Source organism: Lissotriton vulgaris, chromosome 2_1 (assembly GCF_964263255.1).
Source record: "Lissotriton vulgaris chromosome 2_1, aLisVul1.2, whole genome shotgun sequence".
NCBI lineage: Eukaryota > Metazoa > Chordata > Amphibia > Caudata > Salamandridae > Lissotriton > Lissotriton vulgaris.
In genome coordinates this window covers 109,406,043-109,550,221 of record NC_141687.1, presented here as the reverse complement: position 1 = coordinate 109,550,221, position 144,179 = coordinate 109,406,043, and the positions used below count along the sequence as shown (strand labels likewise).

Genomic DNA, 144,179 nt, shown 5'->3' with positions numbered 1-144,179 from the left:
CAGAATTCATTAATAACACTTTTGTACAGCTCTTGCACCAACACCAACTAGTAGTTAACACTACAGACTGCTGGGTGTGTGGCTTGATACCCCACACTATGGATAAAGGTATTCCCTATCTGGTTTTGCCTTTCAGCTATAATGGATCATTTCAGGCCTTTCAAACCATCTTTGCTTATGCCCTTGAAACCTATCCTCCGCGTCCACCACGTTCCACTAAATATAACTCTGCCAACAAAGCGTTAGTCCAGGGAATTATTGACATGATCAAGGACGTCAATAATACTCCATCTTACCCTAGAGACGAATTGCGGGTATATTTGAGTTGGAACTCTTCAGAGTATCGCCTTAGTTTGGGAGAAAGCAAGCGTAAAAGCTCAACTCCAATCTGGGTCGTACCTCACCGAGGTCAGGTCTGTTTGCAAGGTAATGGGAGAAATCCGAGAGCTCGGCTAGGGAGGAGTGAGTGCGTAGAGACTTACGTGTTTCCGGCTAACTCTTCCCCTGCTTTTCTTACTGCTAGGGGTACTTACTTCATCTGTCTAGACAGAGCGTATACATGGTTGCCTGCCGACTTTTCAGGTTCATGTTATATTGCTCGACTGTTGCCTCCAACATACACTGCTTCATCCGATTATCACAAGAACAGAGTAGCGAGAGGTGTCTTCAGCAAGGAAGATACCGCTGGTCAGGAAGCTGGAGACTTCTTCAAAGGCTTCCTTCCGTTCTGGGGACCTATGGCCAATAGTAGAAACATACGTCAGCTAACACGGGTAGTTGAATCTACTATCACCGAAACTGCTGGTGCCCTTAGCAACTTGACAGCTGAGCTTCAAGCGGATAGACTCATGACGTTGCAGAACCGTATGGTTCTAGACGTAATACTTGCAGACCGAGGTGGGGTATGCAGAATGATCCAATCGAGCTGCTGTGTCTTTATTCCTAATAATGCTCCAACAGTCTATGAGGCGATCTCAAAGCTACACAAGATTTCCGACTCTATACACGTAGACAAGGGAAACTGGTCCTTCATGGAGTGGTTTTGGACTCTGATATCAGCGTGGGGATGGAAGGTTCTAATGGTCATTGGTGTCATCTTAGTATTCCTATTCTCATGTTGCCTGATTATCCAGTGTGGTCCAGCTTTGTGTAGTCTTTGTGCTGCAACCTGTTTTAGAAAACCACCTGCGTTTGGAGAAAAGGCACAAGAAAGGATGATGATACAACGACATGTCACTGACCTGATGAGCATAGAATTAGACTCTGACATAGACTGAGTAATTGCCTATGTAAGGGCAAAAGGAGGGTCTGAGGTTCCGTGACAATTTGAACCCGTGTTTTCAATATTGTCGGAAATACATAATATTGGTATCAGCGAACCGCAAATGATCCATTTAGCATATCCTGGTGTTTTCGCTATGCTACGAGCAAGAGTACTCCTGTTATAAACACATTTCTGATCTACCCATGGCATCCATCTTAGATCGTGGCAGCCATTTTGTGTTTCTTGCCCTCACATACGCAATAACCTCTGATCACTTCATTTCAATTAAGGACACGTAGGCTTAGCCGGCGATTCACCTCTTTTAGTGACACGTGCACCTTGAAACAGAACACGCTGTAGCTGCATGACTCGACAAAGGCTGCCTCCTCTGCCCGAGGCTAGTCCTGCTATACTGGTTCTTGTGGTCGTTGGCCTGATCATGATTAGGCGGCCGAAGCTGGTAGCCTTGCCCATTTACAACCCACAAACATCCCTTATCCTGCTTTTCTATCTTCTGCACCTGGCTCTGCTCCTTTCCTTCTGGGCCTTTATTAGGGGGAGGTAACGAAATTTACGATGAGGCGGTCCGGGTCTTGAATGAAAACTTGACATGAGATTATGATGGAAAAGTGGGAACCCCTCGTTCGAAATGTTTTGACATCAGATATTGTCGACGGTTCCTGTGTAACGCCAAATATTTATTGTTTAGGACACAAAGGTTTGGGAATGTACTAACATGTGAAGAATTTGCCTGAAGCCTAATTTTTAGTATATAAGGAGCAACCCTCTTTGTACAAATCGAACAGGCTCCTAGATACTGCCCATGCGTAGTTTCTGTGACTTCTGTGTCCCTGCAGTAATAAACCTTTGGTCTTTGACGCCACCATCGAGAAGCCCGTGTTTCTGTTTATTTGTGCACCAAGGCAGGTGGAACTCCGGGGTCTTCGGGTGTTGTTCCCTGACACCTCTGGACGGAACCAAAAAGTCCAGAACTCCAATATCAGTATAGAAAATAAATAATTGGCAATAGTGCATACCTCGTCCCAGTGTGTTTCTGTATTTTCTTAATGTAGGTAATCGTATCTAGGACAGCGGCAGTCAGCGGAGGAGTGTGCTTGTTCAAATCACAATAATCTGTCATGCACCAACTATTATCACTTTGGTGCACAGGCCACACAGGGTTATCCAAGGTGGTAGTGACTGGATTCATAACCCCTGTCTCTATCAAGTCTTGCATGGTCTCACTGATCTCCTAATCCCTCCCTGGAAATGTGTAGCGTTTCATATGATTTATCCTAGTAGCTTGGGGCACCTTCCCTGGAGGAACCTTTAAGTGATCTACTCTCATGGTGGCAACTGAGATGTACCTTTTTGATGCAAACTGATAACATTAATCCCCAAATACAAAGTCAGGCCTTTCAGGATGCCAACTCCAATGATGTACTCAAGAATGGGCACTTTCAGAACAGTGCATTCTCTTTTTGGGAGACTCACAATTCTCATACAGACTGCAGTTAGTACTGCTGGTGTTTCCTGTCCACCAAGACCTTTAATTGTAAAATAAAGTCCTTCTAACCATTTGGGATTTCCATGTATTAAAGAGGCCTCGGCTCAAGTATCCACTGGGACTCGCACATTTTGGATGTTCCGATTCTTCTGGTAAATCACAACCCTAACATGGGATCAGTTATCCTCGTGAGCCAACACTGCATCGGAGCTTGGCCACTTCCCTAATCTAACTTTGCCCTGCACACTTTTGCCCTTGTCAAATTCGGATACACCCTGATAATGTTCAGGAAACCCCTCATCACTGCACCCACTACTGCTCCTGTTCTCATCGCCCAGTTATAACTCATACCTTTATCCCTTCACACAGGTATCTCACTGTTTTTCCCTGCAGGGCTTTCTCTCTCTTTCTCATGTCCTGCTCTTCTCTCTCCCCCTTCACCTCTGACTCTACCGGTTTCTGATTCACCCGCTTATTATCCTTCTTATTCACCTTTCTACTTCTTTCCTTTCTATCCAGCCCTCGCCTCTGTTACATCTTCCACATACTCTTGGTATCAAAGCCATCAATTTCTTCCTTGGACACCAGTCTTTCAACAATGCCATAAATGTCTCTACTGGACACTGTATTATTATCAGTAGGAGTTTCAGACCGGGAGGACCTCTCAGTCTTGTTCCACACCCCCCAAGTCACCAAATTCACGTATTGCCTCAACCACGCAAAACAAGGGATTGCCTGTTCGATTAATCAATAACGCCGTTATAACATGTTTGTAGGCTGGGGGAGCTAAACGAATTGTCTTGTTTTGCACTGATGCATTTAGAAATCCATTCATCAAATCATGAGGAGGATGCATCAGAATTGCAATCTTCATTACATCCTCTTTCATTCTCTGCATTGCATCCCTTAACGTAAACTAGGACTTATCAGTTGGCGGCCAATCGGACTCAGTTGGGCATTTGTGTGAACAACATTCTGCTGCTGACAACAGTAAAGTGGCCTGCGCATTTCCCTGAAAATGCCTAAACTCATCTTGCACAACAGGATCATTGCTTAGTATATAAATTTTCGCTGCATCTCCAAGATCTAAATTGAATCCTGATGCCCCTAAATCAAACAGACACACCATTCATGAAATCAATGTTTCATCCGACCTCTGTCAGAATCTATTTATGATATCACCAAACTCCTGTTGTGTGAAATCCTTCAAAGAGTTTAACATAACCCCTGGTGAATTATGTGGATTTTGCATTATCTTTTGCCGGAATATTGGCTGTGCCAGGATTGTCTTCCGACTCATCTCATTCGGACTAATATCTTGAACACACTCTCCCCCAGAGTCTGACGAGAAATCAGATGAGTCCCATATGTTACTATCACACTCCTCCAGGTGCCAGTCTTAACCAGCCTTAGCAATAACCAAACGCACCTTCCTTTTGTCAACCCTTCCTCTTCGCTTTTTCCCATCTATATTGTGCTACACAGATCGCTGACTTTTAAGCCACAAGCCGATAAGTTTCCAAATTATCTTGCAACAATTTGTCTGACATGACAGCATTACAGAAGTATTCTTGGCTTCTACTGTTTTTCCATTGCTTCACACTCTTTCTCGCTGAAAACATTGTTCATGCCTCTTCCTTTAAGCATTTAAGATGATCTAGCTTCTTCGACCCAACGTACAAAACTGTTTCCCTTTTTCAATTGCCACTTTTTGCAAGAAAAATAATACATTTTCTGGCTGTGCATCAGGAAAACATGTTCTCCAATTCTCACTCAAGAGCAAGCCGACTATATGATACTTACTCCCATCCTGGTATTTCATTTGGTATCTGGGAACCTGCTTTATCCATTTGTTTTTCGGCCAAACATTCTTCCCCTTTCACTATGTATCCTGCCAACTACGCCAATATGTCCTGCTTTTCCATTAGAACACCGGAGCAAGACTTCAAAACACCAGGACACAATGTGAAGACTCTTCAAAATAAGAGGGACTACAATAAAAAGTAGACAAAGCTCAACACTCAAAGAGGAATATTTATGGCAGCAAGTTCCCATGTATCAAATAGATAGCAATAGTGCATATGCAAAGTAAATGAATATAGTAAATGTATATACACAAGTATAAACGCATAGAAAGATAAACTGTATGCACACAAAAATGAGTAATTAGAACATGGGATACTTCACCAGCTGTTTGTCTTGCATCATTTTGCCAGCACAACTGGGGCACCCAGTAATACTATTGGCAGGAGTCCTCAACCAGGAAAAGGTTTCTAGGCAGTGCGTCTGCCCCATAGAAATGCCAGAGAAATGCCCCTAGAAATGTCTTTATTAACACAGAGAGAAGCTTCTAGAATCTCCCCCCTTCCTTCATTTGCACTGTAGGTATTGGCTACACTCTCTATATCGAGATCACTCACCAGAGCAGGCCAGGCTCTGATGAGAGCTGAGGCAGAGTTCTTCACTTTCTCCTCCTTTGGCTATGCAGCCCCACTGTGTTTTAGCAGCTTCTGTCTCCCACTTGGTGAAGTGAAAAGATAAATATTTCTGTGTGTGCGCAAGTAACCCAGTCATGCAAGCATACGCAGAGGAAAGACCGGGTCAGACAGACACAAGATGTAACCGTGTATTCAAGCAACATGGAGTCAATGGTCACCATATGATCTCACAAGGTATATAAATGCCTGTAGCATTACACTGGGGGTCATTAGTGGTATGATCTCTTCACCGATCACTACCTCTTCCCGCTATTGATAACGGAAGACCCACTCCCCCCTCTTAGTCGCCACCTCCTTTTTTGAAGATGGCGCTCTCGCTTGCATTTTCGAGATTCGGTCTAGCTTTACCGTACTCTAAGATTAAATCCACCTGATAGTAATTAGCTACTGAAGTAATCCCAGAACACATCACTCCCAACCCTCTCAGGAATCAAACAACTTTTCGCTCTCACTCTCATACCAGTCCACAATAAGATCGGACAGAGACATGAGAAAAGTTTAAAATCTTTATTCTAACTATTATGCTCTAGTATGAAATATATGTGGCACAAATAGAAAAATACTAGAAAGATACAGGATACATCCTGCAAGTAGTGTGCACTGTTCCTAATGAACGCTATGTTCCTTTCTTAGTAATATTTATCACTTGTTTCTTCAGTAATTACTCTAATTTACTTCATTGGTTCATCCATTAAATGTATCTTTCAGGAATTCAATAAATCATGAAACACAAAAAATTAAGTTTACATCATTGTTGCATATGCTGCATAATATTAATGGACACATTTACATTCAATGCTTCCATCTTGCTAATGCAATAATTCATACAAATGTGCTATTGTACAGTACTGATACCATAAATAATTGTACATCGAGTTTACAAATAACTTGATTTCAAGCAGGCCAGAGCCCAATGCATTTCGGGAATTCCACTTCCCTTCATCAGGGGAAATGTCCTGTAAAAAAAAATCAATAATATGCATATATGTCTTGCTTATCATCATATCAGCGTAACACAGATGGGAAAGGTCCCGTGTCAGACATTATAATGAATTGGGGAAAGAAATGACAAAGTGTACGTCATAGTTTTCCAGAAATAGATTAATATCTTATCAATGTCAATAAACTAAACAAAGGAAAGAAAGACAACCATATAATCTCATGTGCTCCTCTCATACAAGATCACATGTTGGGCATCATGTTTGGATAGTGCTATCACCACCACAGAGTGAATCTTCTCCCAAAAGTCAAAACAACCTGTTCAGAGCAAACTACCTGGACGCAGTATTCCATTACGCGTCACCCGGCGATGTATGCTTACAACACACCCAAGTCTGGATGGCCTCAAACTCCTAGTGGGGGCGAAATTAGTAAAAGATAATAGTACCATCCTACATACCGCTTTGACCTACTCAGATGAATAACACTTTGTGCCACTTTAATAATGAGTACCTGTAATGCTACAGTTCTCAAGTGTTTTTCAGCATGGCAAGAACTATAAAAAAAAAGCTAGTGACAACAACTCTACATAATCTGGATAAAATCCAGAATCTTATCTGCGTTCCATGCATTCTGAGAATACTAATAAATACTCTCACTGTGTGTATGCAACATTTATGAAATAAAAACACAACTGACCTCAATAAGTCACAGGTGTGTGCTCAACAGACAAGGTTGTCTTGAACTTCAGGGATTACTATTTTCTAATATTCGGAGCTATGTTCACAGTTGACCAATCTGCAAAGGTCCCATAAATGTTTTTGGAGCACCACAGCAATAACCTTAACTTCGCTTTTCATAATGCCGAGCATAAATTAGCCACTCACATACCTTTCAAAGACTATCCAAAGGTAAACCAGAGGTGTGGATGCCAGCACTTTCCAGACAAATTACGGGTTGAAAAAAATGCCTTCAATAGATACAAGGACTATTATAAATGATATGCTCAACTGCCAACTACCCGCCCCTATGTACTCCAAAAGAAGCAAAGAGAAACCAAATTAAACACCATTTGGCAGACCTTAGTAATTAGTACTTGGGGCACGGAAGATGCTGATTATGTTCTCAAACTGTTCATCCTTAGACGCCAAATATAATGAGCGCGCATTACTACCGCAGAAGGATACCAATAGATAAGTTGAAGACGCTGGATTTTAACGATGGAACAGGCTATTCTAGGCATTCTGGGTGTTGTAGGATAGCGATCTTACTACGGTGAGCACATGGTTGGATCGTCCTAAATCCACTAAGTTTAAAATGCTAGTAGCGTCATCAACATAACGTAACTCTCACATCAGAGGTGAAGAATGCAACAGAGTGCAATCTCCAAACTGTGGACCGGAACACTAGTAATGACGTTTGAAACAACAAACTTTATAAACACATACTCCAAGGTGAGACTCCAAAAACGGTCCACGCAATGCTTTCGCACAATGCATTGTGTTAAATGTAGTGCTTTATACTGTACTCACATTATTCGATTACAACCTATCAAAGTAGCACATGAGTGCACCAACGCTTACAGGTCAAGTGAGGCTGAAAGTTCAAGTGTACAATGTGAAAGAATGTATTTCAAACAACAAAAGAGTGTCGTCAGAGGAGAGTTTCGTTAAGCACAGTTAAATGAGAAAAAATATATGAAATCAACCTGTAAGAAAGTCACTTAGGGATTTCTTTAGAAGCCCTCACTCCCCACCCTGGGTGGTGACATGCTACATCATCGGGCCCACCAGGAGATGCCGAATGCCTCCCTGGTGTGCTGCAACGCCAGATTACTGCGGAGCTGGTTTTTCGTGACAATAGTGTGAAAAATAAGTGAGTTAAAAAATGCCAACAAGCTCTAACAAACAAAAAACGTTATTCTGTGGTTAGCCAGGCATTAGTTAAAATATATGTGTCGGGAAATTTACCAACTAATGTGTTGGGTATTTTCCACTTAGAGTGGGGTCGACATGTTTCTGCCCTTATGTGTGTAGATTTTACTGGGCTTTCATCAGGACCATGTAACTGTGTACCTCAGTGGTGTGGGAATGCTAAGGCCCACCCTAGCCAGAGGACGTGAAAGTTAAAATTTCAGTGTAAAATTAGGTGCAAAAAGAACAAACTAGAAAAAGTGAGTGTTCCTTTGAAATATGAGGAACCTGTGGTTTGTTATTTAAAAGATCCACACATCATGGGTCTCGGGTGGGGGGTGGTGGCGACAATGGCACACAGCCCGCAACGCCAAACAGCCGCTCGGCACCTAGCGATACCTTCTACCGGACCCCGTGGATGTGAAAGAATGCCAGAAGAGTGTTCAGCAAAAACACGAGAAACCCTTAAACTATGATGTAAGTGCAAAAATCTACAGATCAATGATACACACAACAGTTCATAATACATCTCCAACCAGTATGTTATGTTATGTTAGTATGAATTTGTAGAGCGCGCGTTCCACCTGGGGTTTCTTGGCGCTGTGTACCGCTGGGGAACCCGTCCTGGCTTTCCCTGTGAGATGGTCCCTATTGGGCATCCCCAAGGTGAAGCCAGGCATCCCTGGCAGCAAGGGGGCCGTTGTGGAGATTAAGCAAGCTATTGCCCAGAGTTGCAGCGTGGGACCCATGGTTAGAGAGGCACCGAGGCGAGATTTATCGAGCCCGCTGACATTGGTTCCGTACCCTGCCGCGTCGGGAATTGAACCCTGGTCCCCGGCCGACCTCTGCTTCTGGGTCTGCCACCTTTAACCGGTGAGCCACCCTTCTCAGTATTAATTATCAATCGGGGCTATAACAAAACTGTCTAATGATGCTCTATTCATTGTGTACAGATGGTGATAATGATATGCATAATTTGTTATAAAACATAATGTTCCAAGCAATTATTCTTAATGCCAAGTTAACCAATAAAACAATATTGCTGTGGCCTCAACATAATAAAAAGAAAAAGAAAACATGCATAATAGTAACAATTATTTTACATCTGGAAAAGACATACAGCTAACCCAAAAACTTAGTTAATAGCTTAATCATTCATGAACGGTCATTTCTAAATTTATGTAAGTGATTCCTTAGCTTATAGGAAACAACTCTGATCAATCCTGTCATTCAAACCCTGTGGGGCTAATGTTTGTAAGTAGTCAATACAAAACACCTCTCTTTGTAAGAGTCTCTCACTATTATCCTGACCTTCTAGTTTTGGTACAGCTTCTACAATTTGGGCTCTAAGTTGAGCAATAATATGGTGTGCTTCTATCCAGTGATTGGCCACAGATGATGCTCTATTCTGTGTGTGTATTGTGCTCCTATGCTCAGATAGCCTACTATTGAATTTGCGCTCAGTTTTACTTAAGTACGCCTTACCGCAAGGACACTTTAGACAGTATATTATGTGAGTAGTGTTACAATCAGACTGTTGGACTTGGCCCCTTTTCCCCAAAATATTTAGCTTTTCACCCCCCTATTATAGGATGTCTCCCCTATGGTAACCCATGGTAAAGATTACTGTATAGGCCATGTGTGGTACGAGTTGCCCTGTTTAATATGATAATGTGATGCAATGGTATGCACTTATTCCCCCCCCCACCATTGTGTAAATGTACCCTGGTGAAATGTCGTATTTAAAATGGATACGAGAATGTGTGATATGCCAATCACTAAGGACGCGCTCATTCAACGTGAAACCTAGGTTTCTTAACTTCTTTCAGTATGATTTGATGATCTTGTTTAAATGAAACGCTTTATCAGTATCTTGAATTCAATAAATGTTTTATTTCATTTCCACATATTTTTCATGTTGATGTTTTGGAACTTCATTTCAAAATTATATAATTTCAAAGCATTACGTCATGCCCGATGCATTTCGGGTTACGAGAATAACCCTTCCTCAGGGGCTGTGAACAATGGAAACATACAGGACCTTAGCAGTCAGTAAATGAACCATGGACAATTTATCAAAACATGAACATTCAGCTAGATTTAGGTACCATATTAATTTCATATATTCATATGTTTCATATATTACATAAATTGTACCAACACAGATAGTGATTCATCCATATTAAAAAATACATAAGCAAAAGACAATTGATTGCAAAATGCGTACTACACGTTAGGCATTGACATAATGTTCCTGATTTAAAAGACGAGAGTGGACTGCCTGCTATGCAGCGGTATAGTCATGTCTAATCTCATGAAAACCACGAGTAGAGTGACGTTTCGGTAAATAGAAAATAAAAGCTAGAGGAATAAACTTACTAAGTGACGAACGCTTGGGATCCTCGGCGTCTCGAACACGGAACCGGGTCTGTGTCGAGCGGGACCTATCAGCGGGGATAATATTACCATGTGAACAAGTCCCGTGGTTTCCGGATTGCGATATTGAAAAGAATCAAATCCGTGGTGCTCTATATTAAAGTTCTCATTAATGTGTGTAAAACTGAATGTGGGGAAAAAATCTATAAGTGAAATGCGAAAAATAAAAACATGGATATGAGCTGTTGTGGAAACCTGCCGAATCACAAGGCGTTTTCTAATAGGTCGATAAATTCTATCACGTGATGCGGAAAGAAAATGTAAACAAACTGCAACGTGTGGTACGAAGGCTTAAGGTGAATGAAGTATATTAAAGATTAGAAGGGGGTTAGGGAAGTCTATCGCATTATTGAACAAATGATGAAGAGACTGGAAACTACGAAAATCAATTGTGGAAAAGGAATTAACAATGTAAGCAGTCAAAAAATTCGGAAATGTGAAATACAATAATAATACATGAGATGTCTTTCCTTTCACTAAACATCAGAATTAATTACACAATTATAATTCAATCAAATATAGGACCGTGATGTGATGAACTGTAAAATAAGTCTTGCTCTAGTGGTGTGGGGAATGGAAAGGATCTCAAAATTCCAAGTTGTGATAACATTTTACAGAAAACATGAAAATTCAATTCTGTCGTTTATCCCTGTCGATTGCAGGGAATTGAGTTTTTTTATCCAGAAAAATTCAGCTTGTAAGCGCTGTTTGACGGGGTCTATGTCACAACGCTGTGGTAATATCTCCAGTATGGTAAATCTCAGTTGAGCGATTTGGTGGTTATTTTCAAGCCAGTGGGTGACCACGGCTGATTTCGTGTTTTTCTTGCGGATATTACTTTTGTGCTCTGATATTCTTACTTTTATATTTCTCTCTGTTTGGCCTACATATATTTTGCCACAAGGGCATTTGATTGCATAAATTACATTTTTGGAGTCACAAGTACCATTATGCTGTAGGTTTATATGATGGCCTTTCGTCGGATGCATGAATGTGTTTCCTGTTATGACATTGCTACAATGTACGCAATTCAAGCATTTTGGCATGCCTTTATATTCAATCTTTTCTGCTCTTTTGGTAGTTAGCAACTCCTTTAAGTTTCTTGATCTTTTAAAAGCAAATGTTAATCGATCGCTATATACGTTTTGTAGATCTGGTTCTTCTTTTATGAGCCTCCAGTGGTGGCTGATAATTTTCTTTATTTTGTTCGCAGCTGTTGAATATTTAAGTACACATACTGTTTTCTGATCTATGATTTGTGTGGTCGATGTTAGTTAGCTCTCTCTTGAGTGTTTATCTACTTTTTTAAGCGATAAGTCAAGTATTTCTTTGGGATATCCTCGAGCACTGTATTGAAGTTCTTGCTCTTTGAGAGTCTTTTCAAGTATGTATGGATCAGATGTAATTCTTTTCAACCGCATGAATTGGGATGTTGGCAGATGTTTTTTTAGAGTTTCAGGGTGAAAACTTTGCCACAATAAACTTGAATTTCGATCGGTTATCTTTCTGTATACTTGAGTTTTCAGTTGTTGATTACAGATGTTGATTTGTACGTCTAAGAACGAAATAGTCTCCTTTTCGATGGTGTGAGTAACTTTATTCTAGGGTTCACTTGGTTGAGTGCACTGATGTTAGTGAGTAACAGGTCTTTGTCTCCTCTCCAGAAAAGAAATAGATTGATATATCTTTTGAAAATAACTAGATGGTCTGTCCAGTTCGAGTTTTTTAGAATGTTGTCATGTTCAAATTTCGACATGAATAGATTGGCATATGCGGGGGCCCCCCAAAAGCCCATAGAAGTGCCGTTGCATTGATTGTAATATCTTGTATCCCATTCAAAGTAGCTATGGTACAGCGCAAATTGCATCAATTCAATGAGGAAAACTTTATCAGCTTCACATTGCTCATCTTGAAGTAGGTTCCATTCAAATGCCTCTAAACCTTCATTGTGAGGAATTGCTGTATATAGTGACACATCTATCGTGCATAACCAATATTCGGTGTTTGTTTCTAGATGTATCGTTCTGAGCATATTGAGAAACGCTGTTGTGTCCTTTATGTAGGTTTGGCCTTTTTGTACGATTGGCTGGAGGAAATGATCAATATATTTACCAATACTGTCAGATATAGACCCACAGGCTGATACAATGGGTCTGAAGGGTGGTTTCTTGATGCCTTTATGAATTTTTGGTAACATATATAGTTTTGGTCTGCGAGGATATTTGGTTTCCAAAAATTTCAATGTTCTTTCATCAATCCATTTCATTTCCATAGCATGTTCTAGGATTTGTGTGAGTATTTTTTGGTACTCTTCAGTTGGATCATTGTCTAAAGGAATGTATGTGTTGACATCACTCACATGTTGATTGACACTATTATGGTAGAAAGTCGTGTCCATAATGATCAAGGCTCCTCCTTTATCTGCTCTCTGGAATGTGAGCTCTGGGTCTTTAGATAATGTTAAGATCGTGCTTAGTTCAGTCTTGGACAAATTGCTTTTGTTGTTTCTGTTGAAATTGATCTTCTGTATATTATCAGAGACTGTAGATCTTTCAAATACCTCTATGGTTTTATGTGTATAAATTGCACAAAATTTACGTTTTGGTTTGAATGTACTTATCATGGATGTGGACATAGTTGGTGCATCCTTGAAAAAAATTTCAGTTTCAAAATTCTGAAGAATTTGAATAGGGCGATTTCTGTTTCAGCCAAGTTCGTTTTGTAAGTTGGAACAAAGGATGTGCCTTTGTTTAGTACTGCCAGTTGAGCTGGGGTTATATGTTTGGATGAAATGTTGATCACTAGGTCGTTTTTGGTGTCGTCTGACTCCTTGTTCTTTTTGCTATTTCTTCTGGTGATTCTTCTACCCCTCCTATTACGACGGTAGGTGGTGCGTTAGCTGCTGGACTGATGTCTAAAAAAGGCTGCTTTTTGGTTGAAGTGCTTGGTTGTTGTGTTTTATCGATCGGTAGTCTGGTTTGGGAAATGTCGGATTCTGATACTAGACTTTCTTGTGATGAATTGCCTGATTGCTTTGATTTAGGTTGTTGCCATTTCTTTTGATTGTATATTTAGGCCCAAGTATACACTTTGTCGTATTTATAGTCAATAGTGTCTCTTTTATACTTTCTCACTTTTCGGTCATTGACTTCCTTTGCGTACTTGTCCAATTTTTTATTCACGTCTTCAAGCATAGTTTGGATGTCTGGTAATTTATCGAGCTCTTTCTTCATATTATCCAGGTCACATTCAATTTCCTTTAGTACTTTGGAAAGTTCTTGTATTATTAATAGAATTAGATCGAGTGAACATTTATTTAAGATTTGATACCATTTTTCAACAAACAATTTATTGTTTTTACACAACATTGGTTTGAGGGCGATTCTCAATCCCTGTGGAATTCTTTTGTTCTTATGATAATGTATCATTGTAGTCGCATGAAGTCTTTGATTTATTTCTTTTTTGCTTAGGAATTCAAATTGTCGAATCAGTTGTGCTGTGGTTGAAACATTAGGGCTGAAAGCTCTGGTCTCCTGGATGAGTCCATATATTTCTTCTGCTGCCTCGGGTGCAAAGGCTAAACGTTCAGCTTGGTTAGATGTAATTTGGGCTATGTCGTCGAATTGCATCGTCCTGTTGTTTTTGGGTGCACTCGGAGATCGGATAGACAAAAGTGTATAGATACTAAAAAGCAGTTATCTCCGTGCACTCCCTTAGATACACAATTGTTCTTCAAATTGATTGGTGTCAGCGCTGACCTTGTCGCACTGTGCCTAGCGGTGCCTTACTTAGTAAGAGAATGTGTGATATGCCAATCACTAAGGACGCACTCATTAAACGTGAAACCTAGGTTTCTTAACTTCTTTCAGTATGATTTGATGATCTTGTTTAAATGAAACGCTTTATCAGTATCTTGAATTCATTAAATGTTTTATTTCATTTCCACATATTTTTCATGTTGATGTTTTGGAACTTCATTTCAAAATTATATAATTTCAAAGCATTACGTCATGCCCGATGCATTTCGGGTTACGAGAATAACCCTTCCTCAGGGGCCTGTGAACAATGGAAACATACAGGACCTTAGCAGTCAGCAAATGAACTATGGACAATTTATCAAAACATGAACATTCAGCTAGATTTAGGTACCATATTAATTTCATATATTCATATGTTTCATATATTACATAAATTGTACCAACACAGATATTGATTTATCCATATTAAAAAATACATAAGCAAAAGACGACAATTAATTGCAAAATGCGTACTACACGTGAGGCATTGACATAATGTTCCTGATTTAAAAAGACGAGAGTGGACTGCCTGCTATGCAGCGGTATAGTGGTTTTCATGAGATTAGACATGACTAGTGTGTATACTTGGGCCGAAATATACAATCAAAAGAAATGGCAACAACCTAAATCAAAGCAATCAGGCAATTCATCACAAGAAAGTCTAGTATCAGAATCCGACATTTCCCAAACCAGACTACCGATCGATAAAACACAACAACCAAGCACTTCAACCAAAAAGCAGCCTTTTTTAGACATCAGTCCAGCAGCCAACGCACCACCTACCGTCGTAATAGGAGGGGTAGAAGAATCACCAGAAGAAATAGCAAAAAGAACAAGGAGTCAGAAGACACCAAAAACGACCTAGTGATCAATATTTCATCCAAACATATAACCCCAGCTCAACTGGCAGTACTAAACAAAGGCACATCTTTTGTTCCAACATACAAAACGAACTTGGCTGAAACAGAAATCGCCCTATTCAAATTCTTCAGAATTTTGAAACTGAAATATTTTTTCAAGGATGCACCAACTATGTCCACATCCACGATAAGTACATTCAAACCAAAAAGTACATTTTGTGCACCTTATACACATAAAACCATAGAAGTATTTGAAAGATCTACAGTCTCTGATATACAGAAGATCAATTTCAACAGAAACAACAAAAGCAATTTGTCCAAGACTGAACTAAGCACGATCTTAACATTATCTAAAGACCCAGAGCTCACATTCCAGAGAGCAGATAAAGGAGGAGCCTTGATCATTATGGACACGACTTTCTACCATAATAGTGTCAATCAACATGTGAGTGATGTCAACACATACATTCCTTTAGACAATGATCCAACTGAAGAGTACCAAAAAATACTCACACAAATCCTAGAACATGCTATGGAAATGAAATGGATTGAATAAAGAACATTGAAATTTTTGGAAACCAAATATCCTCGCAGACCAAAACTATATATGTTACCAAAAATTCATAAAGACATCAAGAAACCACCCTTCAGACCCATTGTATCAGCCTGTGGGTCTATATCTGACAGTATTGGTAAATATATTGATCATTTCCTCCAGCCAATCGTACAAAAAGGCCAAACCTACATAAAGGACACGACAGCGTTTCTCAATATGCTCAGAACGATACATCTAGAAACAAACACCGACTATTGGTTATGCACGATAGATGTTGTGTCACTATATACAGCAATTCCTCACAATGAAGGTTTAGAGGCATTTGAATGGAACCTACTTCAAGATGAGCAATGTGAAGCTAATAAAGTTTTCCTCATTGAATTGATGCAATTTGCGCTGTACCATAGCTACTTTGAATGGGATACAAGATATTACAATCAATGCAACTGCACTTCTATGGGCTTTGGGGGGCCCCCTCATATGCCAATCTATTCATGTCGAAATTTGAACATGACAACATTCTAAAAAACTCTAACTGGACAGACCATCTAGTTATTTTCAAAAGATATATCGATGATCTATTTCTTATCTGGAGAGGAGACAAAGACCTGTTACTAACATCAGTGCACTCAACCAAGTGAACCCTAGAATAAAGTTTACTCACACCATCGAAAAGGAGACTATTTTGTTCTTAGACGTACAAATCAACATCTGTAATCAACAACTGAAAACTCAAGTATACAGAAAGATAACAGATTGAAATTCAAGTTTATTGTGGCAAAGTTTTCACCCTGAAACTCTAAAAAAACATCTGCCAACATCCCAATGCATGCGGTTGAAAAGAATTACATCTGATCCATACATACTTGAAAAGACTCTCAAAGAGCAAGAACTTCAATACAGTGCTCGAGGATATCCCAAAGAAATACTGGACTTATCGCTTAAAAAAGTAGATAAACACTCAAGAGAGAGCTTACTAACATCGACCACACAAATCAAAGATCAGAAAACAGTATGTGTACTTAAATATTCAACAGCTGCGAACAAAATCAAGAAAATTATCAGCCAACACTGGAGGCTCATAAAAGAAGAACCAGATGTACAAAACTTATTTAGCGATCGATTAACATTTGCTTTTAAAAGATCAAGAAACTTAAAGGAGATGCTAACTACCAAAAGAGCAGAAAAGATTGAATATAAAGGCATGTCAAAATGCTTGAATTGCGTACATTGTAGCAATGTCATAACAGGAAACACATTCATGCATCCGACAAAAGGCCATCATATAAACCTACAGCATAATGGTACTTGTGACTCCAAAAATGTAATTTATGCAATCAAATGCCCTTGTGGCAAAATATATGTAGGCCAAACAGAGAGAAAGATAAAAGTAAGAATATCAGAGCACAAAAGTAACATCCGCATGAAAAACACGAAATCAGCCGTGGCCACCCACTGGCTTGAAAATAACCACCAAATCGCTCAACTGAGATTTACCATACTGGAGATATTACCACAGCGTTGTGACATGGACCCCGTCAAACAGCGCTTACAAGCTGAATTTTTCTGGATAAAAAAAACTCAATTCCCTGCAATCGACAGGGATAAACGACAGAATTAAATTTTCATGTTTTCTGTAAAATGTTATCACAACTTGGAATTTTGAGATCCTTTCCATTCCCCACACCACTAGAGCAAGACCATCATATCACGGTCCTATATATGATTGAATTATAATTGTGTAATTAATTCTGATGTTTAATGAAAGGAAAGACATCTCATGTATTATTGTATTTCACATTTCCGAATTTTTTGACTGCTTACATTGTTAATTCCTTTTCCACAATTGATTTTCGTAGTTTCCAGTCTCTTCATCATTTGTTCAATAATGCGATAGTCTTCCCTAACCCCCTTCTAATCTTTAATATACTTCATTCACCTTAAGCCTTCGTACCACACGTTGCAGTTTGTTTACATTTTCTTTCCGCATCACGTGATAGAATTTATCGACCTATTAGAAAACGCCTTGTGATTCGGCAGGTTTCCACAACCGCTCATATCCATGTTTTGATTTTTCGCATTTCACTTATACATTTTTTACCCACATTCGGTTTTACACACATTAATGAGAACTTTAATATAGAGCACCACGGATTTGATTCTTTTCAATATCGCAATCCGGAAACCACGTGACTTGTTCACATGGTAATATTATCCCCGCTGATAGGTCCCGCTCGACACAGACCCGGTTCCGTGTTCGAGACGCCGAGGATCCCAAGCGTTCGTCATTTAGTAAGTTTATTCCTCTAGCTTTTATTTTCTATTTACCGAAACGTCACTCTACTCGTGGTTTTCATGAGATTAGACATGACTATACCGCTGCATAGCAGGCAGTCCACTCTCGTCTTTTAAATCAGGAACATTATGTCAATGCCTCACGTGTAGTACGCATTTTGCAATTAATTGTCGTCTTTTGCTTATGTATTTTTTAATATAGATGAATCACTATCTGTGTTGGTACAATTTATGTAATATATGAAACATATGAATATATGAAATTAATATGGTACCTAAATCTAGCTGAATGTTCATGTTTTGATAAATTGTCCATGGTTCATTTGCTGACTGCTAAGGTCCTGTATGTTTCCATTGTTCACAGGCCCCTGAGGAAGGGTTATTCTCGTAACCCGAAATGCATCGGGCATGACGTAATGCTTTGAAATTATATAATTTTGAAATAAAGTTCCAAAACATCAACATGAAAAATATGTGGAAATGAAATAAAACATTTAATGAATTCAAGATACTGATAAAGCGTTTCATTTAAACAAGATCATCAAATCATAGTGAAAGAAGTTAAGAAACCTAGGTTTCACGTTGAATGAGCGCGTCCTTAGTGATTGGCATATCACACATTCTCGTACTAAGTAAGGCACCGCTAGGCACAGTGCGACAAGGTCAGCGCTGACACCAATCAATTTGAAGAACAATTGTGTATCTAAGGGAGTGCACGCAGATAACTGCTTTTTAGTATTTAAAATGGATGCCATGGCTATGTTTTGTGCCACCTGACTGCAGTAGGTTAGCGGTCGAGTTGTCTGGTACCCAGCCATCCCAGCATTTGGAGGGAAAGCCTGGCACCTAGGGTGCTCTACTCTTCCCCCTGAGCCAGTTTGAACCAGTTCGCCAGAAAATTCCAGAAGCTTCTGGCACTGTCTGGGAGGTGGGGTGAGGGGGATGTAAATAAGGGGGCTGTGCCACCATGTGCTGAGACAGAGCTGGGACAGGAACGTGAGGGGACCTGCTGCGAGGGGATACCGCCACTTGGGCCTGTGTGCTGGACCCTGCACCCATATAGAACCCCTCTACTGTTCCCAGGGCTAGTGGTAGCCCCACTGCAGGAGTTCAGGCTGCTGTGTAGGAGGAGGGCCACGCTGCAGTGGAGGATGTTGAAAGCCTACCGCCCTGTTTTGATGAGTCCCCACTAACTGCTCACCTGGCTCAGTAGTGCCTGCTGCTCTGTCCCCTGGCGAGGTAAGGAGGGCCAGCCTAGGTCCCTGATGCCACTGGGACCTGGCGCCATACAATCGCTGCGCCTAAAAGCGCCTGGAAGGGAAGGAGCACCTTGGGCTGGACCCCCAGGAGGCTTGCTGCTGGGACCGTCCACCCCCCTTGCGCTGTGTGCCTGGAAGCGCTGTGCCTAGAAGAATCGCTGCATACCTGGAAGCGCTACCCAGCCTAGAACTATGCCCTTGAAAGCATTGGCTGCAGGAGACTGCCTCGTGTCCCCAGAGCGCCGTGACCAAGACTGCCCTGCTGTGTGTGCTGAAGCGCTGCTGCCCCCTTCATAGCGCTGTGTCTGCTAAGCGCTGTAGGGCCAGGAAAGACTGTGGGTTAAAAAACGCCGCGGGTGCCCACCCCGCGTTTGCCTGCATCCCGCGCGAGTGCCTTCCTCGCATAGCATGATCAATAATGGAGGGAGCCTACCCCTCATCGCCACCAAGGAATCACTGCAGCGGTCCGGGGTGCTGGCGCTGCCCCGTGCAGCCTGAAGACATCTGGGTCCTACTGTTGCAGCGGCCCCAGGAGTCAGGAGAGGGCCGCAGGAGTAAAGAGGGGGCCGTGCTAGGCCCGGAAGCCGCCACCCGCATCACGTGGTTGGGCTGCCAGTGATGTCACCGACCACGCCCCCCAGCCGCCGCGCACGGATTGGCCGCCACGGCCACGCCCCCACAAGCTGCGCACAGATTGGCTGCTCGTCTGAGCAGCCGGAAGAGGCCCAACGTGGGGCTCCCGTGAGCTAAGGGGAGCCCCGTGACGGTGAAGGAGCCAGGCGGGAGCCTACCCCGCACTGGCCCCAAAGAAGCCTGCAACCTCGCGGAGGCTATCTAGAAATCCCGGGTCCCCGTGAGAGAGGAGGGGCCCGGGTGAAGCAGGAAGAAGCTGAGGAAGCCCCCGTTGCGGTAGGGGACTGGAGGGAGTTCCCCCTACTGGTCGCTGCTCCGCGCTGGGCCATCATTGGAGAGGAGGCGGGCCCCGTGAACCTACCAGGAGGGCGAGCTAAGCCCCAGAGGCCGGCCTGCTCGAAGCACTAGGTCGGTGCCTGAGGACCCGCCCAGGGAAGACTGAGGAGGCAGAAGAGCCAAGGAACAGCCGGTGAGTAGAGGCGCGAGGGGGACTGCCTGAGACCCTGGAGGAGCCTGGTGAGTGGGACTCAGCTGAGTTGGGGTGTGTGTCGGGGCACAGGGTCGGTGCCCGCCCCCGGGACCAGTGTTTTTGTTGTAGATGGGCTGTGGGGAAGTTCTGGAAGGATTCCTGAGGCAGCCCTGCCCATACTGGAAACTGTTGTCGGGCCCCGTTGGCCCTGGCTGAGTCAAGGAAGGCCTAAAAGGAACTAAGGCCCTGGAACTGGGCAATAGCCTGAAGTGTGAACTGTTGTTGGGCCTACTTTAGTGTTGTTAAAGCCCCATGCAATTCAGTCGGATACTTTTGTCATGTTGCCTCAACCTTAGGCCCACGGGTATGGGAAGTATGCCTACTCTGATGCGTGCCATGGTGGTTCTGTATAGGGGATGCCGTTATGCCTAATGTCCTTCAGCGATGTGTTCACACCAGGTCTACGCCAATTTTTTTATGCCCATTTCATGTCACCTGTTTAGGCGGAATGCTTCTGAGCCCCTATTCTGTTAATGCTGGGTGCTTAGGTTGCTGCGTCCCCTGCTCATGGTTGGTTGTGCCTACACTGATGTACCTAATGGGGTCTGGTGACATTGAGGTGCCCTGCCTAGCGATTAGGCCCAATGCTCATATGATTATGCCTGTCCAGGCATGATGTTAATGTTATGCGCCTATTGTTTCTTTTTGCAGGAGACACCAAGGAAGGTCATACTGTGCTTTCCCGTCTAATGTTTTACTTCATGCGGACCAGCCCAAAGGCCGACACCTAGTGTTTCTTTCCCTCACGTTTATATTGCTGATGCTTCATGTCATGTGATAACACCTTGTCTTTATTTCAGCCCTGGAAACTAACGGAATTACCTTTTTATTCTTTTTCTGATTACCCCTGTAAATAATCCCCCTGGTATACATTGCCCTGGCGCCAGTTGGCACCCCAATGTGATTACTGTGTCTTACTTTTGCAGGTTGGAGACAATACATGAGTAATTCTTTTTCATCCAAACCGGTGTTGTGTCTCTTTTAGTGCTGTGCCTGGTGCGTCGTCTGGGAGTACTGCGTGGATGCTTCACACATGTCCTCAGGAGTTCGAACTGCCCGCTCGGCTCCATGCTATCCCCCGTAGAATTGGCTACCCCATTTCTTACATCGACGTATATTTCAAAAAAATGTTTTTTCCTGGAATTGGTGCAGTAATATGTTGCCTGTAGTGATGTCATTGCAATGTGTACAATTGAGACATTTGAGGGTACCTTTAAAATCTTGTTTGTCTGTCAATCTTGTGGGGTTTTAATCATATCATGTAGATTTTTTCCTCGTGTTAACGTAAATATGGGTCTCTCATCAAAGATTCCGTTGAAATCCTTCTCATTCTGTAAAAGATCCCATCTCTTAAGAATGATTTTCTTGATCGGAGTAGAACTAGTGGAAAACTTTGAGACAAAGGGGAGTAGAACTAGTGGAAAACTTTGAGACAAAGGTAAAGGACGAACGTTGTTTCTTGGGTGCTGAGGCTAAAAATGTGCAACGTCTTTTATAGCTAGTCTATCAATGCTCTGTTCAAATAAATCAGTCGGATAACCTCTCTGCTCAAACCTTGATTTATGTATGCTCAGTTGCTAAGATAGAGGTTCTTCTTCCGAACAAATTCTTTTTATCCTGAGAAAATGAGAGTAGGGTAGATTGGAAATCATGCTTCTAGGATGAAAACTTGAGAACAGAAGAGTACTGTCCCTGTCCGTCTGTTTTGTGTAGATTTCCATAGTCAGTCTGTGTGACAGTAAATTCTTTTTAATGAGTACATCTAGAAAATTGACCTAATTCTTACTGATGGAATGGGTAAATTGGATCCTGGGGTTTCTCGTATTCAGCTCACTTATGAGGTACCCTAGTTCTGTTTGTGGTTTTGAACAGATCAGGAAGATGTCATCTCTATACCTACAGTATTGAACCAAACATTCACTCCAACTTTCATTTGTTAGTATATATTCATGTTCAAATTTCGACATGAAAATGTTTGCGTACGCCGGGGCTCCAGAAATACCCATACTTGTAACAGAGAGTTGTCCAAAGTAGTTGTCCTGCCACTGAAAATAACTGTTGTGTAAACAGAAATGTAAGAGATTCAGAAGAAAAATGCTGGTTTCATGTGGCAGATCCAGTTTAAATAGAGCCCATTTGGTCGCCTCTATCCCCTCAGAGTGGGCATTGAAGAATAAAAGGGCGTTACATCTATGGTACAAAGTACCCAATCATTTATTAAAAAAAAAAAATTGTTGTATGGTGTGTACTTTGTTCCAAAAAAAAAAAATCGGTTGTGTCCTTGGAGTGTGTGCACCAACTCTGCACAAACTTCTGTAGATAATGGTCGAGATATTTGCCCAGGGGATCAAAAATAGAATTGCAATACTATTGGGCGGAATGGGGGATCAGTCAGAAGTTTATGTATTTTGGGTGTCATGTCTCCTGGGGTTTTCCGTTGTCACGTAAGCCTTCAATTGGGAATCAACGATACCCATGGTCTCTGCTGATTGTAGAATAGCTGTCAATGTTCTTTGAAGGAACACGGTTGGATCGTTATCTAGAATCATGTAGGTATTGATGTCTTGAACATGCTCGTTAACTTTCCGTTCATAGTACAAGGTGTCTATTATCACCAAGGCTCACCCTTATCTGCAGGTTTTAGGGTAAGTTCTTTGTTATAGGCTATTGAGCGAGTGATCCGTCGATCATGTCTGTGAAATTGGATCCTCTTAAGGGAGTATAATTGAGTTTAGCCGAATCATGTTTCACTGTTTCTTCATAGAAATCAAGAATCTTATGTGAACTGGAGCCTGGTATTTGCTTTTAGGTTTACATTGACTCAAACCGTTCTCTTCATGCTCTTGTGGTGCCTGAACTACATTGGAGAAATAATATCTTAATAGTAGTTTCCGCATGAATTTGTATAGTGATAAATTGCTTTCAAGAGCGTTGGTAGTCGTGGTTGGTACAAATGACATTCAATTGTTAAGAGTCGATATTTGTTGATTGGTAAGGGCCATGGATGAAATGTTGATAATTGAACTACGCTCTTGCCGCTGCGAAGCGATTTTCCTCCCTTGTCCTTGACTTGTTTTGTGGCTGTGGAATCTGACGGTTTTGTGCTCATGCCTGGTGGAGGTTGACCCTGGTACTGAACCTGGGTTAAAAAAGGCAATGCTCTTGAGGTTGTAGGTATTTGTGATGTTGCTGCTGAAGTAGGTGTAGCGTTCTGACCATCTGATACTGTACTTGATTTTGTCATAGGTTGTCGATTTGATGAAATATCTTGGTCAGTAGCTACACTTTCAACACTAGAGGTATTTGTTTTGTTGGTGGTGAATCGTCTTTTGGCATAAATCTCGGCCCAGGTATAAACTTCATTAAGTTTATCGTCAATAGTAGCTACGGTATTTCCTGAAATTCTCTACTGTACCGTTCCAATTTTTGATTCAACTCATCCAAAGTTACAGACCATGTTTCGGTCTCAATTCTCCTCTCTAGTTCTTTTTTCAGATTAAAAATGTCTTCATCAAGATCTTTAATAGTGCGTGATAACTCTTCAATAATTAAAAGAATTAATTCGAGAGAGCATTTATTAAGAATTGAGAACCATTTCTCCATAAACTTTGGGTTGAGATGGAATCTGAATAACAAGAAACGTAATGAGATTGTTAGTCCTCGTGGAGTTCTTTTAGCTCGGTGATATTGAACTAAGGTAGATGCAAGGACACGACCGATTTTTTGAACAAAGTACAGGCCATACAACAATTTTTTTTAAATGATTGGGTACTTTGTACCATAGACGTAACAGCCCTTTATACTTCAATTGCCCACTCAGAGGGGATAGAGGCGACCGAATGGGCTCTACTTAAACTGGATCTGACACATGAAACCAGCATTTTTCATCTGAATCTCTTACATTTCTGTTTACACAAGTTATTTTCAGTGGCAGGACAACTACTTTGGACAACTCTCTGGTACAAGTATGGGTTTTTCTGGCCCCTCAGCGTACGCGAACATTTTCATGTCGAAATTTTAATCATCCCCCTTCACACATCACCATTACCCCCACCCTCCTTATTCCCCACCCCTCTCCTCACACAAGTCGCGCAGAACCCACCTCCACCACCTTAAGCATACCTCCCGCGTCCCGCGACATGACCAACCCTCACCCTCTCTCCCCCCCACTCTCACTCCCCACTACCCCACCCCATCGGCCAGACTCACGGAACACCCCACCTCCCTCAACATAACCCCTTATCCTTTATCCCCTCCCATTCTTAGCCCCCACCCCCCTATTGTCACTCCTTCCCCCTCCACTCTTCATTCATCCCTCAACTCACCCACACCGCCTACCACAAGCACCATCACGCACGCTATCAACCGCCCCCTGTCCTCATCCCCGACCCCGGTTCACAAACTCTCTCATCCTTCGAACGCTACCCCACCTACTCGGACCGCAGAGCCCTGCTCCATTGCGCGCACATCACGTCACATTCGACCCAGTGCCCACCCCATTACCCGACTCAAACACTCACCCGCTACTCTCACTTCCAACTCCATCCCCAATCCAACACTGGACACGATCATCTCCACTCTCCTACAAGTCAAGGAAGAGCTCCATACCATCAAAGAACTTCTTCTCACACACCCCAGGCACCCACTACCCTACTCTTCCCCGCCCAACAAGGACGCCACTCGCCCCTCAAACCGTTCCACCTTGCTCTCCCCGCGTTGGCCCTCTATCCCTGATCGTAAGGCCTCCGGCCGTCCCCGTCGCACCCTAAACACCCTTTCGGGCCGAGACTTACACAATCTACTCTGCTCCTATGGCCCAGGTCCCACAAAACGCGCACCCACAACACACCTCCCCATACCCACGATTCCCACAAATCCCCTCAGGCCACCCACACTGAACGACAGAAGTTCTGTCCCTTGTAATCTCAAAAATATCCCCCTCTCCTTAGAACATTCCCCCACCCTCCTCACCACTAGACTAAAGTGTATCCTGCTCAACTGCAGATCGGCCCAGAGACACTCCTCTGGCGTCGCAGAGCTCATCTTATCAAGGGGCATTGATCTAGCCATTCTGACTGAAACGTGGTTAACTGAAACATCCACACCCATAATGGACATACTAGTCCCCCCCAACTATCGCATTATTAGACTCGATAGGAATGGCAAGACGGGCGGGGGCATCGCATGCATCTACAGGAGCAACCTAGCTGTCACTGAAGGCCCCTCCCCCTCTCTCTCCTCCTGCGAACTCATCTGCCTTGAGATCTCTAGTGAGGGCAAACCTGTGTGCTCCCTTCATGTTGTTTACCACCCACCCGGTGATAACTTCATCTTCACCCAACAACTAATGGACATGATATCCACCAACGCCGGTCGACAGCTTAATCAAATTTACCTGGGAGACTTCAACCTCCACTGGAATGACCAGAAAGACACTGTGGTGAAGTGCCTTAAGACGTTCCTCGACGCACTTGACCTCACCCAAATCTGCAACGGTCCGACACATGAAAAAGGCTCTATCATTGACCTTATCATCGCCAAAGAAGACTCTACCCAACTAGTCACAATCGAACCATGTGACTGGTCAGACCACCACATCATCACCTTCTTCATCAATGAAAAAGTCAAACTTAACCCGGCGCAACCTGCCAAAACCAAGATTTGGAAGAGGGACCTGAAGAACCTTAACCCAAAGTCCTTGCCTGCCCACACAGGCAGTCTCCTTCTTCCCCCGACGGACGTCACTGATGTGCACTCATTAACCAACCTCTACTTAGACTCCATGTCTACAATAATCAATGAAGCCGCACCCTTGCAATTGAAGAAAGTCTCCACCAAGAACTCGAACCCATGGTACGATGGCAGACTCAATGAAGACAGACGTGTGATGCGCTTAGCTGAGCGCGCGTGGAGATCGGACCCCTCAGCACTGAACCTTAGAACGCTTAAGAGTAAGAGAAACACCTACTTCAGAAAAATCAAACGCTCGAAATAAATATTCTTTAGCCAACAGCTGGATCAAGCTAAAAACCGACCAAAAAAACTGTTCGAGTTAGTCAAAACCCAAACCAAAACGCAACCACCACAACCCAACAACTTAACAAAGGCTATCCCAAGTTGCGAAGACTTCTCCGCTTTCTTCAAGCAAAAGAACGACACTATAAGAAGCGATCTCATCAAGGACGTAAGTGGATTCGCCGGCTCCATATGCATAACTAACACTCATGCTAAAAACAATGCTTCATGGACGTCCTTCGACACCTATTCCGAAGAATCAATTCACAAGCTGCTGGTCACCTTGAAACCCGCCAACCATCACACAGATCCCCTACCTGCCAATGCTGTTAAAGTCCTCAACCCCCTGTTTCTCCCACTCTGGACTAAAATCATCAACTGTTCCCTGCAACAAGGGCTCATCCCAGACTCCCTCAAGATTGGGCAAGTCACGCCTATACTCAAGAAACCCACAGCTGACCCGGCCGACCCAAACAACTATCGTCCTATCACCAATATCACCACTCTAGCAAAACTGTTAGAAAAATGCGTACAACTCCAACTGACAAAACACATTGAGCAGTTTGACCTCCTCAACTCTCACCAATCCGGATTCAGAGCAAAGCATAGCACGGAAACGGCCATGACACACATAATAGATGATGCCCTCCAAATCCTTGATCACAATGAGTCTTGCCTCCTCATCCTCCTTGACCTCTCTTCAGCATTCGATACGGTCAAACACGAGAATCTTCTGGAGCTCCTAAATACCAGAATGGGCATATCCGGGACGGTTCTCAAATGGTTCACACCCTTTCTACACAACCGTTCACAGAGGTTCAAGATCAACAACGCACTGTCCTCGCCTGTGCCAGTAACACTGGGCGTTCCGCAAGGTTCCTCCCTATCCCCCACTTTGTTCAACCTCGTCATGGAACCACTCACCTCCTTGCTTCAATCTTCTAAGGTACATTTCCATATGTACGCCGATGACACCCAGCTCTACCTCAAGCTTCAATCCCCTGAAGACATCAATCTGTTAAATGCCACACTAAGAAACACCCAAGCCTGGCTGGCCGTCAATCACCTCAAACTAAATGCTCTGAAAACTGAGTTCCTTCTGATCTCTCCTCCTGCGAAAAAGGCCATCACCCAAACCTGGCTCAATCATTTAATCGCACTCAATGTCCAACCCACCATCGTGGACTCAGCGAAATCCCTTGGCATCACACTGGACTGCAATCTCGACATGCAGCAGCATATTAGCATAGCAACTAAAAGAGCCAACTTCCAAATCAACACGCTGAGAAAACTCAAACCCTTCCTACCACCCAAGGACTTCCAAACTGTGGTACAAGCCTTAGTCATTCCTCGCATAGACTACGGAATTGTGGCTCTCAGCGGGCTCCCCCTGACAACAACGGCTCCCCTAAGAGCCTCCCTGAACGCGGCCGCGAGACTCATCACTGGCTCAAGAAAACACTCACATATATCCCCTGACTTAAAAGCCCTGAACTGGCTGCCTATTGAAGCCAGAATTCAGTTGAAAATTGCCTGTATGACACACTCGGCCATACACCACAAGGCACCCAACTACCTCTCTCATAAGCTGACCATATCAGGAGGCTCAAGATCCAACAGAAGCACAAACACTCTCCTCCTGAAACCACCGAGATTCCGGAAGGAAAAAACATACAAACGCTCCTTCTCTGGAATGGCACCTAGGATCTGGAATGCACTCCCGCCAGAAATCAGGCTTATCCCATCCACTATACTCTTCAAGAAAGAGGTGAAGGCCATCCTTATGGCTAAATACACCTGAACATTATTGATATTGGAACAATGACAGTATTTGACTCCCTTATTATCAGCGGTCTGAATACGTACCTTGGTACACTATGACTTGAGTGCCTCAACATCCTGCAACGCACCCACTACTGACTATTGCTTTACTGTCAACATTGTGCTTACTCACCCTCTGGGGTGCTATAATCTAATCCGTATAGACATTGTATTGCCTCCATATTATTGTTTCTTGATTGGTATTACTCTGTATACTCTTGTATGTTTGATATCCTATTCTTGCAACGCACTGTCTACGGAATCTCATATTGATGTAAGAGTCTCGCTTATCCGACATACTGTTGCTGTAAAGCGCTCTGATATCTGCAAAGATCTTGTTCGCGCTATATAAAACTTTAAAAATAAAAAAATAAAAATAACATGAATATATACTAACAAATAAAAGTTGGAGTGATGGATTGGTTCAATATTTTAGGTATATAGATGACAAATTCCTGATATGGTCAAAACCACAAACAGAACTAGAGTACCTCATAAGTGAGCTGAATACGAGAAACCCCAGGATCCAATTTACCCATTCAATTAGTAAGAATCAGGTACATTTTCTAGACGTACTCATTAAAAAGAATTTACTGTCACGCAGACTGACTATGGAAATCTACACAAAACCAACAGACAGGAACAGTACTTTTCTGTTCTCAAGTATTCATCCTAGAAGCTTGATTTCCAATCTACCCTACTCTCATTTTTTCAGGATAAAAAGAATTTGTTCGGAAGAAGAAACTATCATAGAAAACTGAGCATACATAAATCAAGTTTTGAGCAGAGAGGTTATCCGACTGATTTACTTGAACAGAACATTGATAGACTAGCTATAAAAGACCGTTCCACACTTTTAGCCACAGCACCCAAGAAACAACGTTCGTCCTTTACCTTTGTCTCAAAGTTTTCCACTAGTTCTACTCAGATCAAGAAAATCATTCTTAAGAGATGGGATCTTTTACAGAATGTGAAGGATTTCAACGGAAACTTTGATGAGACCCAAAATTGCGTTTACACGAGGAAAAGATCTACATGATATGATTAAAACACCAGCAAGATTGACAAACAAGATTCTAAAGGTACCCTCAAATGTCTCAATTGTACACATTGCAATAACATCACTACAGGCAACATATTACTGCACCCAATCTCAGGCAAAAACAATTTGGGGAAACATACGTCTCACATAATACTGCTCACATAATATACTGTCTATAGTGTCCTTGCGGTAAGGCGTACATAGGTAAAACTGAGCGCAAATTCAAGACTAGGCTATCTGAGCATAAGAGCACAATACGCACACAGAATAGAGCATCATTTGCGGCCAATCACTGGATAGAAGCACACCATATTATTGCTCAACTTAGAGCCCAAATTGTAGAAGCTGTACCAAAACTAGAAGGTCAGGATAATAGTGAGAGACTCTTACAAAGAGAGGTATTTTGGATTGACTACTTACAGGCATTAGCCCCACAGGGTTTGAATGACAGGATTGATCAGAGTTGTTTCCTATAAGCGAACTAATCAGTTACACAAATTTATAAATGACCGTTCATGAATGATTAAGCTATGCATGTTTTCATTTTATTATGTGGAGGCCATCTAGGCACAGCAATATTGTTTAATTGGTTAACTTGGCATTAAGAATAATTGCTTGGAACATTATTTGTTATAACAAATTATGCATATAATTATCACCATCTGTACACAATGAATAGAGCATCATTAGACAGTTTTGTTATATCCCCGATTGATAATTAATAATGTATACTGGTTGGAGATGTATTATGAACTGTTTGGATCATTGATCTGTAGAATATCGCACTTACATCATAGTATAAGGGTTTCTCAGGTTTTTGCTGAACACTCCCGACATTCTTTCACATTCTACACTTGAAAGTTCATCCTCAGTTGATCTGTAAGAGTCGGTGCACTCATGTTCTACTTTGATAGGTTGCAATCGAATAATGTGCGTACAGTATAGAGCAGTACTATTAACACAATGCATTGTGCGAGAGCATTGCGTGGACCCTTGTTGGAGTATCACCTTGGAGTATGTTTTTATAAAGTTTGTTGCTTCAAACGTCATTACTGGTGTTCCGGTCCACAGTTTGGAGATTGCACTCTGTTGCATTCTTCACCTCTGAGGTGAGAGTTACATTATGTAGATGACGCTACCAGAATGGTAAACTTAGTGTATTTAGGACGATCCAACCACGTGGTCACAGTAGTAAGATCGCTATCCTACAACTCCCAGCATGCCTGGAATAGCCTGTTCCATAGTTATAATCCATAGTCTTCAATGCATCTATTGGTATCCTTCTGCGGTAGCAACGCGCAGTCATTATATTTGGCGTCTCGGGATGAACAGTTTGATAACATAACCGGCATGCCAAATGGTGTTTAATTTGGTTTCTCTTCGCTTCTTTTGGAGTAGATAGGGGCGGGTAGTTGGCAGTTGGGCATATAATTTATAACAGTCCTTGTATCCACTTGCAGACATTTTTTATACGCGTAATTTGTTTGTAAAGTGCTGACATCCACACCTCTGATTTACCTTTGGACAGTCTTTGTAAGGTATGCGAGTGGCAAATTTATGCTCGGCATTATGAAAAGTGAAGGTTATTGTTATGGTGCTCCAAAAACATTTATGTGACCTTTGCAGATTGGTCAACTGTGAACATAGCTCCGAATATTAGTTCAAGACGACCTGGTCCATTGAGCACACACCTGTGACTTATTGAGGTCAGTTATGTTTTTATTTCATAAATGTTGCATACACACAGTGAGAGTATTTATTAGTATTCCCTGAATGCACGGAAAGCAGATAAGATTCTGGATTTTATCCAGATTATGTGGAGTTGTTGTCACTAGCTTTTTTTAGGTCGAGCCTAGCTATTGCGTAAGCAATCGCTAAGCGAGAAATTATCTATGGGCTCCCGGAAAGCCTAACAAGAGGGCTTTGGAATGTGGATTATGGCCAGTGCATGTGCGCCGGGTGGCCACTCACCTTCTCCCCCCCCCCCCCAATCAGACTTGAAAGGAAGCCACTCACACACCACAATTTGTCTGAGCCTCTGCATGAGACTTCAAAGGAAGCCACTCCACCGCCCACCAGACTTCAAAGGAATGCGCTCCCGAACTTGCTGGCCTCGCTCTCGTCTGCCTTTATTTACTTGTTCTTTGTTGTCTCTCTACCCTCTGAGACTACTGTGCCTCCAATCGCTCTCTTTCTGTCTTCCCTAAATATCACCCCCTTGCTTTCTGGTTTTCCTCTTTCCTCTGCCTCTCTTTTCGCTGTCCCTTTGTTCCCCACTTCTCACGTTCTGCTCTTCCTTGCTTCACTCGCCCCTTCCCTCACTCGCTTTTTATTAAATACTCAAACTTCTATACCTCCCGGGATGCCACGGCCTCCATAGCTGCACCTCTCTTCTTTGCCATCTTTTTTTCTGCAGTCTGTTTTCCCTTTGGCTCACCCTCTCCCCCTAACTACACCTCTTTCTCTCCCCTTCACTCTAAATCGCTATCTCTTCTTTCTCTCTCGATTCCCCTTTTCTCCTCCTCTTCCCTGCCTCATTTTTTTCCCGTCTCACTGCTCTTCCTCCCCTTTCTTTTCTCCGTTTTCCGTCCTCTTCTTCTCCCTGTCCCTTACCTCTGTATATCATCTTTCTCCCGAGTTATCCGCTCTCCCTTTTCTCTCACCGCACACACCCTCCCCTCCTCTGTTCTCTCCCTGCCCCTCGGTTTCTCCACCTATGCTCCTGGCGGTCTCTTTTTAAGGTCTCTCCTGGACATCTCTTCTCCAGCTCTCTCATTGCGCTCCCCCCCTACACAGGGGCCACAGAGGCCTGCCTGCCCTGGCCCCCATCCCTGGGGCCCGCATTAACACTCCTGACACTGGTAACTCTTGCAATTAGAAGTGTGGCCTGTGCGGGGGCAGCAGAGCATTGTCGACAGCTGGGCACAGCTGCCAGAGATGTTTCCGCCGAGGCACAGGTGAGGCAGTCACACCTCAGCCCTCTCTTAACCCCTCGGGCTGTTACCTGCCTGCGTGCGTGCAGGTTGACACAAGCCTCGCCGCCGGGCTCTGAGCGGGGCTATGCTTTCCTCCCAGCACCCGCCTTTCATCACCTTCTCTGAGGCTATAGTTCAGTTTCTGGTCTCCTTGGCTTTGAGGTTGTTACATCACTTAGGGACACCACCGCATCACTCGGGGGCACCACCGCATCACTCGGGGGCACCACCGCATCACTCGGGGGCACCACCGCATCACTCGGGGGCACCACCGCATCACTCGGGGACACCACCACATCACTCGGGGACACCACCACATCACTCGGGGACACCACCACATCACTCGGGGACACCACCACATCACTCGGGGACACCACCACATCACTCAGGGACAGCACCAGATCAGTCTAATACACCACCACATCACTCTAATACACCACCACATCACTCTAATACACCACCACATCACTCTAATACACCACCACATCACTCTAATACACCACCACATCACTCTAATACACCACCACATCACTCAACCCAACCACCACATCACTCAACCCAACCACCACATCACTCGGGGACACCACCACATCACTCGGGGACACCACCACATCACTCGGGGACACCACCACATCACTCAGGGACAGCACCAGATCAGTCTAATACACCACCACATCACTCTAATACACCACCACATCACTCTAATACACCACCACATCACTCTAATACACCACCACATCACTCTAATACACCACCACATCACTCAACCCAACCACCACATCACTCAACCCAACCACCACATCACTCAACCCAACCACATCATCACTCAACCCAACCACATCATCACTCAACCCAACCACATCATCACTCAGCCCAACCACATCATCACTCAGCCCAACCACATCATCACTCAGCCCAACCACATCATCACTCAGCCCAACCACATCATCACTCAGCCCAACCACATCATCACTCGGCCCAACCACATCATCACTCGGCCCAACCACATCATCACTCGGCCCAACCACATCATCACTCAGCACCACAACAGCACTGTCCTTGCTTGCTACCAATAAGCATTGCCATAACCAATAGGACTTGCATTAGGAAAGTGTAAGCAATTGGCTTTGTGAATAACAATGCTATTAATTTTTATATTTTCAAAGCCAACACATATTAAAACATATGTCATATACAATACCAATAGCTCACACTTTCCTAATGCGAGACCTACTGCATTGCAAATGCCTGTTTTTGATAGTTCTTGCCATGCTGAACAACACTTGAGAACTGTAGCATTACAGATACTCATTATTAAAGTGGCACAAAGTGTTATTCATCTGAGTAAGTCAAAGCGGTATGTAGGATGGTACTATTATTTTTTACTAATTTCGCCCCCACCAGGAGTTTGAGGCCAACCAGACTTGGGTGTGTTGTAAGCATACATCACCAGGTGACACGTATTGGAATACTGCGTCCAGTTAGTTTGCTCTGACAAGGTTGTTTTGACTTTTGGGAGAAGGTTAACTCTGTGGTGGTGATAGCACTATCCAAACATGATGCCCATGTGATCTTGTATGTGAGGAGCACATGAGAATATATGGTTGTCTTTCTTTCCTTTGTTTAGTTTATTGACACAGATAAGATATTAATCTATTTCTGGAAAACTATGACGTACACTTAGTCATTTCTTTCCCGACTTCCATCTAGATCACTCCAATTCATGATAATGTCTGACACAGCACCTTTCCCATCTATGTTACACTGATATGATGATAAGCAAGACATATGCATATTATTAAATTTATTTACAGGACATTGCCCCTGATGAAGGGAAGTGGAATTCCCGAAAAGCATTGGGCTCCGGACTGCTTGAAATCAAGTTATTTGTAAACTCGATGTACAATTAGGAGTAGTTTCTGTCCTGTAACTCCAGTTCTGTAGTAGGGGTATCTCTGTTCTAGTCATAATCTAGTGAATAGTCCCGCCCATGTGCGTGGACCCCGGCAATCAAAAATAATCTCTTAAGTTGTCAAAATAATGCAGAAACTGCAAAGACACTTAAGAGAGAATTTAAAGACAAATAATGCAGCCTATATCCACAGGCTACACTGTCCAGTACTTCAACTAGAAATTCCACCAAAAATCACCACACACAGCACAGCCTGCTAGTTTCTACCATAGAGAAACCTGCCTCCCCCAGTCAAAGACTCAGGAATGATAGAGAGGAAGGTAGGGACAGACAAGCCCCATAGGCTGCCATTATGTGGCTTAAATAGGATACTGTGCCTTTAAGAGAACTTTCCAGAACTTCTCCCAGTATCCCAGAATGCATAGCAGGTCCCTCTACTTTCAGTTCTTTTTGAAGGCGAAGCACGCCAGACCTGTCGCATCCTTTACATGATGAAAAATCTCCACCGGGGAGGAGGGCGGGCGCTTATGACTATAACAGAGATACCCCTACTACAGAACTGGAGTTACAGGACAGAAACTACTCCTTCTGTAGTAGGGGATCTCTGTGTATAGTCATAATCTAGTGAATAGAATGGCAAGCCCATCCCCACACCAAAGCGGCGGTGGAGAATAAATACATAACGCCACTACTGTGCGAACAAATTCCGCAGCGAAGCCTGCCCAACCTGAGCGTCTGCCCTGGCGTCAGTGTCCAGGCAGTAATGCTTAGCAAAGGTATGAACCGACTTCCAAGTGGCTGCCTTGCAGATTTCAGCAATCGGCACGTTACGGAGCAGAGCCGTCGTGGCAGCTTTGCCCCTGGTGGAATGAGCCTTAGGCTTACCTCCTAAGGTCTTATTAGCCTTTTGGTAACACAATTGTATGCAGGACACAATCCACCTAGAGATGGACTGCTTCGAGGTCGCAAGACCCGTCCTGACCGACCCATAATTGATGAACAACTGGTCAGACCTACGAATATCCTTGGTTTTATCCAGATAAAATTAACACCCTCCTAACATCCAGGGAATGGAGAGACCTCTCCGCTGGGGAGGAAGGGTTCTGAAAAAACGTAGGCAAAGTAATAGTCTGGTTGACATGAAAATCAGAAATAACCTTGGGAGGAAATTTAGGGTGAGTACGCATAACAACCTTAGCAGCATGAAATACAGTATAAGGTTCATTACAACACAACGCCTGAATTTCACTCACCCTGCTGGCCGATGTAATGGCCACGAGGAACGCCGCCTTCCAGGACAGGTGCTGCAACGAAGCCTTATGAATAGGTTCAAAAGGCTCCTTCATCAATCTGGACAGCACCACATTCAATTCCCATGAAGGCGAGGGAAGCCTGACAGGAGGGAATACTTTCTTCAAACCTTCCAGAAAATCTTTGATCACAGGGATCTGGAAAAAGGAAGTCTGTGAAGGGCATTTCCTGTAGGCAGTCAATGCAGCAAGATGTACCTTAATGGAATGGACATTAAGGCCAGACTGCGCCAAATGTAAAAGGTAAGGAAGGATGACATCTTCCTTGCAGGTCGTAGGATCATGGTTCTTAGACTGGCACCAGATACAAAACCTCTTCCACTTGTAAGCATATGAAGTCCGAGTGGAAGGTCTCTTAGACTCCTTCAGTATGTCCATGCAGTCATCGGGCAGATTCAGATGGCCATATTGCACTATCTCAGGAGCCATGCCGCCAAACTCAAAGACGAGAGGTTGGGGTGTAACATCCGTCCCCTGAACTTCGTGAGAAGGTCCGGCCTGCACGGCAACCGAATGTGAGGAAGGAGAGACCGGTGAAGTAGGTCCGTGAACCACCACTGCCTGGGCCACTCCGGGGCGATGAGTATCATCCGAGCTCTGGACCGGGCCAGCTTGATGAGTACCGCCGGAATCAGGGGAATGGGAGGAAAGGCGTACAGAAAGCCGTTCGTCCAGTTGATCCATAACGCATTCCCCAGCGTCCCTTGCTGGAAGTACCTGGAGGCGAAGTCTCTGCACTTGCTGTTTTCGGCGGTGGCGAACAAATCTACGTCTGGAGTTCCCCACCTTGCGAAGACTTCTCCTAGTACTTCGTCGTTTATGACCCATTCGTGGTTTTCCTGAAGCAATCTGCTCAGTGCGTCTGCCTGAACATTCTGCACACCTGGTAGATGGGTGGCCGTTATCGTCAGTCCTCTGGCCAGGAGCCAGTGCCAGATCGTCTGCGCCTCCTGTGACAGAGTGCGCGATCTCGAGCCCCCCTGCTTGTTGAGGTAATACATCGTGGTGGTATTGTCCGTCTGTACCAGCAGAGAGTTGGTTCGGAAGGACGGAAGAAAGGCCTTCAGCGCCAAGTGAACAGCCCTGAGTTCCAGGAAATTGATGTGATACGTGGCCTCCATCGGTGACCACGTGCCTTGAATCTGTAGAGTCCCGGAGTGCGCTCCCCATCCCAGAAGAGACGCATCCGTCACGACAGTCTGCGTGGGAATGTCCTTGTGAAAGGGAACCCCTCTGAGGAGATTCTCCGCCGAACACCACCACTTCAGAGACTGAAGAGCATGCAGCGACAGTCGAATCTTGTCGTCCCAAGATCCTTTCCTCTGATCCCACTGGTCCTCCAAGCACTCCTGCAACGGTCTCATGTGCAGCCGTGCGTGTGGCGTCAGGAAGATACAAGAGGCCATCGATCCCAGTAGAGAAGACACCGTCCTCACTGTTGTAGATGGAGTCGTCATAAGAGCCTGAGCCTTCCGAAGGAGTGATAATCGTCGCTCTTCCGAAGGAGACACGCTTGCTGACAGCGTATTGATGGAGGCTCCCAAGTACTGTATGCATTGGACCGGAGTCGGGACAGACTTGGCCATGTTGATGTGCAGCCCCAGCTTGTTCAGGAGAACGCACGTCTTCTGGAAGTGTGCTCGTGCTTCCGAGAAGGAGGATGCCTTGATCAACCAATCGTCCAAGTAAGGGTAGACGAACACCTTGTTCTTCCTCAGGTGTGCTGCTACCACCGCTATGAACTTCGAGAACGTTCTCGGCGCAGACTTCAGTCCGAATGGGAGTACTGTGTATTGATAGTGATTGGTACCGACTTGGAACCGCAGGAACTTCCTGTGTTTGTGTGCAATGGACACATGGAAGTAAGCATCCTGTAGGTCTATAGCGCAAAGCCAGTCTCCCTGTTGCAACTGAGGGTAAATCTGATGCAACGACAGCATGCAGAACTTTTCCCTGCGAATTCATTTGTTTGCCGCAAATCCAGAATGGGCCTGAACTAGTTCTTGTCCTTCTTGCGAACCAGAAAGAACCGGGAGTACAGACCTCTTCCTCTCTGAGACCGAGGTACGTCTTCTATCGCCCTTTTCCTTAACAGGACATCCGCTTCCGCCTGAAGCTCGCGCAGTTGAAACTGCGAGCTGACCGGGGGAAATCGCTGGAGGAGGGCTGGTGAACCGAAGACTGTATCCATTGCAAACAATATTCAGCACCCACTTGTCCTGAGTAATTTTTCTCCACTCTGCCAGAAAAAGTTGTATGCTTCCCCCTACCGGAGTGGGTAACGGATCCGGGGGAAGTAAGTTCCTAGGGCCTAGACCCCGCCTGGCCCTTGGGCGCCGGAGCCGACTGCTGGCCTCCCCTGCCCTTCTGCCGCTTCTGGAACGGCTTACGGAACTGCTGTTGCTGTTGCGAGTGCCCCGAAGCCTGTCCTCTTCCTCGGCCTTGTCCGCCGAACCGCCGTTGGAAGGGGCGGTACTGCTTCTTGGTCTCTTTGGGCTTCTCCAGGCCCACAGCCGTCAGCGTTTCTGCCTCCGCCTTCATGCGGGCCATTTCATCATCCACATGTTTTCCGAAGAGGGTCTCTCCGGAGAACGGCAGATTGGCCACCCTCTGCTGTGCGTCCGGTTTCAGGGACGTAAGCCGGAGCCATGCGTGGCGCCGCTGGTTGATTCCGTGGCAAAACCCGTGAGCCGCCAACAGGGAAGAGTCCGCTGCCGCGCTGATTATCTGGTTGGCTACCAGCATCCCCTCACTCAGGACCTCCATGAAGTCTTCACGCTGCTCCCGAGGCAAATGCTCCGCGAAGTGCTCGAGGGAGTCCCAGAGGGCGCGGTCGTATCGGCCCAACAGAGCCGTGGCACTCGCCGCCTTCATGGACGTAGCGGAGGTTCCACAGACCTTTCTCCCCGCCGAATCCATCCACCTTGACTCCTTGTCCGGGGGAACCGTGGAGGACGGAGTGGTGGCATGCTGCTTGCGGGCCGCCGTGAGGATGACAGAGTCAGGCGGAGGCTCCGCTCTCAAAAAGGCCGGATCCGAGTCGGGAGCCCGGTACTTCTTTAGTAACCTTGATGGAGCCGCCCTCGTCACCGCCGGGGTGAGAAACAGAGCCATAGCCGGTTCTTCCAGGCCCGGCACCAGAGGCAGGAGAGGACGAGCCAGGTGCTTCTGATGTAGAGTCTCGAAAATGACCGACGTCTTCGGAGTAGGCACCGTCAGGGATATGCCTAGCTTTGCTGCGCCCCTCAACAAGACGTCCTGAAACGCCACCAGGTCATCTATCGGGGACACTCTGGTGTCCGGTGACCCCGATAGGGTAGGGGAGTAATCCCTGGTCCCAGAGGACCTCGTGTGTGAGCGAGATTCGCGCCTCCTATGGCGGTGTCTCGATCTCGTGGAAGATCTGCGCCGCGATCTCTCCTTCCTCCCAGAGCGAGAGCGAGACCTGCCAGCTCGTGGGCGCTCCTTCGGTTTACGTGGAGGGGTCTTCCGTGGTTCCTCACGGGGTTTCGTCGGTTCCTCCCGGGGTTTCGGTTTCGGAGTCCCCTTAGGAGGAACAGGCAGGGACGGCAGGGAAGTGGACCTCGGAGGAGGAACCTTCGGCTGCGGGGTGGGCCAATGCGGAGGGACCGGAGGTGGAGAAGGGTCTCCTGAAGGCAGTGGCGGTTTGGGTGGAGGGTCCTCCTTAGGAACAGGGGGAGGAGTCGGAGTCCTGGGCCGAGAAGGGGTGTACACTTCCGAGTACACCGAGCCCGGTGACCCTTTAGGCGAAGGGCGCGGGGAGCCATCCCCATCCGCAGGCGACCGCTTCCTCTTGTGTCCCCCACTGGACGCAGCGTGACTCCTGGGGCTAGAGTCCCTTTTTCGCCGTTTTGGAGAGGGTGACCTACTCCTCGACGCTGACCGCTGTCTGCTGGATGCAGAGCGACGCTTCTCCGGCGTCGAATGACGCTTCCTGGACTCTGGCGTCGATCGCCGTCTCCTCGGCGTCGACCCTCTTCTCCTCGGCGTCGACCGTCGACTCCTCGACGTCGACCCTCTTCTCCTCGGCGTCGACCGTCGACGTCGACCGTCGACTCCTCGACGTCGACCTCCTCTTCCGCGACTTCTCACGTCGCCCTCTCGACGTCGGGCGTTCCACCTTCGACGACGAGCGCCGCCGTCGTCTTGATGTTCTCGATGTCGAGGAGCCCCTCGACGTCGAACGGCGGTGTCGCCTCGACGGCGATCGACGGTGTCGCCTCGACGGCGAGCGTCGGTGCCGCTTCGACGGCGAGCGCCGATGCACGTCACTTCGCCCTCGGCGTCGGTAGGAAGATCTCGACGTCGACGAAGACTATGACGTCGACGGTGGCTTCGACGTCGGCTTCTCCTTAGACGTCGAGCAGCCACGCTGTCTCAACCCGGAGCCCCGGGGAGAAGGGGAGCACGCCATCGTCATCCCTCTCGACGTCGTCGTCGATGCCATCGACGTCGACGGAGAATGGGATCTTTTGCTGGACTTCCTGCCCCCGGGGAGCCCCCCAGGGGCCTCAGCAGAGGCAGAGGGAACCTTCCCAGGCTGCCCAGACCCACCTGCAGCTCGCAGACGCCTATCCTCCAGGCCAGCCAGCCTGATCTTCAATCTGTCCCTCAGGGTCCGAGCAGAAAGCTGCTGGCAGATGACACAATCCTCAGGGACATGATCTTCTGGAAGGCACACGATGCAGACATCATGGGGGTCACTCTTGGCCTTCTTCCTCTCACATGCTGGGCACTTAACAAAAAGGCCAGGCATTTTGGAGCCCCAAAACGCCTAAAACAGCACAAAAAGGAGAAGAGAACACCAAGAAGTAAACTGCAACACTTTTTACAATTCAAAAGTGCAAAAACAAATTCAATAAACCCTTGAAAAAGGGAGAGCTCAATGCCAGGGTCCTGTAAGCAGGAGCCGGAAAAAAGAACTGAAAGTAGAGGGACCTGCTATGCATTCTGGGATACTGGGAGAAGTTCTGGAAAGTTCTCTTAAAGGCACAGTATCCTATTTAAGCCACATAATGGCAGCCTATGGGGCTTGTCTGTCCCTACCTTCCTCTCTATCATTCCTGAGTCTTTGACTGGGGGAGGCAGGTTTCTCTATGGTAGAAACTAGCAGGCTGTGCTGTGTGTGGTGATTTTTGGTGGAATTTCTAGTTGAAGTACTGGACAGTGTAGCCTGTGGATATAGGCTGCATTATTTGTCTTTAAATTCTCTCTTAAGTGTCTTTGCAGTTTCTGCATTATTTTGACAATTTAAGAGATTATTTTTGATTGCCGGGGTCCACGCACATGGGCGGGACTATTCACTAGATTATGACTATACACAGAGATCCCCTACTACAGAATTTATGGTATCAGTACTGTACGATCGCACATTTGTATGAATTATTGCATTAGCTAGATGGAAGTATTGAATGTAAATGTGTCCATTAATATTATGCATCATATACAACAATGATGTAAACTTATTTTTTGGTGTTTCATGAATTATTGAATTCCTGAAAGATAAATTTAATGGATGAACCAATGAAGTAAATTGGAGTAATTATTGAAGAAACAAGTGATAAATTTTACTAAGAAAGGAACATAGCGTTCATTAGGAACAGTGCACAGTACTTGCAGGATGTATCCTGTATCTTTCCAGTAGTAATTGATTGTGCAGCCAACACATGAGTCTAGTTTAGCACCCCATATGGATAGTTTTGTTGAAGTCTTCACACTAGTATTTACAAAAACAGTTAATTTAGAGTGCGCCTCTGGTACACTTTTTGTTAAACAGAACAATGCCTAACACAAATACGAATAGCATAGCAAGTAGTCCCTAAACCATAAAGGGCCCTGTCCTTATATACGACAGTGTAGCCTAACCACCCTACCCTTCTATAGAAGCAAAATTGTTATATACCAGAAGATCTCTGGGTGTTAACAGCAGACCTCGTACCTCAGTCTATAAATGGACGATCTACATCACAGGTCCTTTCTCAGGCAAGAACTCTCTCCAAAAGTGCATGTTACTCCCCACCCTCCCTTGAATACCTATATGACCAAAGCACATGTTTCCAAACAGCTGCATCTGCATGTTTTGTTTAGGTGCTAGGGCCTGTTCAGAAAAGAACAACAAGGAGCATTGTTGTTTGACCTAGTTTGCAATTTTCAGACTAAATCCCAGGAAAGAACAGAACCCAAAAACAACAGCATGTTCTTTGTGAAAGTTACAATGTGGTGCAAAGCTAAATAAGTTTGTGTAGTAAACATGAGCAAAGCAGAAGACAGTCTGAAACGGGCTCATGCTAACATAGGGAAAACGATAATGGCCACATTAACCATGTGACACTACTGGTCATGGGTGCTTATGACGACCCACCCACTCACTCCTCCACTTTCGAGGCAGCAGAGATCAGTTAGATCGTCCTATGGATTTTTCACCATGATGCTGCTAGTAGCGCTGCATTGTTTGTACACAGGTCTCCCCAACAGAATGCACAACAGAATGCATACCTCTACAATCAGGCGATTCCAGTACATCTTACCCTTATCTCTGTATTTTAGCACACTAAGTCAGCGTTGACTCTGCTCCCACTCGAGGAAGCATTATCACTACGGAAATTGGGTATGTGATGGCTCCTCTTCCTGAGAAATCGAACCCCTCAGTCAGACTCCCCAGTTTATGGCCGACCACATTCTCTGTCTTCTTAACATAAGGAACTGCATACCTTTGTTGTAAGACCCCATTTGTTGACTGATACTAGTGGTAGCTAACTATGAATGTGCCAGTGGCTCCGCTAACTGGGCCAAGTGCTCTGTTTAGAAGGTATATGGTAATGGATGCATTTACAATTAGCTCAGATAACATACCTGTAAGTCCCTACTATATGGTAGGGCATATAGGTTTAAAGACTCTAGTGGACTTAATGCACTGGACTGCTGGGTGTCTGGTTTCAGGTTTCATATTAAAGGCATCCCTGCCTTGCAGGCTGGTTTTAAAATAAAACTGTGTCCAAATTCGGCTTTGGAATTAAAAGTACTTCCAAAACGTTAAGACTAATTTTTTATTACCTTACCTCTAAGGTCTGCCCTATGAGCCCCAACGGTATGGTGCTGCTAGCTCCATAGTCTAACATGGGAAGGCACTTTAAACTTTAACTTTTGACAGGAGTGAGCTAGCGAGCTAATTCATAGTATCAAAATAATAGTTGGAATAAATCCAACAACTTACCAAAGCTGGATTTATTTTAACTACTGTAGGAAGGAACTTACTTACCTGAAGTTACCTAATGCAGTCCTGTAGCAGCCTCTTTTAATTAGCCAACCATTGACAGTCTGATTAGGTGAGAAGAAACCTGGGCCTGAAATAATACAGTCATTTGGTTGGAGGTCTGGTTCCTGGATAAGCCAGAGACAAGAAGGGAGCTGGGGAGATAAACTGGTCTTCAAAGAGAGAAGTCCAGCTGCCACAGGACTGAGGCAAACCACCACTTCCTTGGCTCCTAGCCAGATGGGAGACACTAATTAAATTAGGAGATGGACTGGAAGGAGAGTGTAGGGAAAAGGTAGCCAGAGCTGTGGGTTGGGTTAGCTAGACCTGAACTCCAAGAAAAGATTTTCTCTGAGATGTGCATTCTGGGAGAGAAATATGCCACACTTCACAGGAAGTTACCATGGCAGAGGGTGGCAACTTCAACTGCATTGGCTGAAGTGCCCCTCCACCACCCTTGCCAGCCCAGAATGGGGAATAAATATGGAAGAGATGCAAGAGCACCTCAGATCCCAGGCTGAAAACATTTGTGGAAGAAGTACTGCCCTGCTGGACCCTGTGACTGTACAAGAGAGGTCTGCACTCAGAAGGACTACACCTGCTGCACTCTAGGGGCTCCACAACAGAAGGACTTAGTCGGTCATCAAAGATAAAGTATTGGACTCCCTGCGCAGCAACAGGTAGAAAAGTGCTGGAAAAAGCCACCTGCAACATCCACTACAAGGACAATTTCAGCTGACTAGCTTCACCTGTTATTTACTTGGATTGGCCAGGTGCATTGTAGGAGTTGTAGCCCCAGACCCCAAGAGGCAAACCAGAGCTTCTGAACCGTTGGCTGGTGCTGTGGACCCTTTTACTGACCCTCAAGGAACCTTTCAGAGTAAGCTGTAAAGGTTTGGAACTTTTTGCCAACTTTTGTGAAAAAGCACCACGAGAAGATTGGAATAGATTTCCTGCACCCAGTCTTGGATTTGAGTTTTGTCTGCCCTCCCTCACTTCCGTAGCATTTCCCTTTTTACCAACAGCAGCCCCATGTTGATGTGATGTGTTGTACGATCATGCCGGATACCCAGGGGTATCTGCCATCTATTTGTCCACTCACCATGGTCTCTAACCTGGCCAGTATCCCTGGCTAACATTGTCCCAGATTTGGACATTCCCACAGTGTGTGGAGGAAGGTCCCAGTGTGTGGAGGAAGGTTCCACAATGCCCGCATTTTTGCTAGTACGTATCATGATCTGCATGCCCTATTTTATGTAACAGTGTCCTGATGTAGTAGATCCTGTGCTGGATATTTAGTTGTATCAGGTGGAGGTGCTCTTGTCTGGCCAACTCACGGGGAAATTGTAAGGAGTACCTCCAGTCTCTGTCGTCTATGTTCCCTACGTCTGCCCAATAGTGTTCTCGTAGCAGGTCACCCAGTGAGTTCGCCATCAAAATTATAAAGGTGAGAGATTGCCTGGGGTACTCTTCCATTGTGTACTCCTCGGGTGCAATCTGGGCACGGAGTGCAGGGCGGAGTTGTAAGTGTCTGAACATTTGACTGGGAGCCATATCATACTCTCATCTCAGATGCTCAAATGAGACAATCCCGATCACGTCTCATTTGTCTGCCAGAGTGGACTGACCTATCCGGTCCCATGTCCGGAATCTGAGTGGGTGTTCACCTGGCCCAATTTGTTCCTCCACCACAGTGGTGCTTTTGGAGTCAGTCCTTTATCCCGCCCCATTTCTCTGGTGGTGCGTCACCGCTCAGTTTACTGCCATATAAGGCAATTGTACAAAATAAATACGCCGTAGGAAACATAACACATGAAAATGTGACGCAACACCAAACTCACGCAGAAAAAACTGCTGTTCGTGGTTAAAAAAACAGTTTAGGGTCAAATCTTGCACCGATACGAGTAAGGTGAAAAGTTCACTTGCGGACACAATAGAATAGGAAACTTGAAAGGGTTGGAGTTAAAGTCCAACCTGTGTTTAGTTAGCTTGAAAGTATTTATGATTTTGACACGAGTCACCAGCACGCACTTCATGCCTCCAAACAGATGTAGACCGGATTAAACAATGGGTGCAGGAAATCTTATTAGCCCAGAGCACACAGAGGTTTAAGGTGCCTGATTAGGCAATGGGTGCAGAGAAGTAAATTAGTTCAGAGCACACAGAGGTTTGACCTGCACAACGCTGATAGTTCACACTTCACTTAAATTACATTTACCATGAACGCACAGGCATTTACATGCTTAGCTTATCAAGCATTGTTGAGAGTGCAATAAAGTGTGCAATGGATTGGGTCAGACACTTGGGTTATGGAGTCACAAGTCTGAGTGTTTTTTCAGTCTAAATCTGTAACTTGCAAGTCAATTATTATTTGATGGTTGTAGTATACCATTGTGCGATCGTGTATAAAAAGAGCCTCCGGTGATCAGCAATTTGAGAAAGAATGACGCGAATTCCTTGTGTTGAAGGTCTTTCCCCCTGTCGCAACAGTAAATAGCTATCTTTGCACTGCCAAGAGGAGTCTGCGTATTGCTTTATATTTGAAGGTTTTTGTGCCCCGCAACTGGGCATGGAGATCTCCCTTCTCACACAGCACTGCAGGGTCCAGTCTGTATGCAGGTTTGTCTAAAAATGAGTAATCCCAGTCATTTACCGCTCTAAGGTGTGTCGCTTCGTAGTATTTTTAGACATTCTGGAGCTCTATGCTGCCCTCATATGACGAGGGCTGAAGCGTCACAAGGACTATATGCGGTGGTCCGTTCTCCCACAGGAGGGACCCTATCAACTTAACGTTAAATTGTGTGCTAAAGCAAATGGAATGTTATGTAGTAAGTAGGTGAATAAGGGTAATGCTATCATTTTGAAGAGGGCTCTGACCCATCAGCAATAGTGGCAGGGCCTTCCAATGCTCTGTGTCCGCATCTCTTCTTGTTCCCTAGTTAGTATCCTATTGGCTCTAGAAAGACAACTATTCTTTAGAGGATATTCACAACTAGACATATTTAAATGTTTTAATGATGCTTATGTAATCTTCACAAGAATCATAGAAATCGAAAACTTGAGACTATATTCTGCTATCTTTCCTTCTACGTCTCGTTAGGACAAAGTATGTTAGGTTATGTTATTGTTGGAGTTTAGACAACGTGTGCTAACAAAAGTGTTTGTGGTTATTCATACATTCTTCTAATTGTGCCGAAGCTGGATTAATATAGATTTGCTTTAAGGACAAAAGCCACACTACTAAATGCACTCACACGGTCGTATTTCCTTTGTATTCTTCAAAACCTCTTACACACTATCAATTCATTTAACTATTAATGTTCCTTGTAAATCTAATGATGTATTTACCTTCATTCTCTAAACATTGTCAGAGATTTGACTGCCGAAAACAGGCGATTTTAAAGAGAATCGCAGCAGCACACGCACATTTTCTCAAACAGCTCACTGGAAGAATTTTGATTTATCGAACTCTAGTACCAGCCTTTACTTAAAAAGGCAAGAATGGATGTGAGCATACTTCATGTTATGAAAAAGTACTGAACATGTATATGAAGAAGTACTTAACATGTAAAGTGTGCTTTACATGCAGACATCCAATCACATTAAACAAGTTTTGCTTTCACAAAGTTGACAAAACATAAAAACACTACATGTTGTAACAAAAATGTCGTTTTATTTTCCTTCATTTTTTAACATCAAAATATTAGCATTTTACATTAATACACATGCAATTTAGTGTCGCTGTCATCAAGCAACGTTGTCTGTTATCTATAAACATACAAGTGAAATATAAATATTTTCTCAGACATGTTTTAAGGGAATGGCCATTAGAAATTTGAGTATTACAAAAAAATCTGAGATCACTTTGGAAAGCACAATAAATTGGTTCAAAAACGTAAATGTGTTAAATACAGATATTAGCACAAAAACTGTCTCCAGAAAAATGCAATTCTCAAGGGATTATAAAAGTCAACAATTAGTAGGCCTTTGATCAAACAATTATTCGAAAGTGCTGACATTTTAAAAACAACTTTGAATTAAAGGATTGCTAATAAGCCAGTGGCTATGTACCTGGTTGTATTAGTAAGGAAGCATTACTGCTCTCTACTGTGAGTTTAAACAACCATAAATCACTCATCTCGCAATAATTGGCCTTAGCCGAAAATAATTATTGATGGAAAGTGCTGCTTAAAACTTAATGCCCAGCACAATGGAGGAAGTATAGTCATTCGCCACACATTCCTTAAAAGCAGACATATCTGCCGGTTGTCTTTACCAAATCTCGTTTTTAAGTTCAGAATTTCACTGAACGTGGAATAAAGGAAAACCGGGTTAGAGAAGTCATGCACTCCAGGCTTTCTGGTTAAACTAATCTCAGTATTCCATTCAGGATGGTGATAAAAGGTTACATGTAACAATATATGAACTGTCAGAAGAAACGAACTAGCAACTTTGTTCACTATGTCCAAAAACAAATAATGAAGTTACTTTTTTGCACAGCTGTTCATGAAGCATCAGGTCTAAATACTCTAATACTAGAATATGAATAGACCATACACAATTAAGCAGCACTGTGGCCATGGCGAAATTCTATGTCGGTTTTAATGCATGGCTACCAAGAGACAACAGGATAATTATCAGTGAGTTGTGCAATGTCAGGAAACCAAAAGTTTACATTGTAGTCCAGTATGTCATCATCAACTGGATCTAAGGTTGTATATAATTTGATACTTCACCTAACAGCCATTTACAGTTGTAATACCATTTTCTAATGACTTCCTTGCAATATATCAATTTATACGGTAGTTTATGCACTAGAAGTGATCTGGGAAACAGCATGCATCAAAGTGGTGCTATTTCATAAAAGTAAACAAGTAATTTACCCATTTCTTTTGATCATGTAAGTAAAAAGAACATAGCCGTTAGGAGGCCAATTTACTGAATAGTAGAAAATTGTTACCTTGTGTAGATGGAACAGGAAATAACATCATACAATATGGTAAAGTTACATATGTTGAAAACACTACATATCAGCAATTGGAATATTTTTTCAAAAAGTATACAGCTCAACACATTCAAACTGCAATATAACAAATCAAGGTAGTGAAGTTCTACCATTCAATAGTCATATATTTGCAAAAAGCCTTTATGGGATAATAGAATCCTTTAAATGTATAGAGGACATTATAGTACTAAGTAGAATGGGTTCTGCAATGCAATGAATAGGATCTTATAGCATGTTGTACAATTGGACTTAGAAAATGATCATTCTAGAGGACTCATAAATCATTATTTTACTTTTTTACAAAAAATAAAATTTGAGTAACTGCAAATGCTTTCAAACTTCGCATAAATGTTACATTTTTCTCTTAATGAATGTTTCATTGGAAGAAAAATAAAGTGACCGATCTACAAACCTATTCAGAACTACGGTGGAACTATACATAATAATCCCTCTTGCCAGCACTTCCATAAAAAAAATTGGACTCAGTGGAACAAGGACTGAATCAAATTTAAATAATATAGTGCTTTGTAGTGGGGGATTGATGGTTCCCAACCACTATCAATTTTGTCTGCAAGTGGAATGGTGGTACAACAATATAAAACAAATGCTGCGGAAAATACAAAACTGTAGTGTTTTGGGAAAAAAGTGACAAGAGACAAACTTCCAGGAGGGTAGTGATGCATATTCTATTTTTTTTATACTTCAGAGCACACGGCTAAAAAAAAAAATGAGACCTTTGGATGCTAGAGTAGACAATGTATTAACTTCTTGATAGATGGCATTAGTACAGGTATGCTAATGGGAATACATATTCTCAGGTTATACTGCAATCAAGAAAGCTTTGCCTGTATACTAGTCTGTATTAAAAGGAAAACAAGTATATTTACTTGAACTAGATATATTTTGTATATTTGTTGAAACAGGAGAAATAAAGACCATAGGTCTGTATTTCAAAACATAGACAGATCTTACAAACTAGGAAGGTTGAAGACTTCGATAAAATGAAAGTAAGATCACAGTCAGAAAAGGCACTTGGCTCATAAGGACGTCTTATACGGATAGTTACTCAAAAGCTAAAAAGCTAGACTTATTGATTTGTAGATTTATTTAACATTACTTGTTTATCAGTAGTTCCTGCATTAAAAGAGCCTAATGGCTGTTTGTCAGGAACAACAGTTATTTCAAGAACTGACCACTCATTTGCGCAGTAATTTAACTCCTCTCTACAAATTATGAACATCCAAACGTTTAGCGCAATTTTTTTAATATATATGTTGCACCTAGAGCATTTTTAAATCCTGAATCTTATTAATTTTGAACAAAAGCATGGCCTCACTCTAGCGCCATTTCAGGTAGTATAAGGTGTTCTGGCAGATTAGGCAAAGTCTCCTGTAGAATTTGATTTGCAACTAAGATTTAAAACATGTTGTGGGTAATGTAGTTTACAAAATAATACTCAAAACAATGTTTTGGCCAAGAACATGCCCATGCAAGGAAGAGTTAATGCAAAGAAAACAAAAAGGTTCTCTCGGGAAATAGGAGAATTATTTTTTACTCCTGTAAAAGTAAGAAATGTGCAATGAAGTGACAATAACAAGATTGTGCATTATCAAGCACAAGAGCATTCATGAAAATTTGTCTAGAGGACTCCATCAGAATTTTGGAAATTCATTATCCTCCTCAGCAATACTACACAATTTCATTTGATCAGGTAATCTACCTATTTAACAAAACAAGCTTTCGACTACTGCTTCAAGAGTAGGAATGACTCATATTTCACAACTAAATACTATTGTTTTACAATCCTTCTCGGATCGTATCCTCCCTCCACCAACTCATCTGCTTCCACATCACCTAGTACTTTATCACATGAAATTAGCACTAAAATGCTGGAAGACTTCATTTTAGGTAGCCCGAGTATACTTCTTAAAGTAAGTCAAATGTTTTAGGAGAGTAGCAAACCTACACACTACAGAAAACTAAAATTGGTCTCTGTATCACTTCATTCTAACTCTCCGCAAAGAAAGATTAGGCGCTAAACCAAAATGTATAAAGGAAAAAAAAATTGGGATGAGCGAGAGAGATCAGAAAAAAATCAGAAAAAAATTTGTTTTATTGAATTGCGCCCTTGAAGAACTGTCTGAAAAGGACACTCTGAAATAGGGGAGAACATTGAGAAAATATATTTAAAATAAATTCCTCCTCTTCTCGACCAATATCATACAGCATGGTACGCAAGACATTACATACAAGTTAAGTGTTTTTTCTATTTAGCCATCATCTTTTTAAAGGCCTCGCCTTAAAACCTCAATGTTCAGTAGGAAAGAAAAGGCTTCCCTGCTTCCACTCAATGTGGATCACACAGTTCTACTAGTGAGCAGCATAAAGGTCACATCAAGTGTCAGAAGCACCAAGTGGAGATAAGCGTGGCTTGAACCACACATAGAATCAGCTTAGTGGGCTCCCAGGTTGGTAATACTGGTTAAAGCACTTTCAGTCCAGTTGCCAACAGTACGTCCAAGTCGTTTTGCCCCTTTACGCAGCGAGGTCCTCGAGAATGTTCGAGAGCGTTGCAAGTACTGCACATTTTTTGCCATTAAACGGTGATAGTGTGCTATTGCTTCTTCTCTGAGGAGGGAAAAAAGGAATATTTTGTCAAGATCAGACACAGCAAGCAGTCGAGGTTAGTCACTCAATAAAAGCCATGCGCTTAGTAAGGACAAGACAGACAACTCAAGAGCTGCAGTACTGTAAACCTTCAATGTCTCTTTTCTTTTTCTAATCTGAACAGTACTTACAATATCAAACATTAAGTTTCTTGGCTTCCTCATTTTTTATGCTATGGCTTGTGATGAGGAGGTGAGTGATTTTTTTCCAGGTGGAGAAATCTTTGTCTGAGTGCTTAGCACCGGTACAGGCCAACACCCCGGATGCTTTCGATCATGGTCTGTCGTTTATAGGTTTAAAAGACATTTTCTGCATCCCAGCATCTTTTTTCGGTGCATAATATGCTCTGTGTATTGGGCACATTTTACTCTGTGTTCTACGTCACAGGTGGCTTGGCGGGCATCACTACGCAAAATGCTCCTTTCTAGTTTGGCATCTACCCCTGCTGCTCTTTGCAGCCTTAGTCATGCTTGGCAGAGATCCAATGTCTGGATCTTCAACAGTCCCTCAAGTCTGGCACAGATCAGAGTGGCACAGGGAGGCGACTAGAGGGAATGAGAACACAGGCAGCAGGAAGACTAGCAATCCCACCAGAAGAGACCCGGCTCCTGTTACCGCTTGGTCTTAATCTTGCAAAAGCAGCAAAGACTGAACACTTTTGGGTTTTGAGTGGAGTACAGAGTTTGAAATTATATAGGCACTAATCATTAAACATGGGAAGCAGACCCAAGTAGAAACCATTTGGTATGAATTACGTGTAGCTAGAAGCAAACTGTTTGGAAACACAATTAGAGAGAAAAGAAACTAGGAGAAAGGAGAGAAGTTCTATAAAAGATATGAAGATAAAGGTAAGGTAACATGTAGGGAGAGAGATTGGTTTAGGGTGAAAGGCAGTAGCGGGTTCACCATTTGGGTGGAGACACATCGCCTCCCCTGGTTAGGGCATCAAAAAAGTGAAAAATAAAATGGTGATAAAATTACTTTTTTTACCATTTTATTTTTGCATCTGCCAGCCTGAGCAGATTGTAAGGGAACTGGGGTGATATTGTATTGCAGCTGATTGGCAGCAGGGGTGATTGTTGGCTGCCTTCAGCAGTGTAAATTGTGCATTTCAGTTTGGCTGGCAGTCTTGCAACGGACTGCCTGACATATGCACTTTAAACCTCTCCAAACCGAGCTGCCTCAAAGCCGGAAGGAGAGAAGGCACAGGCACCCTGCGCCTCAAAGAGCGCGGAGCTAGCCCAACTGGAGAACACCAGGACTGGAGGACGTGCAGCCTGTGGATAAGTGAATATTTCATATTTTTTAAAATATTAATCTACGTAAACACTAAATCACCGACATGCATTACATTAATGTTGAAAGTTAAACATTTTAACTTAAAAGCGTTGATATCAGTGATAGTGTTTATTGAATGTGAGTTATATTTACTTTTCGTTGACTGGCACAATCTTGACCTACTCATAGGCATTGTGAGAAACTCGCACTGCCTTCAGCCTCAACTCCAGACCTCTCAATCATTGCCAGTTATAAACAATGTTTATAATAAACACAATTGAGAACTTTGGCACGGAGTCTAAACGTTGTGCTGGCTTCTCTTAGAGCCATATTGCCAGTAGGTTTGCATGCCTTACCAATTCAATTGTTTCCAGCCACCACTGATTAAAGGGTCAAGGTGGAGATTAGGGTTACCAAGGGTGAAGGTGAGGTTTGGGTGTACATTATGTTTAGGTACGAGTTTAAGGTTAGATCCAGGGTTAGGAGTAGGGTTACATTTAAGTAAGGAATAGGAATAAGATAAGGGCAGTGGCGGCTGGCACGGATCAGGGGCGAGTGGAAGAATTAGAGTAGCTAAAAAAAAAAAAATGTTTTAACTCACCTTGCCGCAGAGTCTTTTCTCTGTGTCTGTCCAGTCCTCGCTCTGCTCCAGTTGGAAGCAGGAAGCACCCAGGCTCCCCTGCCTGAGCCAATCACAATGATGCAATGTAGTGCTGTTATTGGTCTGAGTGCCGCGGGTAGGCACTGAGCCAAATACTGGGAGCCTGAGCATGCTCTCCACCCAGGCTTTAATGTGGCCTGCATGGAGAACAAGCAAAGTGTGCATGACGGGTTCGGCAAGCCTGAGACAGCCGGCCAGACTGTCATGTGCACTGATATCAGTGCATACCACTCCCCGTGGGTGCTTCTTATCCCCCTGGCTCCGCCCCAAAGACTCAGATACAAAATACTATAATATAGCACGGTTTATAATGGTTTTATTTGTTTGGGGCCTGCTAAGGGGAACAGGCAACAGTCCTCCGCCATAGCAGAGGAGCAGCAGGTCGATGAGGGTTTAGAATGAGGAGAGAGAATGAGGAGAGAGAAAATCTATTTGGACTAAATGTACTTTCAAACCTAAAGCTCCAAACGAGTGGCCATTTAATTTCAAATGGTCATTCTCAAACAATTTTCTACCAAAGCTTTTAATTCGACGTAGATTGATTAGTTAGAAGAAGTTAGCTCAAAAAAACGAACAGAATTTTAACGAAGTAATTTACAGTGCAGACAATTTATTACAAGCTACGTACCTTATGCATAGGTATCCTGTGTGCGTAAATATGTTTTGAACAGACAGATAGTTTAAGTGAAGCAGATCCCCCCCCCCTTCATTAAACGCTATACAACCCGTGCACATTTCATTGTAACCGCAGTAACCTGCTAATTTGTGAATAGACATGGACTCTGTGGAACATTAATTAGCACTGGTTAGAGTGGTGCTGTGCAAAAGAAAGGAGTTACTGTAAGTTCATTTCAGATGACAGAATAGTATGAATGGAAAATCGTAGATAGGGCAGAATTGGATCACACAGTTATCTCAAAAGCAAAATTGTCTGACAGAATCACTGTTTTATAAAACATGTGCAATTTCAGTTTTGCTTCAGCATCAGTGTGGCATTTAGACTCAGCCAATTATTACATACATAAACCAAGCCATAAGCAAAAAACAATGTAGATTGCAGTTAAGGTAGACAGGAACTGCACTGTTATGGGGATTGAAGAGAAGAGTCACTGGGAAATAACTTCTTATCTTCCAAATTAACTACATGAACAGTTTTAGCATGTTATAGCAAAAGCAAAAGTCCAAGACAACCCCTGGTGCATCAACCCAAATGTGTATGCAATGAGTTTTCTTTATTCTATTCTAAAGGTCTTGTAAACCGCATGGCTACCAGAAGTCCTCCCTGTACTAGAACAGTCATCAATTGGACGTGGTCATCAGAAGTTAGTTGCGATAGAGCCATGTTTGCATGATAACTGGCGAAGGTCAAGAGGAAGAGAGTTCAACACCCTGGGAGCAAAGTGGGAAAAGGAGTGGCCACCCCAACAGGATATCTACTGCAATTGGGGACCTGTAGCAGAAGGGCTGAGGAAGATCTTCAAGACTTTCCCGGGGTGTACCCGGGGTGTACGGAGTAACCAGAGGTCTCAAAAGGGTGGAGACTTTCTTGAGAAGAGAACCATGCAAAATGCATAATGTTTTGAATTTATCTCGCTGCTCGTCTAGGAGCCAATGGAGTTTCTTCAGGGCTGCTTTTGCAGATTGATGTCGTGGCAGATACATCAGGAGCTGAGCAGAAGCATTCTGAGTCATCTGGAGCCTTTGTCACATACTGAGGGGAGCCCATATAAAGGATGGTGCCATAATTAAGGCGGGAGGTGATGAGAGCCTGAACAATTAGTCCCCTAGCTATAAAAGGAAAGAGATTTCAAATCTTTCTTAGCAGTCTCAACACTCCTAAGCAGTTGGCTGCAAGAACTTTGGTTTGGTGCACTACCGTAAGACCGGAGTCTAGCCACAGTCCAAAGCTCTTTAGCACAGTTTTTGGATGGGAAACCAGTCTAAGCATTTGGGCACAGGGGAGGGAATTATTTTGGTAAAGTTGTTACCAAGTAACATGACCTCAGTCTGGTCTTCATTAAGGTTCAATTTGCAGTTGGCCATCTAGCTGGCCACTTCCTGAAGACACAGGACCAGGAATGAATACAGCTATTCTTAGAAGGTTGCCCCACATGTGCATAATGACTCACGTCCATGAAATTCAGTTGGTCTGTTCCTATTAGAGCAGGGTCAAGACCGATATGCTAAGGTCACTGCCCAAATTAAGTTGCCAAGGTGTGCAAAATAATAATGGACCTGAATGCACCTGTGCGTGATTACCAATGGCTGAAGATTAATTCAAGCATTCCCCTCATCACTTTTTCATACACTTTGTAGTGACGGCCTAAGTGACACGGGTATGTCCAAACATGGATCCCATTCTCATTGTGCCACTGGAGCCAAGCTATATCCGATTGAAGAGCCCCAATCAGGGCAAAACCGGTTGCAGGTTGCTTGCATTTTGGCTCAGGGACTCCTGGTCTGGCAGCAGCTCAGGACAAACTGTTCCTATTGAAGCAGGGTTGAGACTGATTTTCATCTGGCCTTGGTCCAAACTGAGGTAGGATAGAATGCAAAACAACAATGGACTGGGATGCAAACCGAGTAATTATTAGTGGCGGACATTAATTCAAGCATTGCACCTATCACTTTTTGTATAGTCTATGGCCACCTGTGCTCACTTTGAAGGTATTTTCCTTTACCTAGAGAAAAACCTTTCTAAATATGGCCAACCATATGTGCCTATTCATACAGTCATGCCGCAGATCATACCAGGCATTATGCCAACTACTACAAGCATTGACAAAACCAATAGCTCTGCACCAGGTTATTACAGCTGAGATGGATTGTTTTTCTTAAAAGCTGTGTAGGCTGACATCACAGTATACCTATATAGCCTTACCTGTGGGGGTGGCTCTTAACTGAATATTGAAGTAGTGTGTTTCAACTACCATGCATGTGTGCTAAAATGTGTAACTAACTGGAGACTACTAACCCATGAAAAAGAAAGGACTGGAGTATATGTATATACAAATCTATGAAAGGCAAGGGAGTAATATATCGACATACTGAATGGAAAGGAATTACTATCATGCTAAGTACTTAGCGGCCTAGCCAATTCATTTAAGATGGGAGGGCATTTGAGACCCAATCAATAGAAAGTGTACACAGTCCTTGAAAGCAAGACTGTTTACTCAACATATACAGACGTACCACTTAGCAACCCTATGGGCTAAATCACCACCTGGTAGAGATGCTTGCATACTAGGTGGCTGAAATACCTCTGCAGAAACCAGTTGGTGCAATGGAGAGAAACTATGTGCCAACTATACATCTGAATTGAAGGGTGTGAGGCCCGATTTGAATTATACAGAAATTAGGGAATGGGGAGCAAAGCGTTTTGGCTGGTCATGCATTTTTAGTCAGATTTATTCATTTTGCAGCTTTACACACAGACAAGTTAACAGTGTAGAACACACCACAACCCAGCACTGTCCACACCAAGTGCACACAGACAGACATGTGAAGTGCAATCAAACAACATTTAATTGTTACCTTGTCCGTATTATCTTCAGTTAGGAATCAGACAAACTGTCATATCACTGATAACAAATGGAAGAATTGCAAGATACAAACTTTAGTCAGTCAGATTTCGAAAAAAGTAAACTCTAAAAAGGTAATATATGTCCAATGGGACAAAACATGATCTACGAATATAATTCATAATGTAACTTCTTGTCACATTTTGTTTGGTTACTTGTCCATACCATTGAGCTATTCACCCCATGTTACATTTACTTCTAAACATGCATTTTTCACCAAAAACCTAGAAAGTAGATAGTGCCAATAAAATAATTGTTCTTGTGCTTTTCGAAAATGAAAATAACTAATGACCCAATTCATAATGATTGTTCTGTGCAGAAGTGTGGCTTCTCCCAGACTCTGGTATAGTTGTGCCTGATCTTCCAGGCTTAACTCGTACTACACACAGGAAACATTTTAACAAGTATGACACTACATCTCACTAGTCTTGAAATATACAGCCCAGTTGGCAACGTTTCATGTCTTTCTTCTCCAGGAAAATTATCCCATTTCAAACATACAAAATTTAGGCTTGGGAAACCATTTGGAGTCATACTGGAAGTCCATCGCAGTAGTTAGACTGTGCCTATAAGCAGTAAATGTCAAAATTCCATGAACCAGCAATAACTGCAATCTGGAGCTTTAGTCCGACTAAGGGAGGCAACATGACTAAAGTTCTCAGAATAAATCATCAAATATACACCTAAGACCTGAAACATGGTAGAAGTATCACCTAGGTTATCCGATATTGGTTGGTTATCAGATAATGACTGGCTATAGACAGTTGCAATCTTTGAACCGGTCGTCAAAGTCAATGGCTTCAATCTTCTGTTCTCTGTTCTGCGTGAAAGAATCCATACAAGTAGCCTGCCTCTAGAGTACCTCATCCTGTCCATGTCAAACAAATTGGTCTTCATAGAGACAGGGCACCTATAACCAGCTCTTCATAGTCTTTTGATTCTGGTCTGCCTGCCTCACAGTCCAGTATCACCAGTGACTGCGATGGTGGATTTTTAAAAGGACCTGGAACCCTAGCACCAGCAGCTTCCTGGGAGTTACATCTTCCAAGTCACTGAAGTATTACCAAATCCTAAAAATGCAAATAGGGAGACAGGAACAGAGGAAAGATGCAAGGTGTCAATGGCAGGCTTGCTCTGGAAGGAAGCAATGTGGATGATCAGTCCTTTCAAAGGTGGTGCGTTTTCCTATATTTGAAGTGATGGTCTCCTCCAAAAAGAATACTAATAATATTTTGTTTATTGATGCTAGCCCCATGGCTTATTACAAAAGAATCAAGTAAAATATTGTTGGTTGAGTGCATATAATGAAACATCTCCAGCACACATTGTATTCGTCCTGCTTCAATAACGATGAAGACAAAACATCCAAGTGGAGAATCCACTGCTAATAATATTTGCACCATGACTGATGCACCTATACTACTTGAGAAGAGGGCCAACAAGAGAATTCGAGCTTAGACCAGGGGTGCGGAATTCCCATCGCCCAACTCCGAGGACATTTTTGGGGGGGGGCGGGTCAGTATTACATTTTGAATCTGTGAAAAGTGCTTCGTTTGCAGTCAAGATAAGGTTTTTATACAAATATTTGTGCTGTGCAAACTTGTATTTATGGTTCATTGTTGTGAAGTCTTTCTTTGTAAGATGACTGCATTAAGAAAATGCTGTGAGCTCGGCATTCATTACGGACAGTCGTTCCAGTATAAAAATGTGTACAGGCATCTGCAAACTTTAACACTTTGAGGCTACCTGTCTTGCTCCCAGAATATTCTACGATTAGACCCAAATACTTCTATAGGTTTGAAAGCAATACGGATATTTAATTGCTTTCAAAATAAAATGCACACAAAAGAAAAACGTTCAGCTAAATGGTGCAATTTGAGGCGCCATTTCTTGGAGGAATCATTTTGGTAAACTGACTTAGATACACGCTAGTAATTCCAAAACATATTATTGCTGGAAGATCAGTGTAAACCAGTTTCAGCAAGACTATGATAAACCAGTATTGGTTAAGACAATAGGCCAGGCAGTGGTTGAAAGCCTTTTGGTTTTTGCCCGATGCACATTTTTTTTGTAACACTTTTGTGGGAGCAACCGGGCCGTCCCCAATGTGACAAAGACATTGGCTAAAAGCAACATTTATTTTTGGTCTCGAAAAGCAAAATGTTTTGCGTGCAGATGTGCTACTAGTGAAAGAGCTGAATACCATCAAAGTGAGGTTAGCCATATACGAAGAGATTATATATAATTTTTTTTACATACAAATTAAAGGTCCTTGCTAACAGCAGATGTTATTAGAGGCCCAATTATTAAAGAAAGCCACAATGGTGCACCCATTGTATATATCCTTGTTTTAGTGCAGATTTACAACATATATGAATTCGCAAAGATTTACAGAAGTAGGCAGAGAATTCATACTCCTAGAAAACCTTTGTGAACTGTATTTTAACGAGAGCCCGTTTGCATGTGTATTCATGGCATTTGAAAGCTGCCTTTTTCCTATAACGCCCGTTTTCCTTACTCTGGTTAAAGATTTACTTATGGACTTGTCAGAAGTAAATTTCCAAACTTTCCTAGCGTGAGAAGAGATTAGAGAAATGTTGGTAAAGACCCTTAAACATGCATGTTTGTAGGTGTGCACAAACTTAAAGGGACATTCCAACCCTAGAACTACCACTTCTTGTTAGTCCCAGCCCCAGTATGTAGAGATGTGAAAAGGGGGCAAAATCATGACATTGCTAGAAACCAAACCCTGCATTAATGGGAGTCCTGGCATAATCAGAGAGGCTATTATCAGAGCGCTGATATGAGAACACTAACTTTGTCACCTCACTGCATAGCATCAACGAGCCAAGTGGATTTATTTACAAGACAAGTAGATTATTGAAGTATCCACTCCCATGGACCGTAGATATTTTACAAAATTCCACACCCCCATAACACATTTTGAAACTGGCTTTTCAGAGCTTAACAGCAGCTAAATAATAGTTTTCACATTTTAGTCAGCTGTTTGCCTTGGCTATTTTGGATTGAGTTCAAAAGTTCCGCTACAAACAGAATGTGAATTCCTAATGTCATTTATATTTGTCTTTTATTTTAACTACATGGTTGTATAATTTTAGTAAACATTCTGTATATTGTATTTGTGATATTAAACTTTAAATAAGCAATAAATATTTTAACTGGAACAATAAGCAGCACACCTTCCGGATGAAAGCAAAATATAGATTTCCGTTTGTCAGTCACACCTGTGATTAATTAACCTCAGAAAGACTTTGATACAAAAAAGATCCACCTTAAGAAGAAATACTATAGATTTTCCACTCTGATATCGAATTAAAAATAGATCTTCATGGACACACTCACATCCGCTGCGTGTGCCCACTTCTGCTTCGGAAGTAAATGGTAAAGGCCTCAAATTTCTTGTGCTTACTAAAGAGTGGGTTGGACCTCATAAAAAAAGGGAATGGGGGTTTCAGTCAATCCCTGGAGCCAAAACACAAAAACTATCATACTATTCACCTCACAAGATTGACTATGGATTAATAAATCTCATCAAGTATCCCTCTGTGGCATTCATATTTCATAACTTAGCAGAACTTAAAGTCAATTTAAGAGGTCCATTTACGTTGTCCCATTCGACCAACCCAACATCTCTTTAGGAGAAAAGCACTGGCCGCATGTTTATGGAGGTCAAGTGAAAAGAATTTGATAGGACCCTTCCAATCTTAGCCTTTATTTAGCATTAATTTTTACATCTTCTAGATTGGAGATTGCTGCTCTGCTCAAAATGCAGCTGTACAAGGCCACTGTGTCTCAGGCATGGCCTCTGTTCGAACAGTAGATCTGACCAAAGGAAATAGAATGGAAATCATCTTTGCAAGAATCCACTTGGAGGCTACAGGGACCCGGCGTGATTGAAGTAAAGAAGACAGGCAGAGGGTCGAACAGATCTAAAAAATAAAAATAGTGAGCAGGAGATCTCTCCTCTGTAACCCTGAATGTTTATATTTGAAACTGAAGTAAGGTGAGTAAGGCTAGATAGAGTAAACCAGGCAGGGTTCTCCTGAAGAATGCCCACTCTGACGTAACAATTACTTCAATAATTCATAGGAAATAAAGGACCACCGAACACGGCGAAGTGAAATAGAATCACCAGGTAGGAGCATTGGAAAAGGTTAAATAATTGCTTCCCTTTGCCTTCAAGATTTATAGGTTCTACTATGCTGAAGTGGCGTCACCAACAAACATACCTTTGACTGCACATATGGAAGAGAGTCCTTCGTATCAGGCTTAATGGGGGGGTAGAGCGGATGACTGCCTTAGAATGAATTTCAAAGCGTGCAACAACAGTTTTCAGAGCTCAGGAACACATATCGGGTCAGCCATCTAAGAGCTATACTCTGATGAGCTGTCAGAGTAACGTTGGAAAATATGATTCTGCGCCTGCAAAGTCTGCTCCACAGACCACACCTATGTACTGCACTTCCTCGCCAAAACCATTTCCCTCAGGTTGTAGCTGAGCTTTCTGTGTTCCACAAGCTAGGAGTACTCGTCACTTACACAATACAGCCTATTCTACGAGACGAGCATCAACATCATCTTTTCCCAGAGCAGTTGAGAAATATATGGGTTATTTATACTTTGGTAATGAGAAGCTACTTTCGACAGAGTTCTTTTTTTCTCTAAGTTAAAACACATGTCTCCATTGCATCAACAATGTTATACAAAATACTGACCTAGAAATGCACTTACCTTTCATCTCGGTCAATAACCTCGTCAAACACCTGAGAAAGCCTCCGGAGCTGCCTAATCCCAGTGGAGACCGTTTCTAAATCATTGTCGAACTGCCTGGAAACCAACAACAAAAAATAATCTGTTAAGGATCTGAATGTAATCAAATCACTCAAACTTCCTATATCTGAAATGCAGATCGCTGCAAAATAATTTGTAGGTAATATTTAATTTGAAGTTAATACAAATCACATTAGTCATCTTCCCTGAACACATGCTGCACACCCCCAAATCTACTTGTGCGCCTTATATATATTCTCATATGGGAAGGACAGCAGAGGAGGTAGTGTGAGGGTTAAAGAGGTTTGTGCTGGGGTAAAGTGAAGAGTAGGGAGGCTGTAGAAGGTCATCAAATGGTAACACTTTCGCTTGTCAGCTTTGCACATAGACATTTCTTCGGGAGAAGGGAAGGATGAGGGCAATCGATAATTTTCAGGTACTGGCGAGTTTGAGGGGTCTCCCATCATAGGGCACTGAAATCCAAGTAGAGAATGCGGAACCAGAGAAGGACGGTTTCTAAGCATTCAAAGTTTTGAAGGAAGGCCCATCCAGGTATAGGGGGATACAATTTCTGAGACCTCATTGGTTATCTGAAATAGTGAGGACCCTGGTTAAAGTGGTTTTCTTTAGATACAGAGTGTATTTGAGGTGGGGCACCTCAGTTTGAAACGGATTCATGCTGGCATAGGTAGCTAATGTAATTTGTGTAAAAATGGGTGAGACTTCAGAGGAAGAATATCTATTTTGGATTTGATCTTGTAAAAAGTAGTACTAGAAATGACATTAGCAAGGAACCCTAGTTTTACTTCATTACAAACTAGCATAAGGAGGTGAGCCTGCACAAAGCTTCAGATTGGGATGATGCTAGCCGTATTCTCATAAGAGTGCAGTCCCACCACCAGGTCACCCCAAAGAGTTTTACAGTGGCGGCAAAGCAGAGATATGGGTAGACTGCTCCGTAGGACTGAATATTTAATGGAGAGTCAATTTTGCCCTCCGATACAAGGATCAGCGATGCAGATGGATTTTCTCCTGACAGGATCACGAGGTTCACTCTTGCATGATTGCAGTCAAACAAGCAGACTACAGTCACCTCACTATGCAGGAGGGAGTATCCAGCATTTAATGTTACTCCAGGTATTATGGACACCTCTACAGTATACGCCAAAGACTTTACACACCTTGGAAAAGAAGTCTCTCTATCTCATTGCAAATTAAAAGAAAAACAGACACTTATCACCTTTAACAGGCACATGTGCTCCATTGTGTAAGCTTTATTAAGTTACTCCATTAGCTAGAAATAAGAATAATGGGGATGAATATAGTCTTATAGCAGAGAGCCATACCGGTAACATATCACCGAGGAAGGGTAGAATGTTCTAAATTAAAAGGGGAGAAACAGAAAGACAAACTGGATTGTCAGCGCAGAAGGCCCAGCCAGCTATTTTCAGCCCTGAGCCACCTGTCTTGGAGCACACAACATTCAAATGTCCTACTAAATATAAGATATCTGAAAACTGGCGTGAGAAATACAAGTTGAATCCACTGGCCCATGAGAAAAAATAAATTAAAAAAAGAATTGATCATGAGCCCTTTTTGATTTTTGAAAAAGGGTATACATTCAGGAGTTTGATATTTGGAAAGTATTGTGCACATTGGTGACAAAATGGGAAAAGGGTTAAGGGAATCACCAAAAGTTCCATTTCACACTCCAATTAGGGAACTTTAGCTCACAGTCAAAACCACCAAAGATCAAAATTCTTGGCCTTCACGATTTGCACATCGGTTTCAATTAGATGTAAATCTGTGTGTGTTTTTCCAGAAACAACTACAAATAAATATTTTATAAGATGTTGCACAGTTGGATTTTCTGACCAATTGCAAACTTGAGCTCGATATCAGATTGACTGCAGAGGACTCAACACTTTTGCTTCATCAGCGGTTACTAGGTATATTGAAAAAATGTAGAATTTAAGACCGGATTGTAAACAAAATTTGCTGGGTAAGTGGAGTAAAGAAATTCTACTCCCAGGGATGACCAGGAGACAGGAACAGAGGGGTGGAAATTCCCTTTGTAGCAAGACATTTTGAGTGACTGAATTCAGATGGAAGGTCCCAATGGCGGGAGGGGGTTTGCAATTCTTAGGTTTCCTATTACATGTATTGTCGTGTAAATACTCACATGGGAAAGCTGATCCAACTTCAGGTCACTAACTCTCCAACACCCTCCTCCTACCCTTCACCCAGCGACTCCACCCCCAGACTGCAAAATAAAAATATATGATTGGCAATGCTACTGGGCATGGCTTGATGTTTTCACATTTGCCTAATACTAACATAACACAGCCACACGACTTGCAATACTAGTGCATGTTCTTAATACATGGCATGACCCGAAACCATGTCATACGGGTACTGAGCGCATAGGTACTGGTTATGCACCTCACAAAGCTGGGCATGGAAACACATCATGTCCTGTGGTCATAGATAATCAAGAGTGGTTTAGGCCTTTGCACTATACCTTTTGTAATGCAGGAGGGAGAAGAGGTAAGGTGTTACAAACCCTATCAAATTCACTGGAATACATTTATTATTCTCAACCGAGAAAACGCACCATTCTTCATTATAAAAACAGGTTAGAAAATTGCTAACTTTCAGTTGAAAGAAAGATATGGATATGATCAAAAATGTATTTTCGACTTACAATGCTCTTGACTTCACACAGAAAATTTAAAATGTTTAACTTCATGCATATCATTAGCGCCATCACGTGATATCATCAAAGACCTAATGTATCTGCCATTACATATGACTTTGCACGCATGTCGATAAACGGCTGTAGTTACAAGTAGAATATTCTATCACCACCATTTAATTCAGAGATGAAAATTCTGAGACTACAACGCATATTTATTCTCATTGTTGACTATTGCTTGTTCGGTCAAGCTAGACAGGCAATGTATTGACTTACAGAGTAATAACTAGTTTAGAGAAGGGGGGGTCCTATAGGTGATCCCGGTCCCTTAGGCTGTTGTTCACTTACCTCCTCCTACTGACCGCAGTAGGTGAGGAATAGGGGCTCTTCAATGCTGCTGTTCTCATCGACCTCCGAAGAGAGAGACCGTCTTTCCCAACCCAATGTGCCAAGCTCCTCCATTCTTTCCGCTCAGAGTTGTTTCGCTTCTTGGCGGTTCCAGATTGAGGAGAGATCCTCTTATTGGACTTGGGAGTGGACCTGGAGGCGGACTTCGGGGTGGCGGCTGTGGCTGGCTTGCTGCTCCTGCGGCAGGGGGTTTGAGGAGAAGAACTTTGCTTTGCACCACTGCCGGAGACACTCCTTTTATGCCCAACAGTTTTCGCTTTCACTGGAGAGGCCACCAAATACTTACTCTGGCTCTGGCAATTTTTCTGAATTTTCTACAATAAAGAAAAACATGATGCATATTACACTTACTTAGGGCAAATGAAAACAAGTCTTGATCCACGGAAACAGTATATTGAACAGACCAGGACTGGATGACACCAGCAAAGAAGGTATGGAATAACCTGAGCACAAAGGCACGAAACGAGGTGCAAAACAAAATGGCAGGTTTGAAGGGTGGGATCATTGAGTAGTGAAACAGAAATTAAAGCGATTTTGGGGCAGGGAAAATAAACAACATTTTATAGTTTACATAATGAAAGGCATTTTCATCATGCAGTATAAAATTACAAAAACAATGCAATCCAAAGGATAGGTTTTACAAACGAGCTGAGAAGTGTAAGCAGCGTGATTTATTCGTAGAAAACTCCTACCATGCCAAAGAAACGGGTTACCAAAACAAACTCCATTTCTAGACAACAAACTAAACACAAATACTTCCAGTGCTTATTTACATGGCATAGTCAATCCCTATTAAGTTTTTTTTATTTTTTCTGCCCCATGTTAAAAGGGCTTATGCCATGTTGCAATAGCATGAAAATAAATAATGACATCGAAATAAACAGTAGCATGCATTTGGTCTAAAGTTCTTCATCTCAACAAGGCTAAGTACTTCAAATGAATAGCTTGAGGGGGGACTAACACATTTTGAGATTAATACTTGTTAAAAATAAATCTGAATGCTGCTTTTAAAAACAAGGTAGATCAAGAGATTAAATGTAAATCTTTGACATCTGCTGTGGTGATGCAATTATTACCGAGAATGATTTAGGTCTGGGTTTGCAAAATTAGGGAAAACAGCCGGAACACCGCAGTCTTAACTACGCGTGTTCCGACTTCGCAAGCTCAACCACGCTTGCCTTAACCACGCAAGTGTCTTATCCATGCATATGTGTGGTTTAGCTGCTGTGGTGCCGAAGTAGGAAGACGCCATATAGAGACGCAGTGTGGAGCCGGGGGGAGTCGTTTTAAGGGATGGGAGGGCTGGAGGGGTGGGAGGGTTAGGGTAGTTTTAGGGACAGAGCAGGAGTTGGGTTGGTCTAATGTATGTAATGGGGCAGGGTTTTATTATGCCTTAGCGCAAGGGAATAGGTAGTTAGGTCGTTTTTAGGGCGGGGGGGGGGGGGAAATCAGGGTAGGTATCAGAGCAGTGGGAGAAGAATGGGTAGTCGGCGTAGTTTTTTAGGCTGGGGGTGTCGGCGTCTGTTTCAGGATAGTGGAAGGGGGTTGGAGTAGTTTTAGGGACAGCGCAGGTGTGGGGGACAGGGTAGAGTATGGAAGGGGCAGGGTTTTAGTCCTAGGGCAGTGGGAGGGGAATAGGTAGTTGGGTAATTTTTAGGGCTGGGGTAACAGGTTAGGTCTCAGGGCAGTGGGAGGACAATGGATAGTCTGGGTAGTTTTTAGGGCTGGGGTCTGGGTAGGTTTCAGGAGAGTTGAAGGGGTTGGAGTAGCTTTAGGAGCGGCGCGGGGGTGGGGTTAGTGTATGCAAAAGAGCAGGGTTTAGTCCTTAGGGCAGCGGGAGGAGAATGGATAGTCTGGGTCGTTTTTAGGGCTGAGGGTGTGGGTAGGTTTCAGCGCAGTGGACGGGGTTGGAATAGTTTAAGGGTCAGCGCGGGGGGGGTGGAGTCAGGGTGGTTTAAGTAAAGAGGCAGGGATAGTTTTAGGGGCAGCGTGAGGTTGGGGGTCGGGGGAGTGATTGTAAAGGGGCAGGGTTTTAGGGACAGCGTAGGGGTTGGGGGAGGAGACGGGATAGTTGCGACCATAGCCACACATACCTCTTTACCATTCAGGCCTATACCACAAAATTGCGCGGTAAAGGTATGCATGGTGAAGGAATGTGTGGTTAAGACGCATTTGTGGTTTGGGCTGTGTGGTAGAGGCACGCATAGTTTAACCATGCGTGCCTCTATCATACAACCCAAAATTAGTACAGCTATATTAGTAGAGCGTAATGGATTCATCACGCTTGTCATAAAGAATGATTTTGCCAAAGATACCTACCACATCTGTAGGTCAAATAGTGAAATTAGGCTATATTTCTGAGGTTTTTATATGAGCACTTGTTCACACTATAGTCTCTTTTAGTTATTAAGGAAAAGCTGAAAATATGAGCTTTTGGTTTCTTCATGAAAGAAATCATTGGGATTATTTCTAAAATTGCGGTAAAGAAGATTGATCAGGAGACAGTCCACGAACGAATAAAATGCAGAGGTGGTGAACCCAACCCTATTTCGTGGGCTGCAGCCACAAAATGCAATCTATATTGTAAGCAAAGCAGTATAAAGCGTTGGTGCTCATTAAGATGCAACTGTGGGAATGGACAAATATGCCCTTGGCAATTTGTTGCAGACTAAATGACCCTGGTAATCTTTCCTACATTCTCACTTCAAGTGCATGTCCTCCAGATTTGAATACCTCGAACATACTGCGGACAGGGATAACTTTAGCAAGTCATTGCAGGAATTAAACTGCCACTGAGGAACAGAACAATGTTAGATGTTCTGCAGCACCAGACAAAGATATTCAAGTATATATGATGGCAAGTGCATGTTTATGGGAGTCCCTTATCCCTGCTAAATACCATCACATAAGCAAAGGCATGTAAGTCATCCTTCTACAAGTAGCAGGACCAATTTAAAATAAATTACTAAAATGTTAGCTTGCCCAACACAGGGTCATCTGTCAATATTTCAAGATCCTCATTATTCACCAATCTAGGAAGTCATATCTTAAACCCTTATAGCCCACGGCCAAGGGATATACTGGTTGTTATAGGCTCTAAACCAGGGTTATACGGTTGAGCTGCAGGCAAGGGTCGTTAATGAGGGAGAAGGCCTTTAACAACAGGTATAGCCTGAGGCAGAAAGGCTATAATGGCTATTAGAAGGTTACGTCCATTTAGGGTAGAATGTTCTAAATTAAAAATCAAGAAACAAAGACAAGCATTGGATTGTTGGAGCTCCATGCTCATATCATCCATTATAGGCCTGGAGCTACACCACTATCTTCAATGGAGCTCTCAACATTCCACTGCTCTAATGACTTTCATGAGCAAGTAACCAATAAGAAAAAGGCAGATTGAGAATATTAACATTTTCCAAGACTCGAGTCTATCCCAAGTTATCCCAGGTGTATAGTGCACACACATTATCGTTACAAAGCAATTTAGCGCATTCCATGGGTGTGCTCCTCCAAGCACTCACTGACATACAAAAGAAGAGCAGAGGTTTCGAAGGAAGATCAGCGCCCCAGTAAATTAGTACCATTTGACTCAAGCGTCTTTCCTCCTCATGTTGGTATTCATATTGTTTTTAAATTACATATCCAAGCAGGATTAGATTGAAAAAAAAAACTCTACTACTCTGTGAAAAAGAGAGGATATTAAATTATTGTTGAAGTCATTTATCAATTTAAAAGTAAGGGGTGTCTCACCGTTTTGAAGGACATTCTATTTCTACATGTTGATTTCTGAAAACGTAATTAATTTCGGATTTGCTAGGATTATTTTCTACAAGTATATGAGTGGTTGTTTATTGTTTTACATTGGAATCACCGCCTAACATTCATTTGATTACTCAAGCCACAGGATCAGGTCCAGAGAAGTATTGGATCAGGAAGGCCTGTTAAGATTTCCCAACTGGCGTTACATTGCGACCAGGAGAATACCCAACTCTCCATCGGTTGTAGATTTTGAGACAGTGATCATGTGTACACAGACAAAATCCATTCACAAACAAATCCATTCACATTGCAGACAAGCAAACGGAGCATCGATTGCTTATGGCACTTTATCAAAATAAAATTACCTGAGACACGTTCCCAAAAGCATTTTTAGCTGTTCTTCTCATTGTCTGCAGGGGGCGTTGATTCTCTTTAAATTCTAAACTTTCCCAAGTTGGGTTCTCACTTATATTGACTTGCACCGGCTTCAAAGGCATCCTCTTCCTCAAAGACATTCGGAGAGAGTTGAGAGAGCTGGAGGAAGGTTTCTTTCGAAATTTATCCGGTGCCGGGCTGTCATTTTCATCAAAGTCTTCGAGAATCCTGTGGCTTCTCCAACCGACAGTTGTCCCAACACTCTGCAACACGGAGGTCATCTCTTCCCTTTTAATATGACTACTTCCCTAATAAGATGATAAAATAATTAGTGTGTATGGAATTCCACACAGCTTGTCATTCTATGATCTAAATACATTTTATCACAAACAATTAGTCAGTCAAAAATAACTTTATTTGGTTTTCACAAACCATAAAGCATATAAAACACGTTTCATTTAAAAAACTTTTTCAGTTCTTAAAATTTCACTTAGTTCCTTTGTGGCACCAAGCCTTCAGTCTTTGCCCACTTATATAAGTAAGCTTTCTACCGCTATCAAATTTTATCCCCCTGCATATTAAAATGTTTGATGCGGCACCCATCCAACTTGTCGCCGCCTGTCTGCAGGTGCGGATATTTAAATCATTACAAACAATTAGAACTAGATGGAATACATATTTTCGTTAAAGGTTTGCTCTATTGATGCTTAATCTGTTAAAGTAGGCCTTTTCAGTGGCCTCTTGTCCAGCTACCTCTTGGATTGGCCTGGTCAGCCAGGAATAAACAATATGAGAAAGGTGAGGTGCAAACCAATGCTTAAAAGTGTTTCCCCCTGTGCTGCATGTAAAGCATTAGACTTTCTCAAGGCGGTGGGTTACATTGTTTTAAAGTAATATTGGGCCGGTCACCTGCTTTTATTTCAACCTGTGATTTGCAACAAGCAGAAGCAGGTCTAAAGATGTAGCGTTGGCCCTACTAGCCAGTATGCCTTTAAACGGTCTACGTGAATCCCACACCTAGCAAAAGAGTATTCTAAGAATGCCATTCATTCTTAGCTGCAAGAAGCACATGCAGTGCAAGCAATCAAAGAGCTGGCAAACACAGCCCACTACCCAAACCATTGACCTTTTTCATACCTCGTTGTTAGGATAAGACTCATTCTCAGTTGCATCATCCCTAGAAACCCTTAGCTGCCAGACACCTTGGCACTGAATTCAGACTGGCCTACCACCTCTGAACTCAGCCTCTGAAAACTTTTGACTTTGTCTCATTTGGCCTCTCCCTGATGGCCCACAGAGAATCAGCAATAGGCCAGCACTGGATTCAGAGCGTCCGCAAGTGGACTAGAGTCTCCTAGTAACTCACGATAATGGTCGTTTAGAGAGAACAGACTAGTAAGTGGTGATCCACAGAGTCAAACAGCGGAAATATATGTCAAGAAGAAGAGGGCTGTAGATATGGTGTTACTGTGAGAAGAAGATGTGAAGTTGGTGATGAGAAAGAGCGATATGTGCAGAGGGTTAGGCATGGAAGCCAGAATCTATTAGAAGAACAGATGCTGGATTAGGACAGGGCTTCTTTATTGTTAAACTTAAGCAGCCAGAAAGTAAACAATACACAACATGGATGAAGAAACACTCAATAACAAGTAATACATAGAACGTCACTGCTTCAGTAGGCCAATAATATCACTATACGACCACCAATCAGGAGTTAATCCCATCCAAACCAATCTCTGCAGAGTAGTAAATCACCCTCTTGTTTTCGCTACCAATACCTCTATAACTATAGTACTTACCAGATATTACACGGCAATGGTTTCGGTTTTATTAAATATTGTAAGCTTTCTCTTTAAGGTAGCAATATCTATTGCTTCGCTGAACACTGTTGCGCCAACGTCTTCTCTGTTAAAGCGGGCTGTCCTAGTACAATGAACGGACCCATTCTCCAGTGCCCCCCTACGCTCTGACAGGAATGTTTCAATAAGATACGAAGCGCCTCTCTGTTGCGCGCATTGGACTGAAAACTGCGACTGCTCACTGCTTCAAGGGATACTTTGTAGCACTGACACCAGCTGATTCAGTAAAGTGTATCCAGTCAATCTTCCCTCACAGGGTTTCTTGAGATGTCTGTCTGTCTGTCCATCCATCTATAGTTGCTGCTGGGTTCCTTGGTAGTCCGTAACCTCAGTGCAATCATTTTCAACTTCACCGGGGTATGAATAAGTTACTGGCGCATTTTGAAGGACAGCAGCCATCAGACAAGTTTCAGCTGTCTAGCAGCCTTGCTCCTTACACAAGGCTGTAAGACCAACAATGGTGGCTTTTTCATCCCCCCCAAAAAAAAGCGGGTGCGGGGGGAGGGGGCCGGTACGTAGCCATTTCACAAAAAGATTAGAGACTTTTCTTGTGAGAATAGACCATAAGCTGGCAGAAAAGAAGTGGGTCATGAGGCAAAGAGACATCCGTTTGGTGACCCCTTTCCTTTATCAAGGACATTTCTTGTGTACAAACTTGTGTGAAACCTGAATCTGTAAGTTGCCATGAGCCCCACCATTTTGTGACTACAGCGTCCATTTCAACTTGGTTTCACTGACCACGTACATGTCGACCTGCACCTTGAGCGGACCTTTTTACCGCACCCATGCTAAAATGTGCCAGGAATGTTGAGATGGCAGATAACCTCGTCTGCGGGTTCCATTCCTGTTCCAACTACGCGGCAAGAGGCAGGTGATGTGCCAAAAGCTTAGACTGCCCTATTCCTGCATCAAGCTCCGTGACAAAGGGCAGGTGACATGCATCTCCATCCCCGCAAGCTATATGGACTTTCTGCGTTCCTTCTCTTGCGAGGGGAGTGTCCACGTCCTATAAAGGATGCTGCATGCTCCTTGCAAGTCGATCAGTCTCCCATTACCTACCCCCAGTGGGTCACAGACACTTTTCCATCTCTAGAGATTCCTGTATGAGATTAATAAACCCGTGTTCATGGACTCCCAGTGGTGTGGTCTCCCATTTTTTAACGTACTTGGAGGAAGCTGCGGACTTGGATGTTCCCTGCACCGCTGGGTGGTCTTCCTTTGAGACCCCCTGGTTTTTCAATTGGCGCATCAACGTGGGGCACCATGAGAGACTCGGTGGTCTCAGCTTGACGATCCAGAGAGGAGGGGAAGATCAGTAACTGACGAGTGCGCCTGTGGAAAGCAGAATTGAGTCTCCGCAGCCAACGTCGTCAGCATCTCCTTCCTTCGATGGTGTCTTCGACTACAGGGGCCCCGGTCCTAACTGGAATCCATTTCTGGTCTATCTAGTCTTTCTGGAAAATAAGGAGGAGAACCACCAAGGAGTGGAGAAACAAGTCAGGTATTCTGGTAGGGTCGCTTGAAGCGACATAAAAATATTTCTTATACTGATTCAGTTACGCATGCATGTGTCTGTTTTTCTGTTTTAATTAATAGTTTCTGATTCGATCTTTACAAAGACCGAAGGACAGGTAATGTGTTCCTGGTTGTGAACTGTCTAGTTTCTGAAAGAAATATTATTTAAGTACAGTAAACATGCCTGTTTCTAGTAAGTTTTGTAAACTCTGTTGTTGCTTAAACAGTCAGGACGTATTAAAAGAAAGCCAGCCAGTCCCTCCAGAGGGGACCCCTTACAAAGAAATGTACATCAAATATGGTATTTCCGGTATAATTTACACTAAATTGTGGCGGAAAAAAAACTAAAAATAATGCTGAATTACAATGGCCCGAATTTGGTTCTTTTGAGGTACCTAAACGTACATATTTGGAAGAGCAGTTGCATAGAAGGAAGGTGCGAACGAGTATGTTTCATTTCTTTGGTCTATGGCGAAAAGAAATAGAGAATAAGACTCTCAGAAAAACTGCTCAACAGGAAATGGCGGCTCTTCGAGTACAAGAAATAGAAATCTAGAAGAGTGTGATAGGGAACACAGACTTAACGCGACAGGACAGTACCCCTTACTGCTCCCAAAAATTTACGAATATGATGCTATGTTGCTTTTTAGACCTCCCGCTTAATATGAGACACGGCAATTGATACAGCCTCAGCCAGCACCCGCCCAGAACGCCCCCATTCCTGACGCCCCAATCCCACCGGCTCAGGTGGCGATACATGACCCAGAGGCTAAAACCCTTGCCCCTGTAGTTATTCCTAAAATCGTAAAGCAATGTGACAGAAAGGGACTCCGAAAGGAGGTTAGCGATTCAGATGGCAGTTATGATTCTGACCCGGGCGAGTATAAAAGGTCACATTCCCCTAGACTCGGGGACGAGGAAAAGAAAACAAAAGATCGTATAGCCTACAAACTAATTACTGACTGTGCCTCCCCTTTGGACATCCACGCCGCAGCAGAGGGCCAGGTACATTCGACAAGAAAGAGCTATTTTTTAGAAAGAATGGCTTACCACCTTGTGGCCAAACAGGAAGACCAAAGCGTGGAAATACAGTTTGATTTCCGGAAACTATATTGATGCTTACACGATGGAGAGTCTACGAAAAATGACAGATGCATTTCTAGCAGTAATAAAAACTACTTTACATTCCGATAGTCAACCAGAGAGTATCGTTCAGATGCCAGTCAAAGAGGCTGCCCCCATCTATGTTCCTCTGCGGGGTACTGGAACAGTCCAAAATACCCCAGATGACCCAAATGCCTGCGCCAGATTAATGTTTAGCTTTGTATATACTCCTTGTACAAAGGCTGAGATGTTACAGTTACGGAAAGATATACCTGACATCAGAAAGAATCCTACGGGGTTCTATGAGAGTGTCCAGCTGATACTGAACACTTATACCTTAACGCTAATTGACATCACTCAATTTTTTTAGTCTTATATTGCCAGCCGAGCTTTGGAAACCGCTTAGATATGTTAACGATCGGGCAGCTTTCCGGGGTAGATGGGAAGACCTGGATACATGGGAAAAAGAGAGAAAACCTGGTGAAAAGTCACATGAAGACATATTAGCGCTGCCGAAAAGACTGTTAGCCAAACTAAAATCTCTCGCTCCAGAGAGAAAGGTAAATTGGACCCTTCTCAATGCTTGCAAACAGAATATAGATGGATCTGTCTCTGATTATTTTAGGAGACTTGGAAAAGCATACACCGACTTCAGTGGTCAGGATGTGGCCACCAAAACTGGCCACCACTTACTCATCCAGACTTTTGTTAAAGGGCTATTACCAGTAGTGGGGAACAGGCTTATGGTCAGTGAAAGTAACTGGTCAGCAGCAACACTAGCGACAATACTGACCATGGCACAATACTATGAGAGCCAATACAAAAGCGCAGAAGAAGAACATTACCGTGCCACTATCAGATGTTCCCCAGATAATGTTAAGAGTCATTCTGTATGACAATGTTTTACTGTGCCAACTGTCTGTACAGCTACTCCAACTTCCCGACATTAAGGAAGATTTAGATACCATCCCAACCACCTTATGGGCCACTACTGATACGGATGTTGGTACTATTCAGATGCCACCAGTTCACATTACTGTCAGGTAAGGTGCACCCTTGCCTAGATTACCACAGTATAATATATCTAAAGAGGGAGAGCTTGCACTACAAGCAGTTGTAACAGACCTCATTTGGGCTGGCGTGGTGGAACAGGTTCCTTCCAACGTCTGCAACAGCCCCATTTTGCCGGTATTAAAACGATCAGCTACACATCAAAAGGTGTACAGATTTGTGATTGACTTGCGGGCCATTAATGAGATCGTAGTACCACAATTTCCAGTAGTTTCCAACATAACTACTATCCTCACTATGATTCCACCTACAGCTAAAGCCTTTACGGTCATAGATTTGAAAAAAGCCTTATTTTCCATCCGTATTCATGAGGACTCACGTTTTCTTTTTGGCTTCACCCTAATAAACAGATCGTATAGATTTTGTCGCGCCGCTCAGGGCGATACAGAAAGTCCGAGCATTTACAGCCAAGCATTGAAAAAACAACTTGACCAGATCTATCTCCCAGAGGGAGTGGCTCTTATTCAATATGTAGACTACATTTTGTTAGCAGCAGACACTACCCATTTGGCCCGACAGGCATCATTAATGACCCTAGTCAAAAAAATACAAGTTCCCTTTTCTTATAGTCTAGAAGAAGAGACTTACGTCTCTGGGGAGTTGCAGAAAGGGGCTTGGGGTGAGCCAATCAGCGTAACAAAGTTGTGAAGGGATCAACAAATTTACAACCAATTCAGTATGCATCAATGACCATCGTTTTACCACTCTGAAGTTAATAAGGATGTAACCACTCTAATGTTAATTGAATAAAAAAAGGAATTTTTATTTTTGTATTATTCTCTGTTCATACCATCATACAGCACAAATACATACATTTATTCATAAAAAATATGTTAAAAACAATTGATAAAGCATTTTATCTCACAAAATCAAAATACAGTTAAAAAAGTTATTTTCAATACAACAAATTTATCACACAAACAGATTGTCGACGCGGCGTTTCGGTGATTTTTATGTCGTCACCTTCTTCAGGACAGTGTGTAAGTTAAAATCACTATAAATTTGAAAACACAGAAAAGGCATATGTTAACATTTGATGTATTGACTCAGTGGTAGAACAGAGTTAGACTGTAACCTTCATAGATTAACAAGCTATACATCCTATCTTCAGCGAAATTTGATTCATTGAATTTAAACTATACACTCGTTGACACTTTTTATGTTGAAAAACATTTTTTTACCAAAAAGCTCTATCGTTGTAAGGTTACTTTATTTGAAAAACAATCCTATACAATATTTGTGAATCCCACAACCTTCAGTTTGGTATCAACCTCTATTTACATCCTTTCAGGCCTGTTATTGTGAGGCAAAGGGTTGGAGATACCTATTTTGCTTAAGTTATCACCTGTCGGTCATCCTAATGTGTATATTACAGCTCTTGCTTTGATTTAGGGTATGTTGACTTAATACATACCTCAATTTAAGCTGTTGCTTGGTCTGTCGCTTTTTTAAAAAATTGGCGATATGTGACCTTTTCGGGGTTATCTCGGTTTCTGTGAAGTATTTAATAAAGATAGACCGGGTCATTAGATCACCTCGAGGTATTGTCTCTGGTTAATCTGTATGTACCTTATTAGTTAATTCTTTACCTTGCTTTAGTAAGCTTGTTCATGGATGGAGTGGGTCAATACTCTTCCGCTACTCCGTTGGTGTATGAAATCATAGTGCCTATCAGAAAATGCCATGTATTAGTCATTATGTTGGCCTTTTAGCAACCCTTGTTCACCATACTAAATTTAATGTTATTTTCTCATTCAATTCCCTACATTATGGGGTGCAAAGAATAAGTACCTGGAATAGTTTGTAGGCGGGTCTTATGCAGAGGACGGTCTTCCTTTTCTACGCCCGGTATTTCGGTTCGAATTTTTATTTCTGGTCTTTAAGGAAACCGAGAAACGGAAATTGTAAATTTTACTGTGAATTTTAAACGGGGCTTTTTATTTATTAGTTCCCTGTTCAAAGGTCGATTGTTCTTACCTGAAACGTGTCTGTTTAACAAAAGCGCTCGCTCTTGCTTTTGTGGCGAAACTTCTCTTGGAAGCACAGGAAAGATTCTTTTTAATCTGAAAAAATCGGAGGGATAGCGATTTTTGGTAACTGGTACAGGTCAGTCCTATTTAGTTACCCACCAAAGCATTATTTTGGGCTTAGTTCTTCTATTGGGGGTTCGGGACAGAGTTCTACTTACTTGAATTGATTCTTCCTCGCGTTTTCCGGGCGTCTGCCGTGACCGTCTTGCCGATAGTGTTTATTCTCCACTGGCTGTTCACATGCTTATATACGCCTCTTAATAGGTCAATTTTGACCAAATCATTGCACCTGTGGTTTTTTTCCCAGACGGGCTCTATTCTCCCGTTGATTACGGCGGCCATCTTAGCGCTGTATTTTCAATCACTGTATACCGTTTAATTATTTCGGCTTCGGGTTTGTTTACGCATTTATTCCTACTTTGGCAGTGAACCGCAAATGTTTCTATTGGCGCAAATTGTATAGATTGCCACAGTGGGTTTACATTAAATATCGCCTCAAAAATTGATGTTATTATCTCATTTGCGGAAAAACGTATTCCTCGGGTAGGATGGGGCGGCCATTTTTAAAGGTGTTAAAGGTGTTATTACCGCTTGGGGTTCGTATCCGCTTTCATTCCTACTTTTGCAGTAAAACGCAATTGTTTACCATTGGCCCAAATAGTATAGTTTGCCACAGTGGGTTTACATTAATTATCGCCTCCAAGGTTGGTATGATAGCTCAATAGCGGCAATGGGTATTTCTAGGGTAAAAAGTGGCGGCCATCTTTAAAGGTGGGAAGATCACTAATTATAAAAAAACAAGAAATAGACGAAATGGAGAAAAAATTAAGAGAAAGTACATCATTAGAAGACGCCAAAAGTAAGTTAGAAGAAATTCAGGGAGACCTAGATGGATACAGAGATTATCTAACTAACAAAAAAAGTAATAAAGTTAGAAAAGACGTAGAAAAGTATAGACCTGAAATAACTTACCCTTATCTCCAGAAAGACTATTACGAGAAACAAAGAGAGGAGTCTCAATACAAGCAAAAGTGGCAAACTATTAGAAGAAATGGTCCCAAGAGAGGAGTCACTTTCTCTGAAAGTTCCTATACGAGTACGGACTCTGAAACAGAAATCAACCCTGAAACCTCTGCCCCGAGGGATAATAGTCACAGTAATGCCAACAAACCCAATAGAGAGAGTCTGCCTTTTTTAGACAGACGCAAAACCAACCAAAATACGAACCCAAGAGGGAGAGCAAGAGGGAGGAACTACTACCCTCAGAATCAAGGGCAAGCACGTCCATATATGAAGACCCGCAGCCAAAAGAATTGGGACTAGATACTAAAACAGTAGTCATAAACTTATCTAGCAGAGTCTTAAACGCTGATGAAATGCGGTTGCTGGAAAAAGGTTTAGGATATGCCATCGCTGAACCAGTTGATAAATTTAATCTTCAGCGGGACATAAAAAGTTTTTTCAGAAAAATCAGGCTTAACAAATTCTTCGAAGGGAAGGAAAAACCCCCTAGTGATAATAAGTCAGGTCTTAGGCCCAAATCTAAATGGATGCCTACCGGCTCCATGGTCAGTAAGGAAGTAGACATCTTTGAAAAAGTGATTGAGAAAGGACTAGAAGATCTGTTGAAACAGAAATCTTGGATAAAATACAACCTCACTAAAGATGAGAAAAACGCACTAGGAACCTTGCAGGAATGTAAAGACATCACAATAAAACCTGGTGACAAAGGTGGCAGTATTGTCATCATGGACACCCATAAGTATGAAACCAAAATGCAAGAAATGCTAAAAAACCCTTTGCATTATGCATCCTCGAATAAACAAGAATGGTCCAATCTGAAAATGACAATATCAAACAGACTAAATTATGCCCTAGAAGATGGAGTTATAAACCAAGAGGAATTCAATTTCCTAAAAAACGAGACCCCGGTGATACCTGCAATTTATGGGCTCCCTAAGGTTCATAAAAACCTTAGGGATCCACCAATGAGACCCATTGTGTCCAGTCTTAACTCAGTAACAGAACCCTTGAGCCAGTACGTGGACAAGTTCATTCAACCCCTAGTAACCCAGCAAAAAGCCTATATTAAGGACACCACAGATATAATTAGCAAAATCGGAAATAAACCTTACAATGTGGATAGGGAGTGGCTAGTGACTCTAAACATAGAGTCACTATACACAAACATCCCACAGCAAGATACGAAAATAATGATGGAGAATATTCTAAAAAGTGGAGAAGATTTGTCCGAACATGCACAATTTATAGTAGACTGCATAGATATCATTCTAACAAAGAACATTTTTTTGTTTAAAGAAGACCTTTTTAAACAAATAAAGGGCACTAGTATGGGCGCAACTTGCGCACCGAGCCTAGCTTGCCTCTACGTATCAACTTTTGAGGAGAAACACGTATTCAATGAGATGTCCCCTTTTTTTGAAAACATTAAAACCTGGTATCGTTTCATTGACGATGTTTTCTTCATATGGTCAGGCAGTGAGGATGAACTAAAGGAATTTATCGAATGGATAAACCTTGGAGACAAGAATTTAAAATTCACCTCCACATATAGTAACCAGAGCTGTAACTTCCTTGACCTAAAAATAAAACATACGGAAGGTCTTCTAAAAGTAGAACTCTTTAGTAAGCCCACTGACCGTAACACAATGTTACATTACGGTAGTTACCATCCATCCACCCAAAAAAACAATATACCCTTCGGCCAGTTTTTAAGGGTGAAAAGAAATTGTACAGACAAAAAGGAATTCGAAAAACACGCTTTAACCCTGACTAACAAGTTTTTGGAAAGAGGCTATCCTAAAAAAATGGTAAAGCAAGCATATAAAAGAGCCAAATATTTCAATAGAGATAGCATATTTGAGCCCAAAACAGAACCCCTACAAAAAGAACAACAGCTAGTGTGTGTTACAAATTTCTCTAATATAAGTAACAAAATTAAGAACCTCATAAATAGGAATTGGAACCTACTTCAAAACCAAAATAGCGCACCCCTGCCAAAACCAATATATGCTTTCCGCAGGAACAAAACAATTAAAAACTGTTTGGTTCATACATACCCTGATGACCAAAGAAGAAACAAAATGAGAACCATTGATGGAAAGACCCCAGTGGGTAACTTTCCCTGTGGTTCATGTAAAAACTGTAGTCAGATTCTAAAGGGACCTAAAGTTACATACAACGGAGTCACTCACCAACAAAATGAACTAGTAAACTGCAGGACCCCAAACGTAATATATATGATACAGTGTCCTTGCCAAAAAGCATATATAGGGGAACCTCCAGAGAAATAAGAGTGCGGCTCAACGAGCACAAATCAGCCATCAGATCAAAACGGGCCAATGCCCATTTGGCTGAACACTGGGATATTCTGAAACATAGTGATGAGGATCTCAGATCGTGCATCATTGAAGTAGTTAAACTAAATAACAGAGGAGGTGACTTGGACATGAAAAGAAGAAAAAGAGAACAGTACTATATGTCCAAATTTAACACTTTCAAAAACGGATTGAACAGCAAGGAGGAGTGGGACAGGATTCTCTAAACCATGAAGTGGGATCAAAATATGTAGTTTTGCTCAAACTTAAAACGGAGTAACAGAACAATACAAGACCAAAAGGTAGGCTGTAAAGAAACCGTCACCTTATCTCCCTTTTTAAGCATATGGGTATATCTAAATTAGTGCTCTAGGCTAACCCCTCCACCAATAGCCTGATTACGAGGATTCCACATCCAATAAATGACCGTATATCTAAGGAACATTTTTGTTTTAAAGATCAGGGAATTCCATAAAAACTTCTCGACCAATAACATAAAGCCTAAGAAGAAATAACAAATAAATGATCACTATCAAAAAAATTTAATAAAATGAAAACCTAAATTGCCACTAAATAAACAAAAAAGTCAGCGTGAAAACTAATAAAGAGAATATACCATAAACGCATTAAGGAATTCAGTCTTAATAATACTACATCAAAGTAGAATACGCTAGATCTTACCACCTTTAAAGATGGCCGCCACTTTTTACCCAAGAAATACCCATTGCCGCTATTGAGCTATCATACCAACCTTGGAGGCGATAATTAATGTAAACCCACTGTGGCAAACTATACTATTTGGGCCAATGGTAAACAATTGCGTTTTACTGCAAAAGTAAGAATGAAAGCGGATACGAACCCCAAGCGGTAATAACACCTTTAACACCTTTAAAAATGGCCGCCCCATCCTACCCGAGGAATACGTTTTTCCGCAAATGAGATAATAACATCAATTTTCGAGGCGATATTTAATGTAAACCCACTGTGGCAATCTATACTATTTGCGCCAATAGAAAACATTTGCGGTTCACTGCCAAAGTAGGAATAAATGCGTAAACAAACCCGAAGCAAAAAATAATTAAACGGTATACAGTGATTGAAAATACAGCGTAATCAACGGGAGAATAGAGCCCGTCTGGGAAAAAAAAACACAGGTGCAATGATTTGGTCAAAATTGACCTATTAAGAGGCGTATATAAGCATGTGAACAGCCAAGTGGAGAATAAACACTATCGGCAAGACGGTCACGGCAGACGCCCGGAAAACGCGAGGAAGAATCAATTCAAGTAAGTAGAACTCTGTCCCGAACCCCCAATAGAAGAACTAAGCCCAAAATAATGCTTTGGTGGGTAACTAAATAGGACTGACCTGTACCAGTTACCAAAAATCGCTATCCCTCCGATTTTTTCAGATTAAAAAGAATCTTTCCTGTGCTTCCAAGAGAAGTTTCGCCACAAAAGCAAGAGCGAGCGTTTTTGTTAAACAGACACGCTTTCAGGTAAGAACAATCGACCTTTGAACAGGGAACTAATAAATAAAAAGCCCCGTTTAATATTCACAGTAAAATTTACAATTTCCGTTTCTCGGTTTCCTTAAAGACCAGAAATTAAAATTCTAACCGAAATACCGGGCGTAGAAAAGGAAGACCGTCCTCTGCATAAGACCCGCCTACAAACTATTCCAGGTACTTATTCTTTGCACCCCATAATGTAGGGAATTGAATGAGAAAATAACATTAAATTTAGTATGGTGAACAATGGTTGCTAAAAGGCCAACATAATGACTAATACATGGCATTTTCTGATAGGCACTATGATTTCATACACCAACGGAGTAGCGGAAGAGTATTGACCCACTCCATCCATGAACAAGCTTACTAAAGCAAGGTAAAGAATTAACTAATAAGGTACATAGAGATTAACCAGAGACAATACCTCGAGGTGATCTAATGACCCGGTCTATCTTTATTAAATACTTCACAGAAACCGAGATAACCCAGAAAAGGTCACATATCGTCAATTTTTTAAAAAAGCGACAGACCAAGCAACAGCTTAAATTGAGGTATGTATTAAGTCAACATACCCTAAATCAAAGCAAGAGCTGTAATATCCACATTAGGATGACCGACAGGTGATAACTTAAGCAAAATAGGTATCTCCAACCCTTTGCCTCACAATAACAGGCCTGAAAGGATGTAAATAGAGGGTGAGACCAAACTGAAGGTTGTGGGATTCACAAATATTGTATAGGATTGTTTTTCAAATAGAGTAACCTTACAACGATAGAGCTTTTTGGTAAAAAAATGTTTTTCAACATAAAAAGTGTCAACGAGTGTATAGTTTAAATTCAATGAATCAAATTTCGCTGAAGATAGGATGTATAGCTTGTTAATCTATGAAGGTTACAGTCTAACTCTGTTCTACCACTGAGTCAATACATCAAATGTTAACATATGCCTTTTCTGTGTTTTTAAATTTATAGTGATTTTAACTTACACACTGTCCTGAAGAAGGTGACGACATAAAAATCACCGAAACGCCGCGTCGACAATCTGTTTGTGTGATAAATTTGTTGTATTGAAAATAACTTTTTTAACTGTATTTTGATTTTGTGAGATAAAATGCTTTATCAATTGTTTTTAACATATTTTTTATGAATAAATGTATGTATTTGTGCCGTATGATGGTATGAACAGAGAATAATACAAAAATAAAAAATTCCTTTTTTTATTCAATTCACATTAGAGTGGTTACATCCTTATTAACTTCAGAGTGGTAAAACGATGGTCATTGATGCATACTGAATTGGTTGTAAATTTGTTGATCCCTTCACAACTTTGTTACGCTGATTGGCTCACCCCAAGCCCCTTTCTGCAACTCCCCAGAGACGTAAGTCTCTTCTTCTAGACTATAAGAAAAGGGAACTTGTATTTTTTGACTACTTATAACCCCATCCCTTTTCATAAAGGGTTTCTCCTTCTTAATTGGAAATCATTAATGACCCTCAAATTCCTTGCTGAACATGGCCACAAAGTATCCAAAGATAAATTGCAGTATTGTAGAAAACAGGTGACTTATTTAGGTCACCTGTTGTCTATGGAGGGACGCACTCTTATACCAGACAGGAATCAGACAATTTTGAATTTCCCTACTCCAACCACCCAAAGAGACGTGAGAGCACTAATAGGTCTCACCTTCTTCTGTAGACAGTGGGTCCCAAATTTTTCACTCATTAACAAGCCACTTCTTTCCCTGATGACTAAAGAGGATTCTGATCCTATTCCCTGGACATCACAGCATGAGGAAGCATTCATTACCCTACGATAGGCTCTGTGTTCAGCCCGGGTCTTAGGTACACCTGATTATCCAAAAACATTTTTTCTCTTTTTACACGAACGGTCAGGTTGTGCCCTCTCACTTCTCGGTCAAATGCATGGTACACTATTCAAAATTCACTTCATTCGGTTTTCATTTTGTAATAAAAAACAATTAAAGCATATCACACAAATACAAAATACAATTATTTGGATTCCTTGCTTTAAAGGGCACCTCCCGTACTCTTATATTAATATTTTTCACGTATATCCAATACAATTATAAATACATTACTCCATGAAAAAATTCATAATCTAAAAAACAATTTTTACAAATCATACAGTTTCTTAAAATTCAAATAGTTTTCCTTAATTTAATTACAGCTTTTAACAATAGTGCTATTTTTTTTGCATAACAATCATTTTCCAATAATTGGAGTGCCAGATAAGCCGGACGACATTGCCTCATACCCCACATTTTTGTAAATTGGAAGTATCCAACTTTTTCTATATACCCCATAATATTTACAAAATAAAACAATATGTATGTCGATTGGGCTGCGGGCACCATCACATGGGCACGGTCCTAAATTTTTTGACCAACCGTTTATTGTTAGGAAGGAAACTAGCTGATTAAAAGAATCTAATCTAAATCAAACCAATACAAATCTATCATATCCTGTTCCATGATAGGTAAGATATGGTTACATTCCTGCAGAAGAAAGAATCATCTGGTTTAGGCGGACTGTAGGCTTATAGGCTTCACTCCCGTATTTGCGTTCGTCCAAATGTAGCATACACTTTTTTAAAATCTTTTCTAGAGATATTATTCAGCTGTGATGGGTTATTAAAAAATTCAGGCTGCCCCAAGTCTGTCATAAAATCTTTGATGTACTTCAGCCATCTAATAGCTAGGGCTTGCTCTAGTTTAAGGGAATCTCTTATAACACTTTGATTAAATGTGGTTTTTGTTGACGTCCAGATACAATGCCACAATAAAAGTGGCTGGACTCCTATTTTATCCGTTATATACTGCAGCCCCAGCTGTGTATGGCAAACAAAAGTTGAAGTAGATCAAGGGACCGCCAATATATAGCGGATAAAAGTGTTTTCTACTTTCTGCATCTCCGATACATTGCAATATCCCCAAATCCCTGCCCCGTATAAAACCACACTGACGCACTTGGCCTCATATATCTTAATTAATTCCAGTGGCGGCCTCTTTCCTAATTTCTGCCTAAAATTCACAAGGGCAGTTGTAGATTTCATAAATAAGAGTTTCTTTGCCCTGATGGCCTGTTACCAAGAACTCTTATTATCCATAAGGATACCCAAATATGGATTTTCAAGTTTGCTGCTACCAATAAAGATAGTTTTCTCTTTCCTAGTGGCATTCCCGCAAGTCATTACATAGGTTTTTGTAACGTTTATCTTTAAATCAAGGCTTTCCATGTAGTCGTTATATTTGTGTTGAGCCTGCTGTAGCTCTACTGGTGTATGGGGCATTATCACAGCATCATCGGCATAGAGTAGGGTTGGTATAGGTTGATTTTGTACCCGAGGCAGGTCCTGGCAATCCTCAAGCATCACCTGCTCTAGACCGTTTGTGTACAGGGTAAACAGGAAGGGTGCAAGGAAGCAGCCCTATCTAACCCCTCTCTCCACAGCGAATGGAGCTGTGTTTCTTAGTTTGGTCCAAACCTTACCTGGCTAAGGCGCCAGAATATAATCCTCTAACAACAACTCAGCGGGAGAATTAGCAGACACTGGCGCCCGCCGTGCACCATTTAATCTGCACGGTGATCACCCTTCCACTCATGTGCTGCTCCCTCACGAATAAATCAATTACTTTCTGTTGGACTTGGCCCTTTTCCCTGAAGTTTTTCGCTTGGCCCTTTACCCTGAAATTTTTCGCTTTTCGCTCCCCTAATTCAGGATGTCCCCCCCTCGTAATAAAGTTGTATAGGCCCTGTGAGGTTGAGAGGCCCTGTGTAATATTAAAATCAATGCTAAGGTGCAGGTGCTCTCTTCCCCCAACATGGCTGCCACGGACCCCTGCTACTGCAGCGTGGTCTTGTTAGACGCACTCTAATAGCCAGGAGCTGGCTGGAACCCCTAAACATTGTTGCGACACCAGCCTACCTTCCCTGCCCATAGCTAGAGTGAGGAAGCTCCTGGAACCTTCCGGAATAGGGGAGTGGTCACCAACTGCCATCTTAGAGAGTGGTCCCCTGACCTGGGACTATAAAAGAAAAGGGAGGGAAACTTTCCAGTCAGTTGGGGCATCACTGACCTGGTAGACCCTACGCAGGAGACTTATGCGGTAGGGCCTACTCAGGAACCTATACCACTGGGTGTGACAGGGTTTAGGCGATGCCCACCAAGCTGTGTAAGGAACACTGAACTAGCCCACTGATCTGGCCCGGTGGGAGTGGAACCCAGGGACCACCTGCAGTGACCTGCTGAGGAATCCTGTCAGCAGCCCTCAACTCAACCCCCCCCCTTTCAAGGAACCAAATATCTACTTCAGAAGGGTACAGGAACCGCCAAGCACCAAGAAGCCCTTCTAACTACCACAGGACTGCTGAGGGATCAACCAGGTATTGGTGCTGTGTCACCCCCTGTGCTCACTGACGCCAGCTGGGTCCCCTTTGCTGATCAGCCACTGTCGTGTGGCCTGTCCTGTTTGAACTGCTGATCTGCCTCCAACTCAAATAAACTACCTGTGGAGCGCACTGCCTGCCTAGCGCTAGCACCCTGAACTACCTGTCCTGCTGACTGAACTGCTAAGCGCTCTCATTACCTAACGTGCCCCCCAAGCGCTCACCTGCTGTGCCTTAGAGGCGCTATTGCTGCAACTGCCCAGGCGCTGAAGTTGCCGAGCGCTGCTCCGCTTTGTGCCCTGGCGTGGAGGCTCTGGAGCGTTGTGCACCCAAGGGGGCTGCCTGCCGTGCCGCTGTATCGCGGGAGCCTCTGCACCTTCTTCTGCCCCCCCTGGGCGGCCCTCGGTGCCAGGAGAGGGCCGCCGCCGCATCGCTGAGGGACGAGATCACCGCTGCAGCCCGGGGGCTCTCAGGGCCTTGTGCCTGCCGTTGCAGCCCGGCGCTCTCTCGGTGGCGCCAGTGCAGCTTTCATCACCCCCCTCGGCGGCCCCCGGTACCAGGAGAGGGCCGCCGCTGCACTTCTGGAGGCCGCGCTAGGCCCCGCCAGGCCCGAAGCCATCCAGCCTACCTCACGTGACGGGGGCGTCAGAAGTGACTCCGCCCCCGCTGCGCTCCGATTGGCCAATAGCGACGCGCCCCCGCAAGCCGCGCTGCCATAGGCGGCTGCGAGAGCGCCCTCACTCCCCATTGGTCCCCAGGTGCTGCTAGGCCCAAAGGAATACCCGGGACCGGGTGAGACATCGGAGGGCTCTTTGAGAAGAGCGAGAGCCCCTCTCATCCTGCGGTGACCACCGAAAGGGGCCTGAGAAAGCCCGAAGCCTCGGGTAAAGCCCCGTGGAAGGGCGGAGAACCCGAAACTGCACCTCCCTCCGGGAAAACTGTTGCTGGGCCCCGTTGGCCTTAATTAACTGCCGCAGAGTGAGCAAACCCCCAGGTAGGAGGGTGGAGGGCACCGGGAGGCCCGGAGCTCGCCCCTCCCTGGGGAAAACGGGTGACTATTGGGCCTTGAAAGTTGCCCCTGCCTGGGGTGAAGTGGATTATTAGCGAGTGCTAGGCCCAGACCCATGGATTGTCCATATTTCGCCTAGTGACCTGCTCACCCTAGGCCTTAGGCATGGTTTACCTCCTGAAATGTTGATTCTTGATGCCTAGGGTATCTATGCTCCTTTTACCTTAGGCACTGCTTATTCTTGCCTTACTGAAGGAAAGATCCACCTTTACTCGACAGGCTTACCCCAACTTAATGACCTGGCTCTATGACATGGTTGTTTATCCCTGCCTAATGCCATGATTATTGTGACCTGATGACATGTTTATTCTGTATGAAAGGTTTATTCTTGCTTAACGAAGTGTTACACCTTTAATGAAATGTTTACTCCTACTTAGTGCCACATTTCCTGAAAGCCTACAGTTACCTACTGAAATGTTTACTGCTGTGTACAGAAACGTTATTTCTTTCCTGACAGGGTTATTGTGATATGCTGTGGTGGTTAGAGAATCACACCCTTTACTCCTGCAGTAAAATGATTATTGAAATGTGCTGCATTGAGGTGAAATGTCTATACTGACAGAATGAGATGTTTGTCCTCTTACCCGGTGAAGATAATGAAAAGTTGAGACCTGCTCATTCAGGCCCCCGGGGCCACAGTATATGCCCGATGGAATGTTTAATTTGGCCTGATTTGTAGGGATCCGATTATCCTTGATTCATACAATGTTTTACCCTCAATGGAATGGTTATTTCTGCGTATTGCTGGGTTATGGCACACTCATCTCTTGAACGAACTGTTGATTCCTGATTAGGGAACTGTTTATTCTATTATCTGAAGAAAGGCTACCCTGGTTAAAGGAAATGTTTACTTTTGTCTAATGAATTGTGGCCCAATCTTTCATGGGCTGTCCCTCATCACTTAATGAGATGTTGCTTGGTCTTCAATGAACTGTTTTACTCCTGCATAGGGAGGTGTTATATGCTCCTGCCTAATGCAGTGTTCCCTAAGTACCTTTCGCTGCTCCAGGAAACGTTTAATGCTGAGTAATGGAATGGTTATGATTTCCTGCTAAAATGGTTATTTCCTCATGAAATGTTCTTCCCCTGTCTGAGGACAGGTTTATGCCAGAGTCCATATGAAAAGCTTATTGCTGGGAAATGAACTGTTTCTTCCTATGGGATGACCAATTTATTCCTGCTAAGGAGTTTAATGAAATGTTCACCTTTGCACAGTGAGAAGTTAAGTGATTGGCCTACTGAACAGGTTACTTGCCTGATGAAATCTTGACTCTTGCTACACGACATACTCATCCTTGCCTGATGAGCTGGTTGTCCATGCTTAATGAGAGGCTCACCTTCGCGGGGTGCCTTGGTATTTAATGCCTAATGAAATGTTTTACCCTGGTTTATTGTGAAGTAATGAAATGCTAATCCTTTAATGAAATGTTTATTACGACGTGTTATATAGGATATTGAACTGCTCCCTTTACTCCCCTCTGAGGAACTGCCTTAGATGAGTTATTGCTACTGTGATTGATTTGCTCTAAATGATTTACCCGACGTGAACCTTGATCTTGTATAAAAGCATATTGTTTTAAATCAAAACTCACTGGTGTGGTCTAAGTCATTGCGTGTGTTTTATTGTCTCAGTGGATGCGTGTGCTGTGTAGTCACTTAACACCTAAGCTTTCGGGTGCCTACCTGCTCGTGCCAGGTTACCCTCGTGGAACTGGTGACCCCAGTTCCTACAATTTACCTGCTAGCGAAGATGCCAAGTTGGCGCCAAGTGAGCTAGCTGTGGGATCGTTCCCGGGACCAAGAATGATGCTTTCTGATGCCACTGACGTTTCTATCCTTCTGAGAAGGCCCCCTACCCTCGGCTCACATCCAGATTTACCGGCCAACCCCCCTGGGGTGATCGCTGCGCATTATTTTACTCACTTGCCCTCATTACCTCGGAGTTACGGTTGCGGCTGGAGGGGGAGTAACACTCGCCCCTTTTTAAAACCTTTTAAAACACGCGAACACGGGCCCGGTCCTCTTGCAGCACCACTGCATAGATAACATCCCCTTTGCATTTCAAGTTATTGAGAATATTGGGGACTGACTGATTTTATACATCATGGACACAATCCCTGTGCCGGACCTCAAGATGCTCTACTACTCCTGCACCATACAACTGTCCTTCGACCTTGATCTTGATCACAGCCCTGACTGGACCTTGATCCTGCTCACCCTTCTAGACTTTTACTCAGATCTTTCCCGTGACCGTGGAGACTTAGCTATTTGACCGATGCCCGGTGGAGCTACCTGATAACTAAAGAAGAGATGGGCTGTGGACTCCCCCCTCTGCCGTCACCTACCCAGCCGGACTTTGAACAGATTTTCTTTAGTCTCTCCGTCATACTCCCCTCCCACCCCTTCACCCTCTATGCTCCTTTCTTCTCGTCTTCTTTAATGTTCTTCCGTGGAGACTTAGCTATTCGGCTGATAACTGTGGATCTACCTGGTAGCTATTGAGAAGATGGGCAATGGACTTCCCCCTCGGCCCTCACCTACCCAGCCGTACCTTGGACAGACTGTCCCTTCGTCTCTCCGATGTATCTCCCCCCTGTTCCTTTTCCATTCCCCCTTACCTTTCTTCACTCCATGAACCTCGTCCTCTAAGCTACCCAAAAGCTTTTAGTGGTATATTATGTAACTTGTAACGGATGTAATTTTGCAACGTTGTGGATCCTTACGTAAAGCGCTCTGATACCTTCGGGTCTAGCCAGCGCTAAATAAATAAATGCCGACGTCTGTGCTCAGTCTCTCGTCACCCATCCAAGTACGGTGGTGATTTGTATGGCAGTGCAGCTTATAAATGAAAAAATATATGCCGACTTATTGGGTAGCCCTACTCTTGGCTTCTGCAAAGGAATTATTGCCAAGAATTGTATTTCTTCCCATTCATTTTTCCACAAAATGTTCTTTTGCCGTGATGAGGGTGGGAGGAACTGCAAGAAGGTGAGTGAAACAGTAAAAAGGAAGTAGAAGCAGGACTGACTGGGAGTATGTCAGAAGTCACCAAGAGAACAATAGAAGTAAAAAGCAACAAAGAGAGAGACCGTTACGAAGAGAAAGATTGAGTTTGAGAAAGAGTAAGTGAGACAATAATGAGAAAAGTGGGCTACAGAATGCGAGCAATTAATGATTTAAGTAGAAAGGAAGTAAGATTGGGTGAATACTGAAGCATGAGTGCAAGTATGGGGAGATATGTTAGGAAAGTCAGAGAGAAACGGAAAGAAAGTGTGCTGGAAGGCATGGGGAAGTAGAAAGGTAGAACGAGAGCGAAGACATGTGGCACAGTAGGTGATAGAGAGGCAATCTATTGGTGGCAGCTCTTGGGTCATGAATATTTGTGGTGATACTTCTAATGTACAGGATACCGTACAGGTTGTGAGTCGCTAGGCACAGTATACAAATGACAGATAGTCTTTGGTACAAAGTAGTGCAGGTATTTTCTGGTAAAGTAATAAAATGAGCCAGCAAAGTAAATGGGGCCATGTTCTGCAGCCACCTTACCTAGGGCAAAGGGCAAAGGGCGCAGTGGAATTCAGATTAACAAAACGAATTGCATGCATTCAGATGGACATATCTGGTGAAGTTAATATCATGGCTATTTTAACTCCTGCTACAGAGATTATTATGGTTGATGCTTTTAATGGCACATAAACACAGACTATAAACATCTGTACCGTTTAAGGTGGTCTAAAAATATGTGCAATGGTGTTTCTGACAAATATGGTGACTCTTTACAAGTAAAACTTTTTCTCACTCACAGGCGAGTTTTCTGAGAAAATCGGTAAGAGTTTTGTGAGACCATGAGCTCCCCACTCAGACAAACTATTAAAATATAGGGTGATCACCTCCCTCTAGACCATGATTACGGACACCGGCACCGTTGTAAGTCCTGGAAAGCTCTGTTTTTTGCAGCTATAGTCTAGTTTTGCTTCCATTGAATTAATAAGACTATCACATATGAAATTAGACTATCACATATGAAATCAAAGATTTGTAGGTGAAAAGTTCAGGATTGAAGTGGGTGTCCATAAAGGCCTGGAGCGATGGGGCGCACTAAAAGGCGTGTCTTTTTAGCCGATAGAGTTGGAAAATATGCTTGAAAAGTTACAATTCATAAAATAGAAGATCTTAGACTGTCCTGCTTAGTAATATTCACTTAGAAATGATACTTTGCCCCCTCTGCTTGCCTCAGCGTGCTGCTGTGTACACAGCAATGAACGGGTGCAGACAAACATTGCATTTCAGCACAGAGAAGAAAAATATTAGAGGGAATATTGCATGTAAGTACATTTGTGAATCGGACCCTCATAGCGCAGTATACTCTGGTCGGCGCCTCTTAGGCGCTGGCTATAGTAGTTCTTTGCTGTGTTTTAGTTCGAGGGGTTATGCTAGTTACTCCCACAGAACTGTGGACCTGAAAACACACTCTTGGTTTTCTGTCAAAATGTATTCCTTGGTGGTCGTAAACGTCTCTTGTAGTAGTAATCTTTCTTGCAAAAAAAGTGCCTAGCGATGAGCAGAAGAACACAGTCATTGACGTTTTAATAAATGCATACACTGGTTAGTAATCTGAACACGCAGGATTGGGGTCGTACACAGTTCCAAAGCCCCCGCCGTGTTCGAAGATCCCAGTAGTTCATTGCCTCCTCGTTCCCCGCAGCTTCCAGCAGTGCGCACCGCTGAGGAGCCGGGTGAGCAGAGGGGTTTGCTGCTGCTTGGTTTGAGTAACAGGGCGTCGGCTCAGCTCAGCTCAGGAAGGAGACGGGAGGGAGTTTGGCAGGCAGAGGAAAAACAGATAAGCAGCATTTGCTCCTCACCATAAGCTCCCAGCAAGTATGCGGACACCCATGGCCGCTTACACAGCCTTTACACGCCATACAGAAGGAACATCTGGAGGAGTGGCGGGTTCAAAGCAGATGCTGCTCGCACACAGAGAGAGGAACAGTGATGCTGCTGGCTGCCAGCTTACACCATGAGCTGGAGGCCTGCAGCCAAGACACGGTGATGGAAACACCACTGCGCTGAGTGCAGTCCTACAACTTATGACAGCTAGTTAAATATAAGTGCGGGAAAATTAAAATACTGACCAGGAAGATTATATTCAGGTATAAAACGGATCCCGGTATTTGCAACAGAACTGAGCTGGGGCGCACAGATGAAGGATGTTAGCCCTTGGAAATGTGAGAAGTTTGAAAAGGGAATGCAGTGCTCATCTGGAAATACTTATTTGTTTGGAAGTCCAGAGCGGGGGTGGGGTGAGGAAGTGCACCCCTTCCTTCTTTCAAAGGCAAAGTTATCCATCTCTGATTTAATCATGATGGCTTACTTGAGCACTCCGGGTACAGGGAGCTTCCGAGAAAGGGTCTCCTATGGACTCTTGAAGTAAGAACAGAGGAAACTGGCAGAGCCGCCTGGTGTTGGTTACCAAAATGGCTCCTTTCGTGCACACGGAGAAGTTATATTATTGTGGCAAGGCCTGGTAGGGAGAAATTCGAGGCAGCGAGGGGAGTTCCTGTAGACTTAATTTGACTGAGTAGGTTGCCCTAGACCCCGGTCTCTTCTGACGGTCTCCCAGATTTGTCCTTGTGTAACAGACTTGTGCAGGGCATGTGAATGCTTGGCCAAAATGTCTGCACCTGCCTCAGTGCGGTATCTGGATGGATGAATTCTAACTCTTTGACCCTCAATGGCAACAAAACATTAGTCGTTTTTGTAGCCTCTGGTGCATGGATAAACTAATAATGGCCAGAAACTCTATGAGTTTTGCCTGCTTTCTGTAGCTCTCTCACCAATGTCAGAAAAACATGGGTGCAAACGAAGTGAGAATACTCTGTAACTCAGTAACACCAGCCCTCCTAAAGTCACAAGCAAGAACAAACAAAATAAGAGGCCCTGCCTAGAAACTTCCTTACGTTTATCAGAATCATCATATTCACCACTCTCCAATGTGATGGACAAAAAGGCAGTTCTCAGAAAAATCTATGTAGCAACACCTTGCTAACAGTTCCTCAAATAATTTCTACAGGCAGCCTTTGCCATCCTCCCTCACTTCAGTGTCTGGGTCTCAACACTCCAAACACAGAAATGCAAGCAATGCCCTGCCACTGTCTGGAGAAGCTGTAGCCATACACCAACTTATGCCATGCTGAACAGATGCCCTTCAAAATAGATCCCACTGGTCACAGCAACCTTACTCAAAATGCAGACAGTCTCACTTTCATGTATGAGACACGTAACACTGTGTGTACACACATAAAATCTCAGCTCAAGGGCCTTACTATTACAAGGAAGCAGTACTTTTATACGAGTGTGACAAGGCAAAACTCCCTCCTAGAATAGAAAAGATCTGCTCAGAAATATTAATAATTTCATTAGTCGTCACCACCATTTTATGTACACAGTCAAGAAAGCAGAACACGATCTGGGCCTTGGCTTTACCATGGACAAGCATGTGCCTTTGTGCACATGCTAGATTAGCGTACTAGCTGGGTATAAAAAAATAAAAATAAAAAAAAACTGTTTTGCATGTGGTCAGGTTACTCCAGACAGGGGTACACACCAGTGTAACAAACAGTGGACATTCCTGTCCCAAACGTGTATAAAAATGAAGTTGCAGCTACACAAATGCTCTCAGGTCCTGGTAGTAAATTGCAAAGCCCCCATGTTCTATCGCTCAGTAACCATGGACTGACCAGTGACTTGTAGTGAGATGCGGCAGGACCATGGGGTTTCGTTACAGGGACTAAACGGACATTCTGAGAAAGGGTGTCAATGAGCGTACTTTAACTTAACCGGGGAAGTAAAGAGTAAGTGGTTACAGACGAGCCCTGGAGGCACTTACAACTGCAGTACTGGGGACTACAACTTGAAAGCCCAACTACAAATGCAAAGCCCTTGTTATTACTATGCATTAACTTTTCACTTAGGTTCATCAGGCACTGCCGTCTTCCAGACCAGGGTTGTGAATAAACTACCAAGAAAGATGAGCATTCTGGGAAAACAAGTCCAAATTGTGCCTCTGTTCTGCACTGAACATTACGCTTGGAACTACAAAAAAATTCCCATCAGCCTTGTGGGTCGTTTGGGCAATGCTCCACAACAGCAGGACATCATCATCATCATATGAAAGTCAGGCACCGAACCACCATCTTGAGTGGGACATTATGACGCCTCTATGGAAATAAAAGAAAAACTGAGTGAGGCGGGCTTCTTGCTCTTGAGACAGCAAGTTTTTCCAATGAGAGTAGTCACCAGTAGCAACGACGTTGCCTGGCGTATGTCATGTGACCAACAGTGCTACTAGCTAACCGGCGCATTTCAGAGACAGGACGACGGAAGGGAAATGAAAGAAGGATAGGTAAGCAGCTCAACCAAGGAGTTCTGTGTGGTGGACAGGGAAAGAGTGCTTAAGTGCACTCAGGGGTCTCAGGACGTGGAGCCTTTTGGAGGAGAAGGACGAGGCGCATGGTGATCATAAGAGAGCGGTGTTTTGGGATCTTTGGAATAATTTAACAGTCCCCTATTTTCCAATTCTGCATCGTTTGTACTGATAGTGGGAAATAATAAGAAACGCCCAGCTCTTGATCCACGTACGTGAATTCCGAAGAGCAAGTGGCCGTTTGCTTCTGATCTTGATGTTTTGTATTCCATTCATGCTAGCATTTGAAGCAAGAACTAAGGAGATTTAGAACAAGACGCGGGGCCGCGAGACACGCTCTTTGGTGGGGGAGGGGCGAGCAAGACAGAGGCGTGCAACGGCAAAAGTGAAAGCAGGCTGACGAGTGGTGTGCGATGTGCACGCATCATGACGAGAGAGGAAAGCCAGATGGCGCCTCTGCTCGTCATTGAGCGCGTAACCGCACGCTCTATGCCAGCCAAAAAGCAGTGGTCGGACTTTTTAAAGTCCATTTACTAAATGTCTCGCAGAGCAGCGCATGCGCTTGCTCAGGCGAGACCTAAAAAGGGGTTGTATATTAACTTACAATTTCTAAAGTAACAGTGCATACTACTTGAACCTGAAAGCAGCAAATCTACTAAAACAATGTAACAGATAAGGTAAAGGATGCGAGGAACACAATTTCCATGTTACAGTATATAACCCACTACACTTAAAAAAGAAAAGTATAAAAAAATGATTTTGTTAACATACTCAGTTTAGCAAAAGTACTCTTCAGGAATCTAGCAACTGCATGGCATACACGGTGATCATTGAGTTGCAACAGGTACAATAAAGCAGCTTTACACTTGGAGAATGTAAGCCTGCGTAAAAGAGGTAATACGATTTTTCTTGTAAACAGCAAATAAAATTGACAAAAGAACACAAAGTGTAAAATAGTTTGACTAGAGATTGCTCATCACATGGACAGGTGCAAATTGAGGTAGAAGACTACTGACCCAAGGGAATACATATTAGCCAGCAAAAGGAACCTGAACCTTGCCAACAGTGTCCTCTCATAAACATTAGTCACTTATAATAAATATGGAGCAGTAGTGGGCAAACGGTTTACTCAATGCATGAACAAAAATATTCTAACACATAGGTAACCCAGCTATTCAGGTAATCCTAAACCACAAAGGAGTTCTGTGGGTTCATCTGTTCAAACAAGACTTCATTCAGGGAAAAGATGACCTAAAATATACCTCATGAGTTTGAGATCATCATCAGGACGAAGACAAGTGTGAGCAGGAGGAATCAGAGTAAGTTGAATAGCCGGAGAATACAGGCGTCAGAGGTGTATGACCAACCACCTGATTGGTGATTAACTCCTGAACCACGAAGACCCGCTGCATCCTTCTAGCAGTTTCTAACAAGAATTATCTGGCTGCAACTGTTCCCGCCGTCATTTTTCACCGGCCCGGTAATCACTGGTTCTGGCTCTGCCGGCTGTGGCCCCACGCGGCCTCATAACACGTCCATCAGTTAGACGTCCCGGCCAATTTTTGGGCTAGATGCATGTAACTTGCTTTTTAAGTAAGCCCTCCAACCCTCCAGAGTAAACGGATTGCTTCTTCCCGCCGGTCATACACCTCTGCCTCTGCCTGATTTCTCCAGCTATTCAACTTACTCTGATTCCTCCTGCTCACACTTGTCTTCGTCCTGATGAGGATCTCAAACTCATGAGATCGAAACGCCGTCGACTTCACAACCAAAACTCTATTTCTACCATTAATTAACTTGGAGTTTTGTATATTGTTGTTGTCACTGCGATGTAATTTTAAATGTCACGAACACCCCTCACTTCACACAATTTTATCACTGATTGTGTGAGCACCAGAACTATTACCAGATTTATACCTATGATACTCCGTTTATGCTGTTAATAAATGTGAGTACATACCAAAACCCTGTGTCCCTGCATACATTGCATAATCAGCCCAGCCTGGACTACTTGTCTTTATTTAACCTGAGTAACGCTGTTTAGAATAATTCAGTGGCCCAGGCCACACGAGGACTTTAGTGGCCTCATTCTGACATTTGTTTTGCAAAATAGTTATTTAGGTGATAACTGTCGCGCAAAGAAGCCAATTTGGACTTTTCCCTAAAAAAATATGATCTATGCCCCATCTACTTGTGCATTCATTTAGTGGCTGAAATTCCTCAATCAGACTCTGTAGAGGGCCATTGTGGTACAAAAGCATTTCTTTTTCTCTAGAAACAGGGGGATAACACAGGCCCCTGCGGTAAAGAGGGGCCGAACCCTTCCAGGCCCGTATTACAGATAGGGCACACTTTCCATGTTTGTGCTACGCCGCACCTTAAAAAGCACGTGCAAACCTGAAAAGTGCACTGTTAGACCTGACGTCATTGGCGTGAGTCTCCGTTCCATTTAGACGGATTGCCTCCTCTGTTAGGATATGTTTTTGCTGGATTTATGCTTTGGGCACTGTGCCACTGCTAATCAGTGCCACAGTGCAAGTGCTCCCTATGTTAAGTTGATGTACTAATTGGTATTCCATGATTGGATTATTTGATTTATCTGTCAGCCCCTAGTACAGTGCACCATGTGTGCCCCGGGCTTGTAAAGCAAATGCTGCTGGTGGGCTTGCAGTACTGGTTGTGCCACCCACAGAAGCCGCTTGTAAAGTGTGTCTCAGGCCTGCCACTGCACGGCCTATGTGCAGTCTAGTACTGCCATGTCGACTTGGCCAAGTGCACCCACTTGCCAGTCCCTAAAGCTTCCATTTGCTTCATATTAGACACCCCTATGGTAGGCCCAAGGGGAGGGTGCATTGTAAGTATAAGGTAGGACATGCTCTGATGTGTGTAGCATGTTCTAATAGCGAATTACAGCCGTTTTCGTTTTTCACTGTTGAAGGCTACCTGTTCTCATAGGCCAGAATGGGCCGTTAGACTATTACATTCTTATAATCCTAACTGACTCCGGGAACATGGTAGAAATTCCAATTTAGTATGCCTGAACTCAGAATAATAAAATACATCTTTTAGTAAAGTTTATTTTAATATTCTGTGTTTGCAAATACCACTTTTAGAAAGTAGGTATTTGCTTGCCTAACCATTTGAGTCTGCCTCTGCCTGGTTGGTATTCCTTGTCTGGGTTTGCGAGTGACAGGGCTGGGGGATTCCAGGAGACAGGCTGGGGGATTCCAGGAGACAGGCTGGGGCAGCCCAGTGGTGAATAGAGAGATCTGCATCCAGATGGAAGGGAGGAGTTGCACCTGGGACCTGAATAGGGATGGGCCTTCCCTCTACAATGCTGACTCCACCCCCTGTGGTTTGTCTGATGTCTCTGTCCTGCCCTGTGAAAGGAGAGGAGGAATCATGTCAACAGAGTGCTCCAGAGCTGTATCTTCCCTCCGGCTGATGTCTCTGCCCTGCACAGTGAAAGGAAGAAGAGAGTCATGTAAACAAAGTGCTCAGGAACTGGTTTGGACTAGACAGAGGCCTCTCTGCCTTCAGAGAACAAAGGATTTTGGGGTATAAATATTGGGACCCTGATCCCAAGAAATTAGATCACTTCTGGAACAAGAAACCTTTCTACCAAGGAGAAGAACCAAGGAAGCTGCAGGAGTTTGGACTGCCCCTCTGCCAGTGTGCTGTTTGCTGGGTTGGCCTGCAGTGGTTGCTTCATTGACAAGGGAAAGGAGAAGGAACTTTTCAAGGACTCTCATCATCTACAGAATATTCTACAAGGGCTTGAACTGTGCTTGCCTCCTGCTGAAATCTTAGGGACATAAGACTTCACCTCCAGCTCCCTCGTGAATTTCCTTGCTGGGAATTCTGACTCCAGACACTTGCGTGCCGCTGGAAGCACTACGCACCGAGAAGAAGCGTGTCAACGCCGCAGCTGTACATCGCAACGCCGGAGAAGCGAGCCTTCACCGCATCTCCCTGGAAGCATGTGTTCATCGAAGCTGCCTGCTGTCGCATCACCGGAGAAGTGTGACGCCATCGAAAGAGTCGCCATCGCATCAATGGAGAAGCGTGTCGCAGGGCCTGTTGCAGCTTCAAAGTACAGAGTCGTCGCAAGGCTGCCAGGGCGTCATCGCATCGCATCAAGGGCGCCACCTTCTCGCATTGCAACCGGATCGTCGCATCGCATCATGACGCCATCTTGCGCACCGCAAAGGGCCCGCAGGCCGAGAATCTACGCATCACCTCCGCACCGGTAAGGCTCACGACGAGTCCCCTACTCTGCGAAAGCATTAATGCAGGATGCAACCGTTCCCCTGAGTCACGGAACAGACGCATCTCCCCTTTTGCGAGCCTTTTGTTCACTTTGCGTTACTCATCCAGGTACTTTGTTGAGAACTTTGTCGCATTTACCATCAACTTGAACAAAGCAACTTTAATCATCTTTTAAGCAATCTTAAGTGTAGTATTATGGATTTTTGTTGTTTGTGGTCTTGTGTTAAGTCTATATAAAGAATACTTATTTTTATAAAACCTGTGTTGTGTCCATCTGTAGTGTTATCGCTGTATTACTGTGTATATTCACAAATGCTTAACACACTGCCTCTGAGATAAGCCTGCCTGCTTGTGCCAAGCTACCAAGGGGGTGAGCAGGGGTTATTAAGGAGTGTAATCCCCTTATCCTGACTTAGAAGTAAGGGTCCCTATTTGGACAAAGGTGAATACCATTGCCAACTAGAAACCGCCAGATCTAACATGCACCCTTATCAGGAAGAATGTGCTGCCCCAGAGCAACGCATTCAGGAGTAATACGGCATAGCTCTTTAAAAGCTGCTCCATGTTTCTCTGTGCGGGTGGCACACCGTCTGCACTTTTAAAAGGGATTAGAGATCCCCTTGCAGGCGGGTGCAGTGAATGACTGCACCCGTCTGAAGAGGGATGTCGGGGTCCATGGAACCTGCTTTCATCACTTTATAGGGCTGTGTTTGAAGGTACACTGAAAGTGCACCACCTTTTAGCGCTATTGTATAACAAAAGGGGATGCACAAGCATTTAAGGCCCTTTCTGTAATACTAAAGTGCCCCGGGGGTGCTTAAAGCGGACGCAAATGCCAGTTGCGACCCCAGGGTGCTTGTGGAATACAGCCATAAGGGCCCTATTTTACATAGGGCGCACTCTCCCTGTTTGCACCTTGGCACATCTCAAAACAGGTGCGCTCTGCACAAACAGGGAAAATGTACTCGATTACATTGAATGCTCTGCCCCCAGGCAGCCGCAAAGTCATGCTGCCCTGGGGACAGTGTATTCAAGTGAAAAACTGAGCAGCTTCGAAGAAGCCGCTCCGTGTTTCACTGTTCAGGCCGCAAACGGCCTTCACTTTTAAGAGGGGAGAGAGAGAGATCCCTTTGCAGGCGGGTGTAGTGAGTGACTGCACCTACCTGCAAGCAGGGCTGGACTGGCCATAGCGGGCACCGGGCGTTTCTCTGGTAGGCCGCTAGGGTGGGGGCCGTTTTTGTTACTGGGTTTTGGCAATATCGGCCCCCCAAAACTAAATCGGCCAAAACCGGCCCGCGCAAACTGCTCAGCTTCACTCCCCCTCACCCGAGGGGGGCGGGTGAGCAGTTTGCCAGGAACGGTTGCTGTTCCCAGTCCGGCCCTGCCTGCAAGGGGATGTCTGAGGGGTCCATAGGACCCCTTTCCCTCCTCCAGTGGGCTGCCATCAGGGGGGCACATTGTCAACGCACCTCCTGACCGCTTCTTTGACTCTGCACCTACGTCTATAATACAGCAAAGGCAAAGGGATTCCCTCATATGCATGGGGTCACACCCCCACGCAAATGAGAGAACACCCTCTGGTGATAGCGCAGGCACGCACACAGCGCCAGCACTATCTGTATTACCGAAAGGACTGCACAAGCATCAGCAGCCCCTTCTGTGATACCAAGGTGCCCTGGGGCACTTAAAGCGGGTGCACATACACCTTGTGCCCCCGGGGCACTTTCCATAATATGGCCCCAGGTATCCCCATTCAGGCTAAGGCCAATGAATGTCTGAGAGATATGGTGCACCACCATAATTCAATCAAAGACATTTGTACAGCGCCCGGCTACCTTGACAGATTATGCATTAAGTTACTGTCTACACACCACTATTCATGTGTCTCCTCTCTTTTTTGAGGTTTTTCCTTGGTACAAACCAGTACCTTGTGGCCTAAGAGGGCTGGACTACACTCAAATATATAGATATTAGAAGTTAATGCGGTTCTACATTAGAATGATTAATAAGAATTCAATTGTTAATTCTGTATATTTTATCAATTTCTCCACACTATTTGTTTGCATATTGTATACACCGCTCGACTCTTTCCTCCACAAAGTTATTTTCTAATTAGAAATAACCAATAATTCGACAAATTCAGTAGCATTTGATGTTTAACAAATAGAAGAGAGCAAGAGGGGTAGGAGGAAGATGGAGAGAGAAAGAGGGGTAGGAGGAAGATGGAGAGAGCGGGTTGAGAGAAAGAGGGGTAGGAGGAATACGGAGAGAGCGGGAGAGAAAGAAGGGTACGAGGAAGATGGAGAGAGAGGGAGAGAGGGGTAGGAGGAAGATGGAGAGAGAGGGAGAGACTGGCCAGACTAGCTTCCTAGTACCCTCCTGGTAAATTAGAACCCACATTCCCTCATAGAGGTACCTTTCACCTACTTAACACGTTTAAGTGTTCTCCATCATGTAAACAAGGGTCATTGCACAGTCAAGCAATGGCAGGTAGGTATGTCAGTCATGGGGCCAAACGGCACCTTAACCAGCACTAAGCTATGTCTACCTGACAAGGATTTAATGGTGGACGCAGATTTTACTTTAGGAGAGCAGTAAATGTACTTTGTGAGCATCTTTAGAAGGGACACTAAATGCATCATAATAGAATAGGAAGAAATTAGGCGTATGCTTACAAATCGAAGGAGAGGTTCCTGGAGAGTAAATATTGCATTCCTGTACAACTACAGACCAAAGTTAATACACCAACATGTAAAATGCTAACCATCACGATAAGATAAACGGGAGCCCAGATTTTACAATTACTGGATACAAATTTATTTTGGGAGTACATGCTGAGCTGTAAGGTGACGGATGCCAGTAGGGCATGAGGGTGTCAAGCAGGCTGAAGAGTGGTTATCTCTATGCGCTGTACTTTTATCTTCCCCTCTTTTTCCCAACCCTCCATCTCAGAGACCATGTCAAAGGTACAGACTTGTTAATATGCAACAAAAATGGCTTCAGAGGGTCAATGACAGACGGAGGTCACTGAGAAGTTGCTTTGCTTCTAAATAAATATACTAAGAAACAGCAACGTGGGTGGGCGAGCCAGGAGGAACACACTTTGGGTTAGAAGGAACCACTAATCTCTTATGCCCAGTACACAGCAGAGAAGCACTCACTGAGTGAACTTTGAACAAATATTGTGTCAATTAAAAAGGATATGAATACCCGGGAGTGACGCAGAAAGGTGACAGGCTGCTAAAACAAAATTACTCACAATTCACATAGTTCAGCTCATACTTACTGCCCATTGCGTGTTTTCTACTCGCTTCACTCGCATGAAAGTAAAAACGTATTGCAATTCAAAAGAAAATAAACAAGTAATACGACCGTTATGCACAGAAAATAAAAAAAACACACATTAAAAAATAATGTCAGGGATGGAGTGGAGGATAAAAACTATGGTATAGGGATGTTTAACAAATGTATCAGTGAGTTAATCTAAAGCTATTATCGCTACACAACATTATCTAATGCAATGGCAGCAGCAGAAGTGCTTTTTAAGGGGGCCGACTCCCACGGTCACAGGAGCCTACAGAACGCCAAGCTCTTCAGCTAAAGAGATAAGAGGGAGAAAGAGGGAGAAAGAGGCCCCTCGTGCAAAATGAAAGTTAACATGACTGACGTCAACATGCAGATTCAAGGCAGAGATGGTCGATAATGTATTTCCTGCACAGGTTACATACACTTTGTATCAGAATTCCAGGCTTGCACACCTGGGTCACATTGGAAAGAGTTTCAAAAGAGAAACACTGCATCTGTGTATCGGGGATACCGCATAAAACTGCCTCCAATCAGTTAAGAGTGTAGCAAACCCGACAGCACCAAGAATGTGGCAATATTCCACAAGAGAGCAGCGCACAGCAGGCACTGACAAAGACATATTCAACTGTGTGGCCTTCGCTCATTACCCTCGCATTCCACAGATTGCTAAACTGAAAAGAAAGCAGTGTATTTGATTCTTGGTACATTTTTGTTGGCTGCAAAGGGGCCTGATAAAAGGTACTGAGGCATGCAAGAGCTGTAGATTGTCTGCAGGTCACATTCTTTAAATATTCAGATACACAGACCAGCCCGCATCCACAAATCAAGGTTATGATGCCTCAGTGCTGAAGACATTACGCACAAGTGCAGGTGAATGCACTGCTTTCTACTTTCAGAACACTAAAGCAAACGCTTCCAGCAACTGAAGACATACGCACCAGACATGTACACTGAGCCACGTAAAGCCCATCTGCTTCCGGGGTGTAGGCAGTAGCAGGTACCCAACTGAACTTTCTATAAGATGAGAGGTCTAGTCTAAGATCTCCTGCCCACGTTTATTTTGTTAGTTACAATGATTTATTATTTCCAAACTCTCCAATTCATTGTACAGACTAAAGGGCTTTCTGCAGAAAGGCAGAGAGATTGTTCCCACTCTGGGGCTCAAGAGCTACCCCTAGAGGAAAGACCACTAAATATACATTCATGATCTGATATTCTCCCTGCCGTGGAGGGAAGCAACACGTTGAATAATTCTTGACCAGAAAAACCCTCTTTAATGGAGTCGATAGTATTCTCGCTTCAATTGACATTCAAGTTTTAAGAGGGTTAAGAAATGGGGCACATCAACATAACGTGAATGCAAAACAACTCTTCGGACATATATTGGTGCTCAATTAGATAGGTTTATTGTTACTAAAACTAATATTTATTTTAACATCATTGAAAGAATAAAAAGCTGAGTGGACCTGCCATGAACTGAACCTACGCGCATGAGGTCAAACGGATCCCTACAGTGTGTGCATGAGTCAACAGAGCCACCAGACCCAGCAGGAGGAAGCAGTAACTGCTGCCATTTTGGATTTGGATAAAAGAGGAAGTATTATTTGGGTGTGTGAGAGACCTTACTTGACCTGAGAAGTCTGGAGGCAAGACCGCCCATGGGCAGAAAAAAGTGCACGTTTGCTGCAAGTTGGGGAGTCTTCAAAAGTGGATCAGTATGGGCGAGGTAAGATCTCAGATTCACGAAAGCGTGGTTCTCAACAGGCACCCATGAAACACCGTCAAAGGGGGCCTGGTGGGGGGTGCAATTCTCAAAGTCCTTGGAAAAGAGTATTGTTAAATCCGTTAATGCTATGAGGTATGCAGGTTAAGGGCTGTGACCCTTCTGGACAGGGTCCCCAGTGGCAACACTGCCAAAAGATATGCATCCCGTTATAAGGAGAGCACGCTGCAGCTCTTATCACAGAATGGCTTGGAGACAATTAAAAACCAAAAGCCAAATCGGGCCGGCCTTTGTAAAGATTTTACACTAGAAATAGCATAACCATTAGAAATGCTTGCAATACAACAGTGTAGATGCTACCAAGCAGGCTGGTGCACTTAGAACAGGTATTGAAACTTGTGTTTTATTGCCCATCGAAGGAAAACAAGGTTCCGAATAGCGTAAAAGAAAAGATGCTATTGGCTTTGAATTACTGAAGACCTCTGAACCCATAGTTAGACAATGGAAGACACGAATAGAACACTTCAGAGAAATTAAGTCATAAGAGAGCTTGGATGTAGAAACCTATGGTGAAAATGGGCACCACATGGCTTACATCGACCAAGGGAAGGGAAAAGGATAAGGAGTTGCTCCTCTGCAAGTCCGGGTGGCCGCTTCGTCAAAGGGGTTGTGCAGAAAGGTGCATACTTTAACAACGGTGTTTGATACCATGTATTCACGTTGAGAACTTTTTATGTTGGGGTAGGCCTCAAAGTTGCTTTTAGTGTTTAGGCACGACTGACTGTGAAGGGACTTCCTTGAGTGGAAGTGGGCCTTCCAAAAACTAATACATAAACTTCAAATTAACAATTGCACTTCCAGGACATTCCCCCTGCATTTTTTTTTTAAATACAACGGGGTGGTTACCATTATTCCTAGGTGTTGGGAGGCATTTAATTTTTAGATAAAGGAAAACAAATACATGTGAAATAACCTTATGATTGTTTCTTTTTTAAGAAAAAGGCAAACATGAAACACAAAGTCAAAGAAATTATAAAAGTTCACATTATGGGCAGCGAGTGGAGAAAAACCATACTTGAGACTGGTTAGATGGCAAGGCACCGATTGATTGCTTATACGAGCGCCCCGCCCAAAAACTGGAGGCAGCAGAGACATGCATTGCAGCCGTGCTGATAAGTGCGGGTACTGTCCAGTTCAAATGAAAGAAGTAGAGGACAGGACCTGCCCATTTAAAGCACTGATCTTCTGCAGACCTGCAAGGAGGACAGCTGGCTAGTCTCATACATACTGGGACAGCCGAGAGCCGCGCTGTCCCTTTTCAGTGTATGCAGCCCTATGTAGACAGGGAACGTGCCAGGGTCCCAAAGTGCGCCAGCCAGGTGTCCCTCCGCAGGACAGGATGCTTCTCCGTGGGGTGGACTGAATCGACACGGAGCTTGCGTGAGGGAGGATGTGCGCCAGACAGGCTCAAACCCCGACCCCGGTAGGATATGGGTACGCACATGGAAAGGGACTGATTCTATATAGGTCACTGTCCTTTCACAGCAACGTTCATCGAGTCGGCCTTTCCCACCACAGACGACTGTTTTAAACTCCCTGTCGATAGAAAGCGTCATCAGTGTATACTTTTCATGCAGAAAGCTATGAAAAATAATGACATGGGATGATTGGCAGGGACGCACCGGATACTAGCAAACGTGGAATAAACCAATCAGAATGATAATGTCCTCACCCCCACCTGTGGTGCGAGCCTCCAAACTCCCAACCCCCCACAAAAAGCACACCTCTGAGTGAAAGATCTCCATTGTGTATCTGTCCGCCCATTCAAGCCCCTCCTGCGGGCCAGATAGAACCCCCTGCCGGCTCAGGACTTTGAAAGCGCAGCGGGGAAAGGGGAGATAAGAAGGCACTCGGGGTGGTGGGCTTTGGTAGCAGCCCTCCCCCAACCTTTCTCATTCTTCATTAATCTCTATACCTTGTTCATAGTGCGTGATAGATATCCGGACGCTACTTGAGGCCATGACATCACCACTGCCCTTCATTACTTCCAATGGCGTCGTCATTTATCTTTTACTGATTACATTTCAAACACAACAAAACACTTGCAAACAAAAACCACAAGGGCAATATTTAAGGGTTTTCCTGAAGGATAAGCAGTGGCCGTGTATAATAACATGGTCTTCGAACATTTCATCGTTGCAAAAGGCATCAACAGTCAATCTATTGAAATCGGTACCCAGTTCAACAATTTCACCTCAATATTTAATGTTTACTCATGTTCGATTGGTTTGGTTTTACTTCCTCCTACTGGTATGTTGCTTGCAAAGTGGCCGGTAAGCGTTAAGTCTACGGTAAATTGTATTACAGTACGAAAAAAAAATGCAAACGCATCTATAAACATATTGCACATTTTATAAGACGATGAACTACGTAGAAACAGTCAATATTGCCACAACCCCTCGCTGTTTGCTCGTTTCCTGCCCACTCTCTGCTCGCAGGTCGTGCACGGTCTCCAGGCTTATCCTCGCTTCCACTCCTTATGAAGTTTCTTTTTATGAGGTACTAAGGCGATGCACATTTTAGGGACAAATCCTGCTTGGTAGACAACCCAGGCCGTCCTCACTAGCATTGCCTCGCGCTAGCTTCATTGGCCAGGGTTCAATAGCTGAGTCCAGGCTACAGGCTGAAGTCTCCAGGCAACACTACCAGCCAGAGAGGGGCGCCATACACTAGACATTAATAAACACCAGTGCACTTTGCGGAATGCGGCTCTGGCTGCGCATTCACCGCTCCTTTCCCGAGCAGATAACATTCCAGACACCCACCCTGTACTCAAAAAGAGAGCTCCAGCACAACGCTGGTGTTGTGTTCTGCAATATTATTAGTCTGTTTTAAAACAAACAGCATGACATATCTGCAACGTGCATCGGTAACTGACCAAAAACTAAGGGGTATAAACACAATGCAGTACACCTGTCTGTCTTCTACTGTGATTTAATGTAACCCGCAGGTCCCTGTTGAAAAGCGATGCAAACGATTTCAAAACAGCTACTTTCCCCAAGAGTATATAAACCCCCCAATAATTTCAAATCATGTTTTCAAGTCTCGTGCATTTAACTTCGTGGAGTGATTTGCATAAAAATATTAAATTGTGATACATTTGAGATGCAGGAGCCCGGATCGCAGACATCTTGATGAAATAACATTTTCTGTTAGCGAGACCCTTTATACCACCATCACCACACACCACATTTTAGGTTCCCCTTCAAGTTTTCTTCTCGTTTGCATCAATGGTAGTATAACTATCGTAGTATCATGTTATTGATGTTTTCTTGTGGGCGTGTACGATAAAATCAATTTATCGAACGTGGACTGGGGTGTGTCATAAGAAAAGAAGTATTGTTTCACAGTGAAGACCACCCACACTAGAGTGCTCTCGGCCCCACCCAAAATAGCAGTCTCCATGAGCTTCAAAATAAATCTCTGCTTTCTCATCAGAGCTCTCAAGACCGCCCCACCTCCTATTCATATGCGTAGGGTCTAGGGGCCTTATTTATGAAGGACTTGAGCCGCCGGTGCGTCACTTTTTCCCATGTTAAAAGTGACGCACCGGCGGCGCAAGTCCTTCATAAATAAGGCCCTAGATTTGCAGGACTAGTAGACCTAGTTCTATATCGCATTAAACTGGACTACAAATCCCACAATGCTACTTAACTACCTGGAGTGCAGGAAGTTACGTAGAAACTTGAACGTGTTAGCTCTGTGACAACCAAAGACGACATAAGAGTCCCCACAAACTTCCCCAGAGCCACCATCCTCCAACCGCCACCGAGTAAAATAAATATTAATTTTTATGAATGTTGTAAATAAATAAAATAAACAAGATTCACAAGTCACTTCCAGCACCCCAAATCCACCCACTCAACCGTTCGTCACCAAAAAGTCCCATTTAGTTCCCTAAAGGGAACCCCTCTTATTCCCAACAGAGATTGGTGAAGCAAATCAAGTTCTCGCAGTGTACCCATCCTCCATCCCCCAATAGAAGCCCTCGTGATGACCCCAACATAAGCCCCGATCTAAAAGCTACAGAGAAGCCCTCCTCATCACCCTGCCCCTTCACCTCGGAATTCACCCCCGTGTTCGCATTTCTGGCTGGTGACCTCTGCGGCTGCAGCCCGAAAAGACCACTTGGTCCTGAAGAAAACGCCCCTGGGTACCGGCTGCACTGCAGCCTCCTGGGTCCAACCGCCCCGCAAGACCGCCTGCCACCATCACATAGAGCCTCATCCCCAGGCGCTTCAGACCCGAAGCAACCCTCTGAACCCACAGCCACCACCGCACTTACTGTCTGAGGGGCCCTGCGGTCTGTCTGCTCGCTCCACTGTTGACTGACTTCACTTTCTCCGGTTTGAATCACCCGCTCCTCACACACAAACACCCAGCCTCCTCCCACTCCGAGCCCTCTCTCCTCCCATTGTGAGACAGAGAGGAATCTGCCTGACTCTAAGATGTCCGGCCTGACCCCTACACTACCCGTCTGTCAGTGTGAAAGGCATAATGAGAACAACATAGTCTTTCAAAAGTTCTAACTACCTTCTCCAGTTTTCCGCAAGAGATCTCCCAGGCACAAAATATTGTCTATATCTGAAATGCATTCTAAATACATATTTTACCGTGAATAATAATAAAAATAAACGTGTAATAAAGTGGTCAACTATCTTTTTTTTCAATGTGATAGAATAACGTTCTATACTTTTGTATTTGCCAACTTCTTCCTCCCGTTTCATGTTTTGTGAAACAGTAATAACTAATCTAAGATGGCCGATCACTTATTCTACTCTGCGGGCCACGCATGCGCAACGTTTTGATTGTTTATCTTGTCCGGTCTCAAGACTCCAGCACACCCTTTTGGACTAAACAATGCGGCGCCAGACAGTAGCAGACATGCCAACCCTCCCGATTTAGGCGTGAGACTACCGATTTCAAGGTTAGTCTCCCGCCTCCCGATTCCTGCAAGCAAAAACCCGATTCCTCGGGGGTTTTAGCAGACAGGGTTTGGTATTGTGTAAGATGCTAATTCTTCCAGCAATATTCAGAGTGGCGATGCAGGGGCTCTAGAAGGGGTGAAAAACCAACAAAGCGTCATTAACAAGGCAATGGTCTTTTAAAGACGTGTGAAGTACTGGGGCGGCTGTGTGTGCGTGGGGAAGCTGTTACAGCCCGGGCTGCCACACAGGGGGGGAGGAGGAGTGCATGCACTGCCAGCATCCTGCCAGGCCAGTGCACAACACTTGCATCACCCTCTCTCTGCCTGCCATTGCGCTCCGTGCATCTGAAAGTTTAAAAAAACACGTGCATTTACTGCATTTACGTTTCAAATGTCCGATCCTGCAGCAGCCACTTCCAAATCCCATACATGCCGTTAACCCGATTCAATGCCCCATTCTCCCGATTTTTTTTTAAATTCTCCCTCTTTGCTCTTCTGAAATGTTGGCATGTATGCAGTAGTGAGCAACAGTGATTATGAGGCGGATAAAGAGAGAAAGTGAATTTCATTAAAGTAAAACCTATGATTTTCAGTTGGGCAAGATCCATACCGACAGGCTCTGAACTCTGTACAAGGACCTTTCTTTCACTCCAGCTGCTAGGAAAAGTTTAGAAACATAGTCAAACAAATAGGAGGGGGACTACACAAGCATAGTGACATTTTGAAACAGGAATGAGGCAGAGAGTGAAAAATAGGAATGAGGCAGAGAGTGTATAATGTTTCTCCTTTCCCCCAAATGCACAGCACTGAGCCTCAGTATGGTGAAGAACTGCTTTATTGATAATTACAAAAGTAATAAAGAGCATAGGGCGCCGAGCGTCTGTTCTCTAAGAGCTCCGGTCGCCAACTGTCCTTTTCCCCGTTCGCGCCTTTCGTCCTACTCCTCTTGCGCATGCGCGCGCCTTCCGCTCCAGTCTATGGCGTGACGCGTCATCGCGTACTCACGTCATAGACTAGAGCGCACACCACATATCTCCCCCCTTTAACAATGACAAGATAACAATCCCCCTAACTCACTGGGTGTCCCTTAGTCCTAAGGTATATGTCTCTGGAGGGCACCAGGTGGTGTCCACACTTCATAACTAGTGTCCGCTCATTTCAAAGTCTCTATATCGAGAGGGCACATTAACTGCCCTGCCGCTGCGGGTGTGTCTTACCGGCATGTTCTCTTCCACTTCTCTCTCTCCTCGTGATTCTTCCTCGTCTCTCTGATCTCCTCTCTGTGCTACTCCAGTCGGTGTGCCTTCTCTGTCGGTAGACTCTGTGTTCGGAATTTCCGCCTCTCTGTCATCTCCTACATCACCCCACAGGTCTTGGGCATTGTGTCCCCGTGGAGGTCTTGATTCTTGGGACTCCTCCTGTATCTCCTCTTCCTCTGACTTAGGCCACACTACTATTTTGTTAACTCTGGCCATGCGGTCTTGGGACCACACTCTGCCATCGCTGAGGAGAGCCGCCCTGCCTCGCACCTCCTTAACCTGTAAGGGTCGGCTAAACTTGCTTTCACCTTTCTTTTGTATGGTAGGGAGTTTGACCCTGACCCATTCACCTTCTTCCAACACAGTTTCCTTTGCGTTGCGTCGTTTGTCATATTGTGCTGCGTAAATCTTCTGGGCTTTCTCCAAGTTGTGCTGGACCACTGCAGGGGACCACTTGCTAGTAATGGTCTTTTCTCTCCACACTACGTTGTCCCGGGTGAACGGATGTCGTCCTCTCAGCACTTGGAACGGACTGTACCCCACCACTGTGGGGGTGATCCTCTAGGCCCATAGCATGCTCATCACTTCGGTCTCCCAGTCTTTACCCTGTGAGATGGCTGCCTGTATGGACCCCATTAGCACGCGGTTAAACCTCTCCACTTGGCCGTTGCACGCTGGGTGGTAGACAGCCGTGTGTCTTGACTCAATCCCATTCCTCCTCATAAATCGGATCCACTTGTCCGACACAAATTGCGGTCCATTGTCACTGAGAATGGATTTGGGTATGCCTTCTCTTAAGAACACTGACGTCAGAAATTTCAGTATCGTGTCCGTTTCCATGGACTCTTGTATGTCCACCTCCGGCCATTTCGAATACTTATCTATCACCACACATAAATATTTGTTCACACCTCTGCTGTCCAAGATAGGCCCCAGTATGTCAATGGCCACATTCTCCCAGGGGCTTTGTGGGGTGTCAAACTTTCCCAACGCTGGTCTGAGTGGTCGTAACACTTTGTCCGCTCCTTGGCATTGCCCACACTCCCTAACTTGTCTCTCAATGTGGACATCCATGCCTGGCCACCAATACATCTGCTTGACACGTGCTTTAGTCTTTACGATACCTAGATGACCTTCATGCAGTTGTGTCAACAACCTGGGTATCAGTGATTCCGGTGGCACCACCCTTTCTCCTCTGTACAGGAAAATCCCCGAATCGCTCAGGGACAGTTCCTCTCTTATTTCGTAGAATCTTCGCACTCCTTCCTTGAGCTTCCTTTTGTCCGGCCATCCCGTCGTCAGATGTCTTTTAATCTCTTCCTTCTCCGCGTCTTGCTCATACGCAGCCGCCCACTCCTGACCGCTGATCGTCGTCTCATGGTCTTCCATGCTGGCCACCATCTCCTCTCTGTCCGGGACCTCCTCCGGCGCATCTTCCATCTCTGCGGCCCGACTGAGGTAATCTGCAACCCTGTTTTGCGTTCCCGGTAAGTACTCGACGTCATAGGTGTAATCAAGGAGCTTTAATGTCATTTTAGCAATCCTCGGAGTTGCCGTGTCATGACCTGAGGACGTCAAGACTTTAATCAAGGGTTTATGGTCAGTTTGAAGCTTGAATCTCGTTCCCCAAATGAACTGCCGGAACTTGCCCATGGCCCAAGTGACCGCCAGCATCTCTTTTTCGATGACGCTGTACCTTTGTTCCGTCGGGGACAGCGCGCGGGAGGCAAAGCTGATAGTTTCGATGGATCCATCTTCCCTCTCCTGTGCCAGGACTGCCCCTAGGCCCTTGTCAATCGCATCCGTCGTCACTATGGTCTTGCCAGTGGGGACGTACCCTTGCAGCGGAACAGCTTGGCTGATGCAATCCTTTATCGTGTCGAACTCAGACTGCGTTTCCAAGTCCCAAACAAACTTAGCCTGGTTTCTGATGAGTTGCCTCATTCTGTATGTTCTGGTTGCAAAGTGCCTCACGAACTTGCTGTAATACTCAGCCATTCCTAGGAATGACCGCACTTCCTCCTTGGTGCTCGGAGCCTTGGCATTCTTGATGGCTTTGACGTTTTGTTCTTTGGGTGAGATACCATGGGTGCCGATTTCATGGCCCAAGTACGTCACCGAGTGAGTCCCAATCTTGCATTTGCTCCATTCAGCAGTTAGCCCTTTACTTTGCAGCACTCCTAGGACTCTGTGCAGCTTTTTATCATGCTCTCCTTTGGTGGCACCCATCACCAGAATGTCATCCTGGAAGTACTGCACCCCAGCGATGTCCTTGAACAGCCGATGCATCAGCTTCTGAAATACGGCCGCTGCAGATGCTAGACCAAAGGGCATCCTTCGGAACTGGTAGCACCCGGAGGGCGTAATGAAGGATGTGTACTTCCTGCTCGAGGGATGCAGCTCAATTTGATAATATGCCGACGTGAGGTCTATGGTGGAGAAATGGGTGACACCTTTTGTCTTTGCCAGCATCTCCTCTATCCTGGGAAGGGGAAATTTCTCTACAACTAGGTTTTTATTGAGCTCTCGAAGGTCCACACAGAGACAAACCTTTCCATTGGGTTTCTTGACTACCACCAAGGGGGATAGCCACTCCGCACTGTCCACCGGCTCTATAATGCCTTGCTCCTCCAGTCTGAGAAGTTCTTGTTGCACTGCTCCACTCGTGGACATGGGTATATTTCTGACTTTGTGTACCACTGGTACTGCTCCCTCCTTGAGGACCATTTTGTGGACAAATTTGTCCAGTTTGCCGACCGTACCTTCGAAAACTTTGGGGTATGCCGACTTCCAATCTTCTTCTTTCGTGAGGGGCCACTCGTCTGTCAGCATTATTTGTTCTCTCCCGCCTGGGTTGAGTATGATCCCCAGATCTCCTGCGTCTCTCCATCCCAGCACGGATGGGCCCTTCTCGGCAACGTACAGGGTGCATGTGGCCGACCTCCCTCTGAATTCAAAAGTGAAATCTCGGCACCCCACCAGGGGAATGGCGTCCTCAGTGTATGAAATGGGTTTGATGTCCGGTGGCAACAGGTCAGGTCCCACTACTGGAGCGAAGTCTTCTTCCCAAATGGATCTTTGTACGATGGTCCAGGGAGATCCTGAGTCGACGGCCACGTGTACTTTTACTCCGCCTATGAGCATGTCCGTGCGCGGCTTATCTCTTCTCTTTCCAGACACCTCCAGCACTTGGTCTTCAATACACAGCACCATATCACCATCATCCAGGTCGTCTTCCTCACTGACTTCCGCATCGGCCGACTCGACACACTTGACCGTGGATTTCTTCCCCCTCTTGCGGCATACTTTTTCAAAATGGCCGACCAGGCCGCAGAACGCGCATCTGGCGCGGAACGCGGGGCAGCGTTTGTCTTGGGCGGAATGCGCCGTGCTGCCACATCTATAACACGCGAACTTATTACTTGTGCTGGGGCGGACCGTCTGTTTCCCTGTCCATTTTGCATCCTTCCTCTGTTCTCCATGCGTCGCCTTTTGATTACTGGAATGGGATGCTTCATCAATTTTGTTAATCATCTGTCTCTGTGTGCCTTCCCTTTTTGCGGCATCTGCACCACGTTTAGACATTTCGGCCTTTTTTACCATTGCCACGACTTCCTTGAGCGAGGTCTCGTTCTGCGCCCATAGCTTGTCTTGTACGGCCCTGCTAGTGGTGTGCATCACAATCTGATCTTTTATGTATTCATCCTGTAGGGCACCATACTTGCACGTGATGGCCAGCCTTCGGAGCGCAGCCACGTAGTCGTCAATGGATTCACCTGCCTCTTGTTTCCTCTGTTGGAAATTATAACGGTCTATGGAGACACAGACTGCTGGTCGGAAGTGGCTGTCCAGGTCGTCTAGTGCATTTTTTGAAGACATCCGTCTCCGTCGCACCCCTCTCCTTGGGCACCAAGTTCTTGAATACTCTTACCCCTTCAGGGCCCAAATTATGGAGTAACAGTCTCTTCTTCCTCTCCGGGGTGTACCCCTCCCCATTCTCGTCCTCCAGTGCCTCAATGTAGTTTTGAAAGTATTCCTTCCAATCCTCCCATTTTAACTGGGGTTCCCCCGGTCTTGGCAGGAATGGAATGGGGGCCATCAGAGCTGAGGCTTGATTCGCCATCCTGGCCTCTCCCCTTGGGTCTATCGCCTGAGTACCGGGTTGGTCTGGCCCCCTGGAAGCTCCTGCACTCCCTGCCGCGTCACCTTGACTTCTGGGACTACCTGGGGTACTGTCCCTTATGGCTTGCATGGGGTTGTCTGCCTGCGCCCCTTCCTCTGGCTTGGGGGTGATGCTTTTGGTTGCCAGGGTGCTGGCTGTGGGCTCTGTTCTGTTGGGCAGCACTGACCTGGATGCCTATGCCGTAGTTTGGCTATACTGCTGCTGCTGCGCTGCTGCCACGCCCTCTGCTCGTGCTGGTTGCAGTTCCGTTCTTCTGGCTGGTGTGGGGCTTTTGGAGGGTGCTTGCTCCTGTCCACTGTGCTCGATGGTGTTCGTGGTCCCAGCCTCGTCGCCAATATAATGTTTCTCCTTTCCCCCAAATGCACAGCACTGAGCCTCAGTATGGTGAAGAACTGCTTTATTGATAATTACAAAAGTAATAAAGAGCATAGGGCGCCGAGCGTCTGTTCTCTAAGAGCTCCGGTCGCCAACTGTCCTTTTCCCCGTTCGCGCCTTTCGTCCTACTCCTCTTGCGCATGCGCGCGCCTTCCGCTCCAGTCTATGGCGTGACGCGTCATCGCGTACTCACGTCATAGACTAGAGCGCACACCACAGAGTGAAAAAAATTGAGGCGTATTTATTTTCCTCATTGACTAACATTGAAAAAGAGGCAATTTTAGGCTGTAGATAGCTGAATCTGCTGTTAGCATGTATAACTGCTGTTGTGTCGTTCCTTAGACAAGACTCCATAGCTGCCAAGGTTTCAGATTGCCATGTGTGACATTTTCATAATTTCAATGAAATTATGAGTAAATTATGAGTGACATTTCAGCACTTATGAGTGACACTTTCTCGCGAGTAAAAATCATGCAATGAAGACACGGGAAACTTCTAAACATCACACAGTGAGTCTCAGACAGGCAGCACTGAGCACTGCAGGCTGCCTCAGACAGAATGACAACGAGCGTTAGTACTTCTAGTGCTTACTGTTGTCTTCAACTTCTCTCTGTTAGCCATGGGTGACGGCAGTGTCCCAGGCGGTGTCCCAAGTGCTGAGCCGCACGGCTGGGGTGACATGCTGTGCGCCTGCCTCTCGTCGGCCGGTGACCGGCGATGCACATGCCTGCAGCAGTGTGCACACTGTAGCGCCTCTCCCAGCACACGCAGCGCGCCCGATGCAGCCACAGGCCTCTCTCATGCCACGCTGCCATGATCGTGTGAGACTCTGCGACTCAGAGTCCTGCCACTGCCGGTTTCTTCTCACAGACGAGCGTCACACTTCCTGCTTTCAACTACAGGACGTGAAGTAATGGGGGCCAGGCACCGGCACAGCCAGTGAACGCAAACTTGTCTCTCTGAGAGGGGAGGCCCGGGTCCCGGTAATTTAATTGGGCAGGGTGAGTGTCTCACATGATCTGACTCACTCTGTCTCGTGGTCAGCACAGCGGCAGGAGCCAGCACTCTGCAGCCTGCACAGTTTTACACTTTGCGGAATGCGGCTCTGGCTGCGCCTTCACTGCTCCTTTCCCGAGTAGATAACATTCCAGACCCCACCCTGGACTCAAAAAGAGAGCTCCAGCACACTCTGGTGTTGTATTCTGCAATATTATTAGTCTGTTTTAAAACAACCAGCATGACATATCTGCAACGTGCATCAGTAAATGACCATAAACTAAGGGGTATAAACACAATGCAGTACACCTGTCTGTCCTCTACTGCCAAAGAAGAACAGCTGAAGAGACTGAAGAGAAAGACTGCCCTTTCTGTGTGTTCTGGGGCTTGCCTGCAGTTTGCTGGTTTGACTAAGGCGAGGACAAGGAACTTTGCTGTGTGCTGTGTCCTGAAGTAGCGTGTCTCCAAGGGCCCGAGGAGAGCTGGTCCCCTGTTGTGGAAACTCAGGAACATAAAAGTTTCTAACCGTGTCTCAGCAATGCTTGGTGCATGGTGCTTTTGCACGCCTGAGGAATCTGCCGAAGAACGTCAAAGAAGGAAAAGGCGTCGCCTAACAACGGAGCTGCAACATCACCGGGTTTCCCAGCAGGACATCCAATGAGTGGGGAGAGAGAAAGAGCGAGGCAGCGCACCCACCCAGGTAAGACTTGGAGTCCGGTCGGGAGCCGCAAGCGTGTGTGACCTGGGGAGGCGTACAGGAGTGCTCCATTCTCTCTCCAGCTGCACCGCTTTTGACATGCTTAGTCCCCGAGCGGCATATACCTGCCCACCAGTACCAGGGCTGCCCCTTTAAGCTTATGAGTGTTGTCTCTGGTGTTGGGGCCTAATGGGGGCCCGAGTTGACTGCGCAGATTGGTGTACTGCATTATTCTTACATTACGAACTGCCTGATTCTTGCATTACGAATCACATTATTCCTTGCATTATGAACTGCCTGATTCTTGCATTACGAATCGCATTATTTCTTGCATTACTAACTGCCTGATTCTTGCATTACGAATCACATTATTCCTTGCATTACGAACTGCCTGATTATTGCATTACGAATCGTATTATTCTTGCGTTACGAATCCCATTATTCCTTCGCATTATTACTACATTACGAACTGCATAGCATTGCATTAGGATTCCATTAGATCATTGTGAACTGCTCATTAATACCGCAAGAACCTATAAGTGATTGCTGGCCTAATAACCGGCAAAGTGAAAGATTACGAATACGCATATGTTGGATTTCTATAGTTGAGGCCATCTTGGGGTAACTTTCTTGTGGATAATGCCAAGCGAGGACAGATAGTTCGCTATCTCTTGTGCTTGAAACAGAGGTCCATTGTCCGTCTTCAGTTCTCGGGTCAGCCAATGAGTAGCTATTAGTTTCTCTACTTTTCAAATGACTTTACTCGCACTCAACACCGATATCACCTCCACCTCTTGGTCCTTCGAGTGATCATCGATCAATGAAAACGTATGCCTCCTGTCCGGGAGGCTACCAAAGTCTAAACTAACACTAAACCAGGGATGGCTCGGTCGAGGCTCAGTGATTATCGCAGCCGGTTGGCTGACATCCCCGGTAGATTGGCACTATTGGCAAGACCTCATTGCCTCTTCTACCTTTTCGTCCATCAGGGGGAACCCCACTTTAGTTCTTAAGCACCTCTTGGTTTTCATCATTCCCTGGTGTCCGGCATGTGCCAGTTGTATCATTTGACTGGTTAGAGGTGTGAGGATGACACGACAATGTCCACGGAGAAGGCACCCCATGGAGGTTCATTCAGCTCCTGGCGAACATTAAATAGACACTCCATCGTCCGTCGAGCCTCTCCTGTGAGTACATGCTACCTACTGTTCTTCATGATTTTCTTTGTGCATTGAAGACACTCAGAAAAGGGGGTGGTGATGAACAGAGTGTCTGAATTGAGCAGACCACTCTTACCCAGTCCAAAGATCAGGGCTTGATCCATCATCGTTTTTTAGCTCACTGCACCATCCCAGCTCAGAACTTGGCTATATGCAAATTAGTCTGACCATGGCCCAGTGCATCATGGGAACAGGGCAGACCAAATTACCAAGCCAATTCTTATACTGGGAAGGAAACAAGCTACCGGGGACCGGTTTCTGGCATTTCAGCCGTCTTCGGCCCAGCTTGCTTGAATCCTGATGGTGCAATGAGCTAGGGACTCACATCTGAGTATACCATTCCACGCTTATGGTGGACAAAAATGATTCAGAAAAGGGGGTGGTGATGAACAGAGTGTCTGAATTGAGCAGACCACTCTTACCCAGTCCAAAGATCAGGGCTTGATCCATCATCGTTTTTTAGCTCACTGCACCATCCCAGCTCAGAACTTGGCTATATGCAAATTAGTCTGACCGTGGCCCAGTGCATCATGAGAACAGGGCAGACCAAACTACCAAGCCAATTCTTATACTGGGAAGGAAACAAGCTACCGGGGACCGGTTTCTGGCATTTCAGCCGTCTTCGGCCCAGCTTGCTTGAATCCTAATGGTGCAATGAGCTAGGGACTCACATCTGAGAATACCCTTCCACGCTTATGGTGGACAAAAATGATTCAGAAAAGGGGGTGGTGATGAACAGAGTGTCTGAATTGAGCAGACCACTCTTACCCAGTCCAAAGATCAGGGCTTGATCCATCATCGTTTTTTAGCTCACTGCACCATCCCAGCTCAGAACTTGGCTATATGCAAATTAGTCTGACCGTGGCCCAGTGCATCATGAGAACAGGGCAGACCAAACTACCAAGCCAATTCTTATACTGGGAAGGAAACAAGCTACCGGGGACCGGTTTCTGGCATTTCAGCCGTCTTCGGCCCAGCTTGCTTGAATCCTAATGGTGCAATGAGCTAGGGACTCACATCTGAGAATACCCTTCCACGCTTATGGTGGACAAAAATGATTCAGAAAAGGGGGTGGTGATGAACAGAGTGTCTTAATTGAGCAGACCACTCTTACCCAGTCCAAAGATCAGGGCTTGATCCATCATCGTTTTTTAGCTCACTGCACCATCCCAGCTCAGAACTTGGCTATATGCAAATTAGTCTGACCTTGGCCCAGTGCATCATGGGAACAGGGCAGACCAAACTACCAAGCCAATTCTTATACTGGGAAGGAAACAAGCTACCGGGGACCGGTTTCTGGCATTTCAGCCGTCTTCGGCCCAGCTTGCTTGAATCCTGATGGTGCAATGAGCTAGGGACTCACATCTGAGTATACCCTTCCATGCTTATGGTGGACAAAAATGATTCAGAAAAGGGGGTGGTGATGAACAGAGTGTCTGAATTGAGCAGACCACTCTTACCCAGTCCAAAGATCAGGGCTTGATCCATCATCGTTTTTTAGCTCACTGCACCATCCCAGCTCAGAACTTGGCTATATGCAAATGCCAGAAACCGGTCCCCGGAAGCTTGTCTCCTTTCTGGTGAAGAATTGGCTTGGTAGTTTAGTCTGCCCTGTTCCCATGATGCACTGGGCCAGGGACAGACTGATTTGCATATAGCCAGGTTCTGAGCTGGGATGGTGCAGTAAGCTAAATAACGGTGATGGATCAAGCCCGGATCTTTGGACTGGGTAAGAGTGGTCTGCTTAATTCAGACACTCTGTTCATTACCACCCCCTTTTCTGAATCGTTTTTGGCCACTATAGGTGTGGCAGGGTATACTCAGACATGAGTCCCTTGATCACTGCACCATCAGGATTCAAGCAAGCCGGGCCGACGATGGCTGAAATGCCAGAAACCGGTCCCCGGAAGCTTGTCTCCTTTCTGGTGAAGAATTGGCTTGGTAGTTTAGTCTGCCCTGTTCCCATGATGCACTGGGCCAGGGACAGACTGATTTGCATATAGCCAGGTTCTGAGCTGGGATGGTGCAGTAAGCTAAATAACGGTGATGGATCAAGCCCGGATCTTTGGACTGGGTAAGAGTGGTCTGCTTAATTCAGACACTCTGTTCATCACCACCCCCTTTTCTGAATCCTTTTTGGCCACTATAGGTGTGGCAGGGTATACTCAGACATGAGTCCCTTGCTCACTGCACCATCAGGATTCAAGCAAGCTGGGCCGACGACGGCTGAAATGCCAGAAACCGGTCCCCGGAAGCTTGTCTACTTTCTGGTGAAGAATTGGCTTGGTAGTTTAGTCTGCCCTGTTCCCATGATGCACTGGGCCAGGGACAGACTGATTTGCATATAGCCAGGTTCTGAGCTGGGATGGTGCAGTAAGCTAAATAACGGTGATGGATCAAGGCCGGATCTTTGGACTGGGTAAGAGTGGTCTGCTTAATTCAGACACTCTGTTCATCACCACCCCCTTTTCTGAATCGTTTTTGGCCACTATAGGTGTGGCAGGGTATACTCAGACATGAGTCCCTTGCTCACTGCACCATCAGGATTCAAGCAAGCCGGGCCGACGATGGCTGAAGTGCCAGAAACCGGTCCCCGGAAGCTTGTCTCCTTTCTGGTGAAGAATTGATTGGCTTGGTAGTTTAGTCTGCCCTGTTCCCATGATGCACTGGGCCAGGGACAGACTGATTTGCATATAGCCAGGTTCTGAGCTGGGATGGTGCAGTAAGCTAAATAACGGTGATGGATCAAGCCCGGATCTTTGGACTGGGTAAGAGTGGTCTGCTTAATTCAGACACTCTGTTCATCACCACCCCCTTTTCTGAATCGTTTTTGGCCACTATAGGTGTGGCAGGGTATACTCAGACATGAGTCCCTTGCTCACTGCACCATCAGGATTCAAGCAAGCTGGGCCGACGACGGCTGAAATGCCAGAAACCGGTCCCCGGAAGCTTGTCTACTTTCTGGTGAAGAATTGGCTTGGTAGTTTAGTCTGCCCTGTTCCCATGATGCACTGGGCCAGGGACAGACTGATTTGCATATAGCCAGGTTCTGAGCTGGGATGGTGCAGTAAGCTAAATAACGGTGATGGATCAAGCCCGGATCTTTGGACTGGTTAAGAGTGGTCTGCTTAATTCAGACACTCTGTTCATCACCACCCCCTTTTCTGAATCGTTTTTGGCCACTATAGGTGTGGCAGGGTATACTCAGACATGAGTCCCTTGCTCACTGCACCATCAGGATTCAAGCAAGCCGGGCCGACGATGGCTGAAATGCCAGAAACCGGTCCCCGGAAGCTTGTCTCCTTTCTGGTGAAGAATTGGCTTGGTAGTTTAGTCTGCCCTGTTCCCATGATGCACTGGGCCAGGGACAGACTGATTTGCATATAGCCAGGTTCTGAGCTGGGATGGTGCAGTAAGCTAAATAACGGTGATGGATCAAGCCCGGATCTTTGGACTGGGTAAGAGTGGTCTGCTTAATTCAGACACTCTGTTCATCACCACCCCCTTTTCTGAATCGTTGAAGACACTCATCACAACAGGTTTCTTCTCCCAGTACTTCCATCGACAGGGGGATGGGGCATGACCTACCGGTGATGCACCAGACATATTCTTCTGTGTCGTCAGCATCAGCTTCCTCATGCGGGGTGGCCGATCGAGGGTGGCGTGACTGGTAGTCTACTCGGTTCAGTGCTCCAGGATGGTATTCAACATGACAGTTGTATTCCTGCAACTGAAGCATCCATTTCTCAATGTGAGGAGGTGGCTTGGAAGCGGTGCCGGTGAACAAAGGGATGAGAGGCTTGTGATCCGTGGCTACAACAAATGGATGCCTATACACATACAAATGAAAATAGCGACATCCTCAGTGGATGGCTATTGCCTCCTTTTCAATTTATGAGTTCCTCTCTTCAGGGTCTGTCAGAGACCGACTGACAAAAGCCACACGACTCCAGTCTTTTTTCCGCCGGACCTTTCTGCAACAGCACAGCTACTAACCCCTTGGGACCGGCATCCACCGTGATCATGGTCAACTTGCGCATGTTGTAATAGGCCAAGGTGGTGTTGGAGGACAGAGCATCTTTGGTTGCTTGGAATGCTCTTTTTTGATCCTGGATCCAGGTCCAGGGAACTGATCCTATGGTGAGTTACCATAGAGGCTGCGTTAGGGGGGGTTTGGTCTCAGATAAACCGACCACAGTAGTTGATCATGCAGAGTAAACTCCTCACCTCAGAGACAGTAGTGGGAGCGGGTGCCTTTTTAATGTCTCGTTCCTTGTCAGGGTCGAGAAGACATAACCATAGAATTTTTGTTGCCGTTTAAGGAACTCACATTTGTTGCAGTGTAGTGTAAGTCCGGATTCCTGGATTCGCTGTAATACCTGGGTCAACATGGCATTATGCTTGGTGAGGGTCTTGACGTGGATAAGACTGTCATCATTGACATTTATTTCTCCCGGCAGGTCCATTAGCAGTTCTTGTATCTCATTCTGAAACACCTCAGCCGCACTTGGCACACCAAAGCTGAGGAGGGTGTACCTCCTCAGGCCTACATGGGTTGAGAAGGTGGTGATGTACCGGGACTCCTCACCTAACACTAGCTAGTGGTAGCCGGACCTGAGATCAAGTTTCGAGAACCAGCATGCTCCGTTCAGCTCCCTGTTGAAGTCGTCAATCGTGAGGGTGAGATGTCGTTCCCGCTTTATAGCTGCATTTGGCAGCCTCATGTCAACGCAAATCCGCACCTCTCTTGGCTGCTTCGGCTTGCGATGGGGAACACCCACAGTGTGGGTCCTGTTACCGTCTCGATGATTCCGGCGGCTTCTAGTTTGGCCATTTCTTTTTTGACCAATGGCCGGAGGTGAAACTCAGTGCGCCTATGACTTAGGGCTAATGGCTTAACCGTGGGGTGGATGTGTAGATGTATTTCTCTCCCTTTTAGCCACCTGATCCCCCCAAAGAAAGCAGGGAATTCGGCAAGAATGTGCTGGACTGTTTTGTGATGGATTCTGAAAGAGAAAGTGACAATCTACAAGTCTTTCGCTGCTCGGCACCCCAGCAGCATGCCATTTTCCTCTTCCACGATGTATATCTGTGACTTGATGGACTTGGAACCATACGAGATGGTCGTTTTGAACTTTCCTCTCATGGCCAACGGCTGATCCTGTCCATACGCAAAGACTTTGATGGTCAAGGAGTTCAGCAATAAAGCCTGTTCCAAGGTCTCATGTACCTCCGCCAACATGATGCTGATAGTTGTACCAATGTCAACAACAGCCATGACATTGTACTCACCGACTAGCACCTGGCACTGTGGGAGTCCGTGTGAGGCTTGGGAGGCGGCACCTATCATGTATGCTGAATGAACCATGTGTTCCTCCACTTCATCATCATCCATGTCGATGTTCCCGCTCCGTGCTTCAGGGATTACATTGACAGTGCCCCTGGGGCTTCAAGCCTTGCGAGACCAGCATACTCGTTAAAATGGTTCATCTTGCCACATCCCGCACACCTCTTTCCACACGCTGGACATTCTGCCAATCCATGGGGGTCTCCACCACAATACCCACATTTCCAGGGATTCACATTAGTCCTTTTGTTGGATCTGGGCACAAGGCGGGGAACCACCGCATTGACTGCCTCTATCTTCAGTGGGATTGGGAGTGCTGCCTCCATGTGAGCTGCTTGGGCTTGTGACAATTCTTTTGTACGGCCTAGGGTTAGCATGTCAGCCAGTGACTTCCCTGATTTTTCCAGTATCCTTTCTCGGAATTTAGCGGAGGCAAATCCTTGTATTATCTGACCCCTTATCTCCTCACCTTCATCATTAAAGCCTCATGTAAATACTAAGTCTTTCAGACGAGCGTGAAAGGTGTCGTTAGATTCGTCCGCTTGTTGCCGCGCATGTCGAAAAACAAAGCTTTCATCATCTTGGTTCGACATGGGCTCAAAATACACTGAAAGGGCGGGTATTAGAGTGAGTTGTATTCGGGGGGCTGGTTCATTTAGTGACATGGCAATCCTGCAGCTGCCTTTGCCTCCTAGATGCAATAGCATCGCCCTCTACTGTTCAACACTCACTTTGGTGGCTTCGAAGAATAGAATTCACCACTCAACCCACTCCTTCCATTTTGGAGCCTGGGCAGAAGGCGGTCCCTCCACCAGGAAAGGCTCTATGGGCGGTATGGTGGCCATCCAACGCTTGCCGAGCACCTTGCTGTGGCAGTTGGCTGCTAGGCGTGCTTCTTCGTATGACGATTGTCCAGACGGGGGCACCCGCAATGACTGCGCCCTACCTTCCAAAGTGTCGCTGACACACCTTTTCCTTGGCGTTGATACTGCAGATATACAGGCACCCCACTACACTGAGATGCAGGTGGTGTTAAGTGTCTCTGTGTGCCTGTATGTCTTTGTCTGGCTCAAAGCAGCTGGCCCACTCCTGACCTGGTCCAGCTGACAGTGCTGTCCTCGAAATGTTGAGGGCCAATGAAGCACACTGTGCTGTGTCTCCTGTAGCCCCCCTCCATATCTTGCAGAAGCATTGCGGATGGAGCTACTACGTGAAGCGATGTCTCCACGTCGTACAATGCACTCCGTGGCACGAGCGCCGCATGCGGTTCAATCACATCCGCGGCCACACAGAGTGAAGAGATATTGGGCCCCCCACCCTCTTCGCCAATGTTGTGTTGTTCCTTAGAACGCAGCAGTAATTACAGACAATGTGATGTGATGTTCGGAGCTCCGGGCTCGCTACGCAACTTATGTCATGAGTGCCGGGCTCCCATTTATTCGTTAGGCCACGTGGTCAGTTGACCACAACACTGCAGCTAAGGACACGGGGGTCAACACAGACTCCCCCTACTGTAATGAGCAGTCCCGTGTCGCACCTGTTGCGTCACAGGGACTACACCACACCTGCATCACTAACACATTACCACCAACAGAATGCTGTCAAGTAATCCATTGTCACTGGTCATGTTTATTTATTTATTTAGCAAACCATGTGTCACTTCTTCGAATTAGCCTTTTTTTAACATTGTATGTATGAATTAAAAGTGAATGCATACAATGCGCTGTTGATCCTAAAGGCAGGACTGGCCAAATGTTTCATTAATGACATGGTGCTTGGAAGAATATAGAATTGGAAAACACCTCACAGATATCAAAGGGGCAGGAAAAGTGCATTGTATCAGAGCTGCACACACAGCGCTTAGCTTGTTAAAAAAACACAAAGTACAGATGCCCCAAACTCTTCTTGAGAACTTGGTGTCCACTACCCGTTACTGGTACCACCCACTTCCATCACTGGCACGCCCATAACCTGCATGGAGAATATACATTTTTATAGCATTTGCTACAAGAATTTTAGAATCTACTAAGGACACAGAGGCGAGGATTATGCTTCTCAATCTTTACTACTCATTGATAGAGCAGCCTAATCAAAAAACAGTAAAACATTTCAATACTACAAATCCCATGAGGCTTTCAACCACGCCTCCATAAACCACCAATCATAACAGTACAATGTCTACAAAATAGCGAGGCACCATCTTACTGCTTCTTTCTTTGCAACAAGCAGTCTCTTTGTAGAGCAATCCAAAAAACAGGATACAGTTCCAGCTCACAACAGAGAGCAAACTCCAAGTAACAGGGTCTCGAAAGAGCAACTTATCCATAAACTGGCTTATAGGTCGCTAACCAGAAAAAATCTTCAGAATTCAGTTTTTGTTTCGAATCCGCCCCTGAAATCAAATACAAGTTTGAATACCATTGAATATATGAACTTACACATATCAAGGGAGGGAAAAACATTCATGTCAAACTTAATCATATGACATCATGGCAGTTGAGATACACCTCTTACCTGTCCCAACAGGTGGTATAATCCTCGCCTCTGTGTCCTTAATAGAATCTAAAATTCTTGTCGCATATGCTGGAATATTTTCTATTCTATGGCAGGATGGGAGGCTCAGATTATGTTGGTTCAAAGATGACCAACAACAACAGATGAGGCATGTACAATAGGTTTGTAATTGAATATCTTAAAAATAGAGTCCGATGACCAATCTGCAGCTTAAAGACTATCTTCTAACCTGGATCCCATGACGAAGGCTTTAGATGCCATTGCGCGTCTAGTGGAATGAACACCCGTATACAGAAATGTCTATACCAGCTTCAGATATGACCCACGAACCCAACAAGCTAACATACCTGCCGACACAGGGAAGAAAGTTTTCTGGAGTGACAGAAGTAGAGGGCCCAAGGTTTCTGTACTGTGAGACAAATTACGTTCTTCATAATTCTTCAGACTGTTAACCACACACAACCTGTCATTGGGAGGAAAGGCAGGGTAATCAATGGAGCATGACATAGTCTTAGTTCTTTTGCATATAATAAAAGATACACCATGTGGAGAAAATAACCTACCTGCTAGGTCCAATGCATGTACATCCGACACTGAGCAAGAAATGAGACACAAAAGCATGGTAAGTTTAGCTGAAAGCTGATTTGAAGATAAATCTTTATTCTCCGGCCACAATTCCAATAATGATAATACTCTAGAAACATCCCATAAGGTATTACATCTGGGTCTCGGAGGTCTAGCGACCCTTATAACTTTTAGTAATTTGCATACAACCGGATGAACACCTACCAGTTATCCATCTATGTGATTATGTCCAGCTGACAATGCAGATATAAAGTTGTTTACTGACCTGAAACATAACCCGGATTCTGCACATTATAAGAGAAAGTTCAGGAAATCTTTCAAATCGGATCCCACGGATCCACCTTCCGTTGAAGACACCAACCCACCCACTGTTTCCATGCAGCAGAATATCATTTACGAGTGGAAGGAGCCCAGCCTGCTGTATAAATTCGGCAGCCGCCAATGAAAGTCCTTCAATTTGTTTGTGTCTCCTGAGAGGTTCTAAACCATGAGCATCAGTTGGTCTTGCAGAGCCAGCGGAAGAGGAGACCTGACTGGGTCCAGGAGCAGCTGAGGAAACACTGGGAGTCGAATGGGCAGATCTACCAACAATTTCAAGAGAGTCTTAAATCACAAGTGTGTCTTCCATAGCTGTTTGATTAAGACCAATGACGCTGATAGGCAGCAGACTTGGGCCACAACTCTCGGGATCATTGCAAATGGGGGGATGGCATACTTCATCTGAGATCCCCAAGGGTGGAGTAAAGCGACCATTCTCAATGCCATCGGGTCCGGCCTCCAGCTGTAGAACTAGGGAAGCTGAGCATTCAGTCTGAGGCAAACAGATCCACCTGGCAAGGGCCTTAAATAGTCATGATCTCTTGAAACAGGGAAGGATGGAGTTTCCAGCCGCTGTAGTCTTTCAGGAATTTGGAATTCTATCTGCCACTAAATTGTCTTTGCCGGGGATGCATTCCGCCATAACAGTGATCTTTTGAGAGAGACAGAAGTGCCAAAAATCCTGGGCAATGTTAGCGTACAGATGAGATCTCGTACCTCCTGGACGATTTATATATTGAACCCCTGACATATTGTCCATCCATAGCAGGATGCAACAATTGTTCTTCATTGGAGAGATTGACTTGAAGACAAAAGAACCTGCCAACAGCTCCAGACAGTTGATATGTAGTTTTAATTCTTCTGCTGGCCAGCGACAGCCGGTAGCAAATTCTCCACACCTTGTGCCACAGCAACTGGCGTATGACTCGATGACTACGTCTGGAGACACTCAGCCACCATTGAAGCTCCTCTTGTGCTTTGGCTGTCAATGCAATCTTGTGATCGTAGCTGAAATTCTGTTGTAAATAATGTTTTCAGGCATTGTAATGCTTTGTAATGGAGAGGTCCTGGGAAAATCACCTGAATAGAGGACGCTAGCAGGCCAACAATCCACGCCAGGGTTCTCAAAGAAACCATCTGTTTTGACAATGTCGTTCTGAGATCTGTCTTGATGGATTTTATTTTGGCTGGAGGGAGAAGTTATGGAGCTGTCCTGGAGTTGATATGAAATTGAAGCCCACTTGTTGAGAGGGAGTCGTCATGGACTTCTTGGGATTTATTACAAAACCTAGATTCTTAAGGAGCGACACTGTCCCCTGCAGGATCAGCATCAACAAAGCACGATCTTGTGCCAGGAGAAGCATATCATTTTTTTTTCTCGTGGACTGTTAATACCTTTCCTATATCATACCTTTGGGGATTACATGCGACTCTGTAAAATGTATTGAACCCTTGAAACCAAAGTAGCTCTGCAGTACACATATGCAGCGCTCACTGTGACACTTGTATATTGTCAAAAACCCTTCATATGTCATGCTTTTGTCGTTGTTGTTTATTATATGCTATGGTCTATTGTAAAGCGCTCTGTTACCTCTGGGTCTTGACAGCGCTATAGAAAACTTCATAAATAAATAAAATAAAAAAATCTAGATAAACGGTCATGCAAACTCCCATTTCTCTAAGGTGAGTAACAACGGGTTTCAGTAATTTGGTGAATACCCAGGGGACTGATGAGAGGTCGTGCGGTATGAATTAATACCAAAACCATTGGCCCTTCCATTTAAATTGGAGGTATTGTTGATGAGGGCGATAGATCGGGACTGTCAGATATGCATCTTTTAGATCTAACCGGTCCATCCAGTCCTTTTCTAGCAGAAGATCCCTCAAGAGGTGAAATGGCAGTAAGTAACAAAGGGATTGAATGCTTTGAGGTTTAGTACTGTCCACCACCTTTCTTTTTAACTAAGAAGACGTTCCTGCAAAAACTCCCTGGAAGAAGAGTTCCCATAGCAATTGCCTGCTTTGCCAAAAGATCTAGCCTCTCGGAGTATAAAAATGACTCTTCTTGTGGGGAAAAATTGAGAGGCGGGCGGGTACATGTTGGATCAGCGGGAGTGCCAATTCTATCTGAGACCCTTGAACAGTGTTCAGGACCCATGTGTCTGATGTGATCATTGACCAATTGTGTAAAAAATGCATCATCCTGCCCCCCAAGGGGATTGAAAGAAGAAAAAGATGAATCATTACCTGAGGATTGGGTGTCATTGTTTCGGAAGCCTCTATTGACACCCTTGTTGAAACGGCCTCTGAAGTCCCGTGATCTAGTGTGGTAGAATCCTACCTTTGCTCAATCTTATATGTAGCCTCTGCGTCTGGGATTGTATCCACAGAGAGAACCTTGTTGGTCGAGCGTCCTCTGCTATGACCGGCCCTACTAGAGAGGGGATTGAATACTCTTTTGAGTGATGACTGTGATTTTTCCAAGGAGGTGAAAGTGTTTACTAACTTAGCAATGTCTTTGGCAAAGCGTTCTCCAAATAGTTGGCCTTCCGCTAAAGGTCCAGGTTCTAGCTGTGGATCAATTTTCAAGAGAACAGACTTACGCCTCTCTGAAGAAAGTGTGCAATTCACGTTGCCTAGGAGGCAGATTGCTCGTTGAGTCTACGCAGCTAGGACTTCAGGGTGGATTGCTGCACACATTTCTTGGGCTTGAAGGGCCAGTTCCAGGAATTTTGATAGGGGGCTGGAAGCTCTAGAAGTTTGTCCTGGCATGCTCTCAGAACTCTAACTATGCCTTTCTTGGGATCTTTACGGTATTTCTTCAGAAATGTTTGCATAGAAGTATCTATGTCCGGACTGATCGCAGTCTTGTTTAGGATGTCTGGAGGTGGGCATTATGACCTGAGGCAGGATCTGACCTCTTTGTCAAAGCTTTTCCACAGGTTAAGCTGCATATATTCCACCACCTTAAGGGCTGGGAACCAATCAGAGGATCTATGATGCACTATGCTAGACGGGTTAAAGGTGAACGGGGACTGAGTCATTGGAGAAAAAGAGCTCTTATGTTTCTTGGAACTTTTGCGAGGGCGTGACCCTTGGGAGGAAGAGGAGTCCGTATTCATGTCCGTGGTGGGGATGGGGGGGGAAACAAGGAGAGATAGAGTTGCGGAGGGGCCAATAGGTAAGTACTGTAATCATGATCCCTTGTTTTTTCGGTAATCTTGGTATAAATCCTTACATGAGGCCAAGCGGGGGCGAAGGGCTCCGAGGGAGGGGGGGATTAGTGGGGGTATTAGACGGGGTAGAAGAAGGGCCACTAACTGCCAGCTAATCTAGGCAGTGTGAAATGGGCAGGAGGGTTGACGAAAAAGCTGTGTCTAATTTCTTGTCTAAGGTTTTGTCTATCATGGATTCCATGATTTCATGTTAATTAAAATCCTCATCCTCTGGTGGACCATATGCAGCCAGGTCCTGTTCAGATGCCTCATAGTCAGACATGCTTCTGGAGAATGGAGTTTCTTACCCCATCAAAATCCCAAGAGGGAAGCTGTTGAAAAGTGGATCATTGGTTGGGGCAAATGTAGGTCTGCCACTTGGAATAATGCCACTAACACATGGTAGGACTCAGCATAGGTCTTAGAAAAGTATTCCTATGCTCAACCCTTGGTAGCTTGGCTGCGAGCAGACAGGCTTAACTTCAAAGACAGGTATGTAAAGCATTTAAAAATACAAATTCAGTAAATAATTAAGACACCACACATAATAAAAATCCAGTACCAATTTATAAAAATAGGAAGTATTTCTATCTATAAAATGACACCAAAGCGACAAAAATCCAATGTAGGCAACCGGAGATGTGATTTTTTTTATATTTTGCAAACTATAGCACTTAGAAGAATATAGCACCATATTGTGATACCTGCTCGCGATAGACCGGGCCAAAGTCAAAGTTTCAGGCCGGGCGTGGTGGAGCCCTGAGCGGTTACAGGCCATTGCAGGTCCCGGTCTCAGTTTCTACCTTCACACTTCCAAACTTTTCTAGAGCTTTTCTTTCCGAGGGCTCTCAAAGCTCCCAGTGAGTCCGGATCCCTTGAGAGTTCGCCGGCTTGCCTTTCGACGAGCTCCTGGTTAACTGGAACAAACATATAATTTTTACCTTTAACGCTTCAGCGTGGCAGCCCAGGAATCCAGGCCGGCACGTGATGGAACACAGGCGGCTTGGCTCTCGCGGTTGCACCCGATCACCTTTTCTACGAGTGCAATTAGAAACTTTTCTGGAGCTTTTTCTCCCAGGGTCTCTCGATGCTCTTCATGTAGCAGGATCCAGTGAGGATTTGCCAACTCAAGTTTTCTTCTGTCCCAGGTCAAACTCTGGAAGTTGGATCGATGGAGCTTTTAGCGGGACAAACCTGGCCGGCTCGCGGTTGAATGAAAGCGGCTTGGCTGACCAGGTAGAGCCGGTCTCTCTATGGAGCTTTTTTCAAAGTTGGCCCAAAGTTCTCCAAACGTCTTGAACTTCTTCCTGAAGTTCCTCAAGGGGTCCCAAAGTGTCTCAAACTCACTCCAAGGGTCTGGAAGGTCCAAGATGGTCCTTGAAAGTTGTGGACTTCAGTTCCCACACTCCTCTGGTACAAAACCTTTACAGATCCACTGGTAGTTCTCCGAGGTGTAGATGTAGTTGGTGATGTCGCAGATGAGCTCTTTTAACCTGTAGCTTTCAGGGAGTCCACTCTTTAGTTCTATTTCAGCAAGGTAATCCACAGGGCTGTAGTTTCAGATGGTGCAGTCTTCAGAGGTCAGGCCTTAGAAATCTTTGCACAACAAAACTTCTCAGCAGGGCACTACTTGCTTCAGTAAGTTTCAAGGAACAGATCTGGAGGGTTCTTCCCCTGTCAGATACTTATTCCAAGTTCTCTGGGTCAAGCAGGAGGTCACTTCTGACCAATGGGAGCAGGATAACTCCTCCAATATATGACCACATCCTGTAGAGTGTGGCATTATTTTGTCCCAGAGTGCATCAAATCTTCCAAATCCATAATGGCTGATTTTCCAGCAAGGAGCTGGCTAAACACACACCTAGGATGGCTAATTTACTTAGACTCTCTCCCTGAATCTGCTCATACCTTCCATAATCCTCTTTGAAGAACATAGTTTACGACTCCTCCCCCTGGCCTTGCATTCCTATAGAACAGCACACTGCCCCGCAGCAGAGCTGGTTAACCCCAGGGGCTCTTTCTCACCTCTTCAGGGCAGCCTGGATAATCCACTTTACTCAGACCAATCAGGGCAGGCCACTGGAAGGCTGAATTTGGACTTACAAACAAGAAAGTCGTATAACTTCTTGTATGTACACTTTAGGAGAAATTCAACAATATGATATGGCTGGATTAATTAATACCATTCTGGGAAGTCATTGAATGGCAATTATAGACCTCTCCTACCAAGAGTTCGTAATCAATAAGTTCCTACCATGTTAACCTATGTAATAGGGGATTGCAATTGGAAAAATGACTTGGGCCGTTTTTCCTGCACCAGGCCTTACAAAAACATATTTTATAAGTACTTGTCTTATATCTACAGGAACCCCACCCAATGTGCAACTAGGGGAGACGTTAGGAGTTTGTATTTGAGCGGCACTTTACCACAATGTTGGGAGTGAAATTTGAAATTTCACTTAACCCAGGGCATATAAAACTCATTTTATAAGGGTATACCTAATACATATCTGATCCCCCACCTCTGGGACATATAGGGGAGACCCTGGGGGATCCTAATATGCCAAAACAATGTAGGATATGCATTTGTAAGTGCCCCAAACCCCAAAGTCGAGTTTGGGCACAATCTACTTTTTAAAAGCAGTCCTAGCCCACAGGGCTGCTTTTAAACTGACCTCAGGCTTCAGCAGCGCACTCATGCAAGTGCAAAAAGAGCTGATGGCCTCTAAACTGCCATGCCCTAGGGTACTAGGGACTTCTGGGTAGTTTCAATCCCCCTTCCCTATTATATACTAGGGGCTTATAGGGTAGGTCCTGCCAATCACAGGGGTACCCCACCATACTATTGTGGACCCTAGTGTATGTAGGTGTTTTTACTGTATTCTGTGTCTCTTTCAGCATAGCACTGGCCCTGGGCCTGGACAAGCAGAGCCCAGGGTCAGTCAGAGTCAATTCCCACCAGTATCAGTCAGCAAAAAGTTGGGGGGTGCCCGGGCACGGGATGGCTTTGCAACAGAAGCCACTTAATTGCAGCCCTGCTCAGCTTTAAAACAGGGCGTCAAGTGGGAGCAAAAAGTAGCTGGTGCAGAGAGGCCATGCTACTCCAAGCTGCCTCTGGAGGACTTATGAGGGGATGCGAGGCCCTGTCTGCCTAAAAAGCAGCAAGATTGAAGAGGTTCCCAAAATTTTCCCTGTACAGGGGAAGCAGGGGGACAATGAAATCACTTGCTCTGTTAGAGTTGTTGTCCGTTTCCTTAAATATTCAAAATAGGCCCGGTACTGACACTTCTCTGCGGTGAGGACTCCCCCGTTCTTCTAGCCCAGCTAAGACGTCACCAGCTTTGACATGGGAGGCTGCCTCGTGTGCACTGACGCCTGCAGGCTCATGAGAGGTTATGCATGTGTAGAGTCCATTTGGGCTGCATATGCGATCTCGCTTCCGGGAGGGGCCACTCCCAGGGTGGTAGGGCGAAGAGCGTGCACTGCAGCAGCATGGCCGCACAGACCACAAAAGGGGAAACAAAGAATTTGGAAGTAGAAGGGGGAAGGCACAACACGCGCCAAGAGATAGGTGAACAAAAAAAGACTGCGATGGCAACACAGGTAATCTTGAGCGCGCAACGAGCAAGTACAAAAGCAATAGCAAACAGCTATAAAGGGCAATTATAAGCGTAATGAATATACAGTACAAGAAAATTGTAAAGCATTTCATGCTATCGAATAGTATTACAAAATAACGAGGCACTTATCTTGACTGCTGGGTAGCAAAGAAAGAGGCAGTTAGATGGTGTCTCGCTATTTCGTAGACATTGGACTGTTCCGATTGGTGGTATATGGAGGTGTGGTTCAAAGCCACATGGGATTTGTGTATACAAATCCAAGCGGATTTGTGTATACAAATCCGAGCACTCAAGTAATCATATAAACAATAGTATCATATAAGTCCACTTTAATCCAAGTATTTAGTTCAGGCACAGATGTTAGTCCAAGTCTTCAATATGAGTTTATCGTAATTGTTATTTCCAGTGGTATTCAGAAACAAGACAATCCAGTACAGTTGTTCGAAGCGACCAGCAGTTGTATACATAGCTTAAAGACAACAAGCCAACATGTGTTTCTTCAATAGGTTATTAACAGTTAGACTTTTTCAGGGCTGTGGACATCAATGAGACCATCATAAGAATATACTTCACATAATGTATAAGAGCATTAATCTCCATCACCAACCACTGTTGTGTTATAAAGACAAAGTATAAAGTTGTATTGTATTTGAGCTTATATAGTGCACAGCTACCCACAGTGGGTTTCCCGGCGCTTGCTTAGGGAACCCGTCCTGGTATTCCCCTGTGAGATAGCCCCGGCAGGGTATCCACAAGGTGAAAGCCAGGCATCCCGCCGCGAGGGGCCGTTGTGGAGATTAAGCAAACTATCGCCCAGAGTCACAGAGTGTGAACCCGTGAGTCAAGAAGGCACGGGAGCGAGAATTATCGAGTCCATGGAATTTTTAGCCCAAGACCCGCCGAGGCGGGGAATTGAACCCTGGTCCAGGGCCGATCTCAGCTTCCGGGTCTGCCGCCTCTAACCCCTGAGCCACACTTCTGGCAGGAAGAGGAAAGTAGGATTTATATTTAATGTGCACACTTAATATAACTATATTACATGAAACCTAACCTACATAGGTATTAAGCCAAAGTCCCATGTGCATGTGCATCAAGAGGAAAAATAGAGAAAATGGGTATATATAAAAGAAAAACTGAAAAGTGAAAGAAAGAATGCAGAACTACTACAATTGATAAAAAATGCATAGCCAATATAATATTGGTCCGGAATGAAATCTTAAGCCCAAGAGCAACCCTTCTACATCTAAGTGATAAGGGTCCTAAATTCCAAGTAACCCATAGGGTAATACATATCAAAAGAGTAATGGTAGTGACCTGGTTGAACAGGGTGTAAGGTTTCTTCCACAAGATCTATATCCAATGTGTTGGGCACTATAATGCCTGAGTCCAGTAAAGACCAAAGACTTAGAGTACTATGTCAAAGACAACATCTGTTAGGAGTGCGGTGATTCAAAATCCTTTATAGATGTTAGTAAACAATTTCAAATGTATTGTGGACCAGTACACTAAATTGTTCGTCCCGACATTTTGAATGCGACCATAACTTGCGCTCGATTCACTTAAAAGTTGTTAAAAAACCATCCCAGCACTTTTTCTAAGTGGGGAAAGTCTATATATTAAAACATGAGCCCATGAGTAAAATCCCAATTCAATATATCAAGTAAAGTCCAAGTATACACAACATTACTACTAGTTATAAGTTACCGTAAGCTACAAAATGCTCCATTAGTTACTGTACTACGATTCTCAGTTTAGTGCAAAAATGATAATAGTCGTAAAAAAGCATTTGCAATGCAATAGGTCTCGCTGATACGTGAGTTTAAGCTATTGGCATTGTAAATAACAATGCCTTTTATTTATGTTTCAAAAAGGATAACAAAATAAAAGGCATTGTTATTTGAAATTTCATTAGCTCAAAATCGTGTGAATGTGAGAGCTATTGCATTGCAAATGATTGTTATAGTTGCTGCTGTTCTTGCTGCCTGATTTTGTTTGTTAAGTTGTTTTTGTGTTTATTTTTTGTCTCATCACATTGGCAATCTATGGTTGGAGAATCTGGCTTTGATATTTGCATTCCTTGCCATTCTACCATAACTAATGCAAATATCGTTTTAATTTCTTTTTGCACTGTCATAAAGTTTCAACAATAGTTTAACCTCCTAAACAAAAAAACACCGGCCCAGCGTCCTTAAGTGTCCGCTTTTCATTCCAGCCTAAGCTTCTCTTGAAATAGGATTTTAGGGATGAATCGTATTGTTCTTTCTGTTGCAAATATCCCGGCCCGTCTAGCTCGGCAAACATGCTGCTGGAGATCTTGGATGTGTTTTCGTAACCCGTGGTGTGCATTTGTAAAGGTGTAGTAGTGCTGCGATCGTCTTTCTGGTTTTCTCTGCACCTCATTGAGGTGGTTTGTTGAAGGCTAGTGGCTGCCGGTCACCTCTTTACCTGGCTGGCCTGTAATCCTGCAATGCAATAGGTCTCGCAGTTACTCGAGTTTATGCTATGGGCATTGTAAATAACAACGCCTTTTATTTATATTTTTAAGAAGCAAACAAAAATTAAAGGCATTGTTATTTGCAATATCAATAGCTCAAACTCGCATCAATGCAAGACCTTTTGCATTGCAAATTCTTATTTGTTATAGTTGCTGCTGTTCTTGCTGCCTGATTTTGTTTGTTAAGTTGTTTTTGTGTTTATTTTTTTGACTCACCACTTTGGCAATCTATGATTGGAGAATCTGGCTTTGATAATTGCATTTGTTGCCATTCTACCATAACTAATGCAAATATCGTTTTTTTTTTTGCACTGTCATAAAGTTTCAACAATAGTTTAACCTCCCAAACAAAACAAGCATTGGCATAGCCAATAGGTCTCGCCTTTGGTACCTTATAAGTGTTTAGCCAGAGCTATTGGCTTTGCCAATGTCTTTAAGCTGTATCATAGAGCAGCATGGCTGCTGTGCAGCGTGTTGAAAACTTATAACAAAAAAGTGTCATAAGCATTATTGTTACTTTATATATAACCAAGAAGATATTATGTACAACTTAATGACTCTATTAAAAAAAGCAATAACATAAAAAATGTCTTCTAACTTTTTTGTCCCAGCAATGCAGACATTTTTTGCCTGCCTGTTCTAATGCTTGTTTGTTATAGCTTTTTTTGTTGTGGGTGGGACATAAACAACGGGAGGGTGGAGATTGGGAAATAGTACCTAAATTACAACACAAGCAGCGGACAGACACAAGGGAAGAATCAAAAGATGCCAGATAGATTCAGAGGCCTGACTCCACTTATGGCACTAGGGCACTTTAGAAACTGTGTGGAAAGAGTCTGAAGACTGTATAATATATATATAATATATATAGAAGCATTGAGGCCAGATATAGAGAATGAAAAACTGAGGTAAAAGGCTGTGTGGAGGGGGAAGAAATAAATATGAGAATGGCCGAATGAGCTAGTATGAGTGGACAGCAATAGCATAACAAGAATGATACCCACAGGAAGAACAAGGGTGACAGAGAAGGAGAAACAAGAGAGAGAGAAAGAGGAAACATTGTGTGTGTGACTGCTTAAGAGAGAGGCAGAGGAAGCTAGAGAGAAGGAGTGAAACTGAGAGAGGGGGACAGATAGTGCGTGTCAGAACGAGAATGACCACAAGAGAGATTAAAAGAAATAGAGGATGAGTGCCTGGGTGATGGTCAGACTGAGAAATAGAGAAGGCAGAAGACCAAAGATCAAGCGAAAAAAGAGTAGCAAAGAAGAAATGAAAAGGAGTATAGGGGAAATACTGAGAGGAAGAATGGAAAGAAGTAAACAAAGGACAAAAAGAGGAAAAAGAGAAAGTGCAACAGAGGAAGTACAACAGGGCGAGAAATAAATATACAGGAAAGAGAAAATGAGAGGAAAATACAACAAACCAGAGAGAAAAAGCAAAGGAGTGAAGGAGAGAAAGTGAAAACTGGCTGAGAAACAAAACGTGACCTGATATTCATTTAAGAAAAAAAGACAATGCTTGAGAACTAAAAGATTAGGTAATGTTAAATGAATGAGTTCTCATGTAACAAAGCTGGTGCTCATGTAAAGTGATCTGATTCCCGATGTCCCGGGTCTAGTTCGCGCTATATAAAATTCTAAAAAACAAAAGTTAGAAATAAAAAGTCGAAAGGCAAGATAAGAAATTTGGAAGATATGAACAAGGGAATATTAATAAAGGAGACACGGATATTAGCAAAATTAGAGCAATCTATTGAAAGAGTGAGAAGACTGAGGGCAAGAAAGAGAGTGTGAAAATAAATAAGAGCGTTAGAGGCAGAAAGAGAGAGATGAAGGAATAAGAGGATAGAGGAAGAAGACAGAAGAGAAAAAAGAAGAGTGTGCGTGAGAGAGGATAACATGGAGAGAAACAGATAAGATGGAGAGAGGGATTGAAGGAGATTCGGAGGAAGAGAGAAAGAGGAAAGATGAAACGAGGAAGAGAAAGAGGGTTAGAAATTAGAGAGAGGGAGCTGAGGAAAATAAGACACTGGACAAGGAAGGAGAAAGAGAGAGAAACAATTAGGGAAGGTGAGAAGAGCAGATGAAGGACGAGTGATAATAGAGTGAGTGTAAGAAGAAGAAAAATTAACTTGTGACTGCCGTTTAAATCATTATTTGTGCAATTTTATTTATTTATATAGGATTTATAATGCGCATGGCTGCCTCAGCAACGAGGCGTCACAGCGTAACCAGAAACCAAAAGAAACACAGGGGATAAAAATGGCATTCTTACAGTTGACAAACATCTCTTGCATAGGACGGCTGAACAAAGTCCTGCCAGATAATCATAGTTTCCAGTCACTAACAGCGGGACACAGAGTGCAGGCTCACCTATGGCAAGTGTGCAGACTACAGGAACCAGCTGGTACTAGAAAGCCACTGATGGCAGGGCAGAATGTAGGAATCAACAGGCAATGGCCAGAAGGAGAACCAATGTCAATTATTTATCACAACCTGCCTAAATATGAAACACTGTGTGTGGACAAGAACAGGACTCATCAAATAAAGTTATCCATGATTACATAGAACTGTTAAACCTCTGCTCTGAGATGCACATGTATACAAAGATTTCATGCAGCCCTTATTACATACAGCTAAAATGACGTGCAATGAATTCTTCTTGTTTCTTCCTTGGAAAGAAACAGGGAGAAACTTTTCCCAGCATGGCCTTTTTGTTTTGTTTGTGCAGCTTCAAAAATATCAATGTCATCATCGATGAGAATAACTATACTGTTAGATCTAAAGTACTGATTTTTCTTTAGTGTAATTGTGTCGTCTTTGTAGCATTCAGGAGTTTTCTTTTTCAAACCCCGGACATTTCGCACAATTAATCTCGGTAAAGTGTTTTCTTTTCGCACAGAACCACCTGTCACTCAACATTTAGACAAAGGGGCCCATTAGGATGGCGGGCGGATTGCCCCCGCCAGACTGTCTGTAGCCACCCCCTGCCTGGCGGGGTCAATCCGCCCGCCATCCGCACCTAAATTCCCCCCGCCATATTAGGATGGCGGGGGGGGGGGGGACAACGGCGGACGGATAGACCGTTACGCCCCTTTTCCGCCCCGGTCGCCTTGCGGCTGGGGCGGAAAAGGTTTAATATGGTGGCGGTGTCTATTAGACACCTCCAGCCTTATTAGCATGGCCCAAAACAGATGCCTTTCCGTGGCGGTGATGCCGCCACGGAAAGGCATGCGTTCTTCAATTCGGGGGCCCCTTGCGGGCCCCCGGAGTGAAGGACAGGTGGGGGGTGCACACAGTGGGGTACCTGTGGTACCCCCATGCATTTGCATTAACAAAGCGGCAGGTACAGCGCGGTGCCTGCCGCTTTGTTAATGCAAATGCATATATGCATTTTTAGCATTGTGGCGGTGGCCACAATGCTAAAAATGCAGTATGCCCTGCCACAGTGGCGGGCGCATCCTAATCCCCCCCACGGAACCCCCGCCCTTATGGCGGGCAGTCACAAACTCCGATAGGATGGCCGGCGTACTAAGTCTGCCCGCCATCCTAATGACCCCCAAAGTGTCTGCGCACTCCGCATATCAGGTTGTGTGTATGCTGAATATATGTCCGCTATAGTCTAAACCTGTGGTTCCCAAAGTGTGCGCCACGGCACCCTGGTGCGCCGTGAAGGGAAGCCAGGGGCGCCGCACCGTTGCACAGGATGTGGGTCTGAGAAAAAAATATAATTATCCTCAAAATGCAGTGAAACTGCGAGCTGACAATTTAGGAGCTGGGGAACCGGGTTCGACCCTCGACGTCAGCTCAGAATCCTGTGTCATTCTGGGAAAATCACTTAATCTCCCAGCGCCCACCAAAATAGAATAAATGAATGTATCCTTGTGTAATGTGACAGGTGCTCTTCGGGTCTCCTAGTAACATGGAAATAAAAAAAGTAATGCCAGCTTTTCTGCAAATGACTTGAGATTTTCAGCTCAGAACTCCTGCTGAGTACAACTTCACTATAATAGTTAATCATTTTCTGTAAACTCCTTCAAACCTAATTTTGTTGGTACGCATATGTCATTCCTTAAATAGAACAAGCACTAATGTTTTCTCTAGCAGTGCGTATTTGCTACATTGTCTGGGACCGTTGCAGGTATTGTAAATAAGGTTTTAAGTGTTCATGGAACCAAACACAATATTACCTGTTTTTATTGCTAGGCAAAATAGCCGTAAGTGTTTTCATTACAGCACTGCACTTTTTATTTTTTTACCATATCAGAACATGAGGCAAAATTAAACCTGACGCCTTATGCTTAAAGAATGCAGTAGGAGGAGCATTGGGCCATGTGTTAAGCAGTAAAATAGAATGTATTACCTTCGTATTGTTGCTGCACTCCATGGTAATTCATGGTTATGCTCATCAATTCAATTATGTCTATGTGGGACCTGGGTGCTTCGTCCTACAGGGCAGAATCATACTTCAGATTCTGAGTTGAGAATTATTATTTCTTTGGATGAACTAACTGTTATCTGATTAACTCTGTGTGGCAACTTGTTTGAAACTGGGCTCTAACTAGTAAGAGACTAGTAAGTTTAGTAAGGTTAATACTGGACGTATTCCATTTTTTTCCGGCTATGTGCGTTCAACTTAATCGCTTTGGATATTGATTTTGGAGACTTGCTGTTGTATTTGATGTATTGGGTGGGTGCAGGGTCAGGTCCTGGTGGAGAGGATTGGTGGGTGGGTGCAGGGTGAGGGGCCTGGTGGAGAGCGTTGGGTGGGTGCATAGTCAGGGGCCTGGTGGAGAGCGTTGGGTGGGTGCAGGGTCAGGGGCCTGGTGGAGAGCATTGGGTACGTGCAGGGTGAGAGGCCTGGTGGAGAGCGTTGGGTGGGTAGAGGGTCAGAGGCCTAGTGGAGAGCGTTCGGTGGGTGCCTTATGTCTTGATGCAGCCGCACTCTGCCAGCTTCTGTCTTTGCCTCACTCCTCGTTGAGGGGTCGTCACTCGTGACTGCTGCATGTTGGAGAGTATGGTGTGTTGTCTTTCAGTTTTGTGTTCCTGCTCTGCTCCCTCGAGGAAATCCTCCTGTGAATCCCTTGTGTGGCCTCGTCGTCCTACATATATGGCCGACCCCACTGAACTCAAAAACTACCGCCCTATCTCACTCCTTCCATTCCCGGCCAAAGTCATCGAGAAAGCGGTCAACAACCAGCTCGCCGCATTCCTCGAAACCAACAAATCCCTCGACTCCTCACAATCCGGCTTCCGAGCCAAGCACAGCACTGAAACCGCCCTCATCGCAGCAACAGACGACATTCGAACTCTACTGGACAATGGAGACACAGTCGCCCTCATCCTCCTCGACCTCTCCGCAGCCTTCGACACGGTCTGTCATAGCACCCTTTTACAACGCCTCAGAAACGTCGGAATCCAAGGAAAAGCACTGGAATGGATCACCTCGTTCCTCACCGGAAGAACCCAGAGAGTCCGCCTTCCACCATTCAAGTCAGAGGCCACTGAAGTCATCTGCGGCGTACCACAAGGATCTTCACTCAGCCCCACCCTCTTCAACGTATACATGAGCCCCCTCGTGGTCATCGCACGCCAACACAACCTCAACATCATCTCCTACGCCGATGACACTCAACTGATCCTATCTCTCACCAGAGACCCTAACACTGCCAAAACCAACCTGCACGAAGGAATGAAAGAAGTAGCTGACTGGATGAAGCACAGCCGTCTGAAACTGAACTCAGACAAAACAGAAGTCCTCATCCTAGGCACCTCCCCCTCCGCCTGGGATGACTCTTGGTGGCCAGAGGCCCTTGGAAAAGCACCCATCCCGACGGACCACGCACGGAACCTGGGCGTCATCCTGGATTCCTCACTCTCGATGAACAGACAAGTCAATGTCGTTTCTTCATCTTGCTTCAACATTCTTCGCATGCTCAAAAAAACATTTCGTTGGATCCCCACCGAAACTAGAAAAACGGTCACCCACGCTCTGGTCACGAGCCGACTGGACTACGGAAACACCCTCTACGCCGGTACCACCGCAAAACTCCAGAAAAAACTCCAACGCATCCAGAACGCCTCAGCCAGGCTCATATTAGACATCCCGCGTAAAGAACACATCTCTGGTCACCTGAAAACCTCCACTGGCTCCCCGACAATAAGAGGATTACTTTCCGGCTCCTGACCCACGCACACAAAGCACTCTACGAAATCGGACCCGAATGCCTCAACACACGACTGTCCTTCTACACCCCCTCCCGCCAGCTACGATCCTCCAACCAAGCCCTTGACACTGTACCTCGCATCAACAAAACCACCATGGGAGGTAGATCCTTCTCCTACCTGGCAGCTAAAACCTGGAACTCACTTCCCACTCACCTTCGCCTTACTCAGAACCACCTAGCTTTCAGAAAGCAACTTAAAACGTGGATATTTGACAAGTAATTCCCCACCCTTCTTCAAGCGCCTTGAGACCCTCTGGGTATGTAGCGCGCTATATAAATTTATTGACTTGACTTGACTTGACTCCTGTGCGAGGGCCTCAATCTGGCCTCATAAATCCCTCCCAATCTCCACTGTTTCATGTAGGCACAATGCGCACCGCGGACCACACACAGCTTAATATATAGCACTGTATAAAGCGCCTACTGGTTATACGTCTTCAGAGGCTGTTTATGAATTTATGGTGATGTGAAAAGCCTCTTGCGCCATGCTCTTTGTAATTTTACTACGTCATCTGATTCAATGCTCCCCAAAAGCAGCACAAGGCCCCCTACCAAGTATTTATTTGTGGTTTTATATGGCACAAACTCCACCCGAAGGCATCAGAGCGCTTTACATTAGCACCAGTTGCCTTACGACGGACACATTCATTTTTAGGCACAGGGAGTCCATCAAGCTTTTGAAATGGTGCCATTGTTCCAGGTGGCAGCCCCTTCCATTGGGTGGGAAGGGTGCAAGGGGGTGGCCGCCGAGAATGGTGCAAGGCAGAGGGGAAAAGGGTGCAAGGCAGAGAGGAGAAGGGTGCATGGTAGAGAGGAGAAGGGTGCATGCTAGAGAGGAGAAGGGTGCAAGGTAGAGAAGGGTGCAAGGAGGAGGGGAGAAGGGTGTACGGCAGAGGGGAGAAGGGTGCAACAGGGAGGGGGAGAAGGGTGCAAGACAGAGGGTAGAGGGGTGCAAGGTAGAGAAGGGTGCAAGGCAGAGAGGAGAATGGTGCAAGGCAGAGGGGAGAAGGGTGCAAGGTAGAGAAGGGTGCAAGGCAGAGAGGAGAAGGGTGCAAGGCAGAGGGCAGAAGGCTGCAAGGCAGAGGGCAGAAGGGTGCGAGGCAGAGTGGAGAAGGGTGCAAGGCAGAGGGGCGAAGGGTGCAAGGCAGAGGGGAGAAGGGTGCAAGGCAGAGGGGAGAAGGGTGTAAGGCAGAGGGGAGAAGGGTGCAAGGCAGAGAGGAGAAGGGTGCAAGGCAGAGAAAAGAAGGGTGCAAAGTAGTGGGGAGAATGGTTCAAGGCAGAGTGGAGAAGGGTGCAAGGCAGAGGGGAGAAGGGTGCAAGGCAGAGGGGAGAAGGTTGCCAGCCAGAGAGGAGAAGGGTGCAAGGCAGAGAAAAGAAGAGTGCAAGGCAGTGGGGAGAATGGTGCAAGGCAGAGGGGAGAAGGGTGCAAGGCAGAGGGGAGAAGGGTGCAAGGCAGAGGGGAGAAGGGTGTAAGGCAGAGGGGAGAATGGTGCAAGGTAGAAAAGGGTGTAAGGCCGAGGTGAAGTAGTGTACAAGGGGGAGAGGGAGAAGGGTGCAAGGTGGAGGGGGAGAAGGGTGCAAGGCAGAGGGGAAAAGGGTGCAAGGGGGATGGTGATGAAGTTAAAAATCTGCCCTCCCCGAAAACATTTCTGCTGATGCCCATGATCAGAGCCCACCTCACGTAAACGTCTTGTAACGCCACAGAGCTCCTTGAGCCTTTCTCTAGCCTGGTTACTTTTAGTGGGAGTGCTTTTTGCATTGAGATGCACTTTATAAGATCTTTGTGATAGCAAATAAAGTTTTATGACAGTGATGGCTACTCCCTGAATCCTTGATTCTTCATGTAGACCAGTGGTTTCCAAAGGGTGCGCCGCGGCACGGGTAAAAAAAATGGTGGGGAGCCACGGCCGATTGCCAATTAGGTCAAGGGAGCAACGGGTCAAAAAAGTTTGGGAACCAGTGGCCTAAACCTTGAGTTGGTGCCCTTGATGGCCACTGGAAACAAGACAATTTTCATGCATGTTATCAATTGTTGCTATCACTTGCAGGCGACAGACCTCGTATATTTTCTAGATCTGAAAATCGGGCTTAAAAAAGATAGTCATTGTGTTCGTGGGGGTGTGGCGGACCGGAATAACAGACGTGGAGGCCGGATATAGTGGGCGATAGTTCCCCTTGTTTTATTAGCTTTGTACAATAGTTCGTATAACGTTCAAGAAGGAAACACAAGGATGAACACGCAGGGATGGGGTCCGGGTCTTCTCCTTCACTTGGAAGCGGGACATCAAGGTCTTTGGTTGGTGGTCCCGGTGTGTCCTTGGAGGGTATAGAGAGACAGAAGAAAGAAGGGCTGTTAGACCACTGGACCGGAATTTTTGCCTTGATACCGACACCGGGTTGTGGGGGATGAAAAGAGACTGTGAGGAAGGAAGGGGGGGTATTTTTGTAGATAGGTAGGTAAGGTTGGGGAAGACAAAGAAAGTGCTAGGTGAGGGGTAGGTGAGGAGTCTAATTACAACTGTCTCCATGTGAGCTCCGGTGCTGCTGTACAGGGTATATATATATAGTGCCTCTCTGTTCCCGAGGTGGTGCTATCCTTCTATATACAAATATTTACACTGTACACACAACTCTACTGGGGCCACAATTACTAGATATGGAATGATGGTACTCACATGCCCCGCCGCAACTCTTCCGAGAGTTGCGGCTGCTCTCCAGCCACCTCCTACGGACTCCACCAGTCTTCACTCCACACGTCCTCTTCTTCTTCCGATGTCGCCTTCTCCGATTCTCCGTACGCTCGACTCTCCTGCCACGAGTTTACCGCCTTGAACCCTCTTCTCTCCTGGGCTCCGTCTTTTCCGTGTTCCGGCTCGGGGACTAGGGAGGGACTTCCGGGGTCACGGGATGGTGCTTCCGGTTTGTCTCCGGCTCCAATTGGGTCCTGCAACGAAGGACAGAGGGGTGGAGTCCCGGTCGTCAGGGACGCTTCAGGGTTGTTTTCTGAAGTGGGGGATCGTACTGGAAGGGACCTCATCAGCGAGAGGTGGGACGGCCCTGGTGGGCGCCACATCAGCGAGGTAGGGGACGGCCTCGTATCACAGTCATGCAATTTCGACATAGCATTCCAGTTTTTGATTTTCGCTTATCACGTTCCTATGAACAACAACCATTTCGTTACCATGCTCAGTTATGCCTCACAAACATGTTAGCAAAGACTAAACCATCTCCAGTATACCTCAGTCTCTATATTATTATTATCACACCTCCTAGTAGCGGCCTAGCTATCTAACTGAAAAAGTATATATTATCTAGTCCTGCAGAGTGACAGTATTGGGCAAAAGCATACCAACAAACACACAGAGGCCACTGTCAACCACACGTACACACATTATATGTAAACACCCTGACATTTTTGGTCCTAAAAACAACCACACCACACTTTGCCACCTCTTTACACCCACCC

The 144,179-nt window shown here is 44.5% G+C and overlaps 1 protein-coding gene across 2 annotated transcripts; it reads right to left on the bottom strand.

Annotated features, from left to right (window-relative positions):
* Positions 1-46,487: 46,487 nt before the first annotated feature.
* PIMREG (PICALM interacting mitotic regulator) lies at positions 46,488-107,147 on the bottom strand. 2 transcript variants are annotated; one of them, XM_086954538.1, is made up of 6 exons: positions 107,023-107,147; positions 68,045-68,362; positions 63,861-64,234; positions 60,779-60,874; positions 55,980-56,026; positions 46,488-50,467 (listed from the first exon to the last, which is right to left on the bottom strand). In XM_086954538.1, the coding sequence occupies exons 2-5, from the start codon at positions 68,333-68,335 to the stop codon at positions 55,996-55,998; spliced, it is 792 nt and encodes a 263-aa protein (XP_086810664.1). In that variant the 5' UTR covers positions 68,336-68,362; positions 107,023-107,147; the 3' UTR covers positions 46,488-50,467; positions 55,980-55,995. The 2 variants fall into 2 exon arrangements, with proteins under 2 accessions (XP_086810664.1, XP_086810663.1); XM_086954537.1 differs by lacking the exon at positions 55,980-56,026 and having other exon boundaries at positions 107,023-107,084.
* Between the last annotated feature and the right edge of the window lie 37,032 nt (positions 107,148-144,179).

Excerpts from the sequence above, each read along its gene's own strand:
- PIMREG (XM_086954537.1), bottom strand. The coding sequence starts at position 68,335 with ATGACCTCCGTGTTGCAGAGTGTTGGGACAACTGTCGGTTGGAGAAGC. Across the intron at positions 60,875-63,860 it reads ACTGCGGTCAGTAGGAGGAG|GCAGTTCGACAATGATTTAG; the intron begins GTAAGTGAACAA and ends GTTGGTTTCCAG. Across the intron at positions 50,468-60,778 it reads GTTATTGACCGAGATGAAAG|AGAAGAAGCAATAGCACACT; the intron begins GTAAGTGCATTT and ends TTCCCTCCTCAG.